The sequence below is a fragment of the Lactuca sativa genome, chromosome 8 (assembly GCF_002870075.4).
Source record: "Lactuca sativa cultivar Salinas chromosome 8, Lsat_Salinas_v11, whole genome shotgun sequence".
Taxonomy (NCBI): Eukaryota; Viridiplantae; Streptophyta; class Magnoliopsida; order Asterales; family Asteraceae; genus Lactuca; species Lactuca sativa.
The window spans coordinates 130,255,029-130,369,520 of NC_056630.2; the positions used below are offsets into that span (position 1 = coordinate 130,255,029).

At 37.4% G+C, this 114,492-nt stretch overlaps 8 protein-coding genes and 1 pseudogene across 12 annotated transcripts; 5 read left to right on the forward strand and 4 right to left on the reverse strand.

The window, feature by feature from the left end:
• Positions 1-2,762: 2,762 nt before the first annotated feature.
• On the forward strand, positions 2,763-4,101 carry LOC111917043 (probable aquaporin SIP2-1). Its single transcript, XM_023912697.3, has 3 exons — positions 2,763-3,265; positions 3,430-3,690; positions 3,795-4,101. The coding sequence occupies exons 1-3, from the start codon at positions 2,984-2,986 to the stop codon at positions 3,954-3,956; spliced, it is 705 nt and encodes a 234-aa protein (XP_023768465.1). The 5' UTR covers positions 2,763-2,983; the 3' UTR covers positions 3,957-4,101.
• Positions 4,102-5,852: 1,751 nt separating this feature from the next.
• On the reverse strand, positions 5,853-7,676 carry LOC111917076 (chaperone protein dnaJ 72). 2 transcript variants are annotated; one of them, XM_023912736.3, is made up of 4 exons: positions 7,079-7,674; positions 6,708-6,777; positions 6,279-6,422; positions 5,853-6,148 (listed from the first exon to the last, which is right to left on the reverse strand). In XM_023912736.3, the coding sequence occupies exons 1-3, from the start codon at positions 7,480-7,482 to the stop codon at positions 6,360-6,362; spliced, it is 537 nt and encodes a 178-aa protein (XP_023768504.1). In that variant the 5' UTR covers positions 7,483-7,674; the 3' UTR covers positions 5,853-6,148; positions 6,279-6,359. The 2 variants fall into 2 exon arrangements, with proteins under 2 accessions (XP_023768504.1, XP_023768503.2); XM_023912735.3 differs by lacking the exon at positions 5,853-6,148 and having other exon boundaries at positions 6,280-6,422; positions 6,710-6,777; positions 7,079-7,676.
• Positions 7,677-25,630: 17,954 nt separating this feature from the next.
• On the forward strand, positions 25,631-29,053 carry LOC111917078 (uncharacterized). Its single transcript, XM_023912738.2, has 13 exons — positions 25,631-25,786; positions 26,547-26,804; positions 26,874-26,916; positions 27,007-27,033; positions 27,128-27,220; positions 27,297-27,427; positions 27,522-27,669; positions 27,772-27,900; positions 27,983-28,105; positions 28,204-28,224; positions 28,361-28,419; positions 28,543-28,633; positions 28,765-29,053. The coding sequence occupies exons 2-13, from the start codon at positions 26,569-26,571 to the stop codon at positions 28,840-28,842; spliced, it is 1,179 nt and encodes a 392-aa protein (XP_023768506.1). The 5' UTR covers positions 25,631-25,786; positions 26,547-26,568; the 3' UTR covers positions 28,843-29,053.
• A 5,628-nt stretch (positions 29,054-34,681) lies between these two features.
• Positions 34,682-38,628, forward strand: LOC111917079 (probable ADP-ribosylation factor GTPase-activating protein AGD14). Of its 2 annotated transcripts, none has more exons than XM_023912739.3 (12): positions 34,682-35,078; positions 35,786-35,847; positions 36,009-36,096; positions 36,180-36,241; positions 36,330-36,426; positions 36,506-36,925; positions 37,009-37,596; positions 37,662-37,751; positions 37,823-37,930; positions 38,010-38,096; positions 38,212-38,294; positions 38,373-38,628. In XM_023912739.3, the coding sequence occupies exons 1-12, from the start codon at positions 34,983-34,985 to the stop codon at positions 38,428-38,430; spliced, it is 1,839 nt and encodes a 612-aa protein (XP_023768507.1). In that variant the 5' UTR covers positions 34,682-34,982; the 3' UTR covers positions 38,431-38,628. The 2 variants fall into 2 exon arrangements, with proteins under 2 accessions (XP_023768507.1, XP_023768508.1); XM_023912740.3 differs by having other exon boundaries at positions 37,665-37,751.
• Positions 38,629-39,823: 1,195 nt separating this feature from the next.
• On the forward strand, positions 39,824-41,875 carry LOC111917080 (presenilin-like protein At1g08700). Its single transcript, XM_023912742.3, has 2 exons — positions 39,824-41,401; positions 41,590-41,875. Exon 1 carries the CDS (start codon positions 39,968-39,970, stop codon positions 41,252-41,254), a length of 1,287 nt encoding a protein of 428 aa, XP_023768510.1. The 5' UTR covers positions 39,824-39,967; the 3' UTR covers positions 41,255-41,401; positions 41,590-41,875.
• Positions 41,876-45,261: 3,386 nt separating this feature from the next.
• On the reverse strand, positions 45,262-47,564 carry LOC111917081 (surfeit locus protein 1). 2 transcript variants are annotated; one of them, XM_023912743.3, is made up of 7 exons: positions 47,409-47,564; positions 46,866-47,147; positions 46,625-46,719; positions 46,287-46,525; positions 46,033-46,216; positions 45,639-45,922; positions 45,262-45,556 (listed from the first exon to the last, which is right to left on the reverse strand). In XM_023912743.3, the coding sequence occupies exons 2-7, from the start codon at positions 47,050-47,052 to the stop codon at positions 45,487-45,489; spliced, it is 1,059 nt and encodes a 352-aa protein (XP_023768511.1). In that variant the 5' UTR covers positions 47,053-47,147; positions 47,409-47,564; the 3' UTR covers positions 45,262-45,486. The 2 variants fall into 2 exon arrangements, with proteins under 2 accessions (XP_023768511.1, XP_023768512.1); XM_023912744.3 differs by lacking the exon at positions 47,409-47,564 and adding an exon at positions 47,317-47,336.
• Positions 47,565-48,122: 558 nt separating this feature from the next.
• On the forward strand, positions 48,123-48,243 carry LOC111917110 (U2 spliceosomal RNA; annotated as a pseudogene).
• A 12,384-nt stretch (positions 48,244-60,627) lies between these two features.
• LOC111917082 (RHOMBOID-like protein 1) lies at positions 60,628-62,929 on the reverse strand. The gene is made up of 6 exons (XM_023912745.3): positions 62,453-62,929; positions 61,789-61,952; positions 61,514-61,677; positions 61,176-61,435; positions 60,968-61,094; positions 60,628-60,882 (listed from the first exon to the last, which is right to left on the reverse strand). The coding sequence occupies exons 1-6, from the start codon at positions 62,806-62,808 to the stop codon at positions 60,760-60,762; spliced, it is 1,194 nt and encodes a 397-aa protein (XP_023768513.1). The 5' UTR covers positions 62,809-62,929; the 3' UTR covers positions 60,628-60,759.
• Positions 62,930-76,367: 13,438 nt separating this feature from the next.
• On the reverse strand, positions 76,368-78,790 carry LOC111917083 (beta-glucuronosyltransferase GlcAT14A). Of its 2 annotated transcripts, XM_023912746.2 has the most exons (4): positions 78,075-78,784; positions 77,867-77,942; positions 77,327-77,442; positions 76,368-76,997 (listed from the first exon to the last, which is right to left on the reverse strand). In XM_023912746.2, exons 1-4 carry the CDS (start codon positions 78,583-78,585, stop codon positions 76,471-76,473), a joined length of 1,230 nt encoding a protein of 409 aa, XP_023768514.1. In that variant the 5' UTR covers positions 78,586-78,784; the 3' UTR covers positions 76,368-76,470. The 2 variants fall into 2 exon arrangements, with proteins under 2 accessions (XP_023768514.1, XP_023768515.1); XM_023912747.3 differs by lacking the exon at positions 77,327-77,442 and having other exon boundaries at positions 76,940-76,997; positions 78,075-78,790.
• Between the last annotated feature and the right edge of the window lie 35,702 nt (positions 78,791-114,492).

The following is a 114,492-nucleotide window of genomic DNA, read 5'->3' on the forward strand; positions in this document are numbered from 1 at the left end:
AACTTAACTTACCACATAAACAGTTGTATTATTTTTCAAAAGTTCTTCAAAATGGAGCTGAATTTTCCCACCTTCGGGACCTGCTTCCTGGAAACCAAAATCAAATACATCGATAATAATTTATTTATTTTTATAAATAATCATGTGATTATTAAAATAAAATGTATTATACCTTCAAAATTGCAATTGTCATGTCATAGTTGTTGATAAGAAATACAGTCTGCAGTTTTATGCTATCTCAAGGATTACGTCTAACAATACAATCATTGATGTATTGGAAAAAAAAATGAAAATGGATCGGGTAAAATTCTTTACCCTCAATGCTACAAACACTATACTTATTATCAATTAAAATCATATGTCATCAAATATTAAATTTTAAGTTTTTCTAATATTATTATCTTATTATTTCTTTCTTTTGCAGTTATCGTTATTGACTTCTGAACTAATTATTGAAATTCTTTCACGAACATCATTACAAACATTTGCTATTGTACGTTGTACAAATACATATTATGGAAATCTAACATACAACAATTATGTTCTTCATAACTACAACCGTAGAAATAATGTGGTTTGTGGAATTATCGTTCAACAAAAAAAACTATGGAAAAATATAGAGCGTCAGTTTCTTCCGTCTTTTGGTAGCAACAATCATGACATTAATTGGCTACCACATACTTGTACTATTTTAGCATCATCATTGTGTGGACTCCTTCTTTTTGAATCCTATGATCCAGATGAATACGTTTCAAAGATTTTATTTGTTATCAAACCAACGACTTCAGATGCCAAATGGATACCGTTTCCGACCTCTGAATACACTGCAACAAAGTTTGCTTTGGTAGTTATCAGCTCGAACCCGTTACATTTCAAGGTCATTCGATTGTCATACACAAAGCCATCGTAAGAGTTTATATGTAGTACGTTTTATGTTATTAATTTACTTTATGATTTACTTATATGTTATTTTATTTGTAGTGATATGCCTACAGAAAAAGTGGACTATGATTACTACAACATAGAATTGTTTTCATCTACTACATGGCAATGGAGGGAGTTTCAAAATATCTGGTTACCATCATCTGTTTATCCTGTCTCTGATGAGGCAGTTACAAGTGGCGGTGTCGTATACTTCTTATTATCTAATGATATCATATTGCGATTTGATATTTATTCAGAAGAACATATACTCATATTTTCACCTTCTACTATTAATGAATTAAAACCGTATGCATCGAGACTAATCAAGTTTCACGGAAAATTATGATATCTCTCTATAAGTGGAGATAGTTCGTGGGCTATTTGGATTTTCATTCACAATCAGTGGGTTAAAGTAGATGATAGTACTTACAATGAAAGTGCACATGAATGGTGGGGTTATAGAAACAATACCCTATATTTCTTTAGAGGAAATACGATTGAGTATGTGGTTCCGACACATCATTCTCAACAAGTTTTTTCAATCCGTTCTGATTTTGATACAGTGACTATGCCAAGTCGATATTACTGATTATATATATTTTAATTTGCATTCGAACATAGTTGTTTTTATTGTAATGAACTATTTTAATATTTTATATTATTCTATGATTTATTAGTTTTTTTTTATTTATTCTTTTAATTGTTATGAAATTAAAATAGCTAATGTAATGTATGTTAATGAATTTAAAATAGCTATGGTAATCTACTTTTAATTGTCATGCTTCCTATGATGTAATATATGTTTACAATTCAATGTTATTTTATATACTCCCCGCGTTTAACGCGGGTTTTAATCTAGTATTTATGAAAACTTATCTCACATAAGAGATAAAGAAAAAGATATATAGGTTTTTGATGTTATAAAATATAAGGATGAAGTATTGAAGGGTTACAAGGGAATTAAAAAACAATACAACTTCTCTCACATTGTTGGTTGTAGGAAATGATATTTGCAAACAATTTTTTTTAAAAGAATAGTAACACAGCCATATAAAAGTAATAATTATATTTTTGCAAAAATCCGTCTTTAGGGACCAAGTAGACTGGGTTTTAGAATTTTTTTTTTACAAACCAACCGGTTCTTACTGGGTCGACCCGATTTGACGTGTCACAAGTATTATTGACTTCATCGTTTTTATAGTTTTCATTTGATTAGGGAACTACATGTATTCCTACTTTAAATTAATTCACCAATGTTATATAATTTTTCAAGATTTTTAACATATCTCAATAACATATACGATGAATAAGAAAATAAACCAACTAAAATGGGATGCAGCATCACCAAACAATCTTTAATTCCTCATTTTGGTCAATTAGTCGAATGTATGAAATCTTTAATTTCTCATTTTGGTCAATTAGTCGAATGTATGATATTTAATAGAATAATTGGAGGTTTAATGTTTAGTTGACATTCAATGGATTGAATTTAACCACCACGATTCAATGACCTGAATTTTTCGATGAGGGAATAGAATTCTATAATACAAAATGATCGACAATAAAAAAAAATGTTTAAATATGTTTTGTAGAAATTAAATACAAATTCAAATGGTAAAATTATATGAAAATGAAATAATAATGTAACAATCTACCGTATATTTTTAATTGATAACAATCATTATGGTTATGTATTTTAACCTTTTATAAGTTGTTTAGATGTTTAATATATTTTTTTAGATTATGAATTATGAATTTTTGAGGGTTGTTTCCACAAGTTCTTGAATGGTAAATTCATACAGCGGTTACAATTGTAATGGTAGAAATGGGATCAAATCCTCATCTTAGAAACGGAAAACGACGATACTTTCCGGTGGTAGCAGCAATTTTTTGAAGAATGCAATTTCGCCATTTTTCCTCTTACACCCACGAGCCTTCATATCACATTTTTTCAATGTAATCGATAGAATTCACTGAAGCTACATACAATTCGTCAAACTGAACCCGTTTTGAGGAAAAGAAAAGAGGGTTGTCAAATCGAAACCAACCACTTCTAAAAATGGCGGGAATGGCGCAGCTGATGATCACAGATATGATAATGTCTTTCATGTGGATTTGGTCAGGCATTATCATCAGATTAATTGCTCACGTTGTTTTAGGGCTGAGCGGTCACGCTTCTGAATTCGTTAGGTCTGTTCTCACCATTCTCAACATGTTCTTGTTTACTCATCTGGTTAAACTCACCGATGGCGGGGCGTACAATCCCATTGTTGTCTTTACATCCGCCATCAATGGAACTTTTACCACCTTTCTCTTCAACATCGCAAGAATCCCCTTTCAGGTCCGTTACAGTTTTTATGATTTTCTTCTGATCTTTTGCGATATGAATTAGGGTTCTGCCAATCCCGTTTTCCTGGTATCGACTCAGATTGATCCTGTCTTCGGAATGGGATTAGATTTTTGTTAGTTGAAGGTGGTTTATGTTTGATTATGAATGAATGACAGGTGGCTGGATCGATTGTTGGAGTGAGGCTTATCATTGAGACATTTCCCGAGCTATGGCGTGGGCCAGCGCTGGTGATCAACCTCCATCAGGGTGCACTGACAGAAGGATTGTTGACATTCTCACAGGTGCTCATCACACTTGGTCTTGACAGAAGCATTAATGGCAGTTTCTATATGAAGACATGGATTAGTAGCATCTTAAAATTTTCTCTTCATATACTCGGATCTGATTTAACTGGTGGATGCATGAATCCAGCTGCTGTAAGTATTAGTATCCTTTAACTTCAATTCTTGTCCCATTAACTTCAGTCTTTTTCTTCAACTTGACAAAAATTGACAGTTATTAGCTTTAATAAATCTTTTAGGTAGTTGGATGGGCGTATGCATTTGGTGTTCATAAAAGAAAGGAGCATATAATTGTTTATTGGTTTGCCCCAATTGAGGCGACTCTATTGGCATCATGGACATTTAGGTTGCTCACGCGACGTTCAAAACCAGAGAAGAAAAAGAAACAGAAGATCAACTAACCAGAGTTTTTTTATTTTTTATTTTTTGAGCTTTGTAGAAAATCAATCCTTCTATTTATGATGAGAATTCATCTATACTAGTACATTTTAGATTATAGATTTTCTTTCTTCACATTTGTGTTGCCTTTATCTAAGATTTAGATAATTTGACTTTTTTCTAGCCAAACAAGTATTATTTGGGTATTGTCATTACCAGTTAGTGTAGAATCAATTTTTTAATAAATTTGGGTTTTGGTTTGTTCCAATCAGATTCCTTCGCTATGAGCCTATGACACCCGTACATATAATACATAACTACGTATGTATATACACATATACATTAATACTATCTTATAAAAAACTCTTAAAGTTTAAAAAATACAAACTATAAAACATTATTTGTGTTACAACCTTTGAATATTTGGTTTTAGTTTGGTTTATTTTCAAAATGAATAGTTTGAAATTTCTAGCCAAAAAAAGGATGAACAAGTAATTTTTTCTTTTAAATACGTATGCTTCTATTGGTTCATATACTTGAATTAAAGAATCAAGGGTTCATTTTGTTAGGGAGGGCATTTTAAAATGACCTATTACTTTATTGGCTTTTCAAAAAGTCAATAAATTTTAAAAAAAATGTTTGACAAATAGTGATTTTATAGGTAAAAAAATGGTTTTTCTAAAAAGTCAGGAATTTTTGGTTTTTTCAAAAAGTCAATAAGCATTTTAGGAGGTGTTTGTGATTGTTTTTATGACAAAAGTCATTTTTGATTTTTTTGTTTTTAAAAAAAATAGTTTTAAAATGTGTTTGGTTCATCTTTTGACTTTTCAAAAACTAAAAACTTAAAAGTTGCAAAAAGTCAAAAGCTTATTTTTGTTCTTGCTAAAAAGTTATTTTAAAACAACTTCTTGAAATGCCCAAACATCTTTTTTTAACTTTTAGCTTTTTGGAAGTTCTAAAAGTTATTTTAAAAGATTCCTCAAACATTGTCTTAAGAAGCAATTGATTTTTACAAAAAGTCAAGAAGCATTTTAAAAAGCAATCACAAACAGACCCTTAGGCTCCTTTTACATTACTTTTTTACAACACCCAAGGGGTGGAGAGATAAAGAAAGAAGAGAGAGAAAGGGGGCGCTCCCAATTCTTGCCACACTCCCCAAACCGCACTTTGAAACCGTAGGGAGAGAGCGGTGTTTCAGTGTCACATCAGCTGAAACCGCACCCCACACCCTCCAATCTTAGTCAAATGGTGAACCTAAATTGTTGGGAATGATTAAATTTTTGGATTTTCCCTTATAAACTAACCATTGTTTTTTAATTTTAGTTTAAAAGACATTTTTGTTTGGTAGCCTCATGGTGGGATTTTTGCAAAGCTAATATTGTGTAGTGTAGAGAGTAGAGTATAGACTAATAGACCAGTAATTGCCATATCAAACTTTTCATATATCTGGAGTTGTTTACACTTTAAAGATATCAGTATCTGGTGTTGTTTACACTTTCATATATCTGTTTATGTGGAGGATAGAGTCTTTACATGGCGTGAATTCAATCATCATTTAAAGATTTCACCTATGTATGCAATTTGATCATCAGATTTGTTTGTCTTGTTTGTTTGTATTTGTCACAAAAATTCATAATCGAAAAAGAATTCTTCATTTATATTCGTGAACAAAAGGTTATTGTTTATTTATCGAGTCTCACCTTTGAGATATTGTTTATAGGTTTTGTAAATAAAACGGTTATTTATATGCTTGATAGAATATACAAATATGGAAAGAATAACGAAAAAATCCAAGTGTAAAATCGCATCTTGGTTATCACAATAACCAAAACCTGTAAGCGTTTGCATTAGTGAAGTTTACAATAAACAAAATTTTATCTCTCTGTTGGTTCCACTACACAGTTATACAACTAGTAATATACATAAAACATAGATAGATCACTTATTGGTTAAATTCAACTTCTGTAATATATCATACTCTTACACTTTATTTGAATTGACATCAAAATAACATAACCAAATGCACATAAAGCCTCATAAGTCATAACATACACATCAATGTCACACCTACACCTACATTTATATTTATATCTCTATTCATTTTCTTTAGATACATTTATATAACATCATAGCTAAAAATTGTTGTTGACCTTGTTAATTATTTTTGTACAAAAAATATTGTCCACTTTTTCTTTTGCAATAAGCTCCCTCTTGGCTATTTACCCAAAAAAAAAAAGGAGGATGTTATTCTTGGCTGAAACGATTATACTGGATTCCAAAAAGTAGAGGTGAATAAAATTTTCCAGAGATAAAAACTAAAAAAAAAAAAAAAAAATACAACTTACATTTCAGATTCAATGCACCATTGATATTTGTGTTCATCTTCTGTTACTTGTGTAGAATCTGGAGAGTATTACACCTCCTCATTATTCCTTTTCCTTCACTGTTTTTGTCTTCTGTATAGATTCCATTGCTTCTTCAAATGATTTCTTCACACAAGAAAATGCACAACTGTCAATATCACTCTCACCCATTATCCTGTTTATGCAACAAACTCAACCACTTGCCAGTTTATGCATGCATACATTCACATTTCACACACTGGTAAATGTTGGCAGCATAAATTGGTAAGAAAGCCACTCCGTTGTGTATTTTGTTGCATAAATAAGTCACAACCCCAAATGTTAAAGCAGAATGATTTTCACTTCTGAACTGTAAATTTTGGGTATGCAAACACTTGAAACATAGTAAGTTACAAAGGACAAGTAACATACACCTGGATTCTGCATCTTCCAGATTGCATCTCTGCCTATTTCAACAACCGCTAGACCACTTAATATAGCCCTGCAGAAAGTTTCTATATCACTCAGTTAATCATCATTTGGGAAACAAGTTTGAGCATACAGGCAAGTTAAGATCAACATCACGATTCATGATCATGCATACTTTCATGGTCTTCAAATTTACAGAGAAAGACAGGCATGTGAGATATTGAACGGGAAGCAAATAAGATGTGGGAAGTGATCGCTTTATCATGCTTTTTCGGAAAACCGGTAATCATCAAAAGAACTAAAACCTAGAAACACGATTAATTTCAATTTCAAAAGCAATTATGATAATTTTAGTTCAAGAGACAGAGAAATACCCAGCAAAAGCAACATTGAGAAGGAATGCACGACTGTTTATGTATCCAAGGGCGATCTGAAACCTAGAAACGGATGCCTTCGTGCTGTAGTGATCATAACTAGATGAACGGTTCTTCCTGCTATCATATGTGTACCCATATCCATACCCGTACCCGGAACCACTTGGACCGCCCTGATTGCTACGATTAGAACGGAGATTATAATCAGCGCGCTTGTGATCATCGACTAAAACCTCGTAAGCTTCGGATGCTTGCTTGAATCGGACGGTGGCACCGTCCCTGACGGATTTCGGAGACGCAGAGTGCTTATCGGGGTGGAATTTCTTGGCTATATTCCTAAATGCTTCTTTGATTTCGTCTTTGGTAGCGTTGCTACTCAGACCCAGCACCTTATAATAATCCATGATTCAATCGATTGACAGAGAGAATCGGGATGAATTTGACATAACAAAGACCAGAAGAGGAATCAACAGGAGGTTACTTGAGTGGTCGGGAACACGATCTCGTGGCCAGGGTACAACCATACATACATGGCCGCAAACCACCTCGCCTAAAACTTACTACACTAGGCTAGAGCCTACGAGGTGTTTGGGAGCCTTTTGAATGCTTTTTTTTTAGAAGGGTGCTCTATTAACACATTTTTTAGACATTAAGTAATTATTTTTAATTATTTTTTAAAAAACAATGTAATTTTAACCAACAAAAAACCTTAAAAATTATATGAGGTGTTTAAATGGTAAAATAAAATGTCCATTTAACCAATCTTTTTAGAATAATGTTTATTGGTAGGTTTTCTTTAGGGCTGTTTGTTTTTCTATTTAAATCTACATTTTGATTTTTAACTTTTCTAAAAAGTTAGAAATGTTTAAAAGTTGTTTGTTAAATAGAAAAGTTTTTTTTAAATCAATTTTTAGCAAAGCACAAAAACTAGTATTTGCAAAAGTCATACATGCTGATTTTTTGTCTTTTTGAACTTTTGAGGCTGGAAAAATAAAAAATAATCTCAAACACTTTTTAAACAACATCTTTTGAAAAAAAACGTCTTTTACAAAAAAATCTTTTACAAAAAGGACTTTTCCCTTCGAAAAAGAATCCCAAACACCCCCTTAATAATATTTTTTCAGAAATTGTTTTGATTAGCTTTTAAGCGGTAAAAGTTAAAAATTCAATAAATTATTTTTAAAAGTTTTTTAAAAATATTTAACTTAGCTTCTACCTGTAAAATGACAAAAAAAAAATGGCATGCTTTCATATTAAACTTTTTTTTTTTTTTTTGCAAAATATATAATATAAAATTTTTTAAACATTTTTTTACCATGATAATATTAAAATTACGTCCATACAAAAGTAGAAAATAAATTCTAAATAATTCATAAAAAATATCATATGTTACGTCATATTGCATTCATCTCCAGAATTTCATTATATATTGTGAAATAATATCTCGTATCGATGTCATATACGAGTTATCATTACTCGTGTGATGTGTATTTGGACCTTCTTCGTCACCTTCGCTACTAGTACGATTGTGTGTAGGAATGTAGGATTCTTGTTGTGCCCTATTAAATGTTTCATCAAACCTACCAGTCTTTATAATATAGTTATGGATCGACATCGATGCAATCACAATACTCGCTTGGTGCATGCATGTCTCTTAATAATGCCCACCTAACTTTCCATACTTCAAAAGTCCGTTCAATGATATTTTGCAATGATGAATAGTAATAGTCAAAAAAAATCGGTCCACGTGGTTCACACATAGCAACAGTATGTCCACGTCGAAAATCCAGTATATGATAACGAATATTAGTTGCTTTATATGGAGTAAGATACTCTCTGGTATTTGGGTATCCGACATCAACAACATAATATTTATCTATAAAGAAAACAAACATTTGTTATTCGTTTCAAACAAGTATTAAAAACTTAAAACTCGTGTTACCAAAAATTTATACTAACCACCCGTTGGAAAATGGAAAATGAAGATCAGGCATCTGCCCTAACTTGTGTCTTGTCTATAGCACCAATGCAATCCTACAAATACTAAAAAGATATTATAAATAAATCATTTGGGGAAGTAATTGAACACTGGATAATACCTTGAACATCGGATAATATCGATGATTGTTTAATATATATTCAGGAACTTCATCATTATAGTTTGCGGCTAGCATGATGATGTCGATACTCATCTTAGGCACAGTTGCCAAAACTGTATGGAAATGCATATAAATTGTTTTCCCAGAATGATCAAAGAGTTCTTGCACAAATCTATTGCTACATCCATAGGCCAAAGTCATAAAGAATATTCTTACTGACTCCTCGATAGATATAGTCCGTAATTTGCAGCAATATGTATGCATAGTTGTCTAAAAACTGGTGCATGCAGTCTAAACATCTCGTAACACCGTCTAGGATGGCCATTTAATACTTCATTAATAAATATGTTCCCCATGCAGTCTAAAGTGTGACATGCCTGCGTATGTTACAAGCTAGTATTATCCTTATCATAGCTAACCCACATAACATTTCGAATTCTCTATTCTCTTCCATCCAACATTCCTCATTATCGTCAGATAAATTAGAGTCATCACTATCCATCCTAAGACGGGTAGGAATGGGCCACGCGCACCCGTGTTACTCTGACGTGGTACGGCACACCACCCCCGACTTGCGTTTTTCGACGATAGGGTATTAGGAGTTACGGTGACAACGGGTGGAAACGGGGCTGCATCCAATGGAAAATTGCATAACGGTAACTATATATATAATTTCGACCGACTATATATATATATATATATATATATATGTGTGTGTGTGTGTGTGTGTGTGTGTATGTTGGTTCTCTTGAGAATAATAAAAAATTAGAAATTGTGAAATAGGTGGATAGCCCTTTGATTTTATGATCTTTATTTGTAAAATCCGGCGGTGGCATAATTGTAAATAAATAGTTAACTATTCAAATTAACGCCGTTAGTAACCATGTTTGGGTTGGTATTGTAATTTTACAAACAATCATATTAGTTTTGCAGATGCTATGATATTGTAACTGCCTATATTCTTCTTTCCTTTCTCGGTCAAAATCTCACTTAGAAACTCTCACAAAAACCCTCTTTTTCTTTCTTTATCGCATTGAGACCTAGTTTTTTCGTTTGTTAGTTATGCAAATTAAGTTTGAAAAATCAGTAAATGTCTTCAAGAGAAAATCTAAACGAAGTCGCATCTTCATTAATTGAAATGAAAGGTTAGAATGCGAGTAATTTTTCATTTTATTGATAATGCATGTTTGGTTTAATTAGGTAACTATAGTTCTATGGTGATAATGATGATTTTTTGTTTTTGATTCTGTAACGTCCCAAAAATACGAGCCAAAAATTTCATTTTTAAAACACATAATTAGCAAAACATTAGAAATAAAACATTCACCGATTATATCATTTCATCAAAGATGTGCGTGTCTGGAAACCAGTTTATAAAAACATAACAACGTCAAAGTACAAATCCCCAGGAAGATCTCATAGTGCGGAATACAAAGCGTGTGTGTGATGTGCCGCTACCGCGTCAGCTCCTTCCCCTTCGAAGAAGAGGTACCTGAAACCAAAACTGAAAACTGTAAGCACGAAACTTAGTGAGTTCCCCCATCATACCACATACCATACAATCACATATCATACATACTTTCGGGCAATCCTAAGGCGCTCGACCTACCCGGTACGGCCATTCTGGGGTGCCGACCTACCCGTGTCAAGCCGTTCTGGGGTGCTAACTACCCATGTCAAGCCATTCTGGGGTGCTGACTACCCATTGATCCTAACAACCGATCCTCGGGGACTATTTCACCCCATACTGCTACTATCACATATATCATAACATAGCATGTAAACATATCATCACATACTGTCAGACATATCTGAGGTATCTGACCTACCCTTCGTTCCTAACAACCGAACTCTACTACTATCACATATACATATCATGCCAGCATATAACATATCAGGTAGTAGCAAACCTAGATGATATCACAAAGACAATCATCTAACATACAACTCCTACTGGTGGGCCGACATTTTGGCCGTAGACCCACCGCTACTGGAAGGTAACTCACCTCGTAGTAGCTGCTGATCTGCGTGGGAACAGTCTTTTTGCTGCTGCTGCTCCAGAAATCTTCCGACTGTAATTCCCACCAAACACTTAGTCAAATGCTGCTAATCGACCTCAGGGTAAATGACCATTTACCCCTAACCAAACCAAGAGTCAAATTCAAAGTCAACTTCCAGTTTACCCGACTCGTCGAGTTGGCCTGCCAACTCACCGAGTCCCTATCCCTTTGTCTGACCATTGTCCCGTCTCTACTCGTCGAGTTTGACATAGACTCGATGAGTTTTCCTTCTAAACTGATGACCAAACGTCCTTCATCCTACTCGCCGAGTTGTATAAACAACTCGTCGAGTTCGTCTTCATCCAAAGAACACTCTATGCTGAGACTCGCCGAATTGTATGAACAACTCGCCAAGTCTGTTCCTGAGGCAAGAAGATTGCCTTGAACTCGCCGAGTCATGGCATTGACTCGCCGAGTTACTACATGAGTGAGTCTGGCTTCCAACCCACTGAGTCACACCTTATGACTCACTACTCCAACCCGCAACACAAAAAGGGGGAAAAACTCGGGGACTCGCCGAGTTAGATGAACGACTCGCCGAGTCTGCCACATTCAAATACTATACACGTGATTCTGCTTGAATCCAGCTCATACCATACATAGATCTGGGTTTCTAGGGCCTGGTTAACACGTAAAGTTTCCAACTTTACGTGTAAATAAACACCAATGAAGGTTTTAAGGCTCAAAATGCACTAAAAGGGTAGATCTAGGGCTTTCATGCAATATGGCTCCATAAAGGCAATAGATCCAAGCTCCTGGAGCTCAATCATGCATAGATCTAGAGGCTAAACAACTTATTACAAACCCTATTACACAAACAAGATTGGGGAAAGGCTCAAGAAGGACTTTCATGGAGTTACAAGGGACAATAAGCAAGAAAACAGAGGGAAACCGAGTTATACCTCAAGGAAATCACTGAGATAACACAAGGATGTTTGGCCTCCTTCTTCTCTTCTTGATCTACTCTCCTTCCCTCTCCAAATCTTTGAGAAAACACACCAAAATGCTTCAATCTCACAAGGAACAAGGCTTGGACGAAGTAGAGAGCTCTGAGGGTGAAGGGGGCGAGCTTGGGGGCGGATAAGAGGGTTTAAATAGGGTGAAAACCCTTGAAATTTAGGGTTTCATCAGACAGCGGGGACTCGCCGAGTCCAGAATGTGGACTCGTCGAGTCGCCAACTTAAACGTGCTCCCAAACCCGTCTCTACTCAGCGAATCGGGCCTACCACTCGCCGAGTCTAAGGCCAAAATGAAAAATACTTAGGTAAATTTTTACGTACCAGGAACCAGGTGCTACAGATTCAGTAGTTTTTTCTTCATTTTTACTTGATTTTGATGATTTTTCATTTACAGTTCATCTGTTTTTTATTATGTTTGTTTGTGGTGGTTTTTTTTATCTAAGTAGTTATTTATATTTTCACATATAAGGATTTCAAAACAAACTATGTTCGAAAAAAGTTCAAAATCAATATATATATATCTATATATATATATATATATATATATATATATATATATATATATATATATATATATATATATATATATATATATATATATATATATATCGAAGACGGTAGCAATGGTGTTATTTTCAAAGGTATAATTCAAAATTTTGTTGTTCAAAGAGGTTTCTGTAATGTTTTTTGTCGCATTTTCTTCTATTATTTTTTTATTCATAATCGATTATCATATTTTGTGGTTTTGTATTTCTATATGTCAAACGTGAATATGAAGATCTTTCTAACGAAGTTAAAAATAAAATTTCAAATAAAATAAATGTTTTAATCACAACTGATTTTGTGATTTTTTTCAACGGATTTATCATAATCTTTAGTTATATGTTTATTTCTAGTTCTAATCATAAATGATTTCATACGTTTATTTTGTTTTCTTTTTTATTAACACTATTTTTCTAATAAAATTTGTAGTTAAAAAAAAGTAATTTTACAAACATGTATCAATAGACTAAAAATTTCTTTTTAAAACATCACTAAAACCATATTTATAAAAACGTATCATAAGTCATAGCATAACTTTTGAGTATTAAATTCAAAACATAATCTCATTATCAGAGTAAAACATTCCCCAGGCTAACTGACTGTGGTGTGTGCACTACAATCTCTCCGAGCTCCTCTTTTGAAAACTGAGTACCTGAAACCAAAACTGAAAACCATAAACACGAAGCTTAGTGAGCTCCCCCAAACTACCACATACCATACAATAACATATAAAACACATACTGGGCCTTTCCCACTGCATCGGACCGAGGTCCGGACTAACTGGGGCCTTGCCCCTTACATCGGACCGAAGTCCGGAAACTGACTGGGACCTTGTCCCCTGCATCGGACCGAAGTCCGGACTAACTGACTGGGACCTTGTCCCCTACATCGGACCAAAGTCCGGACTAACTGGGGCCTTGCCCCTTGCATCGGACCACCCTGGTCTAACTAATCTGCCGATATCTGGGTTACCAGACTCCCACCGATCACTACACCCCATCGTAACCTCTTAGTCGCTTCCAGCGACTTCTGAAGATACTCTGACTATCTACAACTGTTCTATCCACTCTGTCATTCATACTGAATCGATGCTGCTGGAACCAGCCTGCTTATCTCTCATCTGACTACTCAACTCCCAATAACTCGAGCCTTCCATCCTGAAAGAAAGGCTACCTGCCTAATTATCCTTGCAGATCACTTATACTTGGCAGATGATTCAACTGGTCCTGCTGTGAGAGACTTGCCATTTCCAAATCAACCAACTATATTGTCAGCACTTGCATTCCAACACGAATACTGATACTGTCCATAACACTGAAACTATCTGAAACACTGAACTGCCTGGAACACTGAACTGCCTGAAGCACTGATTTGCCTTATGGCCGTTTCCCAAAATATCTTGAGACCTTCTTGGTCTCCAATCATTCATCGGTTATCTACAACACCGAGTTCCAACTCAACTGTGGAGTCCAAAGACTCCTCACTTAGTCTCTCCCACGACTTCTGAACGAATCTTTCTCTGGAACTAGTTTCCACTAGTTATCTTGTCGTTGTGGCTCTATCAACCTCCCAGTCCAACCGACTAGGTCCACGTCGAAACCTGACATTATCAAATCCAAGACTACAAATGATGGCTCCCAGACTAACGGTAGCTCCTAACATACATGAACCCAAACGGTCCACTGCTACCCTGATCTCATAACTGTGGTGACGATCCAACTGACGAATCGCCGACTTAACCTTAACTGAACCATTTGGGAAATCCAAAATCTAACCCGTGGATTCCCATATCCTTACTGCTTCACCCGAACTGGTGTTGGATTAATGTCTAAGTCCATAACTATATTTGGTATGTACTTGACCTGACCCGGCATGGTCCATTTGGGTTGCACTTCACCGACACAATTTATATGGATAGTCTTTTGAGAATAGTATATTTATGATTTATATTAATATATTATAAGTTCTAATATATTAATATGGAATCATATTATTTAATTAGTATTGATCAAGACTCAATTTAGAATTAATTAAGTGATCAAAATGAACTAATTAAATATGGACTCTTATATATATGGATTGGGCCAAGTTCATTTAGGTTGGGCTAAGCTTTCATGGATAGTCCATGGAGTGTTTAACCCATGGATCATATGAAATGAAAGGTGATGGGTTTAACCCTAGTCTCCATACTATATAAAGATGTCCTTGGTTAGTGAAATTGGCACTAGTGGGTACACTAAGAGGGCTAGCCAATTTCACTAGAGAGAACCAAGTATCCATATTCTCTAAAGTCTTCCAAGGTGTTTTGGTGATTTGTGATTCCATTTGAGGCTTCCACACTATTGGGGCTAAGCTCTTAAAGCTTGAAGACATCAAGCTACACCAAAAGGTATGTCATCTAACTAGTCTTTGTAGTATAGTTCCTCATAGTATGCTAGGTAGGATTAAAGCCTTGGAAAGTTCTTATTTGCATGTATAATAGAGAAAACATAGATCCAAGGTTTATAGGGTTGCATGTACACCATAGGAGTGTTAGAATGCTCAAATCCCAACAACTGGTGGGTACCACTGCTTCCCCCCGCGTCCAAACAACGCGCTCATGCTCTCTACTAATGTGACAAATGCTACGGTTACATCCGCAGACTTACAACTCCCTAATATTATCTGGCTGCTAGTGAATGCTACGGCTACCCCCGCATACTTACAACACTCTACTACTATCTGACTGCCAGTGAATGCTATGGCTACCCCCGCAGACTTACAACACTCTACTACTATCTAACTGTCAGTGAATGCTACGGCTACCCCCGCAGACTTACAACACTCTACTACTATCTGTCTGCTAGTGAATGCTACGGCTACCCCCGCAGACTTACAACACTCTACTACTATCTGAATGCTAGTGAATGCTACGGATACCCCCACAGACTTACAACACTCTACTACTATCTGTATGCTAGTGAATGCTACGGCTACCCCCGCAAACTTACAACACTCTACTACTATCTGACTGCTAGTGAATACTACGGCTACCCCCGCAGACTTACAACACTCTACTACTTCTGACTGCGAGTGAATGCTACGGCTACCCCCGCAGACTTACAACAATCTACTACTATTCTGAGGACATCTTCTATATCCCTAGTCCTGCTAGTAATTCCTCATCCTGATTTCTCAAAACCAGCCCTCAGTCATCGAATACTGCACCAACCTCGACATCTTATATCCTTGATATACTTAGCGTTCTGTCGAGGAATTCTTCGGTTTGGTTCCCAAACCAACCGTCTACTAATCCGGATACATGAACTATTGTTGGGAATTTTCAAAACTCCCAACTCCTGAATCTACATAACCCTACATGCTGTCTCTGCCACTGGCTATTAACACTGAAGCATCTCTTGCTAACCTTTCTCAAGATCCTCATTTCCGACTCACTAGAGTCATATAGACAATCCTCCAATCCTAGATTCCCAACCAGCTACTAACCATCTCAATATCATGAACTAATTGTTAGGAATTTCCTCAACTCCCAATCCTGAACTCCTCAATACATCCATCGTTGTGCTACTATCTTTTCTTCTCAGAGGTCGCGTACTCATTCTGGGTCTACGTGCTCTTATCCTTGTATACTCAGAGGGTTCTCCCCCACTGGGATCCGGCTAACTCCTTACTGCTCACTTGTTGAAAGGATTTCCCTATCCTTCCTTCCATGAAAAGGGCGATCTGCTGACCGCCAACGTTTACCTTTGTCGGTGCTCCAACTAACTTTTACCAAATCCGAAACATTCTTGCTGTCTAACTGAGCACCCTTCAATCCTTAACTGTGTTTGCTTTAGAGACTACATCATGAGAACCTGCGTTTGGGGTGCACATCCCCAACCCACTTCCCTACTGTCCGTTGGCTACCTCACTAGAAGCTCTAGATTGTCACTACTAAGGATCTAACTGATCAATCCCAAATGGCACCTTTCGAAAATAGTGAGGCATTACTGATTCTTACACATACATGCTACAACTGCTGCATTCGAAGCAACCTGATTTAGAGGGGACGGCAACCAATTTGCCATTCTAATTCCAAGGTATGCAGATGGCATAAAACTCCGACACAAACATGTAATATAATACTCACGGTTACATGCTTACTAACATCAATGCAGTACCATAATAATAGAGTTACTACAAAAGGGAAGAATTCAAATTACATACCTGCGATCTAGTGCGACTCGATCTTGACTTTTTGCGGAACGATGGGCGCCTGACCCTGAACTCTCTCCATCACCAAAACGGGACATCGAGACTTGAAATGACCCGGCTGGTGACAATGAAAACATCTCTGATCCTGCTTACAATCTCGATACACATGTCCCCTTTCTCCGGACTTGAAACACCTGAACTTGTGACAAGCAAACCCATGAGTCCCTCCACACTTACCACACACCTCTTGGTCCTCCTGACCTCCAGTGCCCAAGTCAGTTGAGTAGGACTCTACACTTCTTCCCAATCTCCTTGCAACACGCGCCCGCTTCCTTTTTCCGAGTTGCCCATCCAAACCACTCTCCTGCTCTCGAGTGACCCCGACTACTCCATCAACCGTATGAACACCAGTTGGTTGTCCCTGGAACTTAGCGGTCAAACGACCAGTGACCCGCTCAATGATGTTGGGCAACTCCTCACGAATGACTAGCGAAACCTCATTAACTACCCAATCATGCAAAGGTCTCTCCTGGAGACAGGGTGCCCCACTCACAATTGTTCCCTGATGGTAAGAGCTAGAAATGGGAACTCCCTTCCTGATGAATCCCTAAACTCCATAAGCATCAGGCTCTAGACGAGCCCCAAACTGTCCTGAAACTATCCCGGCCCTAAAGGCCTCAAGATGACTGTCCATAAGCTCCATGATGGCCTCTCTAACCGAGCCGAAAGTCACTGGAGTCTGATCAATGATGTTGCGCATAATCTCTGCGGAAATGAAATCCCTCATCTGATCATCAAGTTGCCCGACTCCAGAGCCCGAGCCAGATCCCTCCCCGGTACCTGAACTGCTAACTGGTAACTCGCGCAATGTCGCCATGCTGAAAATATAACACTTCCTGATCAATATACACACCGCTGCTGAGGGATCTCTCACACACTCTAAAAGTTCCTTGGTCTTGTCTCGACCCCTCTTGGTTCGAGTACGGATCCTCTGCTTTTAGTAGTACGGGCCCATACTACCTTCCACATCTATCCGTACTTTCCTCAAGAGTTACCTCAACACCACCAAGTCACTATACTGCTACTGATCTCTGCTACTACCTTCCTAGGCTTGCCCTAGGAAATTTCTGACTCCACCCAACCAGTCCTCATCTGCTGAAGGCCTCCCTGTAATGCCAATTAGCCACCACCTGAATACCATCACATGCAATGAGGCTCGGATAATCCTTCGAGTAAAAGACTCGTCCTTACAACGGTTGGACTCATACAAGAGCTGCGCAATAGGGCCAAATCCAACACTCTGAGGTTATTCAACCCTGCTCACATGTGATGTGATGTATTCACCTAATGGCTAACTCCCATCACTCAGAGTCCCACAAAGCAAGCAACATTCGGACACAGGAAGTTACTCAAGCAAATCTATTCTCATAACGAGAAACTGTACTAGCATACATTGCTAGGCTCATACTATCAGGCATAACCTAAACAGTCTATCCTACTACTTCTACTCACTACTAGCATGCAATTCTCATAAGGCTGAAACATATAAGCAGGCACATAAAGCATCCTCCTAGATCCTTAGTCCTATACTAGCATGTTGTTCTACTGAAGCTGAAACTGAACTGAAACTGGAACTAAAACTGATAATCATAAACTTGTATAGGTAATTTGGCAGTACTTACTTGAGCTCGGCTGATTGCATGCACCACACCCTTTTTCTCTTTTCAAGTTATTTTCTTTCTAACTATTCTTTTCACTTTTTCTAAAACTCTTTTTCTTTTCCTCAAACTCCTTTTTACCAAAAATTCCTTTCGAAAATGTTTTTCTTTTGAAAACCGTTTACCGTTTCCTTAGTTTGAGTCCAGACACACTCTCAAGTATGTCCGAATCCCTCAAACCAAGGCTCTGATACCAACTTGTAACGGCCCAAAAATCATGACTAAAAATTTCTTTTTAAAACATTACTAAAACCATATTTATAAAAACGTATCATAAGTCATAACATAACTTTCGAGTATTAAATTCAAAACATAATCTCATTATCAGAGTAAAATATTCCCCAGGCTAACTGACTATGGTGTGTGCACTGCAATCTCTCCGAGCTCCTCTTTTGAAAACTGAGTACCTGAAACCAAAACTGAAAACCGTAAGCACGAAGCTTAGTGAGCTCCCCCAAACTACCACGTACCATACAATAACATATAAAACACATACTGGGCCTTGCCCACTGCATCGGACCGAGGTCCGGACTAACTGGGGCCTTGCCCCCTGCATCGGACCGAAGTCCGGAAACTGACTCGGACCTTGTCCCCTGCATCGGACCGAAGTCCGGACTAACTGACTGGGACCTTGTCCCCTGCATCGGACCAAAGTCCGGACTAACTGGGGCCTTGCCCCCTGCATCGGACCGAAGTTCGGAAACTGACTGGGACCTTGTCCCCTATATCGGACCGAAGTCCGGACTAACTGTGTCGGACCGAAGTCCGGAACTAACTGAACAGAGCAGAACATAAACATATCAACTAGCATGAACACACATATACTACATACTGCATCGGGCCGTAGCCCGGAACACATAACACATAAATCCTGTCTGAGCCACGAAGGCATCAAACATACTAACTACTGCATCGGACCGAAGTCTGGAAACTATTGCTAGCTAAACGGGCCGACATTGTGGCCTTATACCCGTTCCTACTGGAAGGAAACTTACCTCGTGATGCTGACTGCTGAACTCCTGAATGAGAAATCCCCGACTACTGCTCCTGCTGCTTCCCAGCTATCATGGGAAAATAAAATACTAAATCATAATAGGGATTCTCCTATGGGTAAAATGACCATTTTACCCCTGCTATGGCATGGGTCACAACATGGCCCAAAAACCCTCAATTCCTTCTAAGCCCATCCATGGCCCCACTAAAGGCCCACTAATGGCCCAATTTGCTCCTTTGGGCTCAAAGCCCTTTATTGGACCTTACTCAAGCCCAATGCTAAATCCTTGGTCCTTAACAATTGAATTTTGATGGCCCAATAAGGCCCAAGGACCCTAAGTCTCAACTCAGCCCACACTGAGGCCCAAATTGCAATAAGCCCAACTGATTGCGCTACGTGGGGCGTACTCTAATGTACGCTTAGCGTACTGGCCTGCTAGAGAGTACTCGGGGCGTACCTGCAATTACGCTCGGTGTACTCATTCTATTAAGGCACTTTTCATTTAAGTGCTTAATACTCCGACTCAAGAGCCATAAACTTAAATCTAGGTCTTATTCCATGCCCTAATCCATAAAGTTGCTTACTTTATGGCTTCCATGACTTACATAAGTCCCAACTCCAAAACCCAAGTTCTAATTCCATGAAAGAAGGTCTTAACTCATGCATGAACTTATTTGGACCATAAAGAGCAGAACTTTACTGCTTATGGGACTCATATGACTCTAAGGGAGGCAACCATGGTCCTAGAAATGGGCTTAAGTCATAAAGTCCCAATTTTGGGACCAAAAAGGTCCATAAACTTGTACTAAAGAGATCTAAGAGGTTAATCATCAAGCTCAAGACTTTTTACCTTGCAAAGGTCCGAAATGAAGCACTTATACCAGATCTACAAGCTCTGGCCTCAAAGGTTCCTCCTTGCCAACCTTCTTCTCTTTGCTTCTAAGCTTTAATCCACTAAAATGGGTTCTCCAAGGTCAAGATCTCATAAAATGAAGGTAGGGACATTCTATGGTTTCTTCTGAGGTTGGGGAGGCTCATATGGGGGCTAGGGTTGGAACCATAATGTCCTTTATATGGTGCTCAATCCAAAATTAGGGTTTCATAACTTTTAGCGTACGCTGGGCGTACGCCTTGGACATTCGCGACCAAGCTGCCTCATTACGCTGGGCGTAACCCAGCTTACGTTGGGCGTACCCACGCATGTTCCAAACATGCATCCAAGGCCTTCCATGCAAACTTTTCTCTATAAGGGTCATTCTTGCCAAATCTTCAAAGTGTCATAACTCTTTCATTCTAGATCCATTTTTGATGAACTTTATATTGACAGAAAGGTGGTGAGAAATCCTACGCTTCTAACAACATAACCCGACCAGAAACTTCTCGAATAATAACCCCAAATTAATAAAGGACTAAAACGCCCCTGGCCTTGGCCTCTGAAATTCCATAAACGAATATTTTAGAACAGGGTGTTATATGTTAAGTGGGCCTTAGTTTTCATTTTACATATATATTAGGACTAGAACATATATAATCTCATTCCTTTTGAGCCTAAAGGTAAATTACATGCTTAGTGGGCCTTAGTTGTCCACTTACATGTCCATCGGCCATGGAATGTACCTTATATGTTTCTTTTCGCGTAAATTCGATTAAGGATCTAGTGAGACGTGTCGGTTGACACCTATTGAGTGTACAATCGTAGCCTGTAGTTATAACCAGAATATCTTGGAGGGAGAGCGAGGGTTTGTGTATAGATCTATACGGGAATGACACCCCACACCCGAGCTGTTCGCTACAGCTAGACTAGATCCGTCTAGAGTGACAAAAACCTTATTCTATTTTGTCGGCGTCCAACAACGCCATGATAGGCGAAATTGTCATTATCTAGTATGGTTATAACGACTCACTTAGAGGAATTAACGTTATGAAATTTACGGGAAAACCATTCTCTTTTCTATTAGGGTTACTCGGTAAACATACTCGCATTGGTACTCAACCTCGGGGTTTGAGATACCAAAATTCTCGTTCGCAGACAACATCAGGTTTTCTGGGTTCATTCTCTTTATATTCTCTTGGTTATTCTCTCCATACTCTCTTTACACTCTAGCAAACATTAACACACATGCATTAATACAAGATCAAACACAAACATATCAAATTGTTTTTTCAGAAAATATCAGATTTTCTAGTGTTTACAAAGTAATACAAATCATTTTCTCGAACATGCTTATGAACTCACCAACAGTTTTATGTTGACCTTTTTAAATTAACTTGTATTCTCAGCAAACCGTTGAGCAGGTTTGACAGAAGGAATTTATGGATATTTTGTTATGTTTTGTTTCATCACATTTTGGCATGTAATATTGAAATACATTATTTGATGTAAACTAATGACAGTTGTAATATTCTATGTGTGGTGATGATGATGTTATGTTTCAATTATATACACTATAATTATACTACAATAATGAAGTCACATCAAGCCCCCATATGTTTCCGCCGTCTGGTTCAGGGGTGTGACAACGTAACTTCGTACGCTGGTTGTACGATGTGGATCAGCTCGGACGCGTCAAGGCTATGACACGTGGCTCTCATGCAAAGGAGTAGGGGGTGACTGACTCCAGAACACTTACACGAGTACGTTGGGCGTACTTCTTCGGACCAACCTCGAAGTTTGCGCCCAAAACTTCAAAAATTCGTAACTTTCACATACGAACTCCGTTTTTGACGTTCTTTATATCCATGCGTAGGTGAAATTATGCACTGAAACTTTCGTTTAGACTCCATCGGCTAATTTTGACTTTATTTTTAAAGTTATATTTTTAACAGACCGGGACAGGAAAAGTCCGTTAAAAATTCATAACTTCTTCATACGACATCCGTTTTCGTCTGTCTTTTTACCGTTGAACTACTATCAACAAGATCTTCGATTCTCTTTTAGGTTGTTTCGGCTAAAAATCACTCGGTCTAAAATTCGAGTTTCGACCTGCATATTGCTAAGCCGAAACTTAGAAAAATTATAACTTTCTCATACGAAGTCAGATTTGGGCGTTCTTTTTATGCACACTCTCAGTTTAACGAACACTACGACTTTCGTTTAGATCGTCTAATTTTTATTTTTGACACTTATTTTTATCCTTAACTTGTTAAATTATAATAATTAAGCATAAAACACATTATAATCAAATAATACATCTTATTATTTCAAAACAAGTTACAAATGTTGGCCTAGACTATTACATCATCATTAATGCCTATCCTAGAAACACGGACGTTACAGATGCAGAGGGGGCAAGTGATAGCATGTGCATCAAGGCAGTTGAAGCCTCATGTGACGAGATATTCCACCCACGATTTGGAGCTGGGGGCGGTGGTGTTCGCCCTCAAGATCTGGCGCTACTATCTGTAAGGAGTCCGGTGCACCATATACACGGACCATAAGAGTCTGAAGTACCTCATAGATCAACCCAACCTGAATATGAGACAGAGGAGGTGGTTGGATGCAGTAAAAGACTACGACTGCGAGATCTTATATCACCCAGGCAAGGCTAATGTGTTAGCCGATGCCTTAAGTCGTAGAGAAAAGAGTGCTCCGATTCGAGACGTGTGTATGAGGATGACGGTGATGACTCCAGTCCTAGATACCATCCGAGAGGCTCAGATGGAGGCTATGAGGCCAGATAACCTCAAGAGGGAGCGAGTGATCGGACAGGTTTCTAAGTTTAAGATGGATAGTCGGAGGCTTATGACTTTTTGTGGGCGGATTTGGTTGCCCCATACAGGTGGAGCTCGGCACATACTGATGGAGGAGGCACATAGATCGAGATTCTCGATCCATCTAGGAGCCACAGAGATGTATTTGGATCTGAAAAGGGATTATTGGTGTCCCTGTATGAAGAGAGATGTGACATGGGTAGTCGAGAGGTGCTTGACCTGTCATCAGGTTAAGGCGGAGCACCAACGTCCACATGGCCTGTTGTAGCCTCTAGAGATTCCTCGGTGGAAGTGGGAACATATTTCCACAGATTTTATCACCAAATTACCGAGAACCGTGAGAGGTATCGACGCAATATGGGTGATTGTGGACCAGTTGACGAAGAGTGCTCAGTTTTTGGCTACCAGTGAGAACTCTTCTGCAGAGAAATCAGCCAAGATTTATGTGAAAGAGGTAGTAGCACGGCATGGAGCGCCAACATCGATAGTGTCGGGATCGAGATGTGCGCTTTACTTCCAGGTTCTGGAAGAACTTTCATGAGGAGTTGGGTACCCGGTTGCACTTCAGTACCACATACCACCCGCAGACAGGGGGGGGGGGGGCAGAGTGACCGGACGATTTGGACGCTTGAGGACATGCTGCGTACATGTGTTATGGACTTCGGTGGAATTTGGGACACCTATTTTCCATTGGCTGAGTTTTCGTACAACAACAATCATCATTTCGGTATTGTTGAAGGTTATATGAGCGGTCCAGATAGTTTGTAGGCCGGTGCGACTTTCCAATCAGGCTGAAGGCTTTATATGCATGTTGTTGTTTGTTATGTGTATGTGGTGATACTTTCTGGGAACTCACTAAGCTTCGTGCTTACAATTTCAGTTTATTATTTCAGGTACTTTTGAGAACCGTAACAAGGCGAAGGCGTGACCGTACACATCCTTGGTTTTATGACTAATTGGATATTGAGAGACTCTGATTTTAAATAATGTTTTGAAAATAATGGTTTTGTAGACACTTCTTTTAGTAAATGGGTTGTTTTGAAAAGTTTAAAATTTGTGTGATTTTGTGATGTTACGTTTTAGAGGAATGGAGGTTGGTCGTAAGAAGGCCTGATGGGGATTAAGATGTTTAAATAGGGGACAAAACCCTAAAAAATTAGGGTTTAAGGACTGCACGAGTAGGCCGGCTATACCCACATGTACGCCCATCGTACTCCTTCTCCGCTATGACTTTCATGCTGACTTACACCCGACGTACAATCCTGGTACACCCAACGTAAGGGGCTAAAATGCAATAATTTAAAATACTAAGGGTTGAAATGGAAATACCTGAAAACGGGTGTTACACGATAGCAAAGGAGTAAAGAGGAGTGAGAGTAGAAAGACGATAAAGACCATGGATTGGTGGTACCACACATGACTTAAGCTACAGACAAGGCACAATGTTTGTCACGACTGAGTTGGCAAACCGTAGGCCATACCACACTCATCCCCCCCCCCCCCCCCCCCCCCCCCCCCCTTTGGCCTAACCCGTAATCATTAAACGATACAACATGAATACTTAACTCATTAATGTTAAAACAATTACCAAATTTATTAATAAAAATAAATGAAAATCATAACCAAATACAAGAAATACTTAATCTTATACAACAATCATTAAAATAAAAAGTTATGAGAAAGCTTTAAACCTCTCTACTAAATTAAAACTTTCAATAACATGGTAAATAAGTAACATGAATAGTAATAAAACACAACTAATTAATCAATCGTTATAATGACAAATTTCAAAATATAGTAACTTTTTAAAATAATAATAATATATTAATATTTAAATATAAAAATTATAAATTACTAAAAATATAAATTAAAAAGTTTTTTTAATTATATGATATCGAACTCTTGGATGATATTTTTAGGATATATATCTGATATTCATAATTTAAAATCTTCAACAAACAAATTTGAGACTAAAATTTATCTCATAAATTTTCGCTCTTCATCTATTATTTTTCCATAATTATAGTTATTATTTTTTTATAAATATAATAATATAATGATAAAAGTATATATATTGGAATCATTATTGAAAAAAATTATGAGCGGAATCACTATAAAAATGGAGAAGTTATTTGAGAAAATAAATAAAAATAAAAATATTAAATACATTGTAAAAATTTATAGCAAGTTTTGGATTGAGAAGCCCATATTTTCACTCGAAGACTTGAAGTGGGGTCGCCCTAATGGCAGGCAGGGCAGGTGGCTAATGATATAAAGCAAGCAAAGGTGCGGCAGAAAGCTGACAACTCCTTGTAAATTGCACACCATTATGCTTTTTAGTTTTTAGCCCTTGCAGTTGCAGTTGCAAGATTTCCTTCCATTCTCAAAACAACCGGAGAAGTTATTTAGTGATGAATTGAAGACTATCGAGTAATCACCTACGCTATGTTTTTACGATTCTTATCGTTTACCTGAATCGTATTTTCGCTTTCTTCTGCTCATATGGTTTAAGCTCCACATCATCCGATTCTAGTTTCTGTTTTGTTTATACTTATAATGCAGCAGCATCTAAATTCGAACTGTTCTTATTATGGCTACTAAATTTCTATCTTCGTAGTTTGAATTTTTCTGTGTTGCCGCGAAATTGTAGGGATTTTACGTTGGATCGAGTGATTAGTTTTGTCATTTGCTTTGATGTTCTGGTAGTCGTAAGTAATATAATGATGAAAACATTACATATATAATTATGATTTTTTCAAGGTACCCTACCCTGAATTCAATCCGATGTTCGTATAGTACAGATCCCCTGGGCCATTGAACTCTTGGTTCCCTATATTTAATTAAATATTAATCTATCACAAAAGTGGAATAAACAATTTGTTTGCATACAGTATGTGTTAAATTGATAAAACAGAGGTTGTTTTTGTGATTCTTTTCGCCACAAGGTCAACAGATAGCAACAAAAAACAAAAAGTCTATTTCAACAAAATTAACAATCTTGAATAGTCTTACTACTTTGAGGAACATGTACTTTTTTGACTTTTATGATCAAAGGAATAACCTTTTAAACAGAATTGATCCTTTATTTTTCTAAACTTAATAGAAACATCTTTTAATTTGAATATTTCATATATCACTTGATACAATCTTGAATCTCCTGATAATAATGTAACGTCATGTTCTTTTATAGGTACTACAGCTTGCTGAATGCCATGGAACTCTTGAAAAGTAATATGCCAATGTGTCCTGTAGATCAACATTGCTCACAATGGGCTAGGAATTACATGAAATATTGTCTTTGCACAAGGAAGGATTGGATTTCACTGATATTGGGATTAATTAGTGTTATGAGTTGGGGTGTTGCAGAGGTACCTCAGATCATCACAAATTACAAACAAAAATCTTCAGAAGGCCTTGCTATGTGTTTCCTTTTGACATGGATACTCGGGTAATAATAATATACTTGTATTTACTTTTCCCTTTTTCCCTTTTTTACTTTTCTTTTTCTGTTTGGCAGAGATCTTTTCAACGTCTTTGGTTGTTTGCTTGAACCAGCTACAGTGAGTTTCTGTTTCTGATTCTGTTTTGTTATTTTTCTTCTTCTTCATCGTTTTAACTATGGTGTTTGGCTGTATTCTCTTACCCTGCAGCTTCCAACACAGTATTATATGGCAGTGGTAAGCACTTCTTAACCCACCAAGTGTCTTAATTCATTTTTCTGTTTTTATAAGTTGAATTTGCACTTTTTATTGACTTTTGGGTGGGTTGTAGTTGTACTTGGTGACTACCTTAGCTCTTACCTCCCAAGCACTTTACTATGGTTACTTCTGTCATCAAAATACATCCAAAAGACAAGATCATAAGGTAACAATTTTCCTTTTTTTAATTATTAATATGGTAGGTAGTTCTTAATCCATAAAGTTTCCTCATTTTTTTACAGATTGAGTCAGCAGACAAGAAAATAAAATGCAACCTGGACGACTCAACAGCTCCTATGCTATCAAAACCCACTCCAAGTTTGCCAATTCCAGCTGCTGATTACGATTCTGCCCCTGAGAGAGTATACTACACGTAATGTTCTTCCATTGAAGCAATTACTTTATAATATATCTCCATGTTTTTTAGTTTTTATTTATGTATTTATCTTTCTTGACGATTGATGCAGCTCTGCTAGATCTTTAACTAGAAGTCACACTCCTACGAATTTCTTTCAAAGAGCAACTACCCCTGTATCTATATCTACATGTGATCAGGGTTCTGTTCAAGAACCCTTGCTTTTGGGAAAGTCACAACCTAAGACTATGCTATGTGTGGTGCGTTTGTTGTACTTTTATGCAATTAACTTCTTCATTTGAAAGAAAACTAATAAACTTTTGTCACTGATTTTGCGATAAATATGGTGTTTTATGATTCAGGTTTTCACTGTGGCAATTTTCTTGTACACATCGAATCTCAAACTTGAAAGAAACAGTTACCTTGATTCTACTTCTTCTGTAAAACCACATGAAGGATTTGTTATTCAAGTGGGAAGAAAGCTTTTACAGGCAAAGATTACTAATTTGGTTCTTGTTATTACATTTATTACTGCATTTTAGTTTAGGTAATAATTATTAATTATAACTGCAGGTAAGTGGCAGTTTAGTGGAAGGTAATGAGGGGAGCTCTCAGAGTATTGGAATCGGTACCTTCCTTGGTTGGGGAATGGCAGCTATTTATATGGGTGGACGCCTCCCACAAATTTTCTTAAATGTAAAAACCCCTCCCTTTTCTTAAATTCAATTTTAAAAATTAAAATAAAATAAGTGTATTAATATGTTTATATTTGGATGTCCTTGATTTCTGCACAGATAAGAAGGGGACATGTTCAGGTATATCTTTCATATTCTCTTTGTTTATTATTTCTTTTTTGAGTGGGCAAATTTTTTTAATAAAAACATGTATCTGTCAAATGTGTCTGCATATTGAAATTAATGCTTCAGTTATGTTATTCTCTGAAATGTGTAGGGTTTGAATCCACTGATGTTTGTCTTTGCACTTGTTGGGAACTCTACTTATGTAGCAAGGTTAGTATATATGTGATATCATGAAAAAAGTATGATTATAATTTAGTTAATGAATTGTTTAAATATATGTAAAATCTGTAAAGTATTTTGAAACGTATGATCGATGTTTATGTATTTGTGTAGCATACTTGTGAACAGCCTGGAATGGTCAAAAATACACCCGAATCTTCCATGGGTGGTGGAAGCAAGTGGATGCGTGATGCTTGATACTTTTGTATCCTTGAAAACTATGTTTTTTTTTTGCCTTTTATAAAAATATATCATTTGAGTTTTATAAAATATATAAAGTTTTTTTATTTTTATTTTTCATAAGACTGTTGATCCTTAACATGCATGTGATGCTAGATTCTAATTCAGTTTATCTACTTTCGCTATCGGAAGAGTAGAAGTATTGACACGAGGCATAGGGAGTTGGATCCATGATTGTTGACCAACAAAAGGAAGTAGAAATTTGTTGTTTTGTTCACCACTCCTTTGATTTATTTCTTATCTTAATTTAATAGAAAACATTTCATACAAAATGTTTCAACGTGTAATATGCATATGGAGTGGAAAGTTGCATGGTTGACGCTGTTTAACATTGAGATTCTTTTGTTTCAAAGTGGGCTCTAGTAATGACAAAGAATTTCAAACATTTCGTTGATGTTGTATTAAAAATGACTATCACGATTATAAGAATACATAAGATGATTTCCCAAAATGCAAAACAATAAAATTTATACATGATTGATGATGATTCAAAATGTTATTTTATTTCATCTTGCTGACCATTTGTAATTTTTCAAAATATAAGTATAACATTTGTAATTCTTCAAAATATAAGTATCACCTATTAATACAACACTAAGGCTTGTTTGATAGACATATTTTCAAAGATCTTCAAGTTGAATGAGGTGGAAAGACTGTTTGATTTGTATATAAAAAAAGTTTTTTTCGGTAAGATATCTCTTTTTCATAAAACTCAAAACTATATCTTTTTGGCTAAATTGGCCGGAAAGACAATTGAGCCAAAAATCTCGCATCTTTCTTTCTTATCTTTTCACTCTTCATCAGACAATCATCGTCTCCTCACAAAACTCCCTACTTCGTTGCCACTGGAGCCACTAGATCCGCCCCACAATCATCGTCTCCTCACAAAACTCCCTACTTCGTTGTCACTGGAGCCACTAGCTCCGCCCCACAGGTAACCATATCCTTTTTTTTATTTGTATCATTTAGACAATATTGCAAAAATGTTCATGTGGTTGGCAAAATTTTGTAATTTTGGTCTAAAAAATTTTGATGGTGCACAAATGGTTTAAAATTAAATCTTTTTATTGCGTTTGGTCCATATCCACTTAAAAAGACGATTATATCCTGCTTATTTGTTTTTTTTTTTTTTTTTTTTTATTAAGTTTAATGATTTTAAGTAATTAAAAATTATAAAATGGCCCACTTTCCCTCTGCCTTTCTCTGTCTTTCACTCTCTCTCACACACATAGACATATATTCTCTCTCTCTCTCTCTGGTGGTACCTCCCATATCTAATATCCCTCTCACGTCTCTTTTGCTCTCTCAAGAAAATACACTCAAGACCAACCCGAATGCCACTACCATTCGCTTGTACTGTTTGTTGCCAGATGCCGCCAGAAACCTTCAGATGCTACTGATCTGTCTGTACATCGGGAAAGGAGTGACGAGCTTTGTCAATAGAGACAATGGGGAAGTTTAAACCCAAATCTAATCGCCTACCGCACATCAAGCTAAGCTTCCGGTGGTAGGAGATTGGTTGTAGAATAAGATAACAAACTGGGTCAAGAAATAAATTCAAACTCCAGTGGGGACTTTAGATCTCCACCAGATGTAAGTTTCCGATAGCGGGGGATTTTAAACCTAGATCCCTAGAAATTAAAACCTTCATCGTCTTTTTCCTCGTTTTTCATATGTTGGTCAAAACTTGCATCTCCTTCTCAAACCCAATCCCGGTTGAAAGTATTGATGAGTGGTGGTGAACGATTATGGTCGAGAATGGAAGTACAGGAGTGTGAAGGGAATGTCGATGATGGGGATGAGGGGGGGGCTTACTAGAAAAGCAACGACACCCACGAAGGAAGAAGGATGGCGTTGGTGGTGGTGGTTTTGAAACCCTTCATTAATTTTTGTAGATCAGAACCACCAACGAAGGAAGAAGAATGTTGTCGATGGTGGTTTCTAGAGACGAAGGGTGACGCCAATGAAGTAAATGTGGGTGGCAGGTGGTGTCCAATAGGTGGTGGTGGCCCTATGATGTTGGTGATCCGACAGAGATAAATATAGAGAAAGAGAATGTAATACCCTGTTTATTTATTAGATAAATAAATTAATTAATAAACAAATGGTAACCCTAAAATAAATAATTACATATCAAAGGATGGTCTCGAGGAGCTAGTTGTCACAAGTTTAGAAGATGGAGGTTAAAAGTGTAAAATCCGGACTTAATTTGTAAGTATTAATGAGGGCGGGGTCTAAATTGTAACTTTTGGGACTTTATTTGAAGGGATTTTAGAGGCTTAGGGGTTGTAATGTAAGTTTTGGATTTCATTTGAAAGAAAATTGAAGGGCAGGGACTAATCATGTCATTATGGTTCAAAGTTCTAAAGGAGCGGTATATATGGTGTTAGCGTCTATCAAACCCTAACCCTAAGCGCCCTAATTCTCCAGCCGCCACCTTCCTTGCGTAGCCGCCACTCCCATCGGCTCTTCCTGTTCCGATCAACCAAAGACCGTCGAGACCATTGATGCAGTGACGCTGTGAGTGGCTTGGAGGGCCACCAAGACCGGAGATGTTTCCCCGACGAGTGCCGACGAACCCGAGGCACGCTGAAGAATCGATCGACTGCCTCCTAGCCTCCACCGTTCTCATTCTTCTTCTCCTTCTTTAACCGCCGCATGGACCGACTGCCGCCTATGCCGTCAGTGGAGCCACAACATCAGTCGACGACGAGGCTGCGAACCGCCAACTGCCATTGTTACCTTGCTGCTGCCTCCGTCGGAGAGCTGGAGCGTGGCTGTCGATTGTGTTCGATCATTAGCCGCTACTGCCACCTTCGTGGGTCTCTGTCGTTCGTGGAATGCCACCATGTGGGTGGCTGCTTTCGGGGTCCGAGCATAATGCATAGGGGTCGCTACCCTAGTCCGCCGTCGCTAGCTACCGGAGAAGGTGGTTGTGCGTGCTTTGGTGTGTGTGGTTTATTGCTTCAGTAGAGTGGGTGTTGTGTGGATGTTGGTTAGCCGGAAACTATGAAGATAACCACCATGGCCGCCGGCCATGGTGGCTACCGCCATGCGCCGCCGCTGGCCACCGTTAGGTGGTTGTATGTGTGTGTTAGTATTAGTGTGAGTGTGTGTTATTTTGAGATTTTGCATTGTAACTGTAATAGTGTCAAAATAATGAAATGAAATCTCAAACCACCACCGTAAGGTGGTGGCTGCCGCCACCGGCTGCTGTGTCGGGTGGCGGTGTGCTTGTCTTGTGAGTTGACTCGGTTGGGGATGCTAGAAACCTTAATGGGCCTTGTTAGCCTAATGGGCCCAATGAAGCCAAATGGGCTTAGTGAAAACCCTAATGAGTCTAATGGACTCTAATTGACCTAATAAAACCCTAATGGGCTCAATGATATTTTAGTGGGCTTAATAGGCCCAATAAAGCCCTAATTGATCTAAAAGCCCAACAAATTAATTAATGGACTGGTATTGGGTTGGTAACCCTAATTAGGGTTTGGAAAACCCTAATGCCATGAAACCTTAATTTTGGGGAATTAATCGAGACACACGAGAATTATTTAATAACTTGAGATATTAAATAATAAACTTTGGCAAAGATTAATCTAAGCAATATTGGACTTAACGAATTAAGTCCTTAATGGGTTAAGTAGGAAACTTAACCCTAATCATCATTTTATGTGAAACCCTAATTTCACTTGGGTATATTATTGGGCCTTTATGTTGGGCCTAAATGATTGAGATAATAATGGGCCGTCCAAGAGCAAGCAATTGAACTAGAATAATTTAATGGGCCTAGCGTAAGGCCCATGTAATGGGTTTAGGCTCAATTTGGAAAATTGGGCCATAGTTTGGGCCTTAGAATGAGACCATGTTTAGGCATAGGCCCAATTTAGAAAATTGGGCCATGTGTTGGGCTTTGATTTCTAATTGACTTTGGGCCTATGGATTGGGCATTGGGCTTGAATAAGCCAAGTTAGGGGTAATGTAGTAATTACCCAAAGGATATACTTATAGTTATGTATTGGGACCCAATTATTAATTAGGTGTTATTTTGGTGTTGATAGTTCGGGAATCTGTCAGCCAACAGCTGGGGTCGAGTCTGCGGGACTTCAGCAAGTGTGGGATTGTGTCTTTGAGACTTCAACAGTGTGAGGTGAGTTACCTTCCAGTAGCGGTGGGTCTACGACCACAATGCCGACCCACGAGTAGGAGTTGTATGTTAGATGATTGTCTTTGTGATATCATCTAGGTTTGCTACTACCGGATATGTTATATGCTGGCATGATATGTTGTATGTGATAGTGGTAGTAGGAGGGGAATAGTCCCCAAGTTCGGTCGTTAGGACTGAAGGGTAGATCGGACACCCCATATATGTTTGATAATATGTTATGCTATGATATATGTGACAGTAGCAGTAGGGGGTGAAATAGTCCCCGATGATTGGTTGTTAGGACCGATGGGTAGTCAGCACCCCAGAATGGCTTGACATGGGTAGTCAGCACCCCAGAACGGCTTGACACGGGTAGGTCGGCACCACAGAATGGCTGTACCGGGTAGGTCGTACACCCCAGAATTGCCCGCCAGTATGTATGATATGTGATTGTATGGTATGTGGTATGATGGGGGAACTCACTAAGCTTCGTGCTTACGGTTTTCAGTTTTGGTTTCAGGTACTTTGTGTCTAAAGGAAAGGAGCCGGTTTGATCGCAGCGCATCACACTATGGTTTTCCGCACATGAGATCTTTGGGATTACATTCTGATATTGTTTTATGATAACATGTTTGATTATTTCTACTTTGGTTTTGACATGACATAATACTACATATGTTTTATTACACTGTTGGTTTTATAATAACGTATTTAAAAATGAAATTTTTGGCCTGTATTTTTGGGATGTTACAGAGAAACATTAAGTAAATGTGAGTGGGTAGGTTAGAAGGAGGAGGGGTACGGTGGGTATAGTATAATTTGTCTTTTTTGGTTTTTAATTAAATATATATAGAGAATATTTAAAAAGAAATTTTAAAAAAAAATTAATGAAGGGAAAATTCATCATTTCAAGTTGGGTATGGACTAAAACCACAAAAAATGTCTACTATAGGAACCAAAACAACACAAAGTATCTAAAATTGAACTAGTGATGAACAACGAAATCTTTTTGTACCAAAAACACATAATTTTGGCAGACACATGGACAATTTTTGCAATTTTGTCTGTCTTCTGATTGGAGAATATCAGACGTGAACCTTTATCTGTTTCATCTTACTTTCTTTCTTTTGATTTTCGAGCATAGGATTTAGGAGGACCATTTCATATATAAAGTTTCAACCAGAAATTATGATTTTAACATACATTTTGTGTAATTTTGATTTTATATGGCAATTTATACTTGGATTTTTAAATGATTATCGTATAATTTTGATTTTGTATGATAATTTGTATGTTTTTATAATTATTCAATAACCTATTACAATATAAAACAACAAGGTAATATGTTTATTTTTCATCATTCATCACAATGAATCAGATGTACAATCAAATAACATGATTCTTTTCCCGGTCAGTAAATTTTCCCACATAACAGTTTCTCAGACAACAACTATCAAACAGACCCTATAACATAATTTATAAGATTCTATCGGTCGAATATGTAGCTTTGTTTGACACAATCATATCCAACTCAATCAACAACTATCAAATAACCTTTAATATAATTTAAATATCACATGACTCGTCAACCATCATTACGAATGATTTTTCATTTTAAAAAGGAAGAAAAGACCAACAAAATGTGCGCCGTATATCAAGAGCGTAGCATTACTCATTCCGGTAATTCATAATTGGTTTGGTTGAAGTTGAATCTCTTAAGTCAATATGAGTTGAGACACAATATTTCATAAGTTGGAGGGTTGGAATGCTTTAAATCAATAATAAGGGGGTTGACATGCAAATTTACCACGTTTTGACTGGACGGGGAGTATAGGCAGAGCATCATGTACTGTAACGGGCCAAATTTGAATGGATATTGGATGGATGTGCACAACTACACTCTACAAATAATGCATATATAATTGAGCCTAAAAGCTAAAAAGCACAATTTCAAGCACTAATTTTTGTCGTTGCGCTGACGAGATAGCTAGGAAATCGAGCAAGAGTCGGGAAGAGGGATACCGCTGATTCATTCAATCCCTCTCTTTGAAAACCCAAAAACCCTAGATTCAGTTATCCTCTATTTGTGTTTATTTTTTCCTATTCAGATTCACAATTTGAACAATTTTTAGGATAGGAAGCAGTTTTTCTTGAGGAAATCAATACAAAAATGAGCAGCAGGAAGGAGGAGGAGCGAAATGAGAAAATTATAAGGGGTTTAATGAAACTTCCCCCTAATCGAAGATGCATCAACTGCAACAGCTTGGTATGTGTTTCTATGTATATACCTTTTTAAAGTTTACAGTTTCTTTTAGTTATACTAGTTTTATGTTTGTAGTTTTTGGAAGTTTTCACACATGTTGTTCATCGTTGTTCGAGTATTCATGAATGTTGCTGATAGAGACCGAATCAGTTGCTTACCTAATTATGTTAGTTCATATGACTGGAAGTTGTTTCATTGTAACGATGAGACTCCCAGTTACTTAACAACATTGCATATAAATAATCTTTTTGCAATGGAAACAAATTAGAATAATAGGTGTTTCAAAAGTTGGAAACCTACCTTTTCTACTTGAAGACATTTTATCTACTTAAGTGAGTATTAGCTCACATAAGTCTGAGTGTTTTCATAGTTGATTTCCTAGAACTGAATCATTTATTCATAATGGGATATCCGCATAGCTAAATGAGTATGCCATATTGATGATTAGATTCTTACTTATCTCATAAAGTGACAGATTAGTCTTTGCATTCCTCTAACTCCATGGGAGGTCCGAAGCACAAAGTGTCATATGCTCCTGTTAATAATCAACTATAACTTATAGCTTCATTATTTATGTAAAGCATACTAGTCTGGGGTTATAGCAAGTTACTTGAAATAATAATTGCATAACTTGTTTATTTTGATGATAAAACTTATATTGCTTCACCCTCTTCCCTGACCATATTTTAATTTTAAAATTTGATTTCCAGGGACCTCAATACGTGTGCACAAATTTTTGGACGTTCATTTGCATGACATGTAGTGGGATACAGTGAGTTTTTGTCCCTAGTTGAAGTTCTTTCTTTCAATGTTATTCAACATCAACAATGTATGTATGTGTTACTTAGATATACATAAAACAATGTATGTATGCTGGGTAACCTAGTAATCTTTTTCAACATCATATTAAAGTTACCTCAATGCATGTTGCAGCCGTGAGTTCACTCACCGAGTTAAATCTGTGTCAATGTCCAAATTCACTTCACAAGAAGTGGAAGCCCTTCAAGAAGGTGGTAATCAGGTACACGTGAAACATGATACTACCCAATGTCTTTTTCTCCATGGAAGCTATTCTGTTTTCTGACATTATGTTTGCTTCTTCAGCGTGCAAGGGAAACATTTCTTAAAGATTGGGACCCACGAGAGCAAAGACTCCCAGATAACAGGTGATACACACTTTTAAATTTTTACATGTGTTTTTTTTTTTCCGATAAAAATAGACTTGTCAGTTGTCATGCATGGTCTCTGTTACAGCAATGTGGAGAAAGTTAGAGAGTTTATAAAGAGTGTGTATGTGGATAAGAAATTTTTCGCTTCAAAGGCCTCTGGAAAACCTCCTAGAGATACACTGGTAAGATACAACATCTTAAGTCTTAACAAGTGAGCTTGTTTTGTTTTGGTGTGTGCTGATTTGGTTATAAACTTATCAGAGCCTTAGAAACCATGAAGATGAAACAAGAAGAGCTAGTTCATATCATTCTTACTCTCAAAGTCCACCATATGATTATCAATATGAAGAACGGCGTTATGGGAAACAGGCTCCTGCACTTACTAAAAAGCCTGGATCAGATAGAGGAATGTTAAGGTTTTTGAGCACCAGTCGTTTAAGTGATCATGGGCAAGAGGATAGTTTTGCTAATGAGGTGGCTAATGCTCGGGTATCAGATTATTCAGGGAGTAGTGGAGCTGACCCGTTTAGATCTGGTACCCAATCGCCTCCCTATCAGAAGGAACTTGGATTCAGTAGTCTCAGTAGAGAAATGTCAAGAGATAATTTAACTGAAGATGTTCAGCAGCAGTCTTCAGTCAACACATTCTCCAGTCCAAATGCTAAAGGAGAATCAGATCAGGTTGATACTACATTATCCCTGTTGTTACTAAAAACTATATATTTTGTAGATTCTGATTTTTATTTTATTCTGTGTTATTTTAGAAACCTGGTCCTTCAGGCACCACATCTACAGCTTCAGCTGAATTTGGAAAGTTTGATGGTCTGGACCTATTTAGTGCACCATATGCACCTCCATCCCAATCCACCACAACATCTGCTGAATCTGAAAAGTTTGGTGGTTTAGACCTTTTTAGTGCACCATATCCATATGCACCTCAATCAACCACACCTGCTCCTGCGATTGCTCCTTCAGTCATTGACCTATTTGACTTTTCAGCTTCAACTTTGTCCATAAATAATAATACTTCAAGTGTAAATCAGCAGTTCCAACCTTTTGACCCCTCAGCTTTGGATTTATTTACTGTTGTGCCACAACAGCAGACAACCACCCTGAAAGTGAAAGATATAGAAAATGAGGGATGGGCCACATTTGACATGCCTTGGCATGCACAACCTGCTAAAAATTCAACCACCATTGTGCCGGAAACTTCTACAAGTGAAGGGTCTTTTGGGAAATTTGACCAACCTCCATCTAATTCTATGGACAAAAACTCTCAATGGTCATTTCATCAAGACTTTGGTGTTGATGATACTGCGATCCCACTTGGAGTTGGGGCTCAGAATAATCAGGTATTGCAATAGGTTTGTGTTATCAACTCAAACATAATTACATGTATTCTCTTAATTTTGTTTAGCAGTCATCATGGAGTTCATTTCAAGAGTCTAATACACCTTTTCAAGATCCTTTACCTGTTGATCCGTATTTGGCATGGGGGATATCAGAGGTAACCCTTAATTTTTAGCTACAAATATCATTATTAGGAAGCAAATTGTTTTATTATATATTTATTTACAGAATATGAAGATGAAACAAGCTGATGTGGATGCCAGACCTGCTTCTTTTCTTAACACAACACCACATGTCATTGGATCATTAGACTCTTCAAATCAACTCCCTGTCCTGGTAGGATGCTTTAATTTATTTATAAACACATTATAATTATCATTGTTAATTTATTTTCTTATATATTTGATTGTTTCAGGATGCAGCACAATCACATGGAATTGATACAAAATCTCGCAATCCGTTTGATTTTCCTAGTGATGATGATCTTGAAGCTAGCAACATGGTAAGTTTTTCATGTATATAATTTTTTTTTTCATTTAAAAAAGTTCATACCAGCATACTTCTCAAAATCTGTGTTTTTTTTTTTTAAATAAAATAAAATAAAATTCCAAATGCAGTTCTTGGACATGAGCTCTTTGCAATCTAGTCTGCCAAATCATAATTGGTTTCCTGAAAGTGCAGCACCAGGCATGCAGATTCCGTAAGTGTCTGTTATTTTTACATAATTTTACCTTATTAGTAACATAATTTATTTTAATGTTTTTGGGTCATTTTGTAGGAACATTCAAGCTCAGGGACCTGTGGCTTCAATTGGTGGTGGGAATCCGTTTGGATAGGGTCTATTCTTTTGTGATTTTGTTTACATGGTTATGTTAAAAATTGTTATTCTTGTTTCCTTGTAAAAATAAGGTGTGTTTGGGTTTAATGGTATTTGGCAATTTTAAAGCAGTTGGTAGGTGGCATGCATGTATAATCTTTTTAAGGAAGGAATGCTAGTTTATTCGTAATAAAAACACAGGATTTTGAACGAGTCATCACTGAGTAACATATGATATGAGTTGCGTCCAGAAGCCGCCTGATTAATAAAGTTATTTGCAAGTCGATTAGTTGATTTTAAGTTTTTCACCTGCTTTGGTATAAAACAAAACGTTTCCCGATGGTCTACCTCTATATAATATATTCTTTGAAATCATACATCAACTCGGTTTATGGATTTCGATTTCTTTTGGAATACAATGAGCAAGGAAGAAGTTTTTGATCGAGATGGTGTTTGGATATTATTTATCATTAAACTTGCTTTAGACACGATCTACCTTCCCACCAACATCATCCTTCTCCAACAATAAACGTTGTTTTCTATCATCATTATAATCATCTACACCACTACGAAAATAATCTAAATTTCCCTTAATGGATGTGGTTACTGATGGCGGTGCTTCAAGAAGAAATGAGATGGAAAGAGATGTTTAGGTAGGATGGTTTTCACAAAGTAGCAAGAAAAGAAGAGGAGCAGAGAAATTTGTAAGCCTTGGAAAGATGGATGCTTGATAATAATAAAAGGAGGGGTTGGGAGCGTTTTCACCTAAGAAGATAATGATGAGATTGTGCGTTTTGAAATTATGTTGGCCAAAGAAGATTTCCAAAAAATGATAATGGCCGGAAAATATGGAAGTGGCCAAATTTGTACTGAAGTTAGTTTAATAGTAAATTATGTATAAAAATATAAGTTTATTTGTGTTTATTGAATAACAAATATAATTTTAATTGTGTTTTTTAAACCTGTAAACTGCTAGACATGTAATAGTCGGTCAAAATGATATTTTTTATAATCAACAAACATGATTTCAATTGTATGCAACAAAAAATATAAATATGAATATATAAAAATTAATAGTTAATTACCCTATAATTTTTTAGATAATAATAATAATTTTTAGTTGGGCAAAATATGTGAAAAAAGCAAAACAGATTCAATATTTCTTTTCTTTTATCTTCTTTCGTCAATTTTATGCAATTAATTATTTCATTTGTACTTTCTTTTTATAATCCAAAAAGTTTGCTAATTAGTTCAATGGGATTTTCTAAAAACATTATTATATTAAGAAACATACTCAAAAGATGTTTGCACTTTGCACTATAACTTCTTTAAATATAAATTTTTAGTTAAAAGTCAAAAACTAAAATATATTTAACAAATCCCAGAGTGCCAGGTCAGCCTCCGGTAAAGAAGTATTATGTTCGAGAACGGTTCAAAGACCGTTTTGTAAAATTCCCAATTACTTTACTTCACCGGAAATCCATAAGAACCCTAGAATTTGACGACAGTTTTACCTGGAAGTTGCCCTTCGAAAGCCAAATCGGAAATCTGAAGCCATGGATGGGAGTATCCTGGAATCAATCGGAGTGGAAATCATCGGCGTAATGTCTCCGGTCTCAATTTGCATGCTCCTAGTCGTCCTTATAGTCTACTCTCTCACATCCTTCTCCTCTTCGTCTGGCGAGCCCATCCGTACCGCTGCTAATCTCGTCTACCTCGAAACACCGACGGATTCTACATCCGAGAAGATCGAAGGCTCACTACTCAATGCTCTTGTCTTTGTCATCCTCATCGCCGCTGTAACTTTCCTTCTTGTTCTCCTTTATTACTACAACTTTACCAATTTCCTCAAGAACTACATGCGTTTCTCTGCATTCTTTGTGCTTGGTGTCATGGGCGGTTCCATCTTCATTTCCATTATTCGACAGTTCTCGATTCCGATTGATGCCATCACGTGTCTCATTTTGCTTTTCAATTTCACAGTCGTCGGAGTTCTCTCGATTTTCGCTGAGGGTATACCGATACCGATATTGTTGAGGCAGGTTTATATGGTCCTTCTGGGTATAATTGTGGCTGCGTGGTTTACTAATCTGCCAGAATGGACCACTTGGACTCTGCTTGTAGCGTTGGCTCTCTACGATTTAGTTGCGGTTTTGGCTCCTGGTGGACCTCTTAAGATCTTGGTTGAATTGGCATCTAGCAGAGATGATGAACTTCCTGCTCTGGTTTACGAGGCTCGGCCAACAGTTTCTCGGAACCCTAGAGGATCTGGTTTTGGGCTTTTGGTTGGCGGGGTCTCTTCTGAGTCAGTGGAGGTTGAGATGACCCGGCATAATCCTAGTGATTCCGATGAGACGATGGAGGAGACTTCCCCATTGGTTCCAAGCCTAAGAGATAGGATGAGGTCTAGTTCAAGTGGCAGTAGTGAGTTTTCTTCTACTGATCGCATCCATCGAACTGGAACTGATATCATTGAAGACGAAGAAGTGGATTTGTCACCACTTGGTGCGATTCTGGGCATGGGGGGGAATGAATCTAGAAGAGGCAGGGAGATTATTGATGAGGAGGAGACTAGTAGAGGCATAAAACTTGGGCTAGGTGACTTTGTTTTTTATAGTGTTCTTGTGGGTAGAGCTGCAATGTATGATTTGATGACAGTGTATGCTTGTTACCTTGCTATTATATCTGGATTGGGGTGCACTCTTATACTGTTATCAGTGTTTCGTCAAGCTTTGCCAGCTCTCCCAATTTCTATAGCACTGGGTATCATGTTCTACTTCTTGACCCGGTTATTAATGGAACCCTTTGTGGTTGGGACATCCACAAATCTAATGATGTTTTGACTATACTCTCATAGAGCCAGGTTACTTCAAATCACTCTAGAGGGGTAGGGGATAACTTTCACCTTTTGGCTTTTGGGTTGTAAAATTTTTGCAAGTTGATGGATGAATCATTCCATGCTGCAAGTATCTTTCATGAATTCCAATCCTGTAAGTTTTTATGATTTTCTTGATTCAAGAGTAAATGAGATCATGCCCCAAATTGTAACTCATCGTCCTCTCTGGTACTATAAATTTTCAAGTAACATACAATGTTTATGCCTCTATCTTGATGGATTGCTGTAAATTTAATAATTCAGCTTTAATATTTGTCATACGTGCTGATTATATTTATACAGGATTCACATGTGGAGAATCATGTATGGCTAATGGGTCTATGTAGAGTGGATGACAATGACATTTTATTTCACGCAACACAAATATGACTGAGTTAGTTTGCAGTATAGGCATTCTTGTTGTATGCATATGAAATTATCAAAACTGTGGTTAGGCATAGGTGTAGCTAGTTAGTTTTGAGTCTTGTCAAATATTGTAAATTCATGAATTATCTTGGGCTGATGGAAATCTTGTGATTTTCTGTTCAGTTTACCACATACTGCAGAAAAGAATTTGGTTTTTGGTTCATGATTTCAGTTACTGATGTAGTGTTCTTAAGATCTTTCTAATCTTATCACCAGTTGTGCGACAATGGCCTTAACTCATTTGTAATTCTCACGACAAAGAATAGTTATGTGCAGTTTTAGAGTAATCTCTATAACTCTACGAATAATAAAACATGCTAAAAGAGTATAATCATACAAGAAAATATGGACTTGCATTTACCCATCAAAAGGACCAAAACATATTTTATAACACCAAATGCCACAACTAATAGAATAATAATAATTAAATAAACAACTGTATTATTCCCGCTCTTCTAGAAGTCTCATCCCTATACTAAGTGCATGCTACTCCTTGAATAACCCGATTGAGGGGTTTAATAAGGGAATCGACAATGTTGTCTTTGGTGGGTACTTTATATATTGTGACAGCACATTTACCAACAGTTTCACAAATGAGATTTTTTTTTTTTTTTTTTTTTTTTTTTTTTTTTTTTTTTTTTTGTGTCGTTAAACTTATTGAAATTGTCCATGTGGTTTGGCAACATTTTACATTTGGTCCCTATCTTCTTTTTATTTATTTATTTATTTTTACATTCGGACCATCCATATGGTATGATGTTGCGGTTTTAGTCCTTCGTAGACTTGAAAAGACTGTATTGCCCTTTATACTTTCTTTTTTATTTATATATAAACTGTTCCTTATTTATTAATTAAAAAAAAAAGATGGTTTCACCCAAACCTTAACCTAGACCTGACAAACGTGTCGGGTTGGGTCGGGTCAAGACGTTAAACGGGTTGAAAGGGCTTGACCCTAACCCGACCCGTTTAATTATCGTGTCGTGTCGTGTCAACCCGTTTATTTTCGTGTCGGGTTTTGCGTTAAGGTTTATGCCTTGTAAATATGTTGTGTCATGTCGTGTTGAAATATTTTAAAGGTTGGAAAGTAGGAGTTGTGGAGAAAAAAAGAAAAAGTGAGACACTTGAGTTATGAGATGGAATGACAAAATTTATATTAAGTTTAGAAGGAAAAATGAAAAGAGTTAAAGTTTGGGAGCAAAAGGAATAGATGGTGAGGATGACTAAAATTAAGTAACTTTGAAAATATGAATTTACTTCTAATTATTGAGTTTGGCCGACTACAAGTCTACAACATATAATATATTTATAAAAATATAAAATTTATAATAAATAATATATAATTAAACGGGTCATATTCGAGTCATCTTCGAGTTGAAAGTCTTGACCCTAACCATACCCGTTTAATCATCGTGTCGTGTCGTATCAACCGGTTTACATAAACGTGTCGAAATCTCTGACCCTAACCCGCTAATTTCGTGTCGTGTTCGTGTCGGGTTTTTTGTGTCGTGTCATGTTGTGCTAGGTCTAACTTAACCCCACCATGTAATCGTCCTCTCTTCCTTCTCTTTATTTTCTCTCCACCATCAAGAACATCTTCCCTCTTAGCCACCATAGGTCGCAACCACCATGTTCTCCCTAATCGACTGCCAACGCTCATCACCGCTGACCGCTCTTCTTTTGCACAATGACAAATCTTCTTCTGCATATAAAGATCAACAATCCTCTGCGCCACCTCCATTTCATCTCTACTTTCTCCGATCAACCCATCCACCTTCGCCTTCGGCAGCCTCACCTTTTATCAGAATTTATCCAAACAGAAGCACACTCTTCCAACCTACCACCACCTTTTTCCCTAACCATTTAAATCTCAGGCAAACCTCTGTGTCAGCATCATAAGCTCCAACCTCTCCTTCTCCTTCACGTTTAAACCACGCAATACCCTTTTAATTGCCACCGACTTCTCCACCGTCTCCGACAGTTTGGGTAACTTGACTAGGAAATAGACCTTCACAGGTTCAAGATTTTCTTCTGGATTGATGGGAGTAGCTCTGATCCCATTATCTCATAACAACCTTCGATTCCAATAGAACATGGCTGTCGTAATCCTTAATCATTTCAAAATCTTCAATGGGTGTTTGTAATTTGAAGATTTCGCCATCGATCTTCATCATTTTGGCTTTCTTCTTCCCTCCTCTGACACCTCATAAACTGTTCCCCAATTGCTTCTTCCGACTTCTTTATTCGATTCAAGCTAGCAATAGTGACAGCCAATTTGGATATAGTGGTGGTGTGTTCAGCACATCGCGGCAGCTTCAAAAAGACGATGGCCGGTTACCAGTGGTGGTTCTAGAAAGAGGCCGGACAAAGGGAAGTCGTTTTATGGCGGTGGTGGGTAGTGGCCGGTGACCAATGGTGGGAGTGGGAGTGCAAGTGGGTCCCACTAGTTAATTAATCAATTAATTCATTTTCTTTAACTCAAAAACCTAAAAAAGGAAAATGTAAAAGATATCATAGGGACTTACACCGTAACAAAATTAAAATCAAATCCGAGTGCAAAATAAAAGATAAGGAACCAAATCCAAAATTTTGACAAACCATAGGGACGACAAAAACCGGATAGTCCAAATGTTTTCCCTAGTTTTGCATTTTGTTATGCTTCCGTCTTATATAACTTCAAATATGGACGGAACTTGCATTTGAGTAAATGACATGACTATATTTGCAATGAAATATCAACTTAAAAGTGACATTAAGTGACATTAGGACAAATGTAAACTGTAAATTTGGTCCATGGGCTGCTAAAAGTTATGGATGATTTTCATGGTCCAAATGCTAAAACATTTTATAGGAAGCAATTTAATATTTTTATATGAGAAATTAAATTACCTCCTACCTACCTTTTACGCCTATAATTATTCGTACCCACTAAAATTATACCATTCAATTTAATTTTATTTAATATATTCCTAATATATAGCCTTAATGAGTTAGTTAAAAAAATAAGAAAAGATGACACTTGTCATAATCTTATTAGACAGAAACATTTGTAGGCATAAAAGGTAGAAAACAATTTAATTTCTCTTTTTATATTTAGAAAATAAAAATATCCCATCCATCCCCTACGTAAACATCTCCCCCTCACTGTAGAGTACACATCACCTTCATCAACTGAATTTCAGATTTAACTCACACAAACAATGATGAACAAACGCCTGCATATCAATGACTTTCAGATTCAACACACACACAATGATGAACGGACACATCTTGTACAAACATTAAACCCTCTCTTACCTCATTACTCACTGAAACAAAATTGATGTACACCCATGAACCTAGAAATGAAATCAATTGACACCCATGAACTCAAAAAAGAAAATCCATGAACACCTATTATTCCATTTCTACTGAATGGGCAAATATAATAATCAGGTTTTCTCAACTGCTTACACTGACATGAACATATATAATCCTAATATACGTGTTTGCAACTGCTGGATGTGCAACAAACACCTCACTTCAATTTTGGGTTATAAGAAACCAAGCAAATATATGAAATCAAATATATTATATATTAGCTTGTATGTTAAAAATAACAAATATTTTACTGAAGTAATCAAGTATTGTGATTATTAATAACAAACTAAACAATGTGTCAACTCAAACATAAAAAAAGAGCTAACAATGTTGTGTACCTAGCCCGGAATTTGTCAGTTTTCAAAAGAGAAGCAAAAACAAACACAAAAATATGATCAGCAAAAGCACCTCAAATTATTATCTCATTCTCTTCTTAGGCTGTAGTCTCTTGAAAGCCATAAACGTAACTGCTGCTGATAAAGAATACCTGCATCATAAACAATTTTAGTATAACAAAATCCTAGTAAAGTAGAATCATGAAACAAAGGATTAGACTTTAGAGCATATACCAAGTGATTGTATAGTTGAGATGATCCTGTGGCATTACTGAACTTCGTATCAATGCAGTGTTATCTTTTGGAATTGGGTATGGATTACTTGGGTTCACATTTTCATTCACTGCTTCAATGTATATCGTGTTCTCAGGAAGCCCACAACAACGAGCAATCCCAGGAACATCAACATAAAACCATTGAAATGAATTCGGATCATTTGCTGGAACAAAAATACTAGGTTTCTCACTTCCACGGATAACTCCAACAACCTCATCCACCATTAACTGTTCGTCCTCTTCCTGTACAAAACATGTGTAATAGTTTCTTCTCAACATCATCATCATCATCCATATTTTGATTTCATATGTTCTTAACTCTTAATTATTAAGCATACACATTACACACACACCTTTTCTGTAATATCAGCCTTCTTAGACCAAAGTCTCCACCAAGAACTGCTCTCTTGTCTGGTAGTAGATTCAGATTCCATGTTTGTAGGATGCTCTTGTTCATCCTCTTTTAGAATTTTCACAGACTTGTCTCTCCAGCTTCGTGGGACCCATCCTCTGTTCACTAAGATAGGCATCTGCAAGCTGCAGTATGTTTTCCACAAATTTAGAAAGAATGGAGTAATGTGAATATAAACAAAAATGGTGAAACAACCTTTCTGGACTGCTTGGGAGGGGCATAAGAGGGGTAATCAGGTAATATCCGTTTTCTGTCACTCCTGATATGCTTCTAGAACGTGGACCAACATATATGGATTTTGAATCATCAAAAACTCCTCTGCAGATCACCCTTCTGAACTCTAAAGAGTCCAGATTTTCACCTGAAGGGGTGATGTAGTTGCAGTTAATAGGTTCCATTTGTAATCTGCTCTGTTTGTACTCCAACATTTTCACCTACATGATCTCATCATTTCAGGTAGTTATATAACTATATCTCACTATGTATGGTTGTGATTTGAAGATGAACAATAAGGTTCAAAGCAGCATTTCAACCTTTTCTTGTCTCCTGAAGATCTGCCAAGAGCCTAATCCAAAAGTGATAGCTCCCGGAACAAAAAGCAGGAATCTTGTCCATCCTTTTTGCTTCTCTGATAGATGATAAATGTTTAGATCAAGGTCCTTTAAAGATGTTCTCAATAGCTTTAAACTAAAGCATAAAATAACACAAGCTAATTCACTTTCTGTACCAAATTTAAGAGTCAAACGGACAGATATTTTGAGAGAAGAGAGGAACCTTGAGATCGAGAAGAAGATGTTGGTAGTGGAGGTGGAGGTGGAGGTGGAAGTGGAAGTTCAGCGGCAGCAACGGCGGAGGAGTATGAGTAAACAAATGAAGAAGATAGCTGTTCTGGGACCCACCTCGATGAAGAAGCTCGAGCAATTCTTCTTGCTGTTAAGAAGCTTTTGGAAACGGAAGCCATGGGAATAATGACAAACTTGGCATCTATAGTGAAGCTTTATCCTCCTCTTCAGAACCTACTTGGCCAAGCATACTGAACAAGCGCTTGATCGCAACCTGGCAATGAGAGAAAATAAGATATCAGAAAAAATTAAAAATCAAAACAAAACCAGAAATTGGAATCTAAATAGGATGCAACACTGAGCCCCCGTTAATCTTGTATTGATGCATTATTGTTTACAATATATCTGGTGATCTGGGCCATGATTTTACAATAGAAGATTACCAACTGAGAGATCTAAGAATAAGCGGATAGCAGAACACAGAGAGAAACCATGATCATGTTACTACCGAGCATAAGACAGAAATTCAGCATACCTGTATAATAATTAAGTGACGAGGGAGGGATTGGAGATTTTAGCAGTAGAACGAATTCTGGTGGCTAGGGTTTATGCCACTTCGCTACTACGAAGGCGATTAAGGGAAGGACCGAAGGAGTGCGTCGATCAGTCGGTATATGATTCGACTTACTGTTAAAGTAATAATAATGGGTTTAACACACAAGTTTGACTTAATTCTCAAATAATTAGGTTGTTTAAATAGAAATCTCATTTTATCGAAAAAATATTATAAATAGTTGATTATAGAATAATTTTTTTATAAAAATGATAATAGGTTATTTAAGGGATGTGTTATTAGCAACATTATTTTTAAAAAGCTAATAAGCTAAAAAAATGTTTGATTTATTAAAAGTATTTTTTAAATAACTTTTTGGATAGCAAGATCAAAAACCTATAAAATCTTAGCTTTTTGATGGCTTTTAAACTTTTCTTACCACTTTTTATCTCTAAAAGTTAAGTCAAACACTTTTTAAAACCAACTTATTGACTTTTTAGTTTTTTCAATACAAAAACTAACTCAAACACTTTTTAAAAACTTCTTTTTCAAAAACTCATATCTCATTAAACACTTTTACCAAAAACACTTTTAAGATTAAAAAGCACTCATAAACACACCCTAAGTTTGAATCGTATTAATTAATTAAAGTTATAAACTATTAAACCTTTTTTTAGTCACTTGGACTACCGGTTAAACCTTTCTCGGCCTTTTGGCTAAGATCAAGTGTAGTATCTATTCTTATCAGTTTAATAAACATTGGAGACCATCGACGACCACACTTAGATAACTTTTCTTTTCCTCCTCATAACCGTATCCGGAGACCATCACCACCCACCGTTCACACATCACCTTTCTCTCTCCTTACCCTCCGATCGACAATAATTTCATCTCTATCTCTCTGTCAAGGCGACCACAGTTAGTCACCCTCTCTCCAACGACACCTCTTACCTTTAGTCTCCAACGTTGAAACCTAACGTTGGAACCTACCGTACTTTGTCTCTCCCACCTCCTAGTACTCTGTCTCTCCCACTTCCTTGTACTCTGTCTCTCCCGCCTCATGCTACATTCGTCGACGACCACCTCCTTCATCACCATATCTCTCTACCCTAACATACATGAAGTTGCCGAACATCGTCATCGTAATGAATCTCTATACTATAGCGGTGTCGACCACCTCCTACTACCCCTAATGTGACATCCCCAAAATCTCGGCCAGAAAAGACCGATTTTCATTTATGCTTTTAAATATTTTCAGAGTAAATCCTTTTGATTTGAAAGAGTTGCGGAATTTGTTCCCAAAAAAACAAAACATGATAAAACATTGTTTACCGAAGCATTTCATAAAAGAAATGTATTTTCATTATAATCAAAACTCGGGGTGTCATGTTTCGATACAGACCAATAAGCATAAACGAATACATTACAAGTCATATAACAAATATAAACATATGCAGACTTGTAACCAAAACAACTTGATGGTTCATCCATCTCATGCCCTTCCGCCACTACCTGTAATACAATTTAAAACTGAGTGGGTCAGGCTTGGGAGCCTGGTGAGCATATAGGGTTTTCAACCCACAATAAATATCATATTTAATTTTCACCAACCAACAATAACCCGATTACCCATTCCCGTTATTCTCACTTTAATGTCCCTAAAACAACTAACATACGGGACCTAGTCTAAGAATATTTCATCGGGGCGACAACACATGCTTCGGGGGTACCTCAGCAATATAAGTCAAATAAGGCAACCATGAGGGGGATGGAGTACAGCGAATGAACACCCAAGTTCATTAACACCTACAGGTGGCGAACCTGCTAATGTTTCCACAAGACTGTCTAGAATAGCCAGTGGTCGTCATCTAAACTCCGCTAGATGACTCAATCAAACAACAACGAGGCCTCTCATCTGTTTATTACACACCAACTGTCTACCCATGTTCTACCCAACATATTAGTAGATAAAAATATACATTTGTATACATAGTTTAAAGAAAACCTGTATAGCATGCTTTAATCAACACATATATCACATAACAGATGAGGCACACACACACATAACACATATCTCATAAAGAAATAAGCAGATCTATAAGATAGAAGAGAGTGAATGCTCATTCACACATAACACAACCAAATATATACCCATAACACGTATTTTTATATAAAATACTTCGTATTATTGTATTAGAAGAAAATAACCACACACTCACACTTATAAACAACAATATAATTAATACACTCGAACCAAACTCGTATTATTATTGTGTTTAAGAAAGTTAGTATACACTCACTTGATCAGAAGATGATCGGACAGCACTACGGCTTATAGGAGTAGTAATCCACAGCAGATCTGGAAGATCTCCTCGAAAATCGAACTTCTCGCGGGCAGAGCTTCGACTCGGGAACCGCACTTTTCGGGATCTTCGGGGTCTCGGGACTTGCCTCGGGGCTAGAGTATAATACCGGGGCTTCGGGATAGCTTCGGCACGAAAAACGATGCAAAAGACTAGAGAGAAGAGAAGAAAATGAACAAAAATCAAGGCTGTCTTCGGATCCTTTATATAGAGGCTGGAGCCTCGGAGTACGCGGGGCGTACAGGCGTACGCAGCGCGTACGCGTCCGAAATCGTCACTGCATGCGTCATCCGAAGTGTCGACACTATGCTGAGTACGCGGTAGCGTACTCACGTACGCGGGGCGTACTCCGGATCACACCGGTGACTCGGCTTCGGATAATGCTTCCGATTTTGATTTAAAAATAAATATAAAATGATTAATAAACTTCGGAAATTCATAACTTCTTCATACGAACTCCGTTTTCGACGTTCTTTATATCCACGCGAAGGTGAGACTACGCTCTACGACTTTCGTTTAGACTCCGTCGGCTAATTTTGACTTTATTTTTATTATTTATTTTTAATAGGCCGGGACAGAAACTTTTGTTATAAATTCATAACTTCTTCGTTTGACGTCCGTTCTCGCCTAACTTTTTATCGCTTCAATACCAACAATGAGATCTTCGATTCTCATTTAGATTGCTTCGGCTAACAACCGCTCGATCTCAAATCGAGTAAAACAGGCTGTATACCGCTAAGCCGGAACTTCGATAAATCATAACTTCCTCATACGAAGTCAGATTTGGGCGTTCTATATATATTCGGAAACCTCGTTTCAACTACTACGACATTAACCAAAGATATTAAGTTTATTTTACACTTAAATTTTGACGCTTATTTTTATTCTTAATTAATCAAACCACATAATTAAGCAATTAAGCACAAAACACATAATACTCAAATAATACATTATTATTATTTCAAAACGGGTTACAAAGGTTAACCTAGACTATTACATTGCTAAAAATGGCAAGCCCGGAAACGCAGGCGTTACAATTCTCTCCACCTTAGAATGATTCCGTCCCCGGAATCACACATCAACAAACAAATGCGGATAGCGACTCAACATGTCACTCTCCGTCTCCCAGGTGAGATTCGGCCCATTCGTGTGTTTCCATCGGACAAGCACTAACCCAACCATTTTGCGTCGCAACTTCTTAGTCTTTCGGTCAACAATTGCCTCTGGTTCTTCAATCAACCTTTTGTTCTCATCAATTCTCAATTCAGAAATTGGAATTATATCGGGAACTTCTCCCGTGAACTTCCTCAAATAACACACATGAAAAGTGTTGTGAATTCCATTCAGCTCCTCGGGTAATTCGAGCTTGTAAGCTTGGTTCCCAATCCTCTGAAGGACTTTAAACGGTCCAATAAACCTTGGACTCAACTTTCCCCTTTTACCAAATCTTATAAGTCCCTTCCACGGCGAGACTTTAAGCAAAACCGAATTCCCAACCTCAAAAGTTATCGGTCTCCGCTTCTTGTCAGCATAGCTCTTTTGACGATCTTGAGCTGCTAACATTCTTTCCCTAATTATTTTCAACTTTTCAGCAGTTTGATGAACCAACTCCGGTCCCATAAACTGCTTTTCCCCAACCTCAAGCCAACAAGACGGCGTACGACACTTCTGTCCATACAAAGCTTGGTACGGTGCCATCTTAATGCTCGAGTGAAAACTATTATTATAGGAAAATTCTACCAACGGTAAATGTTCATCCCAATTACCTAGGAATTCCAAGGTACATGCTCTCAGCATATCTTCAAGTGTTTGTATTGTTCTTTCACTCTGACCATCAGTCTGCGGATGGTAAGCTGTGCTTAAACATAACTTGGTACCCATTTCCTCTTGTAGACTTTTCCAAAACCTTGAGGTGAAACGGCTATCACGATCCGATACAATCGTTAATGGAACATCGTGAAGCCTCACAATTTCCTTTACGTAAGAATTCGCAAGCTTTTCCATAGACCATTTCTCCTTGGCCGCTATGAAATGCGCACTCTTAGTGAATCGATCAACGACCACCCAAATCATGTCGTGACCGTTCTTTGTTCTGGGCAGTTTAGTGACAAAATCCATAGCAATGTCTTCCCACTTACCCATAGGCACAGGCAAAGGTTCTAAACTCCCGTAAGGTTTCTGATGTTGTGTCTTGACTCTCGCACAAGTCACACACTCGGCCACATACCTTGCAACATCAAGCTTCATCGTCGGCCACCAGTAGTAGGGTTTCAGGTCCCTATACATTTTAGTGCTACCCGGATGAATCGAGTACATGGTCTTGTGAGCTTCTTCCATCAAAAGATCCCTAATTCCTCCTGACTTAGGTACCCAAATACGATCCTGGAATACCTTCAGTCCATGGCCGTTAGTACCAAACACCAACGTTTTACCCAAACGTTCCTCTTTTCGGTCATTTTTCTCAGAAGCTTCCTCTTGAGCTTTCTTTATACTTTCCACAATGGTCGAGACAACTTCAATTTTCAACGCTCTTGGCCTCTTCCTTTCAAGATTGACCTTCCGACTGAGAGCATCAGCAACAACATTAGCTTTACCGGGGTGGTAAAGTATCTCGCAGTCATAGTCTTTAAGAAGTTCTAGCCAGCGTCGTTGCCTCATGTTCAATTCTTTCTGATTAAAGAGATATGGGAGACTCTTATGGTCAGTGAAAAGTTTGCACTTCGTGCCATAGAGGTAATGCCTCCATATTTTCAGAGCGAAAACTACCGCTGCCAACTCCAAATCATGAGTCGGGTAATTCTTTTCATGCTCTTTCAACTGTCGAGACGCATATGCTATCACCTTTTCTCTTTGGGTCAAAACACAACCCAATCCAACACCAGACGCATCGCTATAAACAGCGAAGTCTTCAACTCCATCGGGTAGAGAAAGTATCGGTGCCTCGCATAGCTTCTTCTTTAACTTCTCGAATGCTTCTTTATGCTTCTCACTCCAAGCATAAGTAGCTCCTTTGTGGGTCAAAGCTGTTAATGGAGTAGCAATCGAAGAAAAGCCTTGGATAAACCTTCGGTAATATCCGGCTAATCCTAAAAAGCTTCGAATCTCCGTGGGACTTTTCGGTTGTTCCCACTTCGTCACAGCTTCGATCTTCGCTGGATCAACCATTATCCCTTCTTGGTTGACCACGTTGGAGCCGACAGGGTGAAAGAAGCCAGACTTCAAACCCTAAATTCCGACTTTGACAGATTAATAATGGCAGAGAAAGAATCAATCGATTCCTTCGCAGGGAAATTATCGGAAATCGCCTCCCAATCGGCGTCACTGGGTGAAACCATCGAAGAATCAAAGATGGTGAAAAAGCTACTAAAATCCGCACCGAGGAAATTTCTTCATATAGTCGCATCACTTGAGCAGGTTCTCGATTTGAAGACAGTCGGATTTGAGGACATCGTTGGACGATTGAAAGCATACGAGGAGAGAGTGAAGGAGGCGGATGATAGCAGTGATGGTTCGAAGGTTTTATTCGTCGACGGTGGGAATCGTAACTGGAGAAGAAAAGGGAAGGCGGCAGACGGTCATGGAATTGGTGCGACTGGCAACAAATCACACGGAAATACCATGTCAAGCGGATCTAGATCCGGATCCTGTGGGTCGATGATGTCAAATGAGTCCGGGTCTAAAGCAAAACAAGCCCAAATAAAATCAAACAATGGTCGATCCAATAATAGGCCCAATTCCAATTTTAATCCAATTAGTAAACCGAAAAAGGACCGATCCAAAATTATTTGTTACCGGTGCGATAAACCGGGCCACTTCGCGTCTCAATGTCCGGACCGAATCAAAAAATTACAAGAAAATAATTTTATTGAATATGACGATACCGACGATGCCGTATTTTTACATGAGACCGTATTTTTGAATGAAGAGAAGGTGATACCGTCTCGATACGACTCACAAGAAAACGATGTGTGGTATTTGGATAATGGGGCGAGCAATCACATGACGGGGAACCGGTCATTTTTTTCCGAGCTTGACGAAAGCATAACCGGGAAGGTTAAATTTGGAGATAATTCGTGTGTAAAAATCAAGGGAAAAGGTGCTATACTTTTCCAAGGCAAGAAAGGTCAACAAAGGCTGATGACGGAAATTTACTACATTCCGGATCTCAAGAACAACATTATAAGTCTCGGACAAGCAACTGAAGCCGGGTGTGATATTCGAATGAAAGACAACTTTTTAACCATGCACGATGCCGATAATTGCTTATTAATGAAAGTACAAAGAACTTCAAACCGCCTTTATAAAATAAAATTACAGATTGGAGTTCCTATTTGCCTACATTCAAGACTGAGTGAAGATGCGTGGCGATGGCATGCAAGACTTGGGCACATCAATTTCGAGTCAATGAAAAAGATGTCCAAAAAGGGTTTAGTCAAAGGGTTACCAAAATTAGATCATGAGAATCAATTATGTGAATCATGCTTAGTCGGCAAGCAAACGAGAAAGTCCTTCCCAATCATGACGACATACAAAGCGAAACAACCACTGGAGCTTGTTCATGGAGATTTATGCGGTCCGATCACGCCGGCAACCAAGGGTCAAAATAGGTACATTTTTACACTAATTGATGATTTTTCACGATTTATGTGGATTTATCTCATAAAAGAAAAGAGTGAGGCGTTTACACACTTCAAAAAATTCAAAGCTTTGGTGGAAAATGAAATTGGAAAGCCTTTGAAAGTGTTTAGAAGTGATCGAGGAGGTGAGTTTACCTCTCTCGAGTTTAATTCTTTTTGTGAGCAAAACGGAGTTAAAGGCCATCTCACCGCCCCATACTCTCCACAACAAAACGGAATTGTGGAACGAAGAAACCGAACTCTTATGGACATGACACGAAGTATAATGAAGGCAATGCATGTTCCAAACTACTTATGGGGAGAAGCGGTAAATCACTCAACAAATTTAATCAATCGAGTTTACACAAGAGTCCTTGGTGATACAACTCCATATGAAAAATTGTATAAAAGAAAACCGAATTTAGAAAATGTTCGTATATTTGGGTGTCTGGCACATGCAAAAGTTGAACCGGTTAATCAAAAGAAGTTGGATGCAAGATCAAGACCACTAGTACATGTTGGTTCCGAACCGGGTACGAAAGCCTACCGGTTATTTAACCCGGTAACACAAAAAATAATCGTGAGTCGAGATGTTATTTTTGATGAAACCAAAGGGTGGGATTGGATTAAAGAAGCAGGAATCAACAATGAAGAACCGGGTTCATTCATAATACCATGGGACTATTCAAGAGAAGATGTGAACAACAACCAAGGAAACGATGTAAACAATGATCCAATTGAATCGGATCAAGAGATTGGAGACGGAACGGATGTACAAGATAATGAACCACTAAGTCCGGTAAATAATAATGATCAACAAGGAGCTGTAAACCAAAGACCTTCGAGAGCAAGAGTACCTCCAAGACGATTTCAAGATTATGAGCTTGATCTTGACAATCTCGAAGAACTCCTTCTAACAACCAATGACGAGCCGGTATCGGTTGAAGAAGCGAAGAAAGAACCAGAATGGGTCAAGGCCATGGATGCGGAAATCAAGTCGATAAACAAAAATAATACTTGGACTCTTGTAAACAAACCTATGGGGGTGAAACCAATTGGACTCAAGTGGGTGTTCAAATTAAAGAAAAATGCAGATGGCACCATTAATAAATACAAGGCAAGGTTGGTCGCTAAAGGTTACGTGCAACAACCCGGTGTTGATTTTCAGGAAGTGTTTGCCCCGGTAGCTCGAATTGAAACTATTCGATTTCTTATAGCCTTAGCAGCTACTCATGGGTGGGAGCTTCACCACTTAGATGTAAAAACAGCATTCTTGCATGGAGAATTAAAAGAAACTGTTTATGTGTCACAACCGGAAGGCTATATAAAGAAGGGCAACGAACATAAAGTATATCGCCTTACAAAAGCACTATATGGTCTAAGACAAGCACCTCGAGCATGGAACACAAAGCTTGATGGGATTTTGAAGAATATGAAATTTCAAAAGTGCATGAAAGAACCATCGGTGTACCGGAAATGTGAAGGATCTAACTTGCTAATTTTAGCAATTTATGTTGATGACTTATTTGTCACAGGTACAAACTTGAGCATGATCAAGAGGTTCAAATTAGAGATGTCCAAGAACTTTGAAATGTCGGATCTTGGAAAATTAACTTATTACCTTGGCATTGAAGTTAAGCAAGAAGAATCGGGGATTACTATAAACCAAGAAGCATATGCTAAACGCATTTTAAAAGAAGCCGGTTTATATGATTGCAATCCAACCCACATACCAATGGAACCGGGAAATAAATTGTCAAAGGCCGAAGATGAACCCGAAATCGACCCAACCCAATATAGAAAAGTGGTAGGATGCCTTAGATACCTCTTGCAAACAAGACCCGATATGGCATATGCGGTTGGAGTTGTTAGTCGATATATGCAAAGTCCAAGAGAATCACATGGTGGTGCAATCAAACACATTCTAAGGTACTTACGAGGAACAATGGGATACGGAATCAAGTACGAGAGAATGGGACAAAAGCGGCTTATTGGTTATAGTGATAGTAGTCACAATGTTGACCCGGATGACGGAAGAAGCACAACTGGTCACATTTTCTACTATGGGTCATCACCAATTACATGGTGTTCACAAAAACAAGACGCCGTTGCTTTATCATCTTGTGAGGCTGAGTTCATGGCAGCCACATCGAGTGCATGTCAAGCAATATGGCTTCAAGATTTGCTTGGGGAAATAATGAACAAAGCACAAGAGAAAGTTATTCTTAGAGTTGATAACAAGTCGGCTATCGAACTAACTAAGAATCCCGTTTTTCATGGAAGGAGTAAGCACATTCACACAAGGTTTCACTTCATTTGTAATTGTGTCGAAAGGGAACAAGTGGAGGTGGAATACATTCCCGGTGAAGAACAAAAGGCAGATATTCTTACGAAACCATTAGCTCGAACCAAGTTCAAGGAAATGCGGAGCTTGATCGGGGTTGAAGAACTCTCTAGAAGGACTTAGAGATTCGGGGGTGATTGTTGGAATCCTAAGTTGATAAGGACTTGGAGACCAAGCAATCAATAATATGGCAAGTTGGTCATATTTCCTAATTGTAAACTAATTCTACAAGTTGGTAGTATATATATGTATAGATACCGAGATATGGTTTGTACATACACACACACAAAACACAATATAGGTTTTGAGCTATTTTCCTATTAATCAAAGAGTTATTTTGATTATCTGTGTTTTTCAATCTTTACATAGATCAAAATTATAATTTACTCTTAAAATAATTAATTTGATATTATCGTTAATACTTATTTCCAATTATCGACAATGGATCACAAAGCTTGCAAATCTTCGTCACAAATTAGCAAGATGTACACTTTATTTGACAACCTAACCGCAAAAGAGCATTGCCTCCTGCAAGTCATTTGAGCATCATTATTTTTCTAACTTAACTGCACACTCACAAATGATGTTCACGAAAGCCATAAAATTCACATTCACTCCACGAAGCGTCGAGACTTGCGAAGGTCCATCATTAGACCCATGAATATGATTTTTGAGCCTCCATGACTTTTGTTTTTGAGCAGTCACAATCGAAGGTTTAGAACCCCTATTAAAACGAGTCACATTAGGAAACAAATGTAATCTCCCTATCTACACAATACATAATTTCAAAAGTAGAGCTCCTAGATTGTCTCCTTTGATAAAGCAAACAAACATGAAAGGTTTACCATGTTTGGCAATATCCATAACAATATCATATCGTTCACATGTCATCGACGATTCACGAACATTCACGAACAGGGAACTGTGAGGGAAAGTTTGAGACAAATAAATTATTGACAATGGATGATCGTCCGCGTTTGTGCCCACCGAAGAAGAGACCGCCTAATTGACAATTGGTGAACGTCGGTCAACCTTAATGTGAATTATTTTTTCCTACTTTTCTATAATATTGTTATTGTTATTATGATCTTAACCTATTTTTAATCAGACTCTATCGTGGTGGATCACTACCAACTAAAATACCTAATTTTATTTTTAAAGAAATAATAGGAGCTAAAGAAGACAACTGAAACGACTGAGAAAAGAATTAGATACTTAATTAACGTGTAGACGTTCTCTTAGTATAGATGAAAAAAATTAGGATGGGTAACAACTACTAAAAACAATTAAAGTTGTAGAAAATGTGGATAAATGGTGTGGATAAGAGGATTGACATGCTTATGGTGGAACGGGGCCGTATTGCAAATGTTATTAGAATTAGGTTGTATTAATCGTGATAAAATATAAATATGTTAAATAACACCTCTAACCACATACAAACAAAGCTAACACAATCACAAATGTTACATTGTTACGATAGATTGTCTAGAAAACTAGTCTTCAACTACATGTAGGTTTATTACCCTTCAACTTCGATGTCTCTCCCCCCTAACATTGGTTTTATTACCCTTCACAGTAAGATTTAAGTTGAAGTTAGTTTACCATGAAAATATACAATAGTCGATGAACATTGTATTTGATATCATTCTCTCTCATTTTCAATTGCTTCACATTTATTACCCTTTAATGGTGTCTCTTCCCCCCTTCATAGTCTTATAATTTGAGTTGACAATGGGTCGATATAGGTTGGGTTCGGGTTCAGCCCATTTATTAATTGGGTTGAAAATTTCAATCCAACCCAACTTATTTATTTAATTGCGTTGATATTTTTAATTCAACCAAACCTTTTGATAAATGAATTGTCATCGGATTGACATGTTTATGTAGTTTCCAACCAATCTATTAAATAAATTGGTTAAACTTGGGTTAATCCATTTAAAATAAAAAAGTAAATAAATTAACTAAAGATTTTACCACTTTAATTAGTTTTAATCCTAAACATTAATATGTTTAAAGTGAAGTGATTTTGGAAAGTGACTTGTGTTGTTGGTGAAAAAAAAGGATGAAAATTATGATTGCATTTATAAAAACATAAATAATAACACAACATTATAATTTATAAATTATACTTATATTAACACATGATAATATTTACATAATTATTAAATTAAATATATATTAAAGTTAAATGTGTTAGCGGGTTGAAAACAGGTTGATAATATCTATCCAACCCAATCAACCTATTAATTTTCGATTGGGTTCGGGTTTGGGTTGGTGGATTGGATCGATTTTTATCGGTTCTACTTATAATTGTCATATCCGAGTATATATAAATTTCTATAAATATGATCACCATGGATACCTATACACACAAAAAAATCATTATAACTAAACAAAATTTTTGCATGCATTTAAATCATTTGCAACCAAAAGTTTTCATGGTTTGACAAGCAAATTGCCTTGATGCTCCATAAGACCACGCTCCAATATGCAAATAAGACAAACACAGATAACATCTTCGGTGTAAAAGATCAAGCTCTCAAACAAGTCAAGTAAATCCTTAAAATATAAGAGCTCAGTAGGATTTTTGTCCAGGAAGCCCCATGTTTTAAACTAGAAAATATCGTTCTCATCCACCCGTGTAATACTACCAAATTGTAGATCGGATATAAGAATAAACTAGTCACATCCAGAACGCAACTCATATCATTTAGTTTGAAAACGCAACCTATCATCATTTTCAAGATTGGTTATTGAAATCAACATTATATGGATGAGAAGAGGGTCCTTATTCATATTACGCAACTCCAGCCGTAACCAAAAACATGAATTTCTAAATAGTGTCATTCAAGCTAGAATAAGAGAACATCTCCCTTATTTCAGTCATAAAGCTTCAACTTTCTGGTCATTAGGGTTGGATAATAGTCCCGGATCAAATGCTATATTAGACAATGTTATGGAATCACAAGCAAAAATACAATTACAAATTCGCACACATACAGTTAGTACAATGTCAATGTGAATAATTTAAACCATTCCCGAGAGTTTCATTGTTCATGTTGGTGACGATTCCCTTTAAACTACTTGCAATTTCGTTCAAGGAAATGATAGTCTATGCTTATCAAATCCAAGTAACTAAACAACATTACGTAAAACACTAAAACCTACTTACCAGAGCGTTCTTATATGAATAAAAAAAAAGTTGATTGATTGCTTACTTTGCATCATGTTTTTTCAATAGAAGATACACAAGAATAGACAAAAACGGTGATCTTTGCTTCTTTTCTGCGGTGAAGGAATTGGCAGACGAAGATGACAAAAATGAACTTTTGAACAGTGGAGACATGAAAGACCTTTTATTTTAGCTTCAGGGTTAGCAAATTCTTTTTTCGCGGACCTCATGGTCATTTCGTTAAAGATCATAAAATGGTGGTTACCCCAAAATATACATTTGAAATAGATGGTCATTTTATAAATAAATCGAATAAAAATGGAATTTATATTCATTGTTTTTTAAATTCTCCTATGAGTTATATTATTACAATACTATTTGGATATTTTATCAATTAATTCATGTAAAAACTCAAAATCAACAAATTATTCGGTTATATAATCTCAAACAGACACAACAGCTGTTACATTTCAACATTTTATACAACACAAACACAAGTGTTTTTTAGTTATAAGATATATCAATTTCCCATAATTTTCTACAAAAACCATCCATAACATTTAGCTAAAAATTCATAAAAACAAATATATCATGCCGAATCATAATCCATTTCAGTTATAGGCCTTAAATCATATCATGATCCATTGCCTAAAAGATCATATAATGGTTAATAACATATGTGGATCATAGATTAGACGGCCAAAAATAAAAGAAACTATAAATCAAATCATTACAATAAATGCATAAATGCTGAGTTGCTATATTACATCCATCAAAATAACCCAAAAAAAAATCATATTACACATATATAATGTCCGTATACAAATGTGGCGTACATCTATCTACAAAGCTGACTACAAAGACCACGTAACTGAGACGTATTTGGATCCGTCAATGTGTATGTACCATTTTTACCGCTGTCGGAGCACGTCAATGTATACTGGTTATCCGTTTGCTCAGACTGCCACATCATCACATCTCTCAGTTAGCTTTTATCACTTAATACAGAAAGAACGACTTAATAGTTAAATACAGAAGAAACTCACCACACATGACACGGCTGATGTGTCACAGCTCCACCTAGACGTAGGTACACAACTCATGTAATGGCACCAAGAACAATGGTCATTCAAGTTCACTCCACGAAGAAGTGCGACAAGCCCCACAATCATCCTGTTAAATTTACTATTATTTTAATTATTTGTTGTAAATGTAATCAATCATCATATTTAATAAATACATGTCTTTTCTTACCCAGTCACCACAAGGATCAATGAAAGGACCCACAGAACTCGCTGATATGTCTTGTATTTGGGCTTATTGGCTCCAGCCCTAGAATAAGGTGGGGCGTATCTTTGGCTAACCCATCCGAATTGAGGGCGCATCAAGAACACAAACCCTAGAAGAAAACCAGATGAAAATCCACCAAGATGAGCGAAATTATCGACATGTGGCAGAATCCCAACCGCTAGATTGATTGCAATAATGATCACAAGTGTCACTAATGCTGCCAACTGACCATAAAGATATATAGAAAGAAATGGGTTAAAGTTGATTGAATACAAATGAAATAAGAAGATTTGGCTAAGTACCTTGTTGGCATATATTGTCCAATTGGTTATGAGTTCTGATAGCATTGCACCTAGCAACCCAAAAACTGCACCAGAAGCACCAACTGATATGTTGGATTGAAGGAAAAGAGCAGACAATAAACTGCCACCAAATCCAGATATGATATAAAGCAGCCCAATGCGTACTGTAAATAAAGAAGCAGAAAGGTGTGTTGGTATGTATGTATGTATGTATGTATGCAATTGCACATTGTGACATTGAAATAAGTTGTGAAAGTTGAAGTTGATGTGATTACTGAATCCAAATTCTTGCTCCAGTCGAATGCCAATAACTAAGAGACTCAGCATGTTTGCTAATAAATGGAGAAGTCCACCGTGTAACCAAATGCAAGTAATGAGGCGCCACCCCTGGTGATCATCAACTACTTTATTCACATCCAAAGCCCCCATCTTCTCTAGCCTAAGAAACACAAGTTGCAACTGTCAATTTTATGTTTTCTCAAGAAATGAATGCTTTGTACACAGCTTATTTTGATTGTCATGTGTATAAGTCTGGTTTTGTGGCTTTGGGAGAAATGAAATGAATCAAGAAAAAGAAGGTGATTACTGATTAACAGTCTAGTTTTGTGGCTTTGAAACTGAAAACAGGTATTTGTTTTCTATATAAAGGGAAATCTATAATAGGGTAAGTTTTCAACCTCGAATTGAATGCGGATGAAGTAAATCATATCCTATTCTCAATATTTGAGTCTAATTTATCAAAACCATCCACAGATTCAACTGCTCTTCGTTACAGCTTAGAAGAAGATCAGCATAGTATTTAATCAAAATCATGTAAATCATTGATTCAATACTAAATTATCAAGTGTAATTAGTTTGGAAACGGAACATCAATTAGGATCGAATAAGTGTCTATTATCTACCAATCGCGATATTAGAAAGGGAGATTTAGAGATTTACGCCGAAGAAGAAGGACCGAGGAGGGGATTCTCTTTGAATGGCTGAAAGGAAAACCTCCCCAAGAAGGTAACGATGCAAGTAACCGAGTTTTTGGGGCAATTGTTGACATACATCGTGATTATAAACATGACGACATCTGCTATAACAAAACTAGGAATCAACCATGGGAACCACTTCTTAAAATGCTTAATCTCCCGGAAAGGAGATGGGGTTTGACTTTGATATCCGGCGCGTTGTGCCGCCAGCAGAGGTGTCGGTGATGACTCAACTTCAACAGGATGAATTACATTTCCAACGCCGAGACCGCGCCTAGAATTGACTTTGAGTTGGATCTCCGGCCGATGGGTTTCCGCCATTTTGCCGGAAAAGGAAATTGGATTCTGGAATGAGGAAGTTCGTACAATGGGAAGAAGAATCTCTACCGAAGTTTGTAAAATTTAAGAGAGAGAGAGAGAGAGAGAGAGGGAGAGAGAGTGTGTGAAAGGGGTGGGGGTTGACAATAATAAGATAAATTTTCAATAAACCCCCTAATATTTGGTGTTTACTCGTTGTTAACCCATTTATGTCGATGTTGTCTCGATAGTCACTAAACATTAAACAATCTCGATTGAAGGGACAAAAGCAAGAATACGGTTTTTATGTAGTTTACTTAGACTAGTGGTTTCATATCATATTTGACCAAATTGTTTTTTTCATTGCCATATTATTTTTCTTCCGATTCATGGTTACCATATCATATTATTTTTAATCGAACAAAATATAATTTAATAAAATATAATTATATAAAATTAATAAAAAAATACTTTATTAGATCAATTTAAAACGATTATATAGCTAAAAAAAGACAATTAAATTAAAACAATACATAATAGTATGGAGCTCCACAAACTCGAAACTCCCTGAATGTCATCGTGTGTGCCCCTATCATAACCGCCATCTTGGTGTGGAATGCACCCAACCTCTCATCAAAAATCTCCAGAATGCCCTTTTTATCCGTACTAAAGATCACATGAGTCTGGTCCAATATACTGTGTGTGATCTCAGATGAAATGAACTCCCTCATCTGATCGTCGAGCTGTCATGCTCCAGAGCTCAAGCCTGATCCCTCATCGGCGCTAGAGTTGCCAACTAGTCTAGTGTGTAGTGTCACCATACTGAAAATACACCATAACAAACATTTGAATACTCATCATAACTCGAGGGATCACACACACTACAAGTTCCTTGGATTTATCTTGGCTCTCCTTGACTCGAGTATGTATCCTCTGCTTTCAGTAATACGGGTACATACTACATTCCACATATATCCATACTTTCTTCAAAGATTGCCTTAACTCCACCAAGTCTCTTTCACTACTACTGGCGCTCTTCTCGCTAATCTCATCCTAGGCTTGCCCTAGGGTAATCTCTGACCCACTCTCCGCTACCAGCTGCATAGGAAGTCTCTGTTATCTCCCCCTAACTAGCTCGCAAATATCGTTACATATTACTAAGACTAGATAATTCTTCAGATGAGAGGTCCCTCCCTACAACGGTTGGACTCAAACAAGAGCTGCGAAATAAGGTAAGCCTAACCTTATGAAATTATTTAGTCCTCGTAATATGTAACTTAGCGTATTCGTTTGCTAGTTAGTTAAAGATAGCTAGAACTCCTACAAGCACAAAGCAAGCAACATTCGAGCATTGAGTAATCATAACCAAGCATATCCTAATCAGGCCATCATATCACTGACTAATCAGTACTAGCATGCAGTTCAATAAGCTCATATAGTAGGCATACAAGGCATCCTTCCTAGATCCTTAACCCTAATCTAGCATGTAGTTCTCATACACATATAACAGGCATACAAGGCATCCTTCCTAGATCCTTATCCCCAATGTAGCATGCAGTTCTCATAATCATATAATATCATAACAAACATGTATGGGTAATTTGGGAGAACTTACTTGAGCTTGGCTGATTACATGCACCACACCCTTTTCTCTTTTCAAAATCTTTTTTATAAAAATGGTTTTCTTTTGAAAATCTTTATACCAAGTCCTCAATTTGAGTTCAGACACACTCGAGAGTGTGCTCGAATCGCTCAAGCCAAGGCTCTGATACCAACTTGTAACATCCCAAAATTTAAGACCAAAAATTTTATTTTTAAATTATTAAATAAAACCATAGTTATCAAAATATTCTCATCAAAATGTAAATCATAGTATCTCAAACATCATATCAAAAACACATGTCAATATATCAGAGTAAAACATCCATGGCTAAACATAATGGTGTGTGCACTGCAGTCATCCCGAGCTCTTCCCTTTGCTACCGGAAGTACATGAAACCAAAACTAAAAACTATAAGCACGAAGCTTAGTAAGTCTACCAAACTACCACATACCATACACATAATCATATAATCACATAATAACATAACATGGGCCCCACCGGCTTTATCGGGCCCCGCCCGGCAACGGACAATGTCCGACATCGGGCCCCGCCCGGCATCGGACAGAGTCCGACATCGGGCCCCGCCCGACATTGAGCAAATCTTGGTATATATAAACATATCAACAAATACACATAAAATAATCACATAACATAAACATATAAACATTTCTCGGGCCCTGCCCGACATTGGACCATAATCCGGAAACATACAATACGAGCACATGCAAGAATCACGAAGACATCAAGCATACAACATTCCTCGAGCATTTTCCAGCATCGGAACACAATCCGGAAACATATAGACCTTCATCGGGCACTGCCCAACATTGGACCTTAGTCGAATACATACTAACATACACATACGGGCCACCATTGGTGCCTTCAACCCGTTCATTACGGGAGGAAACTCACCTCGCAAAGCTGAATGCAGAATCTCACGGCAAGGAATCTCTAATGGTTGCCCCGATGACTCCCCGAGCTATCATTACCAAAGAGCACTTAGTCAAAATCAAATAATCCTTCTTAGGGTAAAATGCCCATTTTACCCCTAATCTAATTTGGCCAATGACCTAGGCCTAAATCCATAACATGGAAGGCCAATCCTAGATAGCTTTTCCAAGCCCATTAATGGCCCACCAATGGCCTAAATTTCTAAATTAGGCCCAACTTCTCAAATGGGCCTTTCTCTTTGGCCCAACATAAGATATAGTCCAATAACAGCCCAATGTTCTTATTTATTTGATTGTAGTTTTTCTATATTGATTATGTTTATTTTCTATTATTTTTTTGTTGGATAGTCCTATATTTACAAGATAATATTTAAAAGATAACATAATTTTTAACATTTGATATGTAATTATGATGACTTATCATGATATATTCTTCATATGAAATTAATTTGTCCATATTACTACGACAAGAATTACGTATGACATTTACAAAAATATATATTATATGTGATTTGTTTAACATATATATGCACCTATGTATGTTATAAATTTATAATTAAATATCTTTATGTTTAATAATTGAAGGGATTAAAATGATGCATCAAAACCAATTATTTAGACAATAATAATAATAATAATAATAATAATAATAATAAATACACATTTCCTAGTACTGTATTCATTTGAAACTCATGCACACAACAACTCAAGAGTTTTCTAATTTATGTATATTTATTAGTTACAACTCAAGAGTTTTTAACTTATGATTATTAATTAGTAATCAGTAATCACTAATAATTTTTTATTTTCCTTTCTTTTATAAGATTGTAAAGTTTTGCTCATTAATGTATTTGAAGAGATTTGTGATTTAAATATTAAAAGTTAATATATATGTTATAATAAATGTTTTAGTGTTTTTATGTTATTAAAAGTTGTAGTGTTTATTTTTCATATTTTTTATTATTCGTTGTATATATATATATATATATATATATATATATATATATATATATATATATATATATATATATATATCTTTTTAATACAAATGTTATAATAGATGTTTTTGTATTTTTATGTTACTAAAAGTTGTAGTTCGTATTTTTTATTATTTATTTGAAACTCACACTACAAATCAAGAGTTTTCTAATTTATGTATATTTATTAGTTACAACTCATGAGTTTTTAACTTATGATTATTGATTAGTAATCACTAATAACTTTTTGTTTTCCTTTCTTTAATAAGATTGTAAAGTTTTGTTCATTAAAAACATTAATGCATTTGAAGAGATTTGTGATTTAAATATAAAAAGATAATATAAATGTTATAATAAATGTTGTAGTGTTTTTATGTTATTAAAAGCTGTAGTGTTTATTTTTCATATTTTTTATTATTCGTTGTATATATATCTTTTTTAATACAAATGTTATAATAGATGTTTTTGTATTTTTATGTTACTAAAAGTTGTAGTTCATATTTTTGTTTATACATTTTGTTACCCGTTATATATAGATTATCATGCGTTTGATATATAATTTACGCAATTTTAAACGGTTTATAAAATTATCAAATAATTGTATATATCACAATGACTGAAAAATTAAAACTATAATCATCATATCATACTATATTATAAAGGAAACATTTTTTTTTCACCACATTCATTTGAAACTCTCAACTTTTCATATTTCCATACAATATACTTAATTTATTAACTTAAATATGCTTTTAGTTGTAAACATTATCATAAATGGAAGAATTTGTGACTTATAAATATGATATACTTAATTTGTTAACTTCAATATATAGTTAAATAAATAACCTACATTAATATATAAAATAAGCTTAAAAATTTAGTGTAAAATTTAAAACCTAAAGTAAAATATCAAATATTGTTTAAAAAAAATCAATATATATTTTTTTAACATAGTTAAAAGGAAAAAAATTATATATAATAATAATAAAAGAACCTAAATTGATGAATCAAATTAGCTAAAAGGTGTCTGAAAACTATATTCTAACATTTTTAACCTGCGTCGTGCAACGCGCGGGAATTCGTCTAGTTTTTTTATATATAACTATGAAATCAGATTCAAAAAAGAAATCAATAAAGACATCTTATTCAAAAAATGGCATAGAAATCGAAACTGACCTGAGTCGTCGTTGCCTTGCTTTGCCGGAGTAGAGGCGAGGTTGCGTCAGTGAGTAGAAATCAGTAACATCATCGACGAAGTAGCGAACATGGGAAGCAGTCTTTTGAGGCGTGTATATGACGAGTGGAGTTGATGAACCAGAACCACGATGAAATGTGAATGTCGGCTGCAAACGGAAGAATCGAAGTTGAGAATTGGGATATACTCTTAGGGTTAATGGGTTAGAGTCATAAAGGGCAAAAATGTATTTTCATATATATATATATATATATATATATATATATATATATATATATATATATATATCGGAGCGGTTTTTTTGCCATCCCTACTTAGATCTTGAAATTTGAAAGGTTCATATATGTTTTCACGTTTTCAACCTTCTAGATGTTCTCGTTTTAACCTACATATCTCTCTTTCTCTCTCCCTCTCTCTCTCTCTCTCTCTCTCTATATATATATATATATATATATATATATATATTAGAAAAATTTATATAATAAGCCTTTGCAAATTTGTGGTTTAGACTAACAAAGAGATGTATGGAAATTTATGATTAATTACTATATTTTTTTTACTATCAATATTATTTTAATTTATCAATCGTGTGGTAGTTGAGTTTTAATATTATATATATATATATATATATATATATATATATATATATATATATATATATATATATATATATATATATGAGTTGGGTTCAAATATAGATTGATATCTATTGTGTGGGCGTGTGGACAATGTTATTTTGTAAGAATGACAAAGAATATATGTTGTTTGATAATGTGGATACGTTCAATCTTACATAACTATAGTCATTATTTCGCATTTTCACTAATTAATTCGTCTATAAGGTTAATATAGACTTATTATTATTATTATTATTACTCTCATTCTATCATAATGTTATCATAATTTTTATTGAGTCTTATTCTATAAGAATGAAAATAAGTGAAAAACGATGTGTGAGAACAAAAATGAATAAGACTTAGTGAGAATTCATAAAAATTACAATAGCTGTGTACGGTTGAACGTATTCACGTTACTAAACAACCTACTTTCTTAAAAAAACAATTTTTACTGTTACATTCTATAAAAATACAATGTTATTTTTTGAATTTTTGCCACTTTCTATTAGAATACAAGCTTTATAGTGATTAATTCTTGAAAAAAATTGCATACTAAAAGAATACAATGTCATGAAATTTGTCTCTTAATTTGCATCCATCATTGTTGTTCTAAACAACTTTGTTACATTCTGAGTGGTCCTGAAACAAAAAACATACAAATATAAGAATCTATTTCATAAAATATGACTACAAGAATACATTTACTTCAAAATACATTTAGCAAAATAGATTATAACTCCCACCGCTACCACCACCACTACAAAATATGGGTGTAGAAATATGAGTGTAGAAAAAATGAATGAGTGAGATTTAGAGAACTTACATAGTGAATTAAAATTGATTAGTTCTAATAAAAAACAAATGAAGACAAACAATAATGAATCAAGGTCTCCATTCCTTCGAAATCTATGATTGCATTGAGTTAATTATAACCCCCACTGCTACCACCACCACCACAAAAAAAGAGATTATTGTGTTCTAATAAATGAAGCAGCAGAAAGCCAATTCTTGGCCAAAAGTATCATATTAATTTTTTTTAACAAAAGCAACACATAGAGGACTAAATGGAAATTTCCTATTGTATTTTTTTTTGATAAAACACCACCATGTGAGACGAACATGTGTTCTTGTCTTTTGATATTTCAGAAGGATGATGTGCTTGTTCTTGTTCTTTATGGTAAGTCATTGCACACTTTTGAACATAAATAAAAACTAACAAAATAGTTACTAATTTTAGCTTCTTCTTATCATAATTTCCTTTATTTTGTGTTATTGTAAATTACTACGCATGATCTGAAAGCAAAATAATGGAAAAGCCATAATAATAAGAAAAACTAATAAATTTGTCACCTATTAGGAAATTCTACAACTAGAAAAAAATGAGAGCAATAGGGGAAATCAAAACAATTTAAGCAACTCCACTGTCGTTTGATTGAGATGACATTTTGTCAAACACTTGGTAGGCTTCCTTTAGTATAGTTTCAAATAAAAAGAGCTGTCAATAGTAATATTTAGTCCACGATGTCTGTAGTAATGTTCATTAAAAAAACGAAGTCAAAACTATGTGAGATTCACAAATCACAACTTAACTTAAAAAAAAACAAATTCACATACTCAATCAAAATCATAAATCAATTTTGACTCCAAGTGAGTAAGTCTTGATTATTCAAAGATCAAACTTCCAACAAATCATAAATTAAGGTAGAAGAAATTGATTAAGTTGAATAAGAAATAGAGGAAACATAACTAACCTTTAGGCGTCTTGAGAAATAGAAGTCGTTTGAATTCTTTGCTACTAGTGGTGGTATTTTGATTATCATTCTCTCTCCCAGTCTTGTAATTTTTTTTTACTGTAGCAGGGTCATGGTCGACATGTGCATTAAAACTCAGTTGATGCGGCCGAACGTAGATGGAAGCGGGAGGATACGATTTTGTGGGTGTCGATGGAAGAGGCAATATGGTTTTAAATAAAGTAATTTGCCTAAATTAAGGGTATTTATTAAAATTAAATAATACTCGGCCCTTATTAATCCCTAAATCCATATAATATTTGTTCATCCACATTTGAACCTACATCTTTCTCTCTCTCTCTCTCTCTCTCTCTCTCTCTCTCTATATATATATATATATATATATATATATATATATATATATATATATATATATATATTGAGAAAATAAAAAAGGTTAAGAATAAGTGAATCATTCTCAGCCAATCATTTATTTTCCCACAAAACGCTCCGGCATACCGGGCCGATGAAGGATGAGTAATATTTATATATGAATAGAAATATATGTGTATTCATATATGAATACACCATTTTCCTCCGCCACAAACCACCACCACCACCACAGCTAATCACCACCAACCACCGCCACCTCCGCCACCATATTCATATACATTTATTCATAAATGAATATACATATCCATATACGTATTCATATATGAATATGACATGTTCCGTCAACCCGGTACGCTGGAGCGCTTAATCGGCATATTCAAAATGAGTGGCTCGGATTCATTCTCAACTTATATATATATATATATATATATATATATATATATATATATATATATATATATATATATATATATATATATATATATTATATTTTATATGTTGAAAAATACCATAAATTAAAAGCTTTTTCAATTGGTTTTCGAGAGTTTTTAATTATATTTTAAAACATACAAAACTAATTAAAACATATAAAATTATATATACATATATAGTACCAATCTAAATACATAACATACAACTAATCAATTCATGTGCATAAAATGGTGGAACGAGTTATCTAACCTGCTAAAGACACATTTGGAAGGTACCTCCTATCAAGGAATGGTGTTCATGGAGGTATCGACGTTACCTCCGCCCTTTTTCACTTCACCCGTTCGACTCCCTTCAATCTTAAAGGTCGTTTAATCTTTTATTTCTTATTTGTTTTACGCTTTCACGTTGATAGATTAGAAAACTACAAACTAAAACACTGCATGATTGTGTACAATATTTTTGTTTTCCTTTCTGTACACATATTTTGAAAGTTGATTATTCGATCATGTAGAATTAGAATCACTTTATTGAACCACTAAAATCCAAATATATGTAATTTAGAATCATAATAATCATAAAATTTATTAAAAAAATACATATTGAACGCCTCCTTGAAAGATGTCTAATTTAAAAGGTATATGACATACGAATATGAGTATCAAATGTAGAGGGGTGTTTTAACTATTTTAATTATTGAGGGGGTAGATGAGAAATATAGCAAGGCTGCAAGGGGGGAAGGTGGACAGAGACAAAAACTGAACGTGTATAGAGCGGGGCCGGGGATCCCGGGTTAAGTCAAAAAAGCCGGGCCACCTAATCCACTCCACATTGCTTTTTTGGTCATTGGATTTGGATGGGCAGGTCGATATAGCTTAACGAACTACGATTTAATTTTATTAAATATTTTTGTTTTGTAATCAAGATATAAGTTTTCTCTTTGAATGACTTCTTCTAAGTTCTAATACATAATTTAACATATCTATTTGAGAAAATATAATATCTTATTTAAGAAATAATTTTATAAAAATATATGTATAATAATTAAACACATTACACAAGCAACAGTTTACACATTGATTATTAACGGTGAACCTATTATTTCAATATCCGCGTCAGATCTATGTTTTTCTCGTTCAGTTTCATCCCTAAACATTTTTCTGAGTGAAATATAAATCTTTCCTTTCCCTTTAGTCTCAAAACTTATTTTTAATAAAATATTTAGAATAAATAAAAAAAATTAAATTTCATTAATAAAAAAACATTACAAGCTTGAATTGAAATTGCATTTCGTTAGAAAATAATAATAATACTAAAATAAATAAATAAATACATTTTATCAATAGTTGTTTATATATTCAATGTGTGTTGGCTTAATTATATCGGCTTATGATTTACCACCACAACGTTTGATGTTGTAAATATCATTGATCTTGATGATTTCTTTTTATATTATATCGTTTTGCATTTATTTGATATTACGATCATCATTTACCATTTAGTTTATAAAATATGCTTGAAACCGATTCCAAAAAGTTGTTGTGGATTCACATTAATCTGAGTTTTTTGAAATGTGAGCCCAACCGTTGGTAAACACAGCTTCTTCGTCAGTGCTCCATGGTCCTGACAATTTCTTTAGCTTAGGAATGTAGGTGTAAAAGAAGACGACTATATAAGGATGCGAGAATGATGTGAACATGAAGATTTAAAGATTATCTGTAAGGGCTTTCGGTTTTTTCACCCCATTTTATGGTCTTGTAGTTATTTATTTAATTATAGTTTTATTATATTTGAATGTAGTTTATCAATCTTTTGATAAAGATAATATATAGATTTTAAATAAAAATCAAATCATGTTTATCGCATTTTTTTCATTTTTTTCATAATTATCATGCTTAAGTAATCCGAATCACGTGCATCATATTAGTTAATTAGTTTACGAGATATATGATCAATAGTCAATAATCATATACTTATATGGTGATTAAAATTTATATGGTTCTGATGTTAGTGAATCCGAAGGAGCAAGCAGTGTAGCAGGGAGCGTATCACAGTGTTTTCGAGTTTTTTTCATTTCATGTGAGTTTTGCCTCATTATACACGTGGGTCGAAGGCAAGGGCGGACACAAGATTTTACAGTAGGGGTTGCACGGGAGAGTTAAGAGTTGCATGGTAGTAGAAAAAATAAAAATTTCAAAAAATTTCAAAAAGATTTTCACTGCGTCTGGAAAAGTTAGGGGTTGCCGGTGCCATCGTGGACCACCCCTAGGTCCGCCCCTGGTCGAAGGCACAATGTCGACCCACTAGTTTTGGTTATCTTTAGTAGAAGGTTGTCATTGAGACTGTATATAGTCATGTAGGATAGAGTGATGACCCTTGATCTAGGCTTTCTTGCCTTTTCCTTGTTTGGATGTGGCTCAAGAGTAGGATCATCTGTTCGAGTGTCTATCTCACATCTAAGTACATACGGTTATGCATTCTTTAGATTGTTGGTATTTTGATATGTTGCTATGTTGTAGTGACATGTTAGATCGGTATCATGGTAGTTGGTATGGTGTTATGTTGTAGTGATCTGTTTAGATCTATATCCTGGTATTTAGGATGTTGCTATATGGTAGTAGTCTGTAGATCTGTATGTGTATATGTGCTTGTTGGTTAGATCTGTATGTGTATCTGTGCTTGTTGGTTATCATCTAGTGGAGCGCCCTAGGGGCTGTATGTAGTCATGTAGGATAGCCTGAGAACTCTTGATCTAGGCTTTCTTGCATTTTCCTTGTTTGGATGTGGCTCTAGAGTATGATCATCTGTTCGGGTGGCTATCTCACATTTGGTTACTTATGGTTATGCACTTCATGGATGTTAGTTGGTAGCGAGACAATGTGCAGTGCGAGGACTAGTAGGCGGTAGTGAGTTGTATGATTGTTGTTTGCCTGTATTATGCGCTTACTTGATCCTTGATTGTTTATATGTCGACATATGGTGGTAGAAGGTTGAGGTGGTCTTACTTTGTTTTGTAGGCCAAGATACCCGGTATGGGCCAGCTATAAGTCGTAGGCACAAAAGGCTCAGGAAGAGTGGTATGGTATAGCGGTTTTTTTAATATTATGTATAATTTTTATTATATATTTATACAAAATTTATATATTAGATTATTAATACTATATAGAATTAATATCATAAAAAATTGTATAAAAACATCACATAATCTACATATAATATTCTAATATAGTAACATGAAAATTAAAAAGTATCAAAATGTCATCGCAACTCAATCCGTTCGTGGTTTCTAAGTACTTAATTAAACGAGAAAGGGAAGTCGTCATTTGTTGTTTTGTAGTTTGTAATTAATTATATTTATTATTTGGACTTATTCAAACAAAAAGTGTAGTGGACTAGTTAATAATATAAAGATTTAATATTGAAATAACATACAATCGTTTTTTTCATTATCAAAGTAGCCTAATATGTACAAAATTGTAAAAGCGGGTGTAGCGTCGCTATAGTGTTGATAAGGTACGCGGTAAATAGCGGTCAATAGCGCCGCTAATAGCGTTGCCGCTATTTGTAAACGCTATTTCAAAATAGCGGTTCAGTAACACCGCAAAACGCTATAACGGCGCTATAGCACGCTATTGATAGCATAGGCGGTAGGCCAACAAACCCTGGGTATTCAGCCTGATGGTTGAGTGGACCCGATGCATGCTTGTATGTTTGTCGTATGAGGTATTTTGGAGGAAACTCATTAAACTTTGTGTTTATCCAGTTGTTTATTGTGTCAGGTATCATCGGTCATCATGGGAAGGCAAAGACGTGACTGTACACATTTATCAACAACAATGAAGATTTCGTGCTTTAATATTACTCTGATTTTTATAAATGTATTTGGAATAAACGGTTTTCTCCGTAATGGAGTTATAATTGAGAAGATTTTACTTAAATAAAATGAAAAATTTTGGTTGTGAAAATGGGACGTTATAAATAAATAGACCGATCACTTTGGCTTTGGACGAAATTTGGTGAATAATATGAGATTGAGTTTGTGTTTTGGGCGTTTCTTTTGATATTTTTTTGGACTTTTTGAGTTGGAAGGAGAAGCCATTTTTTCGAATAAATAATGTTGTTTGAGTGAAAAATTAAAGAAGGTAAAGTGTGATAAAATATGGTATATACTAGTATTTATATAGGGTAGAAAGAGGGCAATTTTTGATTTTTTTTTTGAAAAAAACGGTAATATTTGACCAAAAAAACGGTCATAATTTTTTAAATAACCCAAACCCATACTCTCTCATCGGTAGATTTCCTCCAAATTGCCGAACCGAGCTCGGTATACCAAGGGGTTGGACCGGTATTCACCAATGCTATTGTCGAGGTCACTTCGTTCGGTCTTATTGAGTGGTGAATGGTGATCCACACCAAGATAATTAGAGGTGGACCCAAACCATGTGTACTATATTTGTTATCTAGCATTTTCAAACTGTTATCAAATTCTAACGTCTGAGGAGAAATAAGTCACTCACATAAAGTACTACAAACTTACGACAATATATAAGCTTGTTATCAAATTCTAATGTCTGAGAAGAAATAAGTCACTCACATAAAGTACTACAAACTTACGACAATATATAAGCTTGAATGGTTCACTTTCAAACCAAGATATGAGTTTAAACCACTAGAATTATGTTGATAAAATATAGTGTGAGATTTTCTCTTGACAAGCTTGGATTTTAAAATCTTAAAGATCCTTTAACAACAGAGATTTTACATAATATTTCGTCAAAACTCCTTTGCCCAAAATCACTAAGGAAATTAATCCATATATAACGGACAAGATACTATCCATTATCCACCATCCAATTAGAATCCATTAATTTTCTCTAATCTATTAAGGATCGATTGAAAGGAGGATATTTGATTTCTCGATACAATATTACATAGACTAGTATATAGTGCTTTATGGCTTTTCATGTTATTCACTTTATTGGAAATTTAAATCAACTCCTAAGAAGTATGTGTTATAAGTTTAATTAGACTATAGATTTAAAAAATTATGTTTAATAAAATAAAAATGAACTAGAACTATTTTAGATTTACTTTAAACAAAAGCCTTCTAATCCGGAAGCTATTTAAAATATGTTTTCGAATCTTTTAGCTTCTAATCTAGAAACCACTTTAAATAGCTACAATTTCCAGTTACTTTAAAATAGTGTAATTTGCTAATTTCTTTTCTAATGTTAATCTATAACTGCCGTGTTGTGTTAATACATGTATTTAATTGTTTATCATGTTTTATGAAGTTGTATTAAGTTGATACATGTTTTTATCATAGTGTTATCATATTTATCAATTTTTTTTCTTTAAAATGTGGAAAGCTAAAACACATTATACATGTATATTTAAAATATACGTTAAAAACATTATAATAGATGCCAATTTTTTTTATTTTTTTTTTATAAATATCAAACATATTACTAATATTTTAGATATATGAGGAATGGGATTAGATTTTGTCTTTTTCGATACCTATAGATAATAGAATATAGAATATTCAAGTCAAACTAGTTAAACTTCTCACTTCCATTGCATGAGATTAACATACCACCACTTCCATTGCCATCGCCGCCATGATCATTGATCATCACCATCTTTTTTTTTTTTTTTTTTCTAAAATCCATTATAAAAAAATAACAAATTCTCAAGGAAGAACTCGAATATTACATTACAAACAAAATTCTCTTAACTAACAATCGTGAATAACATCTATAAGCGATTTATTATATCATCAAATAAAAACCTCATCTACATTGGTGTCTACTAAAATTGGGATTAGAAGTCAACTTTTTTAACAATGTTGCCAATCTTCTACCACCTGCCCCAGGCTTCAAAACACCAAACCCATCGTTATGAAACCTTGAGCACTTTTGATGCTTATCATCATCATCACTCTTCAAACACCAACCCCCATGAGAAAAATGAGTAGGATGACTTCTTTTGAGTAGTTCATGGTCAATTCTATCAAGAACTCCATTGTTGTGCTTGAATTTTCTTGCAAAAGGGCGACTACTTAGAACCATTTTTCTATAGTCTCGGGGTCCAAGCAACCTTGGATGCTGTTTTGGAGGAGTGTCCCATGAGATGTAATGAAGATCATGGTTGACTGTGGTGTTCTTGTACTCTTTTGAGTTGCATATAACAGTTTGAAAGTATCCTTCTGGAGATGAAACAAAATTCGTGTAGTAAAGTAGAAGTGTTCGTGGTAGGTTTTCATAACCCATTATGCAATATTCTGCAAATGATCTTGATAATACAGTCCATGCTGAACCTGTATGATAATATACATATTAATTTATATTTATATATATTATAACTACAAGTTTCAACCATATATTTGGATGACATAACAGGGTAGATTTCAAAGTGGTTAAAGAAAAATTGGGTGCTTTTTCAGAAGTTCACATGATATGTCATTAAAGTTATTACGTACACCTACAAAATAGCATGTTACATGGCCCCCACATGGAATGCCTCATTTTTTTCGCCCCAAAACAAGTAACTCAAGATTTGCTTTGGAGTTAAAAGAAATTGAACACGTTGATAGAATGAAATCAAGATTTGAAACATAATTGAAGAAGAAATGAAAGAAAAATTAACCTGTATACAACTTGAAAGCAGTGGGGAGAGTTCTTTGCTTGATTACCCACCATATATCTGATTTATTTGAACTGTAAAGACCTGGGTCGATCATTATTGGCTTCCCTCTCTTGTTCCTGCAAATAATTATTCAACCTAATATGATCAAGATTTGGAATTAATTGCATTTAAATTATTAAACGGAAAAAAAAGATTATGAATGTTGAAATAAATATAATATCATTATCAGGTGAGTATCAAATTATCTGATTTTGAATTTAGATGTACGATCCAAATGCCCTCTTGGCTTCATGTGACATGTGTTTTTCTTATCTTCCCCAATTATAATATGTCGAAAAGAGAATTAAATTACTCATTCAGCCGTATTATAATTGGAAAAAGAATTGACTTTTCTTGTAATTTAACACAAGTAATCAAAACAGCTACGATAAAAAAAAAAAAAAAGATCGAAAATCAACAATCAAGAATTGACTACGTTTTTCTAGAATCTAAAAGAGAAATGTAATTTTAATGGAGAGATGGAAAATGATGGCATCTTACAGTTTCCAACCCAACCGACTGCTGTGCTGGATGAAATTGAGATGTCTTGGCAGCACCGAGAAGGCAGATATCAGATCTGAAAATGGCGATCACAAAATCGAAAAAACATAAATCAACAATTAATTCATCAAAAGTTCATAAATAAGAGAATAATCTTGAGATAATCAAAACCCTGATTCCCTAGAAATAATGTAAGTACTCACCTTACCATCTTGAGTGACCAAAGGGTAATCAGAAGCACTGAGATTAATAAACCAATCCCACTGCGCATCTATCCTCAGAAGCATCGACATGGCGTGCAAAGTAGTCGCAAGCATCGTTGGTCCTCTGTACGTCACTCTATTAGGTTTCCCTACAATCATAACGTTCCCCACAAGTTGGAAAACATGATTATCCCTAACGAATCTCGCAATCTCTCGATGTTCATCTTCCGTAGCTTCCCGTTCCAAATGAATCAAGTACAAGTTCCCCGGATGGTAAAGCGCTTGAATCGTTCGTTTCAGCTTGGCAGTGTCGCCTTTGGATGCAGAGATCAAGTAGGCGAAGGAAACTGGGTATGGCCTGGAGTTGTTGATCGATTTGGGGATTAGGAGAGTTGTTGGGATTGATGATTGGTTTAGTATGTTGATATCAAATGAAGTTGAATAGGTGGATATGTAGAGCATTGTGAAGAAAAGTGATATGAGAATGAAGGAAATTAGGAATAACTTCAAACCCATTGTAGTTTGAGATCCAGGAGATCGATCTCCAACAAAGAGTTGTTGATTAAGATGAAGTAGATGGCTGTAGTTGGAGGTTAAATATGAACAAAGATGAAAGAGTGCAGATGAGTTTTGTTGGGTGGGTTGCGTCCATTGGAAGGGGTTAAACTTAAATATGAACAAAGGAAGTCACTCTCAAAGTTGGGTGTTACAGCCAGCCTACAAATTGTTTCTATGAATACGATAAAATTATTATTGGAGATATTATAATGTTTGGTGCAAATATATTAATATAGAATTAAAAAAACTCAATGAAAAAACGATCTTCCATGAAGAAGTGTAAAATTTTTACCATCCTAAATATGGTCGCATATTTTATAATATCAAATTAGAGGAATGTTCGCGCATTACGCGATAATAGAATTATATAGTTAAAATAATATGTTTTATCAAATTATTATTTAATATTTCCACTTTGAAACAAAATGTTAGTAGTAAAGCAAACATATAGTTAACATATTATAGTATAATTTTTAAGTCATTGTGATATATACAATTATTTAATAATTTTATAAACCGTTTAAAATTGTGTAAATTATATATCAAATTATTAATAATATAACGGGTAACAAAACGTATGAACAAAAATATGAACTGCAACTTTTAATAACATAAAAAAAACATATATTATAACATTTGTATTAAAATATATGTATATATATATATATATATATATATATATATATATATATATAACGAATAATAAAAAATATGAAAAATAAACACTATAACTTTTAATAACATAAAAACACTAAAACATCTATTATAACATTTATATTAACTCTTCATATTTAAATCATAAATCTCTTCAAATACATTAATGTTTTTAATGAGCAACTATTTACAACCTTATAAAAGAAAGGAAAATAAAAAGTTATTAGTGATTACTAATGTGATATCCCCAAAATCACGGCCAGAAAAGACCGGTTTCATTTATGCTTTTAGAATAATTTCAGAGTAAATCCTTTTGATTTAAAAAAGTTATGGAATTTGTTACAAAAAAACAAAACGTGATAAAATAATATTTACTAAAGCATTTCATAAAGAAATGTATTTTCATTATATAATCAAAACTCGGGATGAGTCTGTGGTCGTCATCTAAACTCCGCTAGATGACTGAATCAAAAACAACATCGAGGCCTCTCATCTGTTTATCACACATCAACTATCTACCCATGTTCTACCCAATATATTAGTAGATAAAAATATATATTTTTATACATAGTTTAAAACCTGTATAGTATTATCATTCAATACATATTCCAAACAACAGATGAGACACATACACATAACACGTATTTCATAGAGAATAAATCATATCTATGAGATTGAAGAAAGTGAATATACATTCACACATATAACAACAAAATATACACATAACACGTATTTCGTATAAAATACTTCATAATTATGCGTTAGAAGAAAGTAACTACACACTCACTTGATCAGAAGATGATCGGACAGCACTACGACTTGTAGAAGTAGTATTCTTCGGTAGATCTGGAAGATCTTCACACAAACCGGGCTTCTCGCGGGCAGAGCTTCGGCTCGGAAACTCTTTTCTTCTCGGGATCTTCGGGCTTCGGGACTCGCTTCGGGTCTCGGAATGATACCGGGGCTTCGGGGGTACTTCTTTGCACGTAAATCGAGGTAGTATGGGGGAGAGAAGGGTGAATTAGCAACCTTGGCCGGCTGCCCCTTCAAATCTATTTATAGGGCAAATTTCTCATTTTCCACGTCGTGGGCTTGATCGTCACTGCATGCGTCATCGTCCACTTGATCTGTTAGGCTCCAGAATGCGTCAAAAGTCATGCCACATCGTGACCACTGTTGCCACGTCGTGGTCTCTGACACAGCTTTGGGATTCGCGCCCTGAACTTCATAAATTCATAACTTTCGCATACGAATTCCATTTTCGACGTTCTTTATATCAACGCGTAGGTAAAAACAAGATCTACAACTTTCATTTAGACTCTGTCGGCTAATTTTGACTTTATTTTTATTATATTATTTTTAGTAAGCTGGGACAGGAAAACTCCGTTCGAAATTCATAACTCTTTCATCTGAAATCCGTTTTCGCCTATCTTTTTATCGTTTCGCTACTATTAACGAGATCTTCGATTCTCGTTTAGATTGTTTTGGCTAAAAATCGTTCGGTCTCAAATCGAGTATCGGGCTGCATACTGCTAAGTCGAAACTTAGAAAAATCATAACTTCCTCATACGAAGTCAGATTTGGGCGTTCTTTTTATGCACGCTCTCGGTTTAACGAGCTCTACGACTTTCGTTTATATTAATAAGGATAAATATCGCTTTAACGTAAATTTCACTTTTTACGTCATTCAGCGTCATGCTGGTTCTGTCGCGAAACTTTGACAGATCATAACTTCTTCGTTATAACTCGGATTTCGGCATTCTTTATATATTCGGAAACCTCGTTTCAACTACTACAACATTATCCAAAGATATCGACTTAACCTACTATTTTATTTTGACGCTTATTTTTATTCTTAATTCATTTAAGTCACACAACTAAGCACAAAACATATAATACTCAAATAGTACATTCTTATTATTTCAAAATAGGTTACAAAGGTTAACGTAGACTATTACATTGTTATTGATGACAAGCCCAGAAACACAGACGTTACAACTAATTAATAATCATAAGTTAAAAACTCTTGAGTTGTAACTAATAAATATACATAAATTAGAAACTCTTGAGTTGTAGTGTGAGTTTCAAATGAATGCGGTACTTGGAAATGTATATATGATTATTATTATTATTATTATTATTATTATTATTATATTTGTCTAAATAATTGGTTTTGATGTATCATTTTAATCCCTTCAATTATTAGACATAAAGATATTTAATTATAAAGTTATAACATACATAGGTACATATACATGTTAAACAAATCACATATAATATATATATTTTCGTAAATGTCATATGTAATTCTTGTCGTAGTAATATGAATAAATTACTTTCATATGAAGAACATATCATGATAAGTCTATTATAATTACATATCAAACGTTCAAAATTATGTTATCTTTTAAATATTGTCTTTTAAATATGTTTTGTAGGATAACCCAACAAAAAATAATAGAAAATAAACATAATGAAAATAGAAAAACTCCAATCAAATAAATAAGAGCATTGAGTGGTTGAATATATAAACAAAGATGTTACATAAACATACATTTAAATCAAAAGAAAAAACTAACATTTGTCAACTTTGCTCAAACAAAAAAAACTATATCCATTTTATGAATCTTCTTTCTTCATTTAACATCATTCAACCATAGAAACTTGATGACAATTCTTCACTAACCTGCAATAAAAATATTTTTCTTGAAAAAGAATAATCAGAAAGATATTCGAAGCAAAACATTGATATTTGGAGAGTCACATTCAAGATTGAGTAATACACACAAATCACATAGAAAGATTAAATGAGAAATTGAATATAAAGAAAGAATAGAAAAGTTTCGTTTGTATTGGTTGAAAGAAAAAAATCATATCACAATTACCATAGATGCGACATAACTCATTTCTTCAAATCATCGTATTTGGATCGTAAATGCTAACTATATGAAAACTTTTGAGTCATAATATTTTCGAATCCTTCTTACATGTAAGATTTTATATAACACAAAAGACACAAAAGATTGACCTTTTTATAGTAAACTTTTCACTAAATGCTAATTAAACATAATATAAGTTATAAAACTTTTGAGTGTTAAATCATAATTAAGAAAACTTTTGAGTTGTATTAGTTAAAAATGGAGTTTCAAATGAATGTTATTTGAGAAAGTTAAAAAAAAGGATTTCAAATGCATGAGATTTAAAAAAAAAAATGCTAGTTTTATAAGTATGTATGATTGTAATCATATGAATTGGATTTTGAACAAAGATAATTACTTCAAAACATCACGTAAACCAATAAACCAACCATTTAAAATTGTTTGAAAGAAAATCACTAAATATTTTTTTTAATTGTAAGTATCATAAAGCTATGGGTAATTTGACAATTTTCAAATGCATCAGATAGATAAACACTGACTATTTTACATGCATGTCTTGAAAAAAGTCGAATATTAGTCTTTCATGCAAATTTAATTGATTTTTCAACCACTCATGTAAAATCATTTTTTATGCGTTAAAACAAGTATCATTAAATAAAATTCGTAAAAAGACCATTAATTTTGTAATTTATTTACGTTTCTTTCTTTAAGTATTTTTTTTCTTCATATTATAGGTATTCATGCAAAAAATATATATATATATACACAAAAAATTGTTTAATTAAACATGGTATTTATATAAATTTTTAAATGTTATTACTTTATATACATTTTTTTTTCTATTTATATGGATTTAAAAGTAAAAATACTTTTTAAGAAATATAAATATATATATATTTTTACGTATTTAGAAGTATAAATACATTTTTAAAAATATAAAATTATACTTTTATGTTTTTTAGAAGTATAAATAATTTAAAAATATATATATAATATGTTATTTAAAAGTATAAATACATATTTAGAAATGTATCAATAGAAAACGTGTTTATATATATATATATATATATATATATATATATATATATATATATATATATATATATATATATATATATAAGCATAACAATACATATTTAAACTTTTAAATACAAAAAAATTATGCATTTATACTTCTAAAATATACATTTATACTTCTAAAAAAATATAATTATATTTCTAAAAAAAATACTTCTAACAAGGTATTTCTAACAAGAAGATTATGAGTTCCATCTCAAGCATATACTAAGTAGTCGTTCTAAAAAAGTATTCATGGTTCTAAAAATTTAGATATACTATGAAAACATAAAATTAGGTATTTATGCTTCTAAAAAAAGTAAAAATATATACTTATGTTTCTAAAAAATACAATTATACTTCTATAAATATAAAAATATGTATTTATTCATCAATAAAATATATTATAATTTCTAAAAATGTATTTATACTTCTAAAAATATGTATTTATAAGTATAGTATAAAAAATGTTAAGGTAAAAACAGAAAAAAAAAAAAAAAAAAAAAATTTAAAGGTTTTTTTTATGAATTTCACTTCATGATAACATGGAACATATGATATAGTAGAAAAAATGTCAAAAACCAAAGGAAAAAAAACTTGAAAAGTTCCATTTTCTAGGCACAAAAAAATAAGATAGAACCATATTTAAAAATAAAACCGTTAAATATTTTAATGCGAATACCCTCTTAGTTAACTAAATTTTTTTTGGCTAAGTGAATGTTTTCTATTATTTACATACAATTGTACCTTAATTTTCCATTCATTAATAAGCATATATATTCCAATTTTATTTCATTATTTTAAAGAAACATAATTTTTCTTTCAAGTATTAATTTTAACGTTTTTAATGATTATTCTAGTTGGCAACAATGTCGAATCCAGGATCCAAATACACGTGTGTCCAACTTAATAAAGGTAATAACGGGTTGATGAAGCTTGTTTATTAGGTGGGGTTATCGTGACAGAGCATGCTGGACCATAGACGAAAAGTAAACTTAAAGCTACCGGTAAAATCTATCAACTCGTTAACTGAAAGTAGAGAAACAGTCAAAAAGTTGGAGAGGGGTAGAGAACGATGGCAGTATGCCCACAACAATTTTATATTGATTCTGTTGAATAAAAAAATAAGGGTGTCCATTTATATTATTGTTGCTACGTAGCCTTCCGGATGCATGTTAGTCAATCGAGAAGACCCTTTTCTAATGCACAATTGGGAAGGCATGCAGTAAAAAAAATAGACAAATGTTAGGTTAGAAAAGGATATCGAGGGATGGACCCTGATATTGCTCTTTGATGTCTAAGTTAGATGTTGATTCATGTAACGTCCCAAAAATTACAAAGATATTTTCCATCACGGTCAGATAAACCGATTAAAACCTTTAATTTACAAACATTGAGTGACGTTCATTTACTTGAAATCATGGAGTTATCAGAGTCAAATTAAAAAAGTAGCAGAATCAATATCTTCGATGCGTGTGTATACTCTCGTTGAGCTCTTTTCACGAACAACATGCAACATAAAGCTTAGTAAGTTTCCCAATATACCATATATTCCAACATACATATAATGCATTCACATAAAGTTCTCCGCTCTAGCATGTCAACATACATATTGTAACGTCCCAAAATTTAGAGCCAAAAATTTCATTTTTAATTTAAAAAAAAAAACACTAGTATGAAACATCAATAGTGTCAACTCATTTCACAATCAAAACTAGTATTTCAAATAACCGAAAATATGTCATATAAAGTAATATCAGAGTACAACTCCCAAAGATTTCATAATGCGGAAATCATAGTGTGATGCACTGCGATCATGTTGGCTCCTTTCCTTTTGAAGAATAAGTACCTGAAACCAAAATTGAAAACTGTAAGCACGAAGCTTAGTGAGTCCCCCCACCATACCACATACCATACACATATTGTCAGACATATTTGGGTGCCCGACCTACCCTGCTGGGCATACTTGGGTGCTCAACCTACCCATGTCAGACATACGGGGGTGTCCGACCTACCCCTGTCAGGATAATCTAGTTGCCCGACCTACCTATGTCAAGCATATATGGGTGCCCGACCTACCCTCCGGTTTATTTCAACCGGCTACGGGGTCTATTTCACCCCTTATCACCACCACATAATATCATATCAAAAACATACTATCAGGCATATATGGGTGCCCGACCTACCCTCCGGTTTATTTCAACCGGTTACGAGGTCTATTTCGCCCTCCTACTACTATCACATAACATAATCATATTGTCAGGCATATATGGGTGTCCGACCTACCCACCGGTTTATTCCAACCAGCTATGGGGTCTATTTCACCCCTACCACACATACACACTCAGCCACCCTTGTGGCGGCAGGCAGTGGTCAGAGGTGATAGCCACCACCTCACGGTAATGGTGATGGCTTCTCTTGTGGTGTTCGGCCAAAAACACACACACACACGATATGCACACTAGCAGTAGAAGCATACACACACGTCTTTTACTTGGAAAATGAACCCACCCACCCACCTGGTGGCGTACGAGTACGACAATGGTCTGAGATGGTGGCACAGCAGCACTACAATCAGCATTAGCGGCGATGGGTGACAGCGACTTCGTTTTCAACGGGGACGGCGCAACGGCAGAAGAATGGAGAAGATACTTATATCCATGAAAAGGTAACGACAAGCTCTATGCTTTTATCAACTCATACTTGCCTTAAAATTTCCCGAAAAGAAATCCAATTTCCATAAAGCCCGAGCTGACACTTTACCAAAATACCCCTTGGCTCCAAAACACAAACCGAACACCCGGATCATCTAAATTACGCCATCCACATCCAAATGGGTCCAAGTCTCATTTCCATAGTGTTGCACCTAGTTCTTGGTACGTATTCTTGTATTTAATTCTTTAAATGATTTGCAATTTTGGCCTTGGACTCGGCGAGTCGAAGGACTGACTCGCCGAGTAGAAGCAGGATGAGACGCGAAGTTTAAGCTGTGGACACGGCGAGTCGGGTCCCGGACTCGGCGAGTAGCCGCTGTCTGGACAAAAACCCTAATTCAGGGGTTTGCACCCTATTTAAACGACCTTATGCAGCCTCCATCACTCCTTTATGCTCTCAAACACCCCTCATTGAAACCCTAGCCGTTTTTGAAGCAAACTAAGCCTTGTTGGTGGATTTTGGTGCTTGTGATCTTAATAAGGACAGAGAGAAGCTTGAGGAAGCAAGTAGAGATCAAGGAAACCTGAGTTTGTGCACCTTCTTCAGCTCATTGAAGGTAAAAAGTTGTAACCTTGCTCATTCATGTGTTAGATCCCTTTTTGGGGAGGTTTAGGGCTTTTATGAGCCATTTTTGGTGGCCAACCATGTTTGCAAACATGGTTGGGGGTTTAAGTTTCTGAATCACATCATGAAACGAGTCACTAGGCAGATTTGGGTTGCTTTTGCACCCATGAAAGGTCCCATGTGCCATATGAGCTTGTTTTATGTCCTTTTGAGCTCAAAGTCCCATGCAAGCACATAAAGTTTGTAACTTTACATGCTAGATCAATTGTAGAAGCTTGGATCTATCTTTTGATCAAAGGATGTACATCATAAAGCAAAGATTTACGGTATGGACGTGACCAACTCGGCGAGTCAATTCTTGGACTCGGCGAGTCTAGGGGGTTCTGTCCCATTCTGTTGAGGGTCGAAAGGACCCAGTTGAGTGTGGAAAGGTTTTAAGGGGGTCTCCGGGGAGTGACCCAACGTTCTGGGCTAAGCCATTGATCTGAAAGTTCATGGGACTCGGCGAGTGCATGAAGGTGCTCGGTGAGTCCGGGGCAATCTTCATAGAACTCGACAAGTTGTTCATCAACTCGGTGAGTCGAGGACAGAACGTGTTCATCGGATGAAGATTAACTCGACGAGTTGTTCATACAACTCGGCGAGTCGGAGGAAGGACCATTGAGTATCAGTTAGGAAGTGAACTCGTCGAGTCAATGCCTAACTTGACGAGTAGAGATGGGAGTAAGGACAATCGACTGGATATGGACTCGGCGAGTTGGCAAGCCAACTCGGCGAGCCGGGTCAACTGGAAGTTGACTTTGACTTTGACTTGACTTTGGTTTGGAATCGGTCAGGGGTAAAATAGTCATTTTACCCTAGGAATAGTATCAATGTCTGATTAAGTGTTTTATGGAAATATAGTCGGGGGATCACCGGAGCAGCTGTTAGACATTTGCGGATCAGCTTTTCAACAGCCAGCCTTTTGAGGTGAGTTACCTTCCAGTAGGGGTGGGTCTAAGGCCACAATGTCGGCCCACCAAGTAGGAGTATTTTAGATGATGACTATCTTTGTGATAATTGTCTTTGTATGGATACGTGTTTGGTTATGAGATATATCTGTATGATATGTTACGTGTATGATAGGGATAGTTTTCCCCTGATAGTGGTCCTAAGGACCGAAGGGTAGTTCAACACTCAGATATGCCTGATTGCATGCTTATACCTTGTTGTTGTATGCTAGTAGTAGGGGGTGGAATAGACCCCAGTTACCGGTTGAAAGATACCGATGATGATTACCGGTTGTAAGATACCGATGATGACTACCGGTTGAAAGATACAAATGATGATTACCGGTTGAAAGATACCGGTGGTGTTGTATGGTATGTGGTATGATGGGGGGACTCACTAAGCTTTGTGCTTACGGTTTCAGTTTTTGGTTTCAGGTACCTCTTCTTCTAAGGGGAAGGAGCCGGCGGCGTAGCATGACATCACACACACATATGATTTTCCGCACGAAGTTTTTTGGGATTGTACTCTGATATGATATTTGTTTATGACGTCGGTTTCGAACATGATACATTGTTTTATGAAATAACGTGTTGGCACATTATTTTCTAATGAATGCTTTTATGAAATAAATAAGACAAAACTTCAAAAATGGTCCCTGTGGTTTTCAAAAATATCAATTTTAATCCCTAAGTTCAAAAAACCTCACGGATCGTCCCTGTGGTTTCAAAACTTTTAACAAATGGTCCTTCTCGCTAACTCCGTTAGCTTTTGGCCGTTAACTTAAGGGTATTTTCGTCATTTTACTTTGACAAGGACCATTTATGAAACTTTGTCTTATTTAAAAATAAAAGAAAAAAGAAAATACTTTTTTTTTAAATAAAGGGTCCCACATCTCTCTCAACCACACATAAAAAGAAAGTCAAACCCCCACCAAATTGTTCTTCTTCCCCAGAACACACATACATACTTCCAGGTCATATGAATACCCATCTTCTCTATTCACTTTGATTCAAAAGGCAAACCCGATTCCGTCATATTTAGCTTTCCCTTCTCCCCACAATTTGAATCTTGATGTACCCAAGACAAACCCACTATCTCACCGGTGGCCACCGTGTCCTCTCGTATCTTGACCCATCAGAGCCCAAGCATACTCTATTAAAAAATTGATATTTTTCATGCTCAAATCTTCCCAAAGCATCCTGAAGCAGATAACGGAATTCGAAGCGACATACAATAAACTCTTCGATGAGCTTGAAGAAGAGTTAGCACAAAAGGGTAAAGCTTTTTTCAACGACGCCGACGAACAAGCAGCATTCCGATTTCTTGTTCGGTCATAATTGGAAACCAACCCGGAAGCTAATCAACTCCTGGGTTTTATTCATTCTCGGAAAGAAACGAGATGTAGTGGGGGAAGGTTGAAGTACACCCCAAATCACTATTTTACCAACTGTTCCTTCTTCCTTCCTCAAAGTCTGTCTATCCAGAGCAAAAAAGAAGAAGAAATCTTACATCCCTACGAACGAACACTAGTCTCACGCATCCAGAACTCTTTGTAGATTCCACCTACTTGATCGAATCGATTGTTGTTGCTGAATTTGAAGGAAGATTGATTTCTGAATTATGAGGAAAAGGCAGCCATGGTAGACCTTCAGGGTCACTTGCAGTCGAACGCAAACCAAATGATCGAGTAGCGATTGGAGAAGCAATTAAGGTTGTGACATGTTTCTATGAAGATAAAATGGAATGGGGTAAACGAGTCTGGTGGATGTACGAGTCAAATTTCCCCAATTTTCCTATTAGGAGAGAGAGAGAGAGAGAGAGATAGGTGGGCCCTCTTTATATTAAATAATTATATATATATATATATATATATATATATATATATATATATATATTTCTTTTATTTTTAAATAAGACAAAGTTTCATAAATGGTCCTTGTCGTAGTAAAATGATGAAAATACCCTTAAGTTAACGGTCAAAAGCTAACGGAGTTAGCGAGAAGGACCATTTGTTAAAAGTTTTGAAACCACAGGGACGATCCATGAGGTTTTTTGAACTTAGGGATTAAACTTGATATTTTCGAAAACCACAGGGACAATTTTTGAAGTTTTGTCAATAAATAATTAAAATGAAATTTTTGGGCTTGAATTTTGGGATGTTACAAGTTGGTATCAGAGCCCTGGTTTGAGGGATTCGGACACCCCCTTGGGGGTGTCTGGACTCAAACCGAAGGACTAAAAGATTTTTACAAGGAAAATGGTTTTCTAAAATCTAAAATGGGAAGTTTTAAGAAAGACGAAGTGTGTGATGCGTGCGACCGGCCGGGCTCAAGTAAGCTTTCCCCAAGATACCCATACTTGTTATGTTATGTTGTATGGTTTTGATTCAGGAAACCGCATGCTAGAAAAGGACTAAGGGTCTAGGAGGATGTCTTGTGTGCCTGATATATGATTCTGAGAATTGCATGCTAGTTAGGGCTAAGGATCTAGGAAGGATGCCTTATATGCCTGTTGTATGAGCTGTATGCTAGGATTGTTTAGTTAGCTGTAAGATGGCCTGTGTAGATTATGCCTGGTTTGGTTACTCAACGCATGAATGTTGCTTGCTTGTGCTATGGGGGTTCTGGCCAACTTTGACTAACTAGTGAACGGATATGTAACAGTATCCGCAAACTAGTTAGGGGGACGCGGTAAGGACTCCTAATGCAACTAATGGCGGGGAGTATGTCGGAGAGTGACCTAGGGAAACCTAGGATGTGATCAGTGGGAAGAGCATCGATGAAAAGGGACTTGGTGAAGTCAAGGCAATCCTTGAGGAAAGTACGGATAGATGTGGAAGGTAGTATGGGTCCGTACTACTGAAAGCAGAGGATCCGTACTTGATTCAAGGAGGGCCGAGATGGAACCTGGAAACTTGGAGAGTGTGTGAGACCTTTCGGGGTATATGTGATCCTGACAATTGTGTTATTATTTTCATAATGGTGGTCACACGTCATGGAGCAGGGGGATCAGGATCTGGTTCAGGATCGGGATCGGGATCGGGAGCGAGCTCCGAGCATGTTGATGATGGGTTACGCGAGTTCATCGCGTCTGAAATTACGAGAGGTATCCTTGAGGCGACCCCAGTCATTTTCGGGTCGATCAAGGAAGGGATTATTGAGATGATGGAGGATCGCCTCTGGGCATTTAGGAGTGATCTGGCATCTAGCCAGGTGGGTACACGTACAATGTCCTTTAAGGACTTCCGTGGGAGTGGTGCATCGGATTTTCATGGGGTGAAGGACCCAATTGCTGCTAGGAGATGGATTGCAGACATCGAGTATGTGCAGCTGACGAGCTTCTGCCCGAAAGGGTCGAAGGTCCGTTTCGCTGCAGGTTGTTTGAGGGATAGAGCCAGAGATTGGTGAGAGTTGATTGGCAATACGTTGGGAGCCCCAGCCATTGAGGCTATGTCATGATCATATTTCGTGACCCGATTCAGGGCTGAATTTGCACCAGCTGTGGAGCTTCAGCAGCTGGCCAGAGAGTTCTTGGATATGAGACAGACTACGGAGACTGTGGCGGATATCACCGCCAAGTTCCGGGAGAGGGCCTTGTTGGTACCCCAGTATGCAGGGGATGAGGATATGAGGAGGACCCGATACCATGACATGCTACGGGCTGATATTTGGGAGCATGTTAGTTTCTCTGCTTGCCCTACCCTGGAGTCCATGATTATCAGGGCTAGGGAGATAGAGATTGATTTGGAGCACATACGGAAGAGGAAGGCCGCTGAGGGGCAGGCGATGGGGACTTCGGGAAAGAAGCCCAAGGGATCTGATGGTAGGCCGAAAGGCCAGTCAGGGCGGGACCGCTGTGGGAAATGCGGTCGGTCATATGAGGGAGTTTGTCGCACTGGACCGGGTGCAGGTTGCTATAAGTGCGGCAAGGTGGGGCATTTTGGCAGAGATTATACTGCCCCTGCTTCTACGATTCAGACATCAGACCTAATTTGCTTCCATTGCAATCAGACGGGCCATAAAAAGGCCAATTATCCCAGGTTGATAGCAGCAGCAGCGCCGGCAGTGGCAACAACATTAGCGACAACACGGGTTATGGATGGTCGGAAGGTCAAGTCGGAGGCTCCGGTGGTTCGGAGCCGAGCATTTCAGCTGACAGCCAAGGAGGCACGCGCTGCACCCGATGTGGTGACGGGTATGATTCTTTTCCTCTGATTTATTTGTATGATGTTATGATATTGATATGTGCTCTGTGTATATGCATTTAGGATCGTTCCATGTGAACGGTATCCCAGTTCAGGTGTTGTTTGATTCGGGTGTTACCCGATCATTTGTCTCTCTTGTGCTTAGCAAGAAGTTTTCTGAGTCTTCGGGCATGTTGGACTACCCTCTAGAGGTCGAGATTGCAGACGACCGATCAGTGCGAGCATCGGAGGTCTACCGGGATTGTGTTTTGAGGCTGTTCGAGGAACGTTACCTGGTAGACTTGGTTCCCATACTGTTGCGGGGGAACAAGGTTATTATAGGCATGGATTGGTTGAGCCCTAATGGGGAAGTGATAGATTGTGCACATCAGCTGGTACGGATCAGGACCCCAAGTGGGGGAGAGTTGGTAGTGCAGGGCGAGAGGCCACAGCGAGGACCAGCTGTATGTTCAGCAGCAAGAGCTAGGCGTTACCTTCAGTAGGGTTGCACAGGGTATATCGCGTATGTTATGGACACCCGGGAGGTGGGTAAGGCGACAGTCGGCGATGTACCCGTGGTGCGGGATTTTATGGATGTATTTCCCGAGGAGTTGCCTGGGATACCTCCGAAGAGGCAGGTGGAGTTTAGGATCGACCTAGTCCCTGGTGCGGCTTCGATAGCCAAGGCGTCGTATCGGTTGGCTCCTCCTGAGATACAGGAGTTGTCTACACAGCTGCAGGAACTGTTAGACAAGGGATTCATTAGACCAAGCAGTTTACCCTGGGGAGTCCCGATTCTGTTTGTGAAGAAGAAGGACGGGTCGCATCGGATTTGTATAGACTATCGGGAGCTGAATAAGGTAACGGTGAAGAACCGTTACCCACTCCCGAGGATCGATGACCTCTTCGACCAGCTTCAGGGAGCATCTTGGTTCTTCAAGATTGATTTGCGATCAGGCTATCATCAGATGAGGGTCAGAAAGGAGGATGTACAAAAGACTGCTTTTCGGACACGCTATGGTCATTACGAGTTTGTGGTGATGCCTTTCAGTCTCACCAATGCTCCTGCCGCCTTCATGGATCTCATGAATCGCGTGTGCCGGCTAATGTTGGATCGGTCCGTGATTGTTTTCATTGATGATATCTTGGTTTATTCCAAGACACGGGAGCATCATGAGGAGCACTTGCGTGAGGTTCTGAGTACTTTGAGGAGAGAGAGCTTATATGCTAAGTTCTCCAAGTGTGAGTTCTGGTTACGCGATGTGCAGTTTCTGGGGCACCTTGTCAACCAGGATGGGATATCGGTGGATCCGGCCAAGGTAGAGGCCGTGATGAGATGGGAGGTCCCGAGGTCTCCATCCGAGATTCGGAGCTTCCTAGGATTGGTGGGCTACTATCGGAGATTCATTCAGGACTTCTCCAAGATAGTCGTACCCATGACCAAGCTGACGAGGAAAGCCGTGGTTTTTCGTTGGGGGCCCGAGCAGCAGGCCGCATTTGAGACGTTGAGACAGAGATTGTGCGAGGCGCCAATCTTAGCCCTGCCAGAAGGCATGGAGGATTTTGTTGTGTACTGCGATGCGTCCATCTCGGGTTTGGGCGCAGTGTTGATGCAGAGAGGGCACGTTATTGCTTACGCTTCGAGGCAGCTGAAGCCTCACGAGGCGAACTACCCAACGCATGATTTAGAGCTAGGGGCTGTTGTGTTCTCCCTCAAGATTTGGCGTCATTACCTCTATGGGGTTCGTTGTACCATCTACAAGGACCACAAGAGCCTGAGGTATCTCATGGACCAGCCGAATCTGAACATGAGACAACGTCGGTGGCTTGACGTGGTAAAGGATTATGATTGTGAGATCCTTTACCATCCGGGGAAAGCCAATGTGGTGGCTGACGCGCTTAGCCGTAAGGCAGCGCCGATCCGAGATATCTGCCTAAGGATCACAGTGTAGGGTGTGGGTCCCTTATCATGGAGGCGTGCGCCAGGTTCTGATGGAGGAGGCACACAAATCCCGGTTCTCCATCCATCCCGGGGCGACGAAGATGTATAGGGATCTTCGTCTGGACTATTGTTGTCCCTGCATGAAGCGAGATGTGGCATGGTACATGGAGCGGGTGCTTGACTTGCAGGAAGGTCAAGGCCGAGCATCAGAGACCGCACGACAAGATGCAGCCGTTGGATATTCCGCTATGGAAATGGGAAGACATCACGATGGATTTTATCACCAAGCTTCCCAGGACCGCACGGGGAGTGGATTCGATCTAGGTCATCGTCGATCGATTGACCAAGAGCGCCCACTTTATCCTGATTCAGGAGAGCATCTCAGCCGAGAAATTGGCCGATATCTATATCAGGGAGGTGGTGGCGCGGCACGGAGTGCCAGTTTCGGTGATTTCGGATAGGGATGTGCGGTTCACATCTAGGTTATGGAAGAAATTCCACGACGATTTAGGTACTCGTCTGCACTTCAGCACCGCCTTTCACCCGCAGACGGATGGCTAGAGCGAGTGGACCATCCAGACTCTAGAGGACATGTTGCGGGCATCTGTTTTAGACTTTGGAGGTAGCTGGGATACCTACCTTTCGTTGGTGGAGTTCGCGTATAATAATAGCTATCATGCGAGTATCGACCGTCCTCCCTTCGAGATGTTGTATGGGAGGAGGTGCAGGACCTCGATATGTTGGGGCGAGGTTGGCCAGAGGGTCTCGCGTTTCAAGGCTAGGCATTTTCGTTGATGTAATAGTCTAGGTTAACCTTTGTAGCCTGTTTTGAAATAATAGACGTATATTATTCGAGTATTATGTGTTTTGTGCTTAATTGCTTAATTATGTGATTTGATTAATTAAGAATAAATTAAGCGTCAAAATTTAAGTGTAAAATAAACTTGATATCTTTTGATAATGCTGTAGTAGTTGAAACAAGGTTTCCGAATATATAAAGAACGCCCAAATCTGACTTCGTATGAGGAAGTTATGATTTTCTGAAGTTTCGACTTAGCGGTATGCAGCCCGAAATACTCAATTTGTGATCGAGTGGTTTTTAGTAAAATCGATCTAAACGAGAATCGAAGATCTCTTTGTTGGTATCGAAGCGATGAAAAGTTAGGCGAGAACGGACGTCAAACGAAGAAATTATGAATTTATAACGAAATTTTTCTGTCCCGGCCTACTAAAAATAATTAATAAAAATAAAGTCAAAATTAGCCGAAGGAGTCTAAACGAAAGTTGTAGAGCGTAGTCTCACCTATGCGTGGATATAAAGAACGTCGAAAACGGAGTTCGTATGAAGAAGATATGAATTTCCGAAGTTTATTAAATAATTTGTATTTAAATTTAATCTTTAATTCGGATGTATATCCGAAGGAGTCACCAATCTGATCCGAAGTACGCCCATCGTACAACGAAGCATGACACGCCTCGCACTCGAGTTCTTCGGATGACGCATGTCATGACGATTCGGACGCGTACGCCCCGCGTACTGCTATACGTCCAGCGTACTCCGAGGCTCCAGCCTCCTATAAATAGGATGCGAGGGCAGCCGGCTCATTTGCTCTTTTTCTCTCTTCTCTCTCCCGTTTGCACCGTTTTGCATGCCAGAAGTACCCCGAAGCCCCGGTATCATTCCCGATCCCCGAAGCAAGTTTTGAAGTCCCGAAGATCCCGAGAAGTGCGATTCCCGAGCCGAAGCTCTGCCCGCGAGGAGTCCGGATCTTCCACATCTGCCTAAGAATACTACTTCTATAAGCCGTAGTGCGTCCGGTCATCTTCTGATGAAGTAAGTGTGTGGTTACTTTCTTCTAACGCATAATTATAAAGTATTTTATACGAAATACGTGTTATGTGTATATTTTGTGTTATATGTGTGAATGTATATTCACCATCTTCTATCTCATAGATCTGATTTGTTTTCTATGAAATACGTGGTATGTGTGTGTGCCTCATCTGTTATGTGGAATATGTATTGATTAAAGCATGTTGTACAGTTTTTTTAAACTATGTATAAAATGTATATTCTTATCTACTAATATGTTGGGTAGAACATGGGTAGATAGTTGGTGTGTAATAAACAGATGAGAGGCCTCGTTGTTGTTTTGATTCAGTTATCTAGCGGAGTTTAGATGATGACCACAGACTTTTCTAGACAGTCATGTGGAACACTAGCAGGCTCGCCACCTGTAGGTGTTAATGAACTTGGGTGTTCATTCGCTGTACTCCATCCCCCTCATGGTTGCCTTATTTGACTTATATTGCTGAGGAACCCCCGAAGCATGTGTTGTCGCCCCGATGAAATATTCTTAGACTAGGTCCCTTATGTCAGTTGTCTTAGGGATGTAAAGTGAGAATAACAGGAATGGGTAATTGGGTTATTGTTGGTTGGTGGAATTAAATATAATTATTTATTGTGGGTTGAAAACCCTTTATGCTCACCAGGCTCCCAAGCCTGACCCACTCAGTTTTATTTGTATTACAGGAAGTGGCGCAAGGGCATAAGATGGATGAACCATCAAGTTGTTTTGTTTGCAAGTCTGTATATGTATATATTTGTTGAATGACTTGTAATGTTATCGTTTATGCTTTATGGTCTGTATCGGAACATGACATCCCGAGTTTTGATTATATAATGAAAATACATTTCTTTTATGAAATGCTTTGGTAAACATTGTTTTATCACGTTTTGTTTTTGGGAACAAATTCCGCAACTCTTTCAAATCAAAAGGATTTACTCTAAAAATATTTTAAAAGCACAAATGAAAATCGGTCTTTTCTGTTATCAAAGCATTAGTTTAAGCGAACTAGGAATTTGTAGGATTTCTAGACTTAAACTTAGAATGCTAAGTGAAATTTTGGGATGTGTGTCTGTGATATTTTAGACATGAGCACTAGTTTATTTCAGGAAACTTGCCTAAAATGCTTTATGTGCTAAATGTTATATGTTGCCAGATATGATATTATTTGTTCGGATCTATCGTCTGTTTGCGACCGGATCTAGAAACTTTATGTGTATAGGATTCTAAGTGTACGTCTACGATATTAGAACTAGCATGTAAACGTTTCGGAGTGATAAGGATGATTTGAATATCTATCGTGAATGAGGATCTAATTTCACCTTATTCGGTGTATAGATCAAAAATGGTGAGAACAAGAAGTGGAGTTGGAAATGCTGATGAAAACAGGAATCAACCACCAATGATTGAGCAAATACCTGTCGTAGCAGCAGCACCTGATCCAATAACCATGGCTGGTGTGCAAATGATGATTCAAACAATGTTGGATCGTCCGATGGATGAAACTAGGCGGTTGCTTCAACAGAATCATGAAGAACTGTCAATTCGTGTGGAAGAGCCCGAATTAAATGAAGGACACTCGGAAGGTAGAAACTTCAGTGGGTCTGTTGGTCAAGCCAACCCACCGATAGTTAGGCAAAACAATCATGATGGAAGGAATGATGGAATGGGATGCAAGTACAAGGAATTTCAAACTTGCAAACCATCGACCTTCAATGGAAAGGAGGATCCGATTGGAGTTATGGATTGGATCTCCGAAATGGAGTTAGCCTTCATGACTTGTGGCTGCAGAGGCAAGTTGCAGACTATCTATGCAGTGCGTCAATTCCGAGGTGGAGCCGTTCGTTGGTGGAACACTCTAGGGAAGACGTTAAGCCCTAATGAGCCACTGCAATTGACATGGGCAGAGTTCTTGGTGCAGTTCAAGCACAAGTTCTGCTCGGCTCAAAATCTGTTGGAGTTGGAGAATAGGTTTTTGGCATTGACGAAAGGCAGCATGTCAGTTGATGATTACACCAATAACTTCACCGATAAGATGGAGTTTGCCTTGCGTATCGTCCCAGACAAGCTGAAAAAGGTGGACCGGTATGCGAAGGGACTCCCATGGGAGTACGAGGTGCCAGTACGTCAGACACATACTCTAGATGCAGCTATATGGGCTGCCAAGTCTGTTGAGAACATAATTAAGGGGAGAACCACCGACAAGGTTGAGGTTGGTGAGAAGAGAAAGTTTGAGGGAACATCTGGTTCCGGTAAGAAAAGCAAATTTTCGAAATCTGATTCGAAAAATTTTGGTGGAGGAAAAGGAGGCGAAGCGAAATGGTGTGATAAGTGTAAGAAAAAGCACTTTGGGAAATGTAGTGAGGATGTAACCTGCTACAAGTGCGGAAAAATTGGGCATTTTGCCAATGAGTGTCCGAACAACAAAAGGATGTGTTTTGGTTGCAATGAAGAGGGGCACATTTTGAAAGACTGTCCAAAGAAGAAGGAGGCAGCTAAGCCCAACATTCCACCAAAGCCGAAGGCGAGAGCCTTCCAGATGACACTCGAAGCTGTGAAAGATGAAGCTGATGTCGCTTCAGGTAACTTTCTCGTAAACGAATTACCTGCTCAAATTTTGTTTGATTTTGGAGCCAACTACTCCTTTATTTCACATGAGTTTGGTAGAAAACTAGCCTTGCCTGTTGATAGACTAGATAATGCTTTATTAGTCGAACTTGCTAGTGGCAAGTTTGTACCTGTTAGCCATAGTATGAAAAACATCTTAATCGACCTTAATGGGAATAAGTTTCACGAGGAATTATTGCCTATCGAACTTAATGGTTTCGACATCGTTCTGGGAATGGATTGGCTTAGCGCCAATGATGCCGAAATTTTATGCAAGAAGAAGATAGTTAAAGTAAACCCGCCTGGGAAGGATTCATTTATGGTGTATGGGGACAAACGACGAGTAAATTCTGGAATCATTTCCCTAATGAAAGCCAGGAAGTGTTTGACCAAGGGATGTACATCATATTTAGCATTCGTGATCGATGCTAAGAAGGAAAAGAAGGTGATACAGAGTATACCAGTGGTGTGTGATTATCCGGAAGTATTTCCCGAAGATCTTCCTGGATTACCACCTGATAGACAAGTAGAGTTCATAATTGACTTGTTACCAGGAACCACGCCAATAGCAAATGCACCGTATCGATTAGCACCGACAGAGATGAAGGAGCTGATGATGCAACTTCAGGAGTTATTGGACAAAGGTTTCATTAGACCTAGTTCATCACCCTGGGGATCTCCGGTGTTATTTGTGAAGAAGAAAGATGGAAGTATGAGAATGTGCATTGATTACAGAGAGCTGAACAAGGCAACAATAATGAATATATATCCGTTGCCGAGGATTGATGACCTATTTGATCAATTGCAAGGTTCAAGTTATTTTTCAAAGATCGACCTAAGGTCAGGATATCATCAGCTGAAGGTGAGAGAGCAGGATATAGAGAAGACTGCATTCAGAACGTGATATGGACACTATGAGTTCTTGGTTATGTCGTTCGGACTAACTAATGCTCCAGCAGCGTTCATGGATTTGATGAATAGGGTTTGTAATCCGTTCCTTGATAAATTCGTGATAGTATTCATAGAAGACATTCTGATTTACTCGAAAAGCCAAGAGGAGCATGGCAGACACTTGCGAGAAGTGTTAGAAGTCTTGAAGAAGGAGAAGTTGTATGCAAAGTTCTCTAAGTGTGATTTTTGGATTCGTGAAGTCCAATTCTTGGGTCACGTGGTCAACCAAGAAGGGATAATGGTTGATCCAGCAAAGATTGAAGCTGTAATGAAGTGGGAGCAATCGAAAAGTCCCACGGAGATCCGAAGATTTTTAGGATTAGCCGGATATTACCGAAGGTTTATCCAAGGATTTTCTTCGATTGCTACTCCATTAACAGCTTTGACCCATAAAGGAGCTACTTATGCTTGGAGTGATAAGCATAAAGAAGCATTCGAGAAGCTAAAGATGAAGCTATGCGAGGCACCGATACTTTGTTTACCCGATGGAGTTGAAGACTTCGCTGTTTATAGCGATGCGTCTGGGGTTGGATTGGGTTGTGTTTTGACCCAAAGAGAAAATGTGATAGCATATGCGTCTCGACAGCTGAAGGAGCATGAAAAGAATTACCCGACTCATGATTTGGAGTTGGCAGCGGTAGTTTTCGCTCTGAAATTATGGAGGCATTACCTCTATGGAACGAAGTGCAAACTTTTCACTGATCATAAGGGTCTCCAATATCTCTCTAATCAGAAAGAATTGAATATGAGGCAACGACGCTGGCTAGAGTTACTCAAGGAGTACGACTGTGAGATACTTTACCATCCCGGTAAAGCTAATGTTGTTGCTGATGCTCTCAGTCGGAAAGTCAATCTTGAAAGGAAAAGGCCAAGAGCGTTGAGAATTGAAGTTGTCTCAACTATTTTGGAAAGTATAAAGAAAGCTCAAAGCGAAGCTTCTGAGAAGAATGACCGAAAGGAGGAACGTTTGGGCAAAACGTTGGTGTTCGGTGTAAACAGTCATGGACTGAAGGTGTTCCAAGATCAGATTTGGATACCTAAGACAGGAGGAGTCAGAGATCTTCTGATGGAAGAAGCTCACAAAACCATGTACTCGATTCATCCCGGTAGCACTAAAATGTATAGGGACCTAAAACCCTACTAGTGGTGGCCGACGATGAAGCTTGATGTTGCAAAGTATGCGGCTGAGTGTGTGACTTGTGCGAGAGTAAAAACACAACATCAGAAACCGTACGGGAGTTTAGAACCATTGCCTGTGCCTATGGGTAAGTGGGAAGACATTGCTATGGATTTTGTCACTAAACTGCCCAGAACAAAGAATGGTCACTACATGATTTGGGTGGTCGTTGATCGATTCACTAAGAGTGAGCATTTCATAGCAGCCAAGGAGAAATGGTCTATGGAGAAGTTTGCAAATTCTTACGTGAAGGAAATTGTGAGGCTTCACGGTGTTCCGTTAACGATTGTGTCGGATCGTGATGGCCATTTCACCTCGAGGTTTTGGAAAAGTCTACAAGAGGAATTGGGTACCAAGTTGTGTTTAAGTACAGCTTACCATCCGCAGACTGACGGCCAGAGTGAAAGAACAATACAAACACTTGAAGATATGCTGAGAGCATGTACCTTGGAATTCCTAGGTAATTGGGAAGAACATTTACCTTTGGTAGAATTTTCCTATAATAATAGTTTTCACTCGAGCATTAAGATGACACCTTACCAAGCTTTGTATGGACAGAAGTGTCGTACGCCGTCTTGTTGGCTTGAGGCTGGGGAAAAGCAGTTTATGGGTCCCGAGATGGTCCATCAAACTGCTGAAAAGTTGAAAATAATTAGAGAAAGAATGTTAGCAGCTCAAGATCATCAAAAGAGCTATGCTGACAAGAAGCGAAGGCCAATGACCTTCGAAGTTGGAGATTCGGTTTTGCTTAAAGTCTCGCCGTGGAAGGGACTTATAAGATTTGGTAAAAGGGGAAAGTTGAGTCCAAGGTTTATTGGACCGTTTAAAGTTCTTCAGAGGATTGGGAACCAAGCTTACAAGCTTGAACTACCAGAGGAATTGAATGGAATTCACAACACTTTTCATGTGTGTTATTTGAGGAAGTTCACGGGAGAAGTTCCCGATATAATTCCAATTTATGAATTGAGAATTGATGAAAACAAGAGGTTAATTGAAGAACCAGAGGCAATTGTTGACCGAAAGACTAAGAAGCTTCGACGCAAGATGGTCGAATTAGTGCTTGTTTGTTGGAAACATTCGAATGGGCCAAATCTCACCTGGGAAACGGAGAGTGACATGGTGAGTCGCTATCCGCATTTGTTTGTTTATGTGTGATTCCGAGGACGGAATCATCCTAAGGGGGAGAGAATTGTAACGCCCGCGTTTCCAGGCTAGGCATTTTCGTTGATGTAATAGTCTAGGTTAACCTTTGTAACCCGTTTTGAAATAATAGAAGTATATTATTTGAGTATTATGTGTTTTGTGCTAAATTGCTTAATTATATGATTTGATTAATTAAGAATAAAATAAGCGTCGAAATTTAAGTGTAAAATAAACTTGATATCTTTTGATAATGTTGTATTAGTTGAAACGAGGTTTCCGAATATATAAAGAACACCCAAATACTCGAGTTGAGATCGAGCAGTTTTTAGTCGAATCGATCTAAACGAGAATCGAAGATCTCTTTGTTGGTATCGAAGCGATGAAAAGTTAGGCGAGAACGGACGTCAAACGAAGAAGTTATGAATTTATAACGAAGTTTTTCTGTCCCGGCCTACTAAAAATAATTAATAAAAATAAATTCAAAATTAGCCGACGGAGTCTAAACGAAAGTTGTTGAGCGTAGTCTCACCTACGCGTGGATATAAAGAACGTCGAAAACGGAGTTCGTATGAAGAAGATATGAAAATACATTTCTTTTATGAAATGCTATGGTAAACATTGTTTTATCACGTTTTGTTTTTGGGAACAAATTCCGCAACTCTTTCAAATCAAAAGGATTTACTCTGAAATTATTTTAAAAGCATAAATGAAAATCGGTCTTTTCTGTCCGAGATTTTGGGGATGTTACAGGGTCATGGGGAGCACCGAAGTAGTGCTAAAGACGACAGAGAAGATTCAGCAGGTCCGGAGCAGGCTTCAGACTGCTCAGATTCGGCAGAAAAGTTATGCCGATAAGCGTCGATCAGACCTGGAGTTCCAGGTCGGGGATATGGTTCTCCTAAAAGTGTCGCCTTGGAAGGGCGTCATCCGATTCAGGAAGCGGGGCAAGTTAGGTCCCAGGTTTATTGGACCGTATAGTGTTGTAGCCCGGGTGTGCAAGGTGGCGTACCGACTGGATCTTCCAGCCGAACTCAGTCAGATCCACAACACTTTCCATGTCTCCTAGCTGCAGAAATGCTTGGTGGACGACTCAGCGGTGATACCCTTGGAGGACATTCAGGTTGATGACAACCTGAATTACATCGAGCGGCCTGTAGCGATCCTTGACCGGAAGTCGAAGGATCTGAGTAACAAAAGAGTGGAACTTGTGAAGGTGCAATGGCAGCACCGGAAGGGGTCGGAGTGGACTTAGGAGCCGGTGGACGAGATGAAGGAGCATTACCCCAAGCTGTTTCAGGAGCGAGCAGCAGACTTCGAGGACGAAGTCTAAAATAAGTGGGGGAGATTTGTAGCACCTGGTTCTTGGTACATATTCTTGTATTTGATTCTTTAAATGATTTGCAATTTTGGCCTAGGACTCGGCGAGTCGAAGGAATGACTCGCCGAGTAGAAGCGGGATGAGACGCGGAGTTTAAGCTGTGGACTTGGCGAGTCGGGTCCCGGACTCGGCGAGTAGTCGCTGTCTGGACAAAAACCCTAATCCAGGGGTTTGCACCCTATTTAAACGACCTTATGCAGCCTCCATCACTCCTTTATGCTCCCAAACACCCCTCACTGAAACCCTAGCCGTTTTTGAATCAAACTAAGCCTTGTTGGTGGATTTTGGTGCTTGTGATCTTAATAAGGACAGAGAGAAGCTTGAGGAAGCAAGTAGAGATCAAGGAAACCTGAGTTTGTGCACCTTCTTCAGCTCATTGAAGGTAAAAAGTTGTAACCTTGCTCATTCATGTGTTAGATCCCTTTTTGGGGAGGTTTAGGGCTTTTATGAGCCATTTTTGGTGGCCAACCATGTTTGCAAACATGGTTGGGGGTTTAAGTTTCTGAATCACATCATGAAACGAGTCACTAGGCAGATTTGGGTTGCTTTTGCACCCATGAAAGGTCCCATGTGCCATATGAGCTTGTTTTATGTCCTTTTGAGCTCAAAGTCCCATGCAAGCACATAAAGTTTGTAACTTTACGTGCTAGATCGATTGTAGAAGCTTGGATCTATCTTTTGATCAAAGGATGTACATCATAAAGCAAAGATTTACGGTATGGACGTGACCAACTCGGCGAGTCAATTCTTGGACTCGGCGAGTCTAGGGGGTTCTGTCCCATTCTGTTGAGGGTCGAAAGGACCCAGTTGAGTGTGGAAAGGTTTTAAGGGGGTCTCCGGGGAGTGACCCAACGTTCTGGGCTAAGCCATTAATCTGAAAGTTCATGGGACTCGGCGAGTGCATGAAGGTGCTCGACGAGTCCAGGGCAATCTTCATAGAACTCGACAAGTTGTTCATCAACTCGGCGAGTCGAGGACAGAACGTGTTCATCGGATGAAGATTAACTCGACGAGTTGTTCATACAACTCGGCGAGTCGGAGGAAGGACCATTGAGTACCAGTTAGGAAGTGAACTCGTCGAGTCAATGCCTAACTCGACGAGTAGAGACGGGAGTAAGGACAATCGACTGGATATGGACTCGGCGAGTTGGCAAGCCAACTCGACGAGCTGGGTCAACTGGAAGTTGACTTTGACTTTGACTTTACTTTGGTTTGGAATCGGTCAGGGGTAAAATAGTCATTTTACCCTGGGAATAGTATCAATGTTTGATTAAGTGTTTTATGGAAATATAGTCGGGGGATCACCGGAGCAGCTGTCAGACATTTGCGGATCAGCTTTTCAACAGCCAGCCTTTTGAGGTGAGTTACCTTCCAGTAGGGGTGGGTCTAAGGCCACAATGTCGGCCCACCAAGTAGGAGTATTTTAGATGATGATTATCTTTGTGATAATTGTCTTTGTATGAATACGTGTTTGGTTATGAGATATATTTGTATGATATGTTACGTGTATGATAGGGATAGTTTTCCCCTGACAGTGGTCCTAAGGACCGAAGGGTAGTTCAGCACTCAAATATGCCTGATTGCATGCTTATACCTTGTTGTTGTATGCTAGTAGTAGGGGGTGGAATAGACCCCAGTTACCGGTTGAAAGATACCGATGATGATTACCGGTTGAAAGATACCGATGATGACTACCGGTTGAAAGATACCGATGATGACTACCGGTTGAAAGATACCGGTGGTATTGTATGGTATGTGGTATGATGGGGGAACTCACTAAGCTTTGTGCTTATGGTTTCAGTTTTTGGTTTCAGGTACCTCTTCTTTTAAGGGGAAGGAGCCGGTGGCGTAGCATGACATCACACACACATATGATTTTCCGCACGAAGTTTTTTGGGATTGTACTCTGATATGATATTTGTTTATGACGTGGGTTTCAAACATGATACATTGTTTTATGAAATGACGTGTTGGCACAGTATTTTCTAATGAATGCTTTTATGAAATAAATAATTAAAATTAAATTTTTGGGCTTGAATTTTGGGATGTTACACATAGAGGTCCTAATCCCGATAATACCCGATCTTTGGTCACTACCCCGAAATAGGAAACGATTCGGAACAAGGCGTTACATTATAATTTAAAAATTAAATAGTTATAATGCTTTATTGTTGTAAACACTTGATTTGTGTTTATGTTATGGACTTATAGATTTATAGTTAGGGGAAATGACACATTAGCCCTAGTATGTATTACACATTTTCTCATTCGGTCCCTTAAGTTATTTGTGTGCCTTTTAAAGGGGCAAAGTTGGTTTGTCAGGTCGAATAGGTTCTTTTGTAAGAAATGAAGGGGTCATGTAACATCCCAAATTTCGAGGCCAAAAATTTCATTTTTAAATTTCTTGAATTATAAAATAACTTGCCAAAACATTGCTAAAATCATATCAATATATAAGACGGTAATGTCATGTCTCAAAAGCCATATCAACAGAATGTAATAAATATTAGAGTACAATCCTAGAAAACTATGCGGAAACCATGTGTGTGTGTGTGATGCGCTGCTACACCGCCGGCTCCTTCCCGTTCAACGAAGAGGTACTTGAAACCAAACCAAAACTGTAAGCACAAAGCTTAGTGAGTTCCCCCATCATACCACATATCATATAATATCGTCGGTATCTTTCAACCGGTAACTGCTATCGGTATCTTTCAACCGGTAACTGCCATCGGTATCTTTCAACCGGTAACTGCCCTCGGTATCTTTCAACCGGTAACTGCCCTTGGTATCTTTCAACTGGTAACTACTATCCATATCTTTCAACCGGTAACTGGGGACTATTTCACCCCCTACCACTATCATACCGTAAACATACAATCAGGCATATCGGGTACTAACCTACCCTTCGGTCCTAACGACCTATGCCAGTGAAAGACTATTCCTTGACACTACCACTGACACAAATATCATATCACGCAAGTATATCTCATAACCAAATCACATAACTAGACCCAGTTAATTATCACAAAGACAACTATCTACTAATTACCCCTGTTGGTGGGTCGGCATTGTGGCCTTATACCCACCCTTACTGGAAGGTAACTCACCTCGATGTCGTGTAGTGTCTGAACCGTCCTCTGCGCGAAGATCGACTCTCCTCGACTCCTCAATCCCTACACGACAGTTCTCACATCATCAACCAGAACATGCAACCCTAACCAGGGTCAATACCATAAATAGTCAAAGTCAACATCCAGTTGACCTGACTCGCCGAGTTGGCCCGCCAACTCGCCGAGTCCATACTCCACTAATCCGATACAACCTCGACAACACTTGTCGAGTCTATCGAGAACTCGTCGAGTTTTCCTTCATCCAAACCATCAGGACCATCTCCATCCGACTCGCCAAGTTCTTCCTTCAACTCAGCGAGTTCATCTCCCTCATAAGAACGTGTCCAGTCTATGGCTCGCCGAGTTGTAGAATAACCCGTCGATTCTATCTTCAAAGGTTGGGAGATTGCCTTGGACTCGCCGAGTCTGCTCATACACTCGTTGAGTCCCATGATTCCCAGGTCCCCTTTACAAGTCTGAACAATTACGGGACTTCCTTCCCGAGCCACTGGTCCAACCACAGAAAGGATTTAGTGGTCATTACACACTGACTTGCCGATTTCCAAGAACAACTCGTCGAGTCCCTTCTTGACCCTTACTATACAGTCGATTTAAATAGGTCTTAACACGTCAAAATCGTAGATCTAGCCCCTTAATGTCCATTTTATACGTAAAGTTCCAAACTTGGTGCACATGCATGGGGTTTTTAGCTCAAAAATCCATAAAAGGTGCTCTACAATGTGCATGAGGCTCTCATGGCCATAGATTTGGCACCTTTATTCCATGAGACCCCTCCAATGACTCAGATATGAAAGTAGAACTCCATGAATCACTTCACAAATCCGGAAATGGCTTAGAAAGCCCTAAATGCACCTAAAATCTAAGCCCTAAAGATGAACAACCAAAAGAAAGACCAAAACAGGGGGCTTTTACCTTAGAATAAGATCTCTGGATCTACAAGCCTCAACTCGAATTCCCAAGCTTCTCCCTTCCTTCCAAGCTTCACAACCACCCAATAGCACCAGAAATGGCCTTAGATCACTCAAATCGGCTAGGGTTTCAATAAGAGGTGTTCTGGGAGCATAAGGGACAACGGAGGCTGCAATAAGGCGTTTAAATAGGGTGCAAACCCTCGGATTTAGGGTTTCCCTCAAACAGCACCTACTCGTCGAGTCGGTCTCCCGACTCATCGAGTAGGTCACTTAAAATGCCTGCGGATCACGACCCTACTCGACGAGTTGGGCCTCCAACTCGTCGAGTCCCAGAAAAAAATAGAAATGCTTAAATTAAATGTGTACCGGGAATCAGGTGTTACATATCAACCAGTGACTTCCTTATCTAAAACGTTGACCACTGGACCAGTCCATGCCTTATTCTTTGCAACGACTTCCTTTTTTTCTTAGATCCTTCTTCTTTAGTTTCTTCATCTCCTTTATTCTTCTTCTTCTACATCTTCCAAACAAGAAAAGATAGTGATGTGCGATTGTGGAAGTATGGTTATCATAAGGACTTCCACCACTAAGAAGAATCTCGTTAGGGAATACTATGTTTGCTCGAATATGGTACATAGTTCTCATGGAAAATTTAGGCAAGTTCTAAGTTCTAACCTAATTTTGCTAATTGATGGTTGTGAAATCTGCAGGGACCTAGGAGTGGGTTTATTTTGTGGGTTGATGAGGCTGAAAATCATGGTCATGATGTTGAAGTCCAAAGTCAAACCTTAAAGGAAGTGGTAATCCAAAACCAGATCTTGAGGATTTGCTTGAAGGAGGTGGTAAGCCAAAATCGGAACATGAAGATTTGCTTAATGCTCAGTTAGGTTTTGTTTGTTGGCATAATTGTTTACAATTTGTAATATGATGTATCTTAGAACTGAACTTGTTATGGATCAATGATAAGGCTTTTTTGGTTTTTGGCAAAATCAAAACCTGATAATCTCATTGTCCGCCTCCTTAACCTTCCTTCCTCTCGGTGACTCCACCATAAAATCCAAGGAACGATCAGAGATATTTGATTGCAGAAATCGATAATCTCGACTGCAAAAGTAAAAAAATAACTTAAGGAACTGAATATATATATATATATATATATATATATATATATATATATATATATATATATATATATATATATATATATATAGACTACTAAAGGTAGATGGACTAAAAATATTGGTTACTAATAATGTTGTTCCCTTAAAAGACACAAAAATTGATAGGTTTAATACAAACAATCCTATGTGTGCATGCAACCCTAGTTGGATCTATGTTTTCACTATAATACATACAACTTTATGAACACAAAATAAAACCTAGCATGCTTCTATGATTTTCGAAATTTACAAAGAAGTGTAGTAGACATACCTTTGTTGTTATATAGCAATAACAACTAGTTTCCTTGATCTCTTGAACTCTCTTGAACTCTTGAAAGCAAGCACCACAATTGTAGTGCCTCTAATGGCTCACAAACACCTTGAAGCAAGAAGGCAACTAAGAGAGAGAAGGGAATGATGCTAATTTCGGCCCTAGGGTTCCCTTGGAATCAAGTGGCCTAAAATTGAAGCATAGGGCATGTATTTATACTGTAGGGTGCTAGGGTTTTTAGTCTAAACCCTAATGGACAGCTTAGCCACCAAGCAACCCAAGGAACCTTATGGAATGAGGCCTTGGACGAAAATATGATGATCCTTCATCATAATTTCGTCCCCCCTTAGTCCATTAGGTTTCCTAGCCCAAAACTCAACTATCACACATTTGACAGTTTATACCCCTTTATTTAATTAATCTCTTTTAGTCACCAAATTAATTCCTAATTAATTTATGACTAATACTAATTAAATAAATATGATTTCTCCTTTAATATATTATTCTTATAATATATAAATAAATCATAATATCTCCTCTCTCATATCAAATTACCTTGTCAAGTTGCTTTGGTGAAGGCAACCCAAAAGGACTATGCACACTCGGGTCAAGTATATATCAAATATGGTTACTTACTTAGACACTAATCCAACAGTCTCCCACTTGGATAAGTCAAGTAACTATATCTCACATATGACTTTCGTACCCGATAGCAATCGTAGCTTTCAATAGCCGCTGTCAACCCTGACCAATAATTTGTCCTTTAGATAAGGGATCGTATAATCCTCTGTTCTAGATATCATGCTAACAATATTTATTGTCTAGCATATTATTTCTTGATCTTTGATTTTTTCGACATAGAACTCAGTTGAACACATCAACTTTATCTTGACCGGGCTCGTCACATAAGTCAAACCAAATCATCAAGTGGCCGAGATATCGATTTTATCCTCATGGAATAAAAGGAACAGAAAAACGTCGACTAATATGCCTTTATCATTTACTAGTTAAACCACACACAATAATACGTTTTATAACATCAAGTTACTGATGCGTTTTCGCATTATCAATGTATAATCAACTAGCAAACAATAACCATATCTCTAGGTTTAAAGATTATATGATATTATCATCTTGCGATCACTTGTGATAACATTCATGAAGTAATACCAGCAAGCGTTGGTCTATTCAATGCTTAATACAAATTTCATAAGCACTCATAAACTTTGCAGCAAACCTTTGCTATGTCTAAAACCTTTTTAGACAATCTACAAACAAATTTATGACAATCTTCCTTCATATCTACTTCCAACATATGAGCGATTGTGAACTGTTCGAATAATCTTATTATTCAGGAAGTCAAAACATGCAAAATTGACACAATAGATAAATAATCAACACAAGATAGAAACTTTCTTATAAATAACACACCTTTATTTAATCATCATTTGTTGAATATGACATTATCTATTACAAGTTTCCTACCTATCTAATCTAAACTAATATCGTCCTTCAGCCCTACGCTCCTAGCGTGCTGCAAATGCTTGACCCTACTCAGTCCCTTCGTAAGGGGATCTGCTGGGTTATCTTCTGACGATACCCTCTTCACAACGAGGAGTCCCTCTTCTACCCGATGTATGATAAAGTGGTATTTCCTGTCGATATGTCGAGATCTGCCATGATCCCTTGGTTCCTTGGTTAAGGCAACCGCTCCTTCATTATCACAGAAAATTTCCATGGGCTCCTTTATGGATGGCACAACTCCAAGGTCTCCAATGAAGTTCTTCAACCATATAGCCTCCTTTGACGCTTCGCTCGCCGCAATATACTCTGATTCGCACGTTGAATCAGCTACGGTCTCTTGCTTGGAACTTTTCCAAGTCACTGCTCCTCCATTTAGGGTAAAGACCCAGCCCGACTGCGATCGGAAGTTATCCCGATCCGTCTAAAAACTAGCATCACTATACCCTCGTACCCTTAAGTCATCACTCCCACCAAGGACTAGAAACCATTCCTTGGTCCTCCGAAGGTACTTAAGAATATTCTTAACTGCAATCCAATGTGCTCTACCAGGATTCCCTTGATATCTGCTGACCATGCTTAAAGCGAAGGCCACATCAGGGCGAGTACAAGTCATAGCGTACATGATAGAGCCTACTGCGGAAGCGTAAGGTACTCGGCTCATATCAGCTATCTCTGTCTCTGTACTCGGGCTCTGAGTCTTACTCAGCTTGGTATTGCTTTGGATTGGCAACTCCCCTTTCTTGGAATTTTCCATACTAAAACGCTTTAGCACCTTTTCCAAATATGTATCCTGACTGAGTCCTATCAGTCTCTTTTCCCTGTTTCTTACTATTCTTATTCCCAGAATATAAGCGGCTTCTCCAAGGTCCTTCATAGCAAAACATTTCCCAAGCCAGGACTTGACTTCCTGTAAGGTTGGGATATCGTTTCCTATGAGTAGTATGTCGTCGACATACAATACGAGAAAGCTTACTATACTCCCACTGGCTTTGACATACACACAAGATTCATCTTCGCTTCGCAGAAAGCCAAACTCTTTAACCTTCTCATCAAAACAAAGATTCCATCTGCGAGATGCTTGTTTCAATCCATAAATAGATTTCTCAAGCTTGCATACTCTATTTGGATGCTTCACATCGACAAAACCCTCTGGCTGATTCATGTAGACATTCTCAGCCAACTTTCCATTAAGGAAAGCGATTTTCACGTCCATCTGCCATATTTCATAATCATGAAACGCAGCTATGGCAAGCATCACCCTAATAGACTTTATCTTCGCAACTGGTGAGAAGGTCTCATCATAGTCAACTCCGGGAGTTTGAGTAAAGCCCTTCGCAACCAATCGCGCTTTATAAGTATGCACTTTCCCATCCATGTCCGTCTTCTTCTTGAAGATCCACTTGCACCCGACTGTCTTACGACCCGGTACATTATCAACCAAATTCCAAACTTGGTTGCCGTACATGGACTGAATCTCACTGTCCATAGCCTCTTTCCATTTTGCAGACTCTGGGCCTGCCATGGCTTCTTTATAGCTGCTAGGTTCATCCAAATTTACTAGTGTACTATCACTAATAAATGTATCCCCTTCAGTAGTAATATGAAAACCATAAAACTGGGGTGGAACACTAGCCCTAGTGGAACGTCGAAGAGGTAGGGACTCGTCAATAGGTTCAACAGGAGTTTCCTCCTCAAGTTGAGTGCCAGTGTCCGAGGTTCCTTCATCGCTTTGATCTAGAATTTCTTCAAGTTCAATTTGCCTCCCACTGTCTTCTTGGCTTATTAATTCCCTTTCTCGGAAAACCCCTCTTCTAGCAACGAAGACAACATTGTCACTCGGTCTATAGAAAAGGTAGCCAAAAGACTTCTGCGGATATCCAATGAAATAACACTTCTCACTACGAGGTTCTAGTTTGTCGTGAGTCTCTCGTCTTACGAAAGCCTCGCAACCCCAAACCTTGATATGTGCCAACGAGGGAGCCTTCCCTGTCCACATCTCGTGAGGAGTCTTGGAAACCTTCTTGGTGGGAACTAAGTTAAGTATGTGGGCGGCAGTCTCTAAGGCATACCCCCAGAAAGCTATTGGTAACGAAGTCCGACTCATCATAGAACGAACCATGTCCAACAAGGTCCGATTACGTCTCTCAGCCACACCATTCAATTGTGGCGTTCTCGGAGGCGTCAATTGCGAAACGATTCCGCATTCTTTTAGATAGTCGTGAAACTTAAGACTTAGGTACTCTCCTCCTCGGTCTGACCGAAGCATCTTGATTTTCCTGCCCAGCTGATTCTCCACTTCATTCTTAAACTCTTTGAACTTTTCAAAGGTTTCCGACTTTTGCTTGATCAAGTAGATATATCCATATCTGCTATAATCATTTGTAAAAGTCACGTAGAAGCGGCAAGCATCCCTTGTGGTGGATCTAAAGGGCCCACACACATCGGTGTGTATGAGATCCAATAAACCCTCACCCCTTTCACAAGTGCCAGTAAAGGGTGACTTGGTCATCTTCCCAAGTAAACAAGACTCACACGTGTCATCGTCCCTAAGGTCGAATGACTCCAACACTCCATCCTTTTGGAGTTGGGCTATGCGTTTCTTGTTGACATGGCCAAGGCGACAATGCCACAAGCATGCTTTGTCTAGACTAGTAGACGAATCAATATTCAAAACATTATTTCCAAAATTATCAACAATCATCATAGATTCATAAATCCCATTACAAGGTAATGCATTGAAATAAAAGACACCATTCAAATAAACATTAATAGAACCATTATTATTATCAAAAGAATATCTGAAACCTTGTCTAAGCAACCCGTGAAAAGAAATAATGTTTCTTACCATATCTGGCGAATAACAGCAATTCTCTAAATCTATTCCTAACCCATTACTCAACACTAAAGAATAAACACCGACTTTGGTCACAGGCGAAGATCTTCTGTTTCCCATAATCAGGTTCATCTTCCCATGCTCCATCTCCCTACTTCTTTTTAGGCCCTGCAAATCAGAACAAATGTGGTAACCACATCCTGTATCAAGAACCCATGAAGTAGCAAATGATGAGTTATTAGATTTAATAGAATACATACATGCAAATGTGGGCTTGATCTTCCCATCTCTTATGTCCTGCAGATATTGAGGGCAGCTTCGCTTCCAGTGGCCCTTTTGGTGGCAATAGAAGCACTCTGCTTCTTTAGGATCGGAAGAGGGTTTAACGGAGCCAGCTTTGGTCCCACTTGAGGACGAACCATCACGGGGTTTCCCTTTATGGTGGCTCTTACATGGAGCATTCCTCTTTTTGCCCTTTCCTTGACCTATTGCCATCACAGGAGCGGCCACAGCAAGGGACGGTGCAACGGATTTGTCTTTGAGGTTGCTCTCAGTAGTCCTCAAAAGTCCTTGGAGCTTGCTCAAGGAGACCTCCTCTTTGTTCATATGGTAGGTCATTCTAAACTGATTGTAGCAGGAGGGCAAGGAGTGGAGGATTATGTCGATAGCCAAATCCTCATCAAACTTAACATTAAGTTTGAGAAGACGATTAACATACCTCTGCATTTTCTGCAAATGAGAGGTTAGGGATTCTCCACTCCCCATCTTAGCGGTGATCATGTTAGTAATGATCTCATAGCGCTCTTGCCTCGCGCTCTGGTGATACCTGTCCAGCAAATCCTGATGCATTTCATATGGATACATGTCCTCATAGGACTTTTGGAGTTCGAGGTTCATGGTGGCCAGCATGATGCAGTGAACTTTCGTGGCATCACGCTCGTGGGCCTCAAAGGCGGCCAGTTCCTCAGGAGTAGCAACATCTGGGATGATCTTCTCAAGCTTTTCATCGAGGACATATTCTTTGTCCTCGTAGCGTGTGATCATGCGAATGTACCTCATCCACTCGTTGAAGTTTGAACCATCAAATGTCACTTTCTGACACAAGTTCATCAACGAGAATGACCCAGAAGTGTTGTTGTTGTTGTTGTTAGCAGACATCTGGAAAAAGGAAAGGAACAAAGTTTGATTAGAAATGAATCCCTAATTAAACACCCAAATGAGTAATTAGGGCTAGGATCCAACAACATTATTTACAACTTAGAAAGGGATGCCGTACTCTAAAAGCAAATAACTTGAAGGTAAGTGAATGACGATTCACTAATTCTCACCATGAAAAACGAAAAAGCAATTTAGGTTTTAAATGTATTGAAAACTCCTTGATTTTTGAGATTCATTGAACTTTTCAATGGCATGTTTAAATCTCGATATGCATTTCAAATTTGCGACTGGGATGCCGAGGATCGCAAACAAATTTGTGAATAACCATGCGAATTAACGTGGTGCACTCAATGTCATTATCACCTAATCAATGTGCCGGTAAACCACACACGCTCCATTGATCTATGACAAACATCGAGTCACCCTTCACTACCTATGTCATCCCCAAATTGATGTGCCGGTTAACCACACGCGCTCCATCAACGTTTGACAAGGGTACGAAGTGTAATTCCATGGATTAGCATCATTTTCACATTTTACCCTAAAGTAACTAAGAGTGGGAATTTGTAAAACAATGTAGTTACTTTAATATTTCCATTATACTTTTAATGAGGAATTAAGTGCCCTATCCTATCCGTTCGGCTAACGACCCTCCACCAGTCAAGCAAGCGGTAGATGTGAGTGTACATCCATTAAGCGCCATTTTATAGGCAGCAACCTTATACCCACCTTATAGACTGGCTTCGTGAATGAGGCCTACTAGCGATAAGACTAGCTTATTCTTATACATATAT

What these genes read in the sequence shown, in the direction of transcription:
- LOC111917082 (XM_023912745.3), bottom strand. Translation starts at nt 62,808, where the DNA reads ATGGCGGAAACCCATCGGCCGGAGATCCAACTCAAAGTCAATTCTAGG. An exon ending in TTGATCCTTGTGGTGACTGG is followed by an intron (nt 61,095 to 61,175) that starts GTAAGAAAAGAC and finishes TAAATTTAACAG; the next exon opens with GATGATTGTGGGGCTTGTCG. An exon ending in CATCAGCCGTGTCATGTGTG is followed by an intron (nt 60,883 to 60,967) that starts GTGAGTTTCTTC and finishes ATGATGTGGCAG; the next exon opens with TCTGAGCAAACGGATAACCA.
- LOC111917076 (XM_023912736.3), bottom strand. Translation starts at nt 7,482, where the DNA reads ATGGATTATTATAAGGTGCTGGGTCTGAGTAGCAACGCTACCAAAGAC. An exon ending in CTCAATGTTGCTTTTGCTGG is followed by an intron (nt 6,778 to 7,078) that starts GTATTTCTCTGT and finishes AACTTTCTGCAG; the next exon opens with GGCTATATTAAGTGGTCTAG. An exon ending in GGAAGATGCAGAATCCAGGT is followed by an intron (nt 6,423 to 6,707) that starts GTATGTTACTTG and finishes TCTTGTGTGAAG; the next exon opens with AAATCATTTGAAGAAGCAAT.
- LOC111917080 (XM_023912742.3), top strand. Translation starts at nt 39,968, where the DNA reads ATGGATGGGAGTATCCTGGAATCAATCGGAGTGGAAATCATCGGCGTA.
- LOC111917079 (XM_023912739.3), top strand. Translation starts at nt 34,983, where the DNA reads ATGAGCAGCAGGAAGGAGGAGGAGCGAAATGAGAAAATTATAAGGGGT. An exon ending in GCATCAACTGCAACAGCTTG is followed by an intron (nt 35,079 to 35,785) that starts GTATGTGTTTCT and finishes TTTGATTTCCAG; the next exon opens with GGACCTCAATACGTGTGCAC. An exon ending in TTGGGGCTCAGAATAATCAG is followed by an intron (nt 37,597 to 37,661) that starts GTATTGCAATAG and finishes AATTTTGTTTAG; the next exon opens with CAGTCATCATGGAGTTCATT.
- LOC111917083 (XM_023912746.2), bottom strand. Translation starts at nt 78,585, where the DNA reads ATGGGTTTGAAGTTATTCCTAATTTCCTTCATTCTCATATCACTTTTC. An exon ending in CCCTTTGGTCACTCAAGATG is followed by an intron (nt 77,943 to 78,074) that starts GTAAGGTGAGTA and finishes CGCCATTTTCAG; the next exon opens with ATCTGATATCTGCCTTCTCG. An exon ending in AGTCGGTTGGGTTGGAAACT is followed by an intron (nt 77,443 to 77,866) that starts GTAAGATGCCAT and finishes AATTATTTGCAG; the next exon opens with GAACAAGAGAGGGAAGCCAA.
- LOC111917078 (XM_023912738.2), top strand. Translation starts at nt 26,569, where the DNA reads ATGGAACTCTTGAAAAGTAATATGCCAATGTGTCCTGTAGATCAACAT. An exon ending in CCAAAAGACAAGATCATAAG is followed by an intron (nt 27,221 to 27,296) that starts GTAACAATTTTC and finishes ATTTTTTTACAG; the next exon opens with ATTGAGTCAGCAGACAAGAA. An exon ending in AACTCTACTTATGTAGCAAG is followed by an intron (nt 28,420 to 28,542) that starts GTTAGTATATAT and finishes GTATTTGTGTAG; the next exon opens with CATACTTGTGAACAGCCTGG.
- LOC111917081 (XM_023912743.3), bottom strand. Translation starts at nt 47,052, where the DNA reads ATGGCTTCCGTTTCCAAAAGCTTCTTAACAGCAAGAAGAATTGCTCGA. An exon ending in ATCTTCTTCTCGATCTCAAG is followed by an intron (nt 46,720 to 46,865) that starts GTTCCTCTCTTC and finishes ATCATCTATCAG; the next exon opens with AGAAGCAAAAAGGATGGACA. An exon ending in CTCAACTATACAATCACTTG is followed by an intron (nt 45,557 to 45,638) that starts GTATATGCTCTA and finishes TTTATGATGCAG; the next exon opens with GTATTCTTTATCAGCAGCAG.
- LOC111917043 (XM_023912697.3), top strand. Translation starts at nt 2,984, where the DNA reads ATGGCGGGAATGGCGCAGCTGATGATCACAGATATGATAATGTCTTTC. An exon ending in TCGCAAGAATCCCCTTTCAG is followed by an intron (nt 3,266 to 3,429) that starts GTCCGTTACAGT and finishes AATGAATGACAG; the next exon opens with GTGGCTGGATCGATTGTTGG. An exon ending in GATGCATGAATCCAGCTGCT is followed by an intron (nt 3,691 to 3,794) that starts GTAAGTATTAGT and finishes TAAATCTTTTAG; the next exon opens with GTAGTTGGATGGGCGTATGC.